This window comes from Schistocerca americana, chromosome 3 (assembly GCF_021461395.2).
Source record: "Schistocerca americana isolate TAMUIC-IGC-003095 chromosome 3, iqSchAmer2.1, whole genome shotgun sequence".
Lineage (NCBI taxonomy): Eukaryota > Metazoa > Arthropoda > Insecta > Orthoptera > Acrididae > Schistocerca > Schistocerca americana.
In genome coordinates this window covers 896,577,764-896,699,659 of record NC_060121.1, presented here as the reverse complement: position 1 = coordinate 896,699,659, position 121,896 = coordinate 896,577,764, and the positions used below count along the sequence as shown (strand labels likewise).

Here is a 121,896-nt window from a genome sequence, read left to right as displayed (position 1 = left end):
AAATACCTCTATGAAACACTTTGATTAATTGTTGAAGTTTTTTGCACTGAAGCAAACAATATAATGTTAAGCACACACTGGAAGATGTTCAAGTATTCTCTATTAACACGCAATTGCTCTTTTTCTTGGTTTCAGTACCTGAAAACTTTGTCTGAATTTCTGACATTAGCCCTGGTGATATGCAAGCACCTTATGTGACTTCCTTTAACTTCTGTATTGACAAAGTGTAATGAAATGTGCAGCACTCGTGTATATCTTCTTCCTTATACTAACACAGAATGAAGCAATGCCTTGGTTTTCAACACCCTGCAGTAAAGAATAAGTTGAAACTGTGTCAAAGGATTTCTTTAAATCTGTGAATCCAGGACAGTAGTTACTTATATTGATTGTTCCATTCTTCAGGATCATTCATAGCTTGTGAAGTAGCATAAGTGCAGAAGTGTTCCAGTGTTACTGAACAATGTTAAGCCAAAAACGTGCATAACTGTGCAGGTTCCTTTTGTTAAATTTTTCTTCCAGCTGTAATAATTACTGTCAAATCACTATCATATCTGAGTGCCTTTCTTTTCTTTGCACCTTGAATGGCTTCGTATACTTCATCTGGCATTAGTTTTGGAACGCCATTGTTTTTGTCTTTTATCTCTCTTGAACTATACAAAAATTTAGAGAACTGTTGGAACCCCTGCACAGTTTTCATCTTATTGTTGCATATTCTGTCATTTTCAATCTTACTTGGTGAAATGTAATGACTATCCAATATGAATTTCAATGGTTTACCAACAGTCTAAGAATGTCTCAAACTATTTGTAAGGTACAATACTATTATAGAAAAGATAGCTGCATTTCTTTTGGATGTAAGATATGTATTTTTGTTATTTATTTTGATTTAAATGTTACTTGTAAAAAATATAAAGCTTTCCTGAAGTCAACAACACCAAAGAATAGAGATGGATTATATGTACTGACTATTTTATTTAGTGAGACTAAGTGTGTAAGTCAACATATAAGACAAGGCAGTTCCTAAGAGATTTTTCGATTCTATCAGTGATTGATCAGGATTTTTATGGTGTAACAACCCTGAATTAAAATCACTATTATTCTATTTGTGTAAGTAATACTTTCTAAGAATCTGAAAGCTAGACTACAACTTTGCTTTACATATACCTTTAAAGAACAGCAAGGAAAAATTAAGAAACCATTGATAAGAATCAAAGTTATACCTAAATTTATTTCATTATTGTTATTTTCCTTAGAATAGCCACCAGAGCAATGTATAGGATCTATTTGATGATACTTCTGTTTTATTCTAAGTTTTTCCCAGATTATAGCTCATACCACATTTGTATCAAGAGATATAAAATCTTTGGATGAGCAGCCCTTTAGCATACTGCAACATGCTTCCATATACTGGAAGACAGCACCATGTTTCGGAGAAAGTCTGAATAGCAATGACTGTAAAAGAAATTAGTAGTTAACACACCAACTCAACTAGCGATTTTGAATGTAGAGCCATAATAAAAGTTTATGAAACATTATTTCCACTAGGAGTACAAAAAAGTAATATTCTGGTAATTATTGATCTTTGGAACTATAGAAAAACTGATGTAGTTGGTAGGAAAAAGTGCTAACACTCAATTTAGTTAGGATTATCTTGAACACATCATCTGGTGTGTTTTAAATGTGATGTATGCTGATAAGTTAGTTCCATAGGTACTGCTAGATAATGCTGTATATTATATACATTGTGTTGTCTTATTTCATTTATACCCTTGTCTTTGAACTTAAGGGGGGTAGCACGTCAAATGGGCCGACTTGGAGCAGGAAAGGCAGCACAGGACATTTTAATTTCCACTGTCTGTACTTTTACAAATAAATTCCTAAAACTTTAACAGCATGACCAGGAAGGATTCAGGATTCATACTCATAGCAGTGGAAGCTCAAAAACGTAACAAAACACATTTTTTTACATGTGAAAATTCATCATTTTTTTCACTTACTACTGGCTACATTTGTTGCTATAGGTACACTTTTCTTCCTAAGTAAGAGAGATTCTTAGATGGCTCTTGCACAGCATACAAATCATAGTTTCAGGTGTATGAAAGTCTAGAAGTTATTTAATTTACGAAAAAATGAATGGACTGTTACATTTTAAACTTCATTTTTAGAAAATATTAAAGTTTTATAGTTAATTATCTCAATTTTTTCCACAGTTTTTTAATAGATTTGGAAAATTCTAGAGTTTCATACACCTGTAACTACTGTTTGTATGCTATGAAAAATTCATCGAAGAATCTCTCTTACTTAGGGAGAAAAGTGTACCTATAGCAACAAATGAAGCCAGTAATAAGAGAAAAAAATGACGAAATTTCACATGTAAAAAAAGGTATTTTGCTACGTTTTTGAACTTCCACTGCGATGAATGTGAGTCCCCAATCCTTCCTGGTCATGGTGACGAAGTTTTATGAATTTATTTGTACAAGTATAGACAGTAGAAATTAAAATGTCCTGTGGTGACTCTCCCGCTGAAAGTCGGCCTGTTTGACGTCCTACACCCCCCTTAATCTAACATATAAAATGAAGTTACTTAAAATACGCTTTTGTGGGTTAGCAGTTTCTTTTCCAATCCCTTCAGTTAAAGGAAGTAAAACAGCAAGACGACATGGCCACTCAACTTCTAAAGTCACTGATAAGTCCAATGTTTATGTTGCTTCAAATGCATGTCATCAATTTTTACACCTCGCTTTGGTTTGTTTCTAGGCCCTTCAAAGTTTGAGGAGGATGCCTCCAGCTGAGAGTGCTGTTTCTGTTCCATCTTTTACAAAACAAAAAAAAACAATCTGTTTACTTAATTAAAATTGTTTTATTAAAAAATGTTGCATGTAGTAAAAACAACAAATAAGAAACGAACGTATGTCGATCAAAGTGTCCAAGGTAGACAGTCAACATAGACAACATTATCTAAAGAAGGAACTAGTTAACATTACAGTGCTATCAGTCAGGTAGGAACTCCAGCGACAGGGAGTGTATTTTGTTGCAGTTGTTATTAGAGTGACGTCGAGCGACAACAGAGAAACTGCACAGAGGAGCTCGACGGTGGGCTGCGTCGCGCCGGGACGCAGCCCTGCGCAGCGGCGGGCCGCGTCCTCAGTCTTGAGAGTGAGTGGGTTGGCCGCCCTGGTGGTGCGGCACTGCACGCACAATCACACGGCCTCCATGGCGTCGGGCAGCCCCGCCAGGCGACGCTGGATCTCCGGCAGCGAGCGGCCGCGCGTCTCGGGAACCAGCAGCGCCACGAATGCAGCTGCAGCCGCACAGCTGCCGGTGAACACCCAGAAAGCGCCCGAAAGGCCCAGCGCCGTTTCCATGTTCACGAACACCTTCGTCACTGTAAACGCCTGCAACACAGAAGAAATCCCATTATAGCCAAAATGATCAGTAGGCGCAAAACAGAGCTATCTGTTTTGAGACTATTGTTTCGCAGCGAATCTACAGTTTGTAACGCTGGAAATGCATGTCCTCCTATTTCCATCTATTGTACTATAAATTTTTTTCCTTATTTTGTTACCTGAAGATATGACATTTCTGTGTCTTTATATATTGTAATTGTTTTACTATATATATATATATATATATATATATATATATATATATATATATATATATATATATATGTCGATGTATAATTGGTTTGTTTTGTAAATACTATTTATATTTTTACGCTGGGTCTTGCCTAGGGAAAACTATGCTATCGAATGATTACATCGATAGGTCGTGTGGAGAACCAAAGTGTTTAGGATCTTTGGTAGTGTTAACTCTGCCGCGTGGAGCGGGAGTCTGGCTGGTGTAGGGCGGTGGAGCAGGTGTGTTGAGTGACGCTCCCGCGAGTTGCCGCGCTTCTGGGGTTTGGCAGCATGTAATTGCGCTCGACTTGCTATGATAGTTTCTGGCATGGTGTCGCGGATGGGAAACATTAGCAGGCACGCATCAAGAGCCCGTTTCGCCTGGTGACCGTGTCGAGAAGACGGCGCGCCAACATCCAGCTTCTGCAACAGCTACGGCCGACAATGAGCGATTGTCGCCACTTCTTCGATCGACGACTTCAAACCTTCAATAAAGCAACAAGGAAGACTGAAAGCACGTAAAGTTTTAGAACCGTATGGCAGACCTCAGCTTTTCAAACTATTCCATTAGCACCACTAAAATACAGCAACTTAGCATGAACCTTTGTTGCTTATTGTCCCAGTTACACTGCTGTCCACCGTAAATGCAACACCCTGAAGGAAGCATCCGAATCAAGTGAAATTTACACCATGGGTTTGCAGCGATGAGATATGCAACTGATCAGAATTTCAGCGCAGACGCACATCACGCGTGCCTGTGGCGCCACCTTATAGCGCCAATTAAGGCTTGGAGATTTCGACGAGTGTACTTTCGGCGCGTGTGTTTACCTTGTGGTTGTTTCACAAGACGATCAGTTATGCCTCGTAGACAACAGCGAACATCGTTTGATCAAGTATCCGAGTTCGACAGAGGAAGGATAGTGGCTTACCGAGATTGTGGATTATCATACAGAGAAATCGCTAGTCGTGTTGGACGAAACCAAACAACTGTAATGCGGATATGTGACCGTTGGATGCAGGAGGGTACGACGGACCGACGTGGTCGATCGCATTCACCTCGGTGCACCATTGCACGTGCTGATAGGCAAATTGTGCGCATGGCAGTGACGGATCGCTCAGTGACATCCCGAACCATAGCACAGCACATTGCGTCTGTAACGCATCATCCAGTGCCTGCGCGTACCATTCGACGCCGTTTACAGCAGAGTGGTCTGTCCGCAAGACGTCCATTGCTTCGTCTACCATTGACGCAGAACCACAGACGTCTCCGTCGCCAATGGTGTGATGACAGACGGATGTGGACGGCAGAATGGAATGACGTTGTCTTTACTGACGAGGCACGCTTCTGTCTGCAGCACCACGATGGTCGGATTCGAGTGTGGAGACACCGTGGAGAGAGGATGCTGGACAGCTGTATTATGCACCGCCACACTGGTCTTGCACCGGGTATTATGGTATGGGGCGGTATTGGATATTACTCTCGCACGCCTTTAGTACGCATTGCCGGTACTTTAAATAGCCGGCGCTACATATCCGAGGTGCTGGAGCCAGTTGCCCTTCCTTACCTTCAGGGCTCGGCCACAGCCATATTTCAACAGGATAATGCGCGACCACACGTGGCACGCATTGTCCAAAGGTTCTTCGTCAATAACCAGATTGAATTGCTTCCCTGGCCGGCTCGCTCTCCGGATCTTTCGCCGATAGAAAACATGTGGTCCATGGTTGCTCAACGAGTGACCCAGATTACATCCCCAGCTGCCACACCAGATGATCTTTGGCAACGTGTGGAAGCTCCTTGGGCAGCTGTACCCCAGGAACACATCCAACGTCTCTTTGACTCAATGCCGAGACGTGTGGCAGCGGTGATCTCCAACAATGGCGGCTACTCTGGCTACTGATTCTGGCAGGAACCACATGTCACACACGTCTGTAAACGTAATCATTTGATACTTGGTCAACATGTTATCTACAAAATAAATTTTGTTGTGCTACCTCTTGTCTTTCTTGGTGTTGCATTTACGGTGGCCAGCAGTGTACATTACCAAGCAGGGTCCCTTCCTTTTCCGAAATGAACTCGAGTGTCATTGAAATTCAAACGCCAGCATTAAAGTAATATCATTCGATTTCACTGCTTTAATTTCAAAGTTCAGTTAAGGTATTCATAGTTGGCTACAATATTTAGATTACACAAGCACAAATTAAGAGTGCGAGTTTTGTTACCATATTTTAGCTTACCTGTGACTGCAGCTCAGCTCGGTATGTACTAAATTTTACTATTGTTAATTGTTCAGATTCATTTATTTCAAGGTCAAAGTTAAATCTCTTATTTCTAAATTGTGTAGATTCAGGTGTCTTTTGAAATGATTGTTGAGGTAGTCCAAGACTAACCTTATTTTATTGAATTTCGTAGTGCTTCAGAAACAAAGTTCACTATTACTTTCAGTCACTAAATTAACTTTCAATTTTCCGGTTTTATTAATTCTTTTGCTAAATTAAGTCAGAGTGTAGCGAAATTTATTACTTCTGAAAAACATTCAGTTTTCACACAACATGTGTCAACCTTCAGTTGCCGCGCTTTTAGTGTTAATTATATGTACAATAACCTTTCTTTTTCAGTTATTATAGTAGTTGTCCATAGGACTGGCGACCATAATTTTCCCCAAATCTCAAATATCTTATTAACGCCAGTTAATTGTTAACGTAACGACCGCTCATTTACTTTCTTTATTAACTTTACCCCTTTTCAAAATTAATTTACACCAGTTTCATTTGCATTTTTCCTTTCATTTAGATGTAACCCTTTCCTCCCTCTTTACCAACAGATTAAATTCGGTGACGATTGCTTTTCCCAAATTTCCATTGGATGTATGCGGTTTAATTTTACTGTCATTAAGGTCGATAAGTGAGGGGAAGGTTACAAGTTCAGTGTCCTTTGTTTTGTTACCTGTCTTATTGTGAAGGATGTAACCACTTCCGACCAGCAGCATGGTGTAAGTAGCGTCATTCCACCTCACATTCGATCGGTTATGGACAATAACAGAGAAGGATGTCTCTTTCAGCAGCAGGGTTCTACTACCTGACTGAAATCTCGTCAACATGGATAACTGTCATGTGCCTATAGTAAGAGCCAATCCTGTCTCTGCCCAACTACCAGACTCCCAGCTTCAGTCTTCTTCATATCTGAAAGTAAACCGAACTCCTCCCCACCAGGCCTATGAAGGCCCAACAGTACCAACCAGCCGCCATGTCATCCTTAGCCCATAGGCGTTACTGGATCTGGATAGAGACGAGCATGTGGTCATCACACTGCCCTCCCGACCGTATGTCAGTTTACGAGACCGGAGTCGCTACTTCTCAGTCAAGTAAATGCCCAGTTTGCCTCACAAGGGCTCTTCCTCGTACCACCTGCTGCAAACTGAATCAGTTCGGATGTGGGACAGGGAGAACAGCTGCTACTCTCCACATATGGCTATGGCGAGACTCTCCAAGTTGGGACTGCAGCAACATGGCGCAGAAGGTGCCACATATCGTTTAGGACTGCCCATTACGTCCTTTGCCAGCCGCTGTGGCCGAGCGGTTCTAGGCGCTTCAGTCCACAACTGCACTGCTGCTATAGTCGTAGGTTATAATCCTGCCTCGAGTATGGATGTGTGTGATGTCCTTAGGTTAGTTAGGTCTAAGTGGTTCTAAGTCTAGGGGACTGATGACCTCAGATGTTAAGTCCCATAGTGCTTAGAGCCATTTGAGCCATTATGTCCTTTCGCTGAATCCCCAGAAGGACTGAGTGGTTGGGAAACCCAGACATTGGTGTTTGATTTTTTTCCTTCCCTTTTTTAACTGGTTCTTTTGATTTTTTTGTTTGTAACTGTTAATGTACTGGTATTTGCGATTGTCCAAGAACATCAGCCACTAAACCAACAGCCTTAGTCCTAAGGCATCAAAGTTCAGTATTGCTCATAGCAATGCTGGTTGCCAAAGTCTGAACGCTGATCCCCATAGTTGATATGTTGATCCCTTTTTATTTTCTCATGTTTTTTTCTGTGACCTTCATTACGCAGCTGCCCGCATTGTTATAAACGTAGCAACTGCATACCAGTAGCTTTGGCCCTACAGCATTGGAATTCCATAATACCTGCAGTATGGGCGATGTTTCCCATCTGACGCATTTAATCATCTCATTTTCTCAGATTCTGTGGAGCAATTTGAAACAAGGTATTCAATGAGGGTACGAAGCACTATATATGGTGTGGCAAAACAATAGGAACATATTTCAATAGATTGTAGATGATATCTCGATAAAAGGATTGGAGACAACCCACACCCAGAAACACAATCCAATGACACTATAGAATTTCAAAGTTGTAGAGGTTATACCTGGCCACTAGGCTACCCACGACCTCAAAGTGAGTGTAGATACATACATTAATCCTTGTTCCATAGATCATGAATACGACATTTCGTAATGATGTTGAATGTGTCATTTGATGTTGAATGTATGTACGCCGAAGGACATCAAACGGAACTACTCGCAATAAGCCTGACAACGTTCAGGATGTCAGTTGATGTCGAACGCGACTGTTCATATCATAACACTGAGGTGGGCTACAAGCTCACGTATGGTGCTGAATGAGTGGAGTTAGCCCTTGTAACTTCGAGTTCCTATACTGTCACTTAATCACGTGTCTGGATATGGGCTTCCAGCCTCAGTTTGTTGCTGAAGACGATACTCTGCAATCACTAAAATTTTGTCCATATTGTTTTTGCGTTGTACACATTTGGATATGGTACACATTTATATGAGGTGCATTCAAGTTCTAAGGCCTCCAATTTTTTTTCTCCGTACTGGAAAGAGATAGAAAGATGTGCATTGTTTTAAAATGAGGCCGCATTCATTGTCAATACGTCCCAGAGATGGCAGCACCATACGGCAGATGGAATTTTACCGCCAGCGGCGAGAATGAGAACTGTTTTAAATACTTAAAATGGCGACGTTTTCCTTACTTGAACAGCGTGCAATCATTCGTTTTCTGAATTTGCGTGGTGTGAAACCAATTGAAATTCATCGACAGTTGAAGGAGACATGTGGTGATGGAGTTATGGATGTGTCGAAAGTGCGTTCGTGGGGGCGACAGTTTAATGAAGGCAGAACATCATGTGACAACAAACCGAAACAACCTCGGGCTCGCACAAGCCGGTCTGACGACATGATCGAGAAAGTGGAGAGAATTGTTTTGGGTGATCGCCGAATGATTGTTGAACAGATCGCCTCCAGAGTTGGCATTTGTGTGGGTTCTGTGCACACAATCCTGCATGACGACCTGAAAATGCGAAAAGTGTCATCCAGGTGGGTGACACGAATGCTGACGGACGACCACACGGCTGCCCGTGTAGCATGTTGCCAAGCAATGTTGACGTGCAACGACAGCACGAATGGGACTTTCTTGTCATCGATTGCCGGCCGAAGTGGCCGTGCAGTTAAAGGCGCTGCAGTCTGGAACCGCAAGACCGCAACGGTCGCAGGATCGAATCCTGCCTCGGGCATGGATGTTTGTGATGTCCATAGGTTAGTTAGGTTTAACTAGTTCTAAGTTCTAGGGGACTAATAACCTCGGCAGTTGAGTCCCATAGTGCTCAGAGCCATTTTTTTGTCATCGATTGTGACAATGGATGAGACGTGGATGCCATTTTTCAATCCAGTAACAAAGCGCCAGTCAGCTCAATGGAAGCACACAGATTCACCGCCACCAAAAAAATGTCGGGTAACCGCCAGTGCTGAAAAAATGATAGTGTCCATGTTCTGGGACAGCGAGGGCGTAATCCTTACCCATTGCGTTCCAAAGGGCACTACGGTAACTGGTGCAGCCTACGAAAATGTTTTGAAGAACAAATTCCTTTCTGCACTGCAACAAAAACGTCCGGGAAGGGCTGCACGTGTGCTGTTTCACTAAGACAACGCACCCACACATCGAGCTAACGTTACGCAACAGTTTCTTCGTGATAACAACTTTGAAGTGATTCCTTATGCTCCCTACTCACCTGACCTGGCTCCTAGTGACTTTTGGCTTTTTCCAACGATGAAAGACACTCTCCGTGGCCGCACATTCACCAGCCGTGCTGCTATTGCCTCAGCGATTTTCCAGTGATCGAAACAGACTCCTAAAGAAGCCTTCGCCGCTGCCATGGAATCATGGCGTCAGCGTTGTGAAAAATGTGTACGTCTTCAGGGCGATTACGTCGAGAAGTAACGCCAGTTTCATCGATTTCGGGTGAGTAGTTAATTAGAAAAAAAATCGGAGGTCTTAGAACTTGAATGCACCTCGTATATGCAGAGGGCACAACATGCTAGGACGGTCTACAGCGTCGCGCCTCACAGTTATGCTCAGGCGCAACACAGATAGTGCACATAATACGGATCATATTGTACTTCCGCCCTAAGTCTTATACATCCGTCATAGTTATGCTCTGACGTCACAAAGGGTGCTCAAGACAGGCACTATATCCTGCTTCCATTTGACGTCAGACAAATAGCTCAAAAACGAACATTCATCAACCAATCAGCCTCATTTTGTCAGTTACCGCAATTACCTGCTGCCATCAGTCGTCACTTGCCGACCATCATCATCAGAAGGCAGTTCTCACATAGTGTCGAAGTATTTGCTGAGTGACACAGCGTGCATTATTAACAGTGGCAGAACCTAGAACAGTCACCGAGGACAGGGCCAGACTGGAACTACTATTTAAAATCAAACAATGGAAACTCCAGGTTGAAATACCAGCATTGTTAGGAAAACGATAGATTGCTACTCACCATAAAGATGACCTCTTGACTTATAGACAGGCACAATGAGAGACTGTTTCACATTATAGCTTTCGGCCAGAGGCTTCTTCAGCAAAGAAAGACCACACACACACACACACACACACACACACACACACACATACACTCATTCACTCAAGCAAGCACATCTCATTCTTACATGACTGCTACCACCAGCAGATCTGACCAGAACGCGACTGTCTGTGACCAGCAATCTGAAGTGGGGCAGGGAAGGGCGAGAGAAGAGTGCTATCTGGTGGGGCGTCCAGGGACTAGAGATAGGTAATCAAAGCCCTATCATTATGCTCTGAAACGAGGGACATTCTGCCCAAGGTCTTTCCCATCCTTCCTAAAGTGGTATACCATTTCCTAGCCGACCTCCACAACAACCTAGTCCATCATTATGCACGCCCAATCCTAACCACTTGCCGCACCGATCATATCCCTGCAAAAGACCTTCCCAGCTCTGCCATCTAGCACTTCCTATTCCAGTCCTGTCACAGGCTTGTATTATTCCATCATAGGCTAGCTCACCTGCTAAAGCAACAGTGTTGTGTATCAGCTCTGCTGGAACCATTCCACAGCTTTTTATATTGGTATCACTACCAATCAGCTGTGCACCAGGATGAATGGCGAGTGCTAAACTGTGGCCAAGAGCAAAGTAGACCATTCTGTGGTACAACATGCAGCTGAACACAACATGCAGCTGAACACAACATACTTCATTTCAATGCCTGCTTTAGAATGCGGTCCATCTGGGTCCTCCCCTCAACCATCAACTTTTCTGAACACTGCAGACGGAAACTATACTCACAACACATTCTCCACTCCCGAAATTATCCCCTCTTCAACCTAAGTTTACCTACTGTCCCCACACCCTCCATCCAACAGTTTCCGACCCTCATCCTGTCGCATGCTCCCTTTTCACATTCCCTCACCCTCTTTGTTTGGTGCCCTCTGCCAGAGTACCTGTCCATCCTTTCCCCTTCACTGCTCCTCTCTTTTTCCGTTCCTTTCCCTTTCCGCTTCCCATTTTTCCCCCACACCTCATCTCCCAATGCTGTGCCTGGCAGACTTCAAGTCCAAACATGCTGCACCAGACAGTGCTCTTCTCCCCTACAACCTGGAACCTGCTGTCCCTTACCTTTCCCCATCCACTCCAGGGTGCTATTAACATGACAGTCGCATTCCAGTCGGAGCTGCCGGTAGTAGCGGTCATGTCTTTGGGTAAGGTGAGGTTGCTTGTGTGAATGTGTTTATATTTTCTTTGCCGAAGAAAGTCTTGGCCGAAAACTATAATGTGTAACAGTCTTTCGTTGTGCCTACTTGCATCTCAACAGATCATCTTTCCTAATATTGTTGATATTAGATTAGTCAGTTATCCTTCACCGACGCATCTTTAGACCACTGTTCAGAACTTTAACGTGTGTATCATGCCTGCACATCGTCTTCACACGAATACTAGGTTATTTTATAGGTAAGCTTTAATAAATGATTATTAACTGTCGATCGTTGTGTTGCCTACATTATTTTTGTTGTAGTCTAATTTGGCCTGCTACGAGACAAATTATAGCGTGCAACGTACTAGAACACTGGTCAAAATTCCGATCGTGACATAATTGGTAATTAGACGTAAAAGCGTTTCTACGAACATTTGCTTTACCTTGCATAATATCCAAGATCAATGCTTGGCTAAAGGACAAAAGTTCGATTATAACTGCAGTTAATTCAGAAGTTTTCCAAGATGGAGTTTTCCGTTGTAAGGGGCTCACATGTGCTACGTTTGAACGTTCATTCACGCAAGAACACACCAGTGGCACCAGAAAAGCGGTTATGATCGTTAGAAGTTAGTGTCTCACAACCTAACACACAAAGCAGCCTACCCAAAACTGTGCAAATGAGTACAGTTGGGTTAGCAATGAAAATTAGTACTGTCTGCGCAGGCGGCCGTTTTATTCGAAAGCTGAGATTTTAAATAACTCTCACAGCAAGAGCTCTGGCTCACTGGGACCCGAGTTCTTCTGCCCCAAAACGTGTTTCCCTGGCTGATACAATCTCCAGACCACATGGTACGACCGTTCAGGTTCCATTTTAGGATAGTTTGAGTACTGTAGGCACCGGAAGTAGCGATAAAAGATTGATAGTTAATCAGAGAAACAGTTAATGACGTCTTTTCTCGCTGGTTACGATAATCGGAACATACAGAAGGACTATGGCAACTCATAATTAAGGTAGCGTATGGACTACCCTCCATGGGGATCCTGAAGTAATCTGCCACGTTGTACTATCGTGCGCCACCATTAGACAGTATCTCTCTCAATCGTCCTGAGTTATGTGTTTGATATCTTGATGTTGTGTACTCTGATTACTTACGTGTGTGGTTTTCTCTCGATTGATCAAGTGTTTTCTACTGGTTCACTAATAACCATCTCGTATTGTGGCAGTTTTTCCACCTATTTCCGTCCCTGCCTTTCCTTTTTCAATCGTGCGACTTCATAATTAATGCATTTGCTGGTCTTTTATCAATATACAGACACACTGATCATCACAAAAAGGGTTGCACCCAGAAGGCCAAGGCGGATTGCAATCATTGTTGGCAGGCAGGTAGATGCTACTATGTATACGAAATGATTACACTTTCAGCTTCCAACAACCAAAGTTTATTGCACTACATGGCCCCGGAAAGTACAGGTTAATATGCGTTAGGTCCCTTAGCTTGTGAAAGCAAGTGTCGAGAAGTCGTGGCATGGACTTGTACAGGTCTCGGATGCACTCCTGAGATACTGCATCCCAAGTCGCTTACAAATGAGCGCGCAGTCCCTGTAAATTGTTGGATGGAGGTGGAGTCATGATGTCTTGCTCCATGACTCAGTACACATTCTCGAGCAGTGCGAGATTGGGCTATGCGGATGGCCATGGCAGAGTATTCGGCAAGGTATGCTCGGGAGGTGGCAGCAGAATGAGGATAAGTGTTGCCCAGTTGAAACAGGCCTAGACGTGGTCGTTCACGAATGGCGGAGTCACTAGTTGCGGGGTGCCCAACATGTCCTGCCGTCCAGTTGTCACAGAGGCTGTTAGGAACACTGATGTTGAACAGGCACCATAGTATATCGTTCCCCACACTATCATACCAGGCTGGTGGCATTTGTGATGGGAGACCATAAACCACAGCTCATAGCGCTCTCCATTACACCTCCAGACGTGGACCCAGAGCTCATTCCCTCAAAGGCACTAAAATGACCCAATGCCTGTCTGTGTCGGCGCTGCTTGGGTGTGAGTGGTATGCTTCATAATGGACAGTGTGTGGTGAGTCCTTCAATTGCCTGGCAGTGATACTAGCAGTTACAGGATGCTGGATAGAATACAGGATAGCTCACTGAATGGCACCAATCATTGTCCTTGGGTCTGTTCATGCATGGTGGACAATCTTTCAGTCTTCTTGTAGTGTATGTCTGACGTCCAAATCCTGTATAGCCTTCATGCAAGTCTTCATCTATCTTTTGCCGCCAACAATGGATGACGATTGTGTCCACGCAACTGGTGTAGCATACAGTATGAAGACAGGACTACCCAGCCTCCCACAGCCCCATGATGTGGCTCCTCTCGAACTCATCTGACCGGGCAGTCACTGCCAAACATGTCGACTGGGTGCAGTGCACAGTCAGATGATGCTCTAGTGACGCTACCAATTATAGTACTGGCTGACATGGTCGATCGGGACCATCTTATATCAGCCAATGGGCACGAGCCAGTCAAGCCCAAGCTCCCCAATTGTGTGGCTGACTGCGCAAACTTAATTGTTGGCCTAGATGATGCTGTACAGCATACCCACCCAGTCTGCAGTGGATTGGTCGAATCCTCCTGGGCGCAGAACCTTTTATGACGATCAGTGTATCTAATTGAGTCTGTACTCTACTCTTGTTTAAGTAAAGGTGTTCTGTCCCCTTCAGCCCTTAACCTTTAATCATCCTTGATGTATTTCACTATGACTGCAAAGGCAAGGTGGAGATGAGTTAGATACTTCAAGCACAATCAGGGCAGGTGTTTGAGTAGTCGGGTGGTCGCCTAACAGTTGGGAATGCGGTTTCACCTTTTCATGACTTCAGATGGATACAGGTTGCAGTAGTTATGCTGAATTGTGGTGTGCATACTGTAAGACCTTTGGTACACACACAATCAGATTATTTGACTTGTCGCTCTAACAAAGTAGCCGAATGTCAGCAATATGTCTCGTGGTCTTATTGTGGCGTGTTTATCTTCTGCCGTTAGGTCAGACGATAGAAACGCCACTTGCACGCTTAGAGTAGCAGATTGACGGCGACCAACTTTAAACAGAACTTGATTAATTTTCACACACATTTATTAAAATAATAAAGTGCATAGACATTATGTAACTTGATTCTGGATGCTTTTAAAGTTGACAATCTGAAGTTCCTTTGGTCTTGGTATGTTAATCTTATTCTGACATATCTCTGATACTTGACAAAGTGTCTATACATTTATCTTCATGGCTATGTACAGGAATATGGTAATCTTATTAGGTGCAGACTGAAACTTGACTATAGTCTGGTACATACTAAGGCAGACTAGTACAGACTAATGCAGACTGACTAATCGGAGGTCTGTACACTCGTTATAATACCTCGTGTGTTCAGGTATCACTGCGCGAGTGTGATCCGCGAGGAGAAAAGGTTCTACGTTAGCAGCAATCTCATTGGCTGGGTTACATATTAATACGCGGATCGGTGGAAGCAGAATTTGGTCCGTCTCTAAGGCAGCGCCATCTCGTAGTGCGGAGACGGACGGGCGCTGCGCCTGCGCTGTTGTGCTTAGCGGGGCGCGCTCTAGTGGGAAAGTTGTGTACACTCTGACTACGTGGAACTATGTACACAACATGAATCGAATACTGTGCAGAGCTACAACATATTATTCTTCAGCTGTGTACACGCTGACTACGTGGAACTATGTACACAACATGAATCGAGTACTGTGCAGAGCTACAACATATTATTCTTCAAAGTGAAGACCACACCAGTGAGAACAACAACAAAAACGGGGACAGCTCACCTGGAGCCAGTTGACGGTAGCGCAGACGGCGGCGGCCGTGGGCTTGTTGTCCGGGGTGAAGAGCTCGCCGAGCAGGAGCCAGGGCACGGGGCCGAAGCCCAGCGAGAAGGCGACGATGAAGAGCGCGACGGCGGCCAGCGGCAGCCAGGTGACCGCCAGCAGGCCCGACACCTGCGCCGCCAGCAGCCCCAGGCAGGCCGACATCACAGCGGCCGACACCAGCAGCAGCGCGCGACGCCCCAGCCGGTCCACCAGCGCCGCAGACACCGCGGTCGCCGCCAGCTGCGCAACGCACGCTAGTTACTCCGAAGCTTCGACACCTGCTGCTGGACGCGGTCCGGTACGACACACGTTCAGAAAGTAAGTGTACTAGACATTTATATTTTTTTTATTAGAAAAAGATGTATTTGGTGAAATTACAGGATGTTCTTGCCTTTTTTGTTCACATAATTGCCATCCAGTTCACGGCATTATGGAAGCCGTGGCACAAGCTTCTTTATATCCTCATTGAAGAACTCTCCCTCCAGCCCCTTCCCCTCAGTTCCAAACCCCTCCCTGCACATGCTCGACGGTCGAAAATTTACACTCGTGTGTACTTTTAGGGAGGTGAAAAGACGATAATCTGAAGGCGCGAAGTCAGGGGAATATGGGAAGGTGGGTGGGTCTTGCTCAAGACATCCCACCCAAATGAGTCCAGTCCTCATGTCGTGGTCTCGCGGTCGCGTTGGCGCTTCCCGAGCACGGGGTCCCGGGTTCGATTCCCGGCTGGGTCAGGGATTTTCAACTGCCTCGAGATGACTGGGTGTTTGTGTTGTCCTCATCATTTCATCATCATTCATGGAAGTGGCGAGATTGGGCCGCGCAAAGATTGGGAATTTTTATGGGTGCTGATAACCGCACAGTTGAGCACCACACAAACCAAATGAGTCCAGCAGCACCTTGGTGACTACGACTGTGTGAGGAAGCGCGTTGTCGTGCAACAAGTACACTCCTGTCGTCAGCAGTCTCCTTCTTTTGTTTCGAATGTTCCTCTCGAGATTTTTTAGGGTCTCACAATATCATATTGTGCATTGATGGTCTCCCCCTGAGGCAGAAATTCGACCAAAATCGCGCCTTTTAGGTCCCAAAATACTGACGCCAACTACGTTGGCACTTACTGTTGTACGTGGAAGTGATGCCGGGGCTGGACTTCAGTTAAGCAGTTTTAATTCGACATGGTACCACGGCACTACAGGTTTTAATTTTTAATGTTGACTGTGCCTTACTCTGGCATGTTATAGTAATGCTTCTGAAGAAGGATAGATTATTTCAGCCGAAACCTGGGTAAAGACCAGAAAATTTTCGCAACTGAGGCGGATTTTTCAGCATATTAGTCTATCACAGTTGCTGCTAAAAATTCTTAGAAGGTAAAAGATCTTTGATAATGACCCGAATATCAGCAACAGCCAGGTGGCCTGCAAGGATGTGGTAAGAGAGACGATCGACCATGTGGCACATTTGAAACTCGACGGTCAATTTGAGTCTGGCAATTAACCAACTGACTGATTTCATGTTATGCTACTTGCACCACTCCAACAGGGAAACGATTCGGACTGTCATCATAAATGACATAAACAATTGCTGCAAATCGATCAATAATGTCTTATGTGTCCTTCCACAGCGGTTGTAAGGCAATGGTTAATCAATTTTAATCAAACATAAAGAAAATGAGTTTATATATATATATATATATATATATATATATATATATATATATATATATATATATATATATATATGTAGGCAACGGCCTTGCCGCAGTGGATACACCGGTTCCCGTGAGAACACCGAAGTTAAGCACTGTCGGGCGTGGTCGGCACTTGGATGGGTGACCATCCAAGCCGCCATGCGCTGTTGCCATTTTTCGGGGTGCACTCAGCCTCGTGATGCCAATTGAGGAGCTACTCGACCGAATAGTAGCGGCTTCGGTCGAGACTACCATCTTACGACCGGGAGAGCGGTGTGCTGACCCCACGCCCCTCCTATCCGCATCCTCATCCGAGGATGACACGGCGGTCGGATGGTCTCGGTAGGCCACTCGTGGTCGGTCTGCGCAGTTACACTGACCACTGTGTCCGGATGGCTGAGTGAAAAAAAAAGGAAAAACATTGAGTGAAAAGGGGGGGGGGGGAGTGGTCAGAGCATATGTCCAGTAAACAGGAGGCTCAGGTTCGATTCCAGTTCCGGTACAAATTTTCGACTTTTCTCATTGATTTCAAGCAATGCCTGCTTGCAGCCAACGTATGTAATTACTTTGTGTCTTAAAATAAGTTTTATTCCTCTGTTAAATTCTTTGTACATAAGCACACTAGAATGATTTTTGTGCCATACGCTTGCCGAAAAAATGGTCGAAGTTGTCATCTGACAATCCTAGACTTGTTATTGCCACGGAAGGTACGGAATGTAGTTAATTTTTTGCCTGCTACATACGATACTGTTAATTGCACATGAAAACGGTTGTGGGTGGAAGGTTACGCTTGGGGCCTGAAGATGACACCATTTGGTTTCGAAACAGATAGTATGTTTAAAAAAGAATAAACGATGTTGGATTCAAATACTTCTGCTAGTTTTGCTACCATTATTCAAGTATCTCTTGTCCGGCTACTGTCCCATTTTTCTTGATGGACTACCAGAGACTCATTTGGAAGTGGTTCTCTTGCCTGATTGGCGGACTAGTGGTTGTACGATTTTGTCTGTGTAAAGCAAGCAATGTATTTTTTTTTAGGAGAGGATAGGTAAAACTGAGATGCAAAGTACCGTTCGCTAATCCGATTTTGCCTCTTTTTTTCACAGTTCATTACACATTCTTCATGTTTTCTTTCTTGTTCTATGTTCAGTTTTTGACAGGCTATCTACTGCATCATCTTGCCACTAAATCTGAGGGTGGTGAGATGGGGAGTCTTCCTTGTAAGTATGTATGTGAAAGATGATGGGGTTGCATGTATGCTTCCCTTGTAAGTATTAACAGCACTAAACCTGTTCTTTGTTCTTTGGCACTGATGGGCTTAGAGACCAGTCTACACCCTACAATGTGTAGCTCTGAGAACACAAGACCTTCAACCCGACTCGGTCTGGCGATAAGCTTGTGCTTGAGATATGGGTCGACACACACTGTGCTAGCCGTCCGCTGTGGTCGAGCGGGTCTAGGCGCTTCAATCGGGAACCGCGCTGTTGCTACGGTCGCAGGTTCGAATCCTGTCTCGGGCATGGATGTGTGTGATGTCCTTAGGTTGGTTAGGTGTAAGTAGTTCTAAGTCTATGGGACTGATGTCCTCAGATAAGTCCCATAGTGCTCAGAGCCATTTGAACCGTCTGAACAATTTGACAAAATTATGTCAGTCATGTTGCCTCTGGGAAAATGACTTGGTTCAGAATCCTTCCAAATTTTTACGTCTGGGGAAATAACTTGGTTTGCGGCATGTCAAGCTAAGGAATCCCAGTATAGTTTGCTGGCACCAGTACTTCAAAACAGATTTCCTCCGAGAAAGCCCCTTTAACGTTCAATAATGAATCCACAATCCTTCTACATATTTGCGTTGATTCAGCTGGCTGCATCCGGGGAAAGAAGAGCAACTCGCTGTGAAAGGTACGTGATACTTAAAAAGGTGGAAGAAAAAAAATGCCCTGATTGAGCCTTGAAAGTTGTCTATTTAACTGCGCTTTCGTTTTGCCCACAATGGTTTTGCTTCCTAAAATAGCGAGTTTATCCTTAACAATGTTCTGCGGGTTCGCACCATGGCCAGCTTCGATTACTCCAGCGAAGCTCTTTGTGCTCTCTCTTTGTCTCCCCACTGAAGCATGTTTGTTTCTTTGGAGTGCTGCTGTGGTCTTCAGCCAACAGCAAACGTTAGCCGTGCCTAGCCACGAGGCCATATAGTTCGCATAGAACTAATCTCGCCTGGTTGGTTTTCGATTTACTGCCCTGCAAAGGTGCAGATTCTGGATGAGATCTTTACAACTGCTTGCCGTTGTGATAAATAGGCGAATTGTATGTAATTTCAGAGTCTAAAAATTCGCACATTTATCTTGTGATCATTCCGCGCACAGAACTTGCAGTGAATTATAACCTGGAATGGTATCTTTGCGAGTGGCGGCACAAAGACTCATAGACTGCTCGCGTTTCGTAAAATGGAAGCCGATTTATGAAATCGAGTAATATCTTTTCAATTCGTTGGGTTACAAATTCAAATTTATCGTCCTCTCTTGCGCCATAAATAGTTAACTGTCTTGTTCGAAGCAGTGTCTTGAGAACATGTAATTTTGTGAGGTTTTCTAGAGTTTATTTTCGTGTTAAATACAGTAAGAACCCATGCGGTTTTTATTATTTGCGTTAGTGTTCCTAGAACAATAGACATGTCATTTATTTCTCTGCATTATTTCGCTCAACCGAAGTCATTTCTTTATTACCATAAGTAAAATAGTTCCATGCTGTCATACTGTCATCTTGTGAAGACTAGTTGTTACAAGGTTCGTCACATCAGTGAACTATCGTGGCATGATTAGTTAAATGATGCAATCCTACGCTGCTGTAGCAGCCCATTAATAATAAATACCGCGTCACTACATGAATCTAATTTCAGGAGGCAGAAGGTAGGTCACTGGACGCTGTGCTAGAATAGTGGCGACCACGGAAGACTAGACATTGTGTATCTGTGTAATAGTAACATAGTTCTTGGAGCGTAGTATGCAGTTCTCTATTTTCAGCAGCATGTTGTAGATTTGTTCTCAAATTAAGTCATGATCTCACTAGTATAATCAAGCACTTGACTAACTATTCTCTTGAGTCTAAATCCAGTGATTAAAGATACGGGGAAACAGCCCCATTGCAGTGATTTTGGCTGTAAGCTGTAAGCATAAACATTGTATAGCTTTTCGACAGGTTTGTGATGACTGTGTAACTAATCTGTTTCTACGGGTTATTACGTTATTATTGGGAATGCGATGTAATTAATGGTATTGCCCGTACACTGTTCGCGAGAATTAAACATTTAAAATAAAGTAGAAAATGCATGAACACTGCATAATATCTGCTCCCAGCAACACACCTGAAAATAACACTTAATCTAAAGCATTTGTTTTAAAATAAAAGGGGAAATTAATCACTGGACCAGTGCGTAAGAAAACGCATTGAATGTGCTAACGGGAAAGCTATGAGGTAAGTGGCTTAGGTGCAAAAACGTAACCTCGGAGTACAAGAGAAAATTGTGGATAAAATCATTTATTCCTAAGATATGGACGTGAGGCATGTACACAATTCCTGATAATATTAATTCCTAAAACATTAAAGAATAGCATCGATACATTCACCGTTATAATCTACACCTAAAAGTACTGGTGTGAATCATTCATAGAACTGCTGTTGCCTGATAACTGATCGCAATAACTCGTGAAACGGTACACGTTTCGCAGTACACCCGCGTGCCCACGTGGTTTGTGGAGACGCAATTTCTAGGTATCGTGGCCAAGTTGCAACAATATCACATCACACAATCATGAATAGTTAGCATTCTTTAAAACGAACATGAGATCAGACGGTTAGTGATGACGGTAGCCCAACAAACTCTAATGTTCAACCACGTGGTTGGCTCCCCACGGACGAAAGATACATAATGCAAGGAAAATTTACGAGAAGTCAAAGCTATTAATATTTAGAAAAATGAAAGCTTATACAGGCACAGCTGAAGGCAAACAGACACTCATACAGAAGCGAGTGCTCACTTCTTATCGACACCTTTGTGTGGCGCTCTTCCGGCAGATCCAAGTCTGCTACAGAAATTTACTAAAAGAAAAATCTGCCGAAGTTTTGCATTCCTTGCTGCGAAAAGGCAAAGAAATCTTTCAGAGTTGAAAAGCGAGACCAAAAGCTATCAGCTCTCTTCTCGCCAAGTAACAACACGCCACGCGGTCAGTCTAACTCGCCCTTCTTCGACTGGAGCACAGCTGTGGACGCTTCCCGTACCGGCGGCAGACTGCCTCCCTTTTTCATCTCCAGCCTCTTCCACGGTCCGCGTGGCCCGGAAAACCCAAAGATGCCATTTCCGCCAACAACCTAACGCAGGTGGATTTCTCACAAGTAGCGCAAACCTCTTTGCCTACTTGACCACTACGAGAGTTGGCTATTATGTACAACTGCTGCTGAATCTGTACGACTATCGCAGACTTTCTGTAGCAGACTACGCCACCGTCTAGCAACGTCACACACAACCACATTCATTGAATCACACCACAGTGAGAGTTATGAGAAAAGAGAAACAAGGAAAAGAAAGAGAAATGCTACTGAAAATGGGTCACTGGACTAATGAAAGGTGGCTACAGGACCCTTTCAACTGTTCGCCCTTTATTGAATGTTAGAATAAACAGCTATGCATCTTCTTTACCGCTGCATTTATATTAACTGTGTGTGTGTGACTACTTTGTTAATCATTCGTGGTTAGATCGTGTTTTCATTTCTGTACAGGGGTATAAATATTCATATAAAACAGCACAGCTTAATAGATCAGGGCTTCACCTCACTTCTCATGATAGTATCTCTTTCTTAAACACGGCGCACCGCTTACAATCTGTGTACTGCAACTAGCTTCAGCTTACCTGCACAACACCGATGACGATGGTGGCGGTGGAGGGCGACATGAAGGAGGCACCCGCGTTGTTGAAGATCTTCTGGGAGTAGAAGATGACGGCGTTGACGCCGCTCCACTGCTGGAACACCATGAGTCCCAGCGCACACACCATAGCGCGCCGGGCGGCTCTCGATCCCCACAGGTCGCACACTCGACTGCTACGCAGCTTCGCTGCCTGAGGAAAGTAACGTCCAGAGAAAAGGTAGGTAAATGTCTGGGTGAGACAAATATTACTACGCTAGGTTAGGCAACTATTGCAAACGAACAAAGAAAATGTGGAAAATTTTAAGACAGAATGGCGCAACCACTGTCCAATACAGCTTTCGTCAGTTTTGGAAAAAGACGAATATTTCATCCTTCCCTGTCATCCTAAGTTTCGATGTCATTATGGTCACAGAGTGTCTGAACAGATGGCTTCGATCCGTTTACAGATTAGGATTTTCTGTTAAGTCGGCAGATAGAATTTTACCTTCTAATTGTATGAACGGTTCGCACGCGGCTCTACTTACGCCAGTTTCGGCTTCGTTCAGCTTTTGTTTGTCTGTGAGGCTTTGGCTACAGTAAAACTGACACTGAGCTATCGAACTACGGCGGGTGTTGCCCACCCTTCACAACTTCGCTCGGCACATATCTGTCTAGGGCGTGCTGCACAATACTCCTGAACATCGTCCATTGAACTGAACATTTACGGTCCTGAAATGAATTTTTCATGTTGTCCGCTCGCTCAAGCAAAATGGCTCAAATGGCTCTGAGCACTACGGGACTTAACATCTGCGGTAATCGGTCCCCTAGAACGTAGAACTACTTAAACGTAACTAACCTAAAGACATCACACACATCCATGCCCGAGGCAGGATTCGAATCTGCCACCGTAGCGGTCGCGCGGTTCCAGACTGAAGCGCCTAGAACAGCTCGGTCACACCGGCCGGCTCGCTCAAGCAACCTGAAATTAGTCTCATTTTACTCTTGCTAAGAAGAAACATTTTTCATATATTCCTGATTTCAATATTAACACTGCTGCTGTGGCTAACAGATATTTCAGTGTTTTAGTCGGTTATTAGTAAAAAATGAAAAACATTATAATCAAGACCCAACAAATACCGAAAAATACCGGTTATTCAAAACTATAATACCGGTATCGGTTTCAACTGGCCGGTTTTTTCCATCTATGACCCCTTCTTTCTGTTTCTTGGGCTCTTACCAGGGGCCCTATTTTGCGTCATTTGGCAGCTCTGTCGATCGGACCGGTAGGCGAGCGGTCCGAACGGCCTTGTTTTCGAAGGAGAGCCACCACGTTATTCTATAAGCATTTCGGAAGAGATGCTGCACGGTTCTAGCGAACCAAGGTGATGTTGTCAGTTATCTTCGCGCCAACCAATCAAAAGCAAGCGGCCGTGGATCTGTGCATGCGCACTACAGCGTCCACAGAGTCACAAACCCATATCGGCTAGCAGCGGACACAGGAACGCTATTGTTCGCAGTACCACAAAGTTTGGTATGAGTACGTAGTACTGCTTAAATTTCTCTGACCACGGGTTTACGTGCATACATACTGACGATAGGGTATTTGACTGTGTTCTGGAAATAGTCATAAATTCAGTATTATGCCATTTTATTCTCATTCACATTGACATCTTGTTTTGGATTTTACGTTTCGGAATATGAGTTAGGAATGGTGTGTTGTTCCACACTGCACAAACACACTTATAAAAGTGTGTCGAAGAGAGTGTCCAAGAATAAGTTGCACAGAATGTGATTGTAACCAGCTCATAGAGATCCAAATGATGAAGCAACCTACTTATCCGCGTGATATATCAACCATTTAGGTATCAAAAACAAAACTTAAGGAACGCTTTCCGAGAACGTGTGGCGAGTGCAGCTATTGAAGTTCGTCGTAGTTTATAGTGCGCATCTGGTGAATCAAAATGTTTCATATATGATGATATAGTCCAAAAATATTATGGCGGGGATCTTTCATCTCTGTATACTGTTGTTAAGAATTCAATCGCAGATAAGAACTCGACTAAAGCAAGACTATAAAGATGACTGCTGCTAGTTTCATTTGCGGTAATTAAAGTGGTGCTCTTAGATTCTTGTTTAACCGTACACTCGAAAATCGCTACGTATTCGGAAAAAATGGTGAATTATTTGTAACAAGAAAAAATATAAATGCCACTGTCGGTTGTTTCAAGCACGGAATTTCATCTTTTAAACATGCGAAAGTCATGAAATCGAAGATACTCGTTACTGAGAAAGCGCGCTCTTACATGTGAATAACGAATATCGCAGAAAATTGCTTAAATTTCACAAATAACAAAGTCTCAGAATATATTAAAAACATAAAGGGGAAAAGAATTTTTTATACCCAGCGAGATGAGAACCTACAACCTTTAGCAATCCGGTTTCTTGCCTTAACCACGTAGATACAACGACTCAGACAGAACGAGCGCTCTTTACCTGCTGATTTTAACGGAGAAGGACCTAGGTTGACTTCTATGCCGAACGATGTGGGCGTACATCTACATCTACATCTATACTCCGCGAGCCACCTTACGGTGTGTGGCGGAGGGTACTTATTGTACCACTATCTGATCCCCCCTTCCCTGTTCCATTCACGAATTGTGCGTGGGAAGAACGACTGCTTGTAAGTCTCCGTATTTGCTCTAATTTCTCGGATCTTTTCGTTGTGATCATTACGCGAGATATATGTGGGCGGTAGTAATATGTTGCCCATCTCTTCCCGGAATGTGCTCTCTCGTAATTTCGATAATAAACCTCTCCGTATTGCGTAACGCCTTTCTTGAAGTGTCCGCCACTGGAGCTTGTTCAGCATCTCCGTAACGCTCTCGCGCTGACTAAATGTCCCCATGACGAATCGCGCTGCTTTTCGCTGGATCATGTCTATCTCTTCTATTAATCCAACCTGGTAAGGGTCCCATACGTACGTCGCAAAAGCATGAAATTTTGGAAGGTTTCCATTACCAGACATCACAAAATTGCTTTCCATTGTTACTTAAAAGTTGTAAACACCTTTCGAATATAAATAACTAAATCATTCGCAGGAAAAAGTACGCAAAGTCACTAGTAATTCCAGCTAACACTCCTGTCATATACGTAAACAGAGCTGACGTCTTGAAAATTAATGATTTTTAAGCTCTTATTTACACAAAAAACAGATATTTTGTGAGAATATTGACCGAACTTGTTTTTTGATGTCGCAGTCATTCACTGTAACAACAATACAAACTGTAGTCCTAACAAAGGAAAACAGTCTATTATGAACTCACTTTCCACTCGGATGCGTCCTGGTGATTCTTCAGTAAAACATAATACACACATAAAAAAAGTTTTGCATCATCTCGGTTCCGAGAGTTCCGGAACCTGCACAGAAAACTGGAAAAGAGATCAACATAAACATAATTTGCGTCCTTTTTATCGCTCATGAAAACCACACATTAAATGTTGTACCACAATACAGCAAGCCCCTCAGAGGTGGTGGTCCAGACTGCTGTACACACCGGTACCTCTAATACCCAGCAGCACGTCCTCTTGCATTGATGCATGCCTGTATTCGTCGCAGCATACTATCCACAAGTTCATCAGCTTGTCCCACTCCTTAACGGCGATTCGGCGTAGATCCCTCAAAGTGGTTGGTGGGTCACGTCGTCCATAAACAGCCCTTTTCAATCTATCCCAGGCATGTTCGATAGGGTTCATGTCTGGACAACATACTGGCCACTCTAGTCGAGTGATGTTGTTATCTTGAAGGAATTCATCCACAAGATGTTCACGATAGGGGTGCGAATTGTCCATGAAGACGAATGCCTCGCCGCCGATATGGTTGCACTATCGGTCGGAGTATGGCATTCACGTACCATACAGCCATTATGGAGCCTTGCATGACAACCAGCGGCGGACGTCGGCCCCACATAATGGGACCCCAAAACACCATCTTACTGCACTCGCTAGACAGTGTGTCTAAGGCGTTCAACCTGACCGGGTTGCCCCCATACACGTCTCCGACGATTGTCTGGTTGGAGGTATATACGACATTCATCGGTGAAGAGAACGTGATGCCAGTCCTCAGCGGTCCATTCGGCATGTTGTTGGGCCCATCTGTACCGCGCTGCATGGTGTCGCGTTTGTAAAGATGGGCCTCGTCATGGACGTCGGGAGTGAAGTTGTGCATGATGCAGCCTATTGCGCAGAGTTTGAGTCGTAACACGATGTCCTGTGGCTGCACGGAAAGCATTATTCAACATGCCGGCGTTGCTGTCAGGGATCTTCCGAGGCATAATCGTTAGGTAGCGGTCATCCACTGCAGTAGTAGCCCTTCGGCGCCTGAGCGAGGCATGTCATCGACAGTTCCTGGCTCTCTGTATCTCCTCCATGTCCGAACAACATCGCTTTGATTCACTCTGAGACGCCTGGACGCTTTCCTTGTTGAGAGCCCTTCCTTGCACAAAGTAACAATGCGGACGCGATCGAACCGAGGTATTGATCGTCTAGGCATGGTTGAACTACAGACAACACGAGCCGTGTACCTCCTTCCTGGTGGAATGACAGGAACTGATCGGCTGTCGGACCATCTACGTCTAATAGGTCTAATAGGCGCTGCTCATGCATCTACATCTACATCTACATTTATACTCCGCAAGCCACCCAACGGTGTGTGGCGGAGGGCACTTTACGTGCCACTGTCATTACCTCCCTTTACGGTTCCAGCCGCGTATGTTTCGCGGGAAGAACGACTGCCGGAAAGCCTCCGTGCGCGCTCGAATCTCTCTGATTTTACATTCTTGATCTCCTCGGGAGGTATAAGTAGGGGGAAGCAATATATTCGATACCTCATCCAGAAACGCACCCTCTGAGTTTGCTAATCATCTCCGTAACGCTATCATGCTTACCAAATAACCCTGTGACGAAACCCGCGGTTCTTCTTTGGATCTTCTATGTCTCCTCTGTCAACCCGACCTGGTACGGATCCCACATTGATGAGCAATAGTCAAGTATAGGTCGAACGACTGTTTTGTAAGCCACCTCCTTTGTTGATGGACTACATTTTCTAAGGACTCTCCCAATGAATTTCAACCTGGCACCCGCCTCACCAACAATCAATTTTATATGATCATTCCACTTCAAATCGTTCCGTACGCATACTCCCAGATATTTTACAGAAGTAACTGCTACCAGTGTTTGTTCCGCTATCATATATACAATAAAGGATCCTTCTTTCTATGTATTCGCAATACATTACATTTGTCTATGTTAAGGGTCAGTTGCCACTCCCTGCACCAAGTGCCTATCCGCTGCAGATATTCCTGCATTTCGCTGCAGTTTTCTAATGGTGCAACTTCTCTGTATACTACAGCATCATCCGCGAAAAGCCACATGGAACTTCTGACACTATCTACTAGGACATTTATATATATTGTGACAAGCAATGGTCCCAAAACACACCCCTGTGGCATGCCAGAGGTTACTTTAACGTCAGTAGACGTCTCTCCATTGAGAACAACATGCTGTGTTCTGTTTCCTAAAAACTCTTCAATCCAGCGACACAGTTGGTCTGATATTCCGTAGGCTCTTACTTTGTTTATCAGGCGACAGTGTGGAACTGTATCGAACGCCGTCCGGAAGTCAAGGAAAATGGTATCTACCTGGGAGCCTGTATCTAATATTTTATGGGTGTCATGAACAAATAAAGCGAGTTGGGTCTCACACGATCGCTGTTACCGGAATCCATGTTGATTCCAACAGAGTAGATTCTGGGTTTCCGGAAATGACATGATACGCGAGCAAAAAATATGTTCTAAAATCCTGCAACAGATCGATGTCATCTTCGGGTGGGTTTAGTGACATCTCTGAACACTCAAAGGGACTGTGACTGTGATACAATATCCACAGTCAACGTCTATGTTCAGAAGTTCTGGGAACCGGCGTGATGCAAAACTTTTTTTGATGTGTGTAAATGAAACTGGCACGAAAACCACTCAGTAATTTTGGAATAACAGATTCCAGCTACAAACAAATCACTCCGACCGTGAGGTTAAAGGCGCTGCAGTCTGGAACCGCAAGACCGCTACGGTCGCAGGTTCGAATCCTGCCTCGGGCATGGATGTTTGTGATATCATTAGGTTAGTTAGGTTTAACTAGTTCTAAGTTCTAGGGGACTAATGACCTCAGCAGTTGAGTCCCATAGTGCTCAGAGCCAAATCACTCCGAACCGAACATGTGGCCATACCGAAACCTAACGAATTCTCGGTACAACTGTTGGAAAAATCACCGGGCGAGGCTTACAGAATAGCAGCTTTGGCTAACGAAACGAAAATGACGTCATTATCGAAGTTAACCTACCGCACCGATCGGCATAAACAACACAGAATTAGTGCCCTAGGTAACCAGTTCGCTTTGTCGTGGAGTGCCTGCCGTGCCAACACCGACTCAAAGGAAGGCCTCGGCGCTTGTTGGTGACGTCACGTCAGCTAGGCACGGCGAACGCCAGGTCTGTTGCAGGCAGAAACGCCTGGGCGTGCTTATCACTATAAATCTCTTATTTTTGGACAAAATGTTTGGTATTGTTTTGTATTCTGCAATTTTATTTAGATGAAAGATTTTCTTACTATCGTAAATCCACAAATGAAGATCATATCTGTGAATTACTGAATCCTGTCCAAACAAACGTAGATCAATATGAGAAGACGCTTTGCCCCATTTACATTGAAGTAACTATATTTACTTGATCCATTTTGCTATCGAAACTTACCCCAACCCCCTTACAATGAAATCGTTTCTTTTATTTATTTATTTATTTTCGTTTGACATCGTCACTGGAAATGTGAACTAATTTACATGTGTAAATGTCCAACTGTTGCCAGTCATTAGATTACAATCATTTTTAACGAAAGGAATTCTAAACAGGAAACAAAATAGCTTCATACATCGAAAATACTGCTGAGCTTAAACTTTTTTAAACAGGCACATTAGAAAAGATAAATATTCCCCTCTTGCAACTGAAAGGAGAACCTTTATAAGATAAAAAAATTTTATTTGATAAAACAAGTATCTCTCTTTTGCCTCTTCTTCTGTCCCCCACCCCCTCCCCCAACGTGTACAATCGCAAGATATTTCATTAACATTCAGTGTTCCTCAACCCATAGTCAACCAAGATACCTAAAGAAGAGCACCAATATGTTCACAGTTTCTTGTAAAAGCAACCCAGTACAAACGTACCTCGCGCAGATTTACAAATAAGGTAAAGAAGCACGAATTCTGTTGCTGCTGGATCATGAAGTTGTTTTTGTATGGCAATCCTTAAAACAGGTGGAAATTTAAATTTAGGAGTACACTATTTGTTAAGAAGTGTAATGAATCGCACAATTAATTGATTGCAGAAATCTCTCGGAACAATGTGTGTCGGTCAACTACCGCCAATAGTTTCACATTTTCCTGTGTCAGGGAGGGAGACACCTCCATTATGAGTACGCCTGCAACAGACCTGGCGTTCGCCGTGCCTAGCTGACGTGACGTCACGAGCGAGCGCCGAGGCCTTCCTTTGAGCCGGTGTCGGCCGTGCGCGGTTGCCTACCTTGACGGCGTCCTGCAGCTCGGCGATCTCGTCCGTGTAGTCGTAGCGGGCGCCGCGCAGCCTGGCGAGCGCTCTGCGCGCGGCGCGGTCGCTGCCGGCGGCCAGCAGGTAGGCGGGCGACTCGGGCAGCCAGCAGAGCGCGGGCAGCAGGAAGGCGGCGGGCAGCGAAGCCAGCGCCAGCGCCAGCAGCCGGTGGTCGGCCAGCAGCCCGGCCGCGTACCCCGCCAGGATGCCCGCCGTCACCTGCAGCTGGAACAGCGAGCCCAGCGCGCCGCGCACGCGCGTCTCCGACACCTCCGTCACGTACAGCGGCGCCGCCACCGACGTCGCGCCCACCGCCAGACCAGCCACCAGCCGCCCCACGTACAGCTCCCATACCTGCAAAGTGCCGATCACTCGTACTGCTGCTCCTACTGGTACGGGGCTGTAGTTAACTTCATACACATTTCTCTAGCATTTGGATATAGTAGAAATACGTATACACTGGAGCGTATAGGTATGCGTATTCAAATAGAGAGCCTCTTTTTTTTCCTTTATTGTATTTCGATTCCCCCCCGAAGGGGGCGGGCTGGCAGCAGCTTATTACGCTGCTCTGCAGCCTACAGACTTTTTAAAACGTAAGAAAGAAGATAAAAAACAATAAAAGCAAGCGATAACGCGATGACTGAAATTGTAAAACGGCGGAAAATTGTGGAAAGTTAAAACAAAAAGCAAAGGGTTGGCAAGGCTAATAAATACACAGGAAGCAGGCAGGGAACATAGTAGACAGACAATTAAAAAACAAGGCGACAGTCTGGTTTCTGTTTGCAAGAGATATAAAAATCACACCCAGCAACAGTATGATGGCCGTTCGCAATACTTCGGAGAAGACACGCAACACTGAACACTCACTGTAAACACTGTACTAAAATGTCGGCACAAAGATAACACACCATAGCCGAGGGCAGATGGGGGAGGAAGGGGAACTGGGCAGATGAGGGGGGAGGGGCGAAACAAAGAGGGCAGAGAGGAAAAACGAAAGGGGGGAACCAAAGGAGGGAGAGGACTCATAAGGGGGGGGAGGGGCAGGGCAGATGCGAGAGGGAATGGGAAAAGGTAGACGAGGGAAATGCAAAAGGACTCACGGGATAGAAGGGGGCAGAGAGAGGGTAGATGGGGAAAAAAGAGGATGGAAGGGGTGGAGAGGGAGCCCAAGAAAAGGACAGAGGAAAGGAGGGGGGGGGGGGTGAGGATCAGAGTTGAGAGGAAGGATAAATGGAGGGAGACAGGGCATTATCCGGGAGGGGGAGTTGATGGAAGCCACCTTGGGAAAGGAGATGAAGGGTGTAGAGATGGAGGGTAGGGGGGACACCACAATGAAGACGTGGCAGGGGGCAGGGATGGGAGAGGAGAGGAGCAACCAGGGGGTGAGGGAGATCAAGGCGGTAGGAGGTGTAGAGTATGCAGATATGTTTGAGGAACAGGAGCAGATGGGAGAAAGGAATGAGGTAATAGAGGATCCACATGGGGGACGGGAGGCGTATACGGAAGGCGAGGCGAAGTGCATGAATCTCAAGGATCTGGAGGGACTTATAGAATTTGGGGTGGGGGGGGGGGCAGATACCCAGGCGGGACTGGCATAACAGAGGATGGGATGGATTAAGGATTTGTAGGTGTGGAGGATGGTAGAGGGGTGCAAACCCATGTCCGGCCAGAGAGGAGTTTGAGGAGTCAGAGGCAGTTGTGGGCTTTGGATTGCATGGAGTGGAGATGAGGGATCCAGGTGAGGTGACGGTCAATGGTGAGGCCATGGTAGGTGAGGGTGGGGGTGAGGCGGACAGGACGGGCGCAGACGGTAAGGGAGAAATCCAGGAGCCAGAAGGAGCGAGAGGTACGACCTACGATTTGGAAGGATTGATTTTCAGGGGCCACTGGTTACACTATGCGGCAAAAAGGTCAAGGATTCTGGAGAAGGCGTTGGGACCGTTGGAGGGTAGGAGCGAGGGCGAGGAATGCGGTGTCATTGGCATATTGCAAGAGGTCTGCTGGAGGGGGGGGGGGGGGGTCGGGGCATATCTGTCGTGTACAGGAGGTAGAGGAGAGGGGAGATGACCGAGCCCTGGGGGACACGTGCAGAGGAGTAGAAGGTGTGGGAATTGGCATTATGGATGGTAACATAGGAGGGGCGGTGGGAGAGGAAGGAGGCCATCAGACGGATAAATAGAGAGATGTGAAGGGCTTATTTCCATAGTGGTACAAGTCCAGTTTTGTTCACTCTGAGATAACAGAGTCCTAAAGTTAAATGAGCGCTGAAAAATCTGCAGTTGAGATACCAGAAATATTCAAGTATATACTAGGTGGTCCATTGATCATGACTGGGCCAAATATCTCACGAAATAAGCGTCAAACGAAAAAACTACAAAGCACGAAACTTCTCTAACTTGAAGGGGGAAACCACATGGCGCTATGGTTGGCCTGCTAGATGGCGCTGCCATAGGTCAAATGGATATCTAGTGGGTTTTTAAAAAAATAGGAACCCCCATTTTTTATTACATATTCGTGTAGTACGTAAAGAAATATGAATGCTTTACTTGGACAACTTTTGCCATCCGGAGTGACCGAGTGGTTCTAGGAGCTGCAGTCGCAGGTTCGAATCCTGCCTCGGGAATTTCATTGTATACTCAATGAACTGAACTGTGGACAAAGCCCGACCAACAGGCATTACATGGATTGACCAAAAATGATAGCTAGTTTCTAGCTGAAAGCTAGATCTGCCAATAAAAATTCCAAAGGACGACTGATAGCTGAAATCTGTTATTTACAAACTTATGTGGGTAACTGATTTTAAGTTTTAGAATACGTGGCGTGCTTTGTAATCTATAGACAGTATACCAGGTTGAAGTCATTTGTGAATAAAAGTATGGTGTTGACGTCTTTCATAAAAATAGATAGCTTCTTGAGTATTTACCACCTTGAGTTAATCTGAGCGATTAGGATGAGAATTCATTAATCAGATAAAGAATCATATAAATTGTGAATGTCCAAGAAATGCAAATTTAATTATATCTTTGAATATAAAAAATTACGGTGAAAGTAAATCACCGCCAATTAATGGATACAGACTCTAAACAGAAAGAAAAAAAAAGGAAAAGAAAAAAGACCTAACACCGCGAAAGAGTTGTGTAAATTGGTCAAAAATTGATATTCATACAGACATCGACGGAAAATGCCAAAAGTGTAAACTTTGGGGGTCAATATACGAATGTATGACGCTGCGATGCAGTTTCGCAGCTGGCAAGGATAGTAAACAGGGGACATGTCGATAACAGGGTAAGTCTTTGCGAATTTCATTCCGTGTTCTCAGCTGGACAGTGAAACATCCCCATAGAAAATTTAAGAATGACAGTGCTGATAAGCCTCTTACGTTATTTGATTTTCAAACAGCTGAGCAAAACTGAACATACTCAGACATTTCTCTCTTTACTTATTCTGACCAACAGTAAACTGACACACAATATTTTTAGCGTAACGCAATCTGACTTTCAATAATCTCTACAAAAGAATGGCCCTGAGTAACAAAAAACGTCGTTACTCAAACTACTGCAATACAGCGAGCGCCAACACTGCCAGCTAAATTAAAGATTCTAACTACTGAAGGCACTATCTACTGATAGGCATTGTTAGCAAATGAAAGATTTTGATGGAGAAGAAACTCTGTATTTACCTTAATAGTGTTCAAAAGTCATAACATATATATATATATCAGTTCATGACATCCAGTCTTACAAATTTCCTTTTTCTGACGGACACACGTCCAGATCATCCACTCTCAAAACTCTGCCATCTCTCTCCCCACATCCACCACTGCTGGCGGCTCACCTCCAACTGCACAACACTACACGATGTTCATATCCAACTGCCCAACACTACAATAGCCAATATTTCAACAATGCAAGCTAACCAAAGACTGCACACAGCACAGTTAGTGATTTCCATACAGAGCGCTATGTGGGGTTACCAACATAAAAACCTAAACAGCCTACTTACAACAGTAACTAAGCCTCGAAGACGGGTGCGTAAACAATATAGCAGGTGTCGGAACTTGAGTGAGGATGTGTATCCAGGCTCAAAGAAGCCGGTTGGAGTAATCCGCGAATTGCTCGACCTTTGCATTAGGAGCGATGAAATGAGATGATCGTATGGCATTGTTGGCTGGGATGTCCCATTCGAGTTCGGCCGCCAAGTGCAAGTCTTATTTCAGTCGGCGCCACATTCGACGACTTGCGGCCGGTGACGAGGATGAAATGATGGTGGGGACAACACAACACCCGTGAAGAAAAATCTCCAACTTGGCCAGGAATCGAACCCGGGCCTAGTGCATGGGAGGGAAGCTCGCTACCACCCAGCTAAGCAGGTGGACGAGAAGCGATGCCACCATTCGACAATGTAGGCAGGACTGGGTAAACTATGATCGACCACGGCGTCAAGAAGGGAACGGTCGACCTAGAGCGGCGAAAGAATGTGAGGAGCGAGCAATCGTCAGAGAGTCACTCAGAGCCCTGTATTCAACATCATCATCGGTACGACGTGCAGCTGACGCTTCGGCGAGCTACTCACGGAGTCGCTGTGGGCGATGATCATCCAGGAGGCGATGAAGGGCAGCAGGAGTGCGGCGATGAGGCTGCGCGGCCCCACGCGGGCCGCCAGACAGCCCGCGGGCAGAGCGCCCAGCGCGGCGCCCACGTTGAGCAGCGCGCTCACCCAGGAGCCCGCAGACTCGGACACGGGGAACGGGTTGGTCTCGCGCTGCAGCAGCGGCAGCGCCGGCGACGTGTAACCCATGCAGGTGCCCGCCGACAGCGCGCCCGCGGTCGCTGCCGACAGTAGAGGAGAGGGATTGTGAGCTGGCGCCAAGGATGTCGGCTTGGGGCGGGGACTTAAATGATGCCTCGGCACTCTGTAGGTACAAGTGCTCAGGTTACTGCCTAATGGGTCGAGTGCAGAGTCAAGGCGCCGGCGATGTGTAACCCATGCAGGTGCCCGATGACAGTGCGCCTGTGGTCTCTGCCGACAGTAGAGGAGCAGGATTGTGAGCTGGCGCCAGGGTATGTCGACTCGGGGCGGGGACTCGTCACAGAGTGGTTCCGGACGTTAGTTAGGTCCTACCAGGCGAACACTGTCAACTTGAACGATGCCTGGGCAAACAGCACTCTGTAGGCACAAGTGCTCAGGTTACTGCCTAACGGGTCGAGTGCAGAGCCGAGGTGCTGGATGCGTGTAGCCCATGCAGGTGCCTGCCCGACAGCGCGCCCGCGGTCGCTGTCGACAGCCAAGGAGGGGAATTGTGGGTTGGTGCCAGGGTATGTCGGCTCGGGGCGGGGACTCGTCACAGAGTGGTGCCGGGCGTTAGTTAGGTCCTACCAGGCGAACTTGAACGATGCCTGGGCAAACAGCGCTCCGTAGGCACAAGTGCTCTGCTCAGGTTACTGCCTAGAGCGCCGAGTGCAGAGTCAACGTAGGGAGAAACATTGGGCTTAACGTCCTGTTAACCATATGACTAAGAAAATGCGGCTGTTAGCTGCATGGAAGATCAGTGTGAGGTGTAATGGTGAACAAAGGAAGCGCACTACACCTGCACACACTGCCTCTTCGTCAATATAGCTAGTTATAATTTAATTTTTGAAGACTGCTTTCGGCAAATCCGTTATCAGATTATACGCAAATCATCTAAATAAACCTTCATTATATGTACAATATATCGTATCAAGTTGCGACACGTCATTCCAAGAACATGCAGAAGCTATACGTCTTCATTTCAATAATAAAACAGGATTTACATATAATATCATGCTTATTGCATCGACTGTGCAAGCTCTTGTTCACACAGTAGATGAAAGGAGCTCCTTTCCTCTCTTGTTTCAACATGAGCTTGTGTAGTCAATGCAATAAGCATCATATTTTATGTAAAAAATATTATTATTGAAATGAATTGAGATATACTTACATACGATCCGATAATGACAACTTCGACTTACCGAATCTAGTCAGCTGGCCAGGGTGGCCGAGCGGTTCTAGGCGCTACAGTCTGGAACCGCGCGAACGCTATGGTCACAGGTTCGAATCCTGTCTCGGGCATGGATGTGTGTGATGTTCTTAGGTTAGTTAAGTTTAAGTAGTTCTAATTTATAGGAGACTGATGACCTCAGAAGTTAAGTCCCATAGTGCTCAGAGCCATTTTTGAATCTAGTCACCAAAGATAGAATTTTGGCTGTTGAACTTTTCACTTCTGTGTTTTACATTACTCTGATCTCTAACAAAGTTGAATAATGTCAAGTGTAAGTAAAATTGTGTTCCAGGCAGCGTCTCGAAACCGCATCTGACTTATGATTGGCACGATACTGGGCTGGAAAGTGTCTGACCGAGAGTCGAGAGCTGGAGCAAGCAGAACGAGTGTGGGGTTAGTTGGGTTGTTTGGGGGAAGAGACCGAACGGCGAAGTCATCGGTCTCATCGGATTAGGGAAGGACAGGGAAGGAAGTCGACCGTGCCCTTTCAAAGGAACCATCCCGGCATTTGCCTGGAGCGATTGCCGGACGCGGGATTGAACCGTCGTCCTCCCGAATGCGAGTCCAGTGTGCTAAACACTGCGCCACCTCCATCCGTAACGAGTGTGGGCTTATGTTGGTCAAGAGGTTGGATGAGAGGATATGGGGGATGTTTATAGCTGGAAGGACAGGTGAACGTCATCGCAGAGTGCTGGGTGAAGAACGGAGGGCCACATGAAGTTTCTTTCCGACAGGATTAGAAGGGTGTGGAGGTGGAGGGTAAAGGATATATGTTGGTGTTGGCGGGATGGCAGCCTAGGATTAAGGATTGCGAAAGACAATGGAGTTCTGATCTTAAAGTTTACAGAGTGTATGGGATTTGGATAAATGTCAAAAGAATTTGAAGAGAGGAGCCAATTTGATCAGATAGTAAAGGATATGTGTGGGAAAGGGAAGATGTGTGTGGGAGGCGCGGCAGAGTGCACACTGTTTCCCAACTTGTAGTGAGTTGCAAAATGTTTCAGGTCGTTCCCCTTCTGCACGAAGAAACTCCATAACCGCCCTTTTTGCTGATTTGGAGGAATCAATCACGCAGCGTACTGCGGAAACAACTCCCCAGAAACGAGGAAACTGGTGCCGAAGCCGTTAACTACCCTTGTGCAACTGAGAATACAATCACGGCATCTGCCGGCAAACACGTTCACTCACTGGAATTACATATAGCGCCGCAATAGCCAAGGTCTCTTTTCGATTGGACATAACAGTATTGCTCTGGACGAGAGCCATACCCTGGCAGAACTGCAAAATCCGCCCATTCCTGCAACCTTTTGTAAGCAGATCTAGCATATTTTATAATTTTGTAAACAGGTTGAATAAACGCAAATGGGCGTGACTGGCAGGCACAGCGAAACCGATTGCCCAACGAGATCCGATACAGGAGTGACATAGATTAAACGTTTAGTACAATCGTTGGAATAGAAACCTAAGATTTTCGATGCTTAAGGGGGGACGTTGATGAAATTGACCAAATATGCAAATTTTTTATTTATTTTTTATTTGTTAGTACACTTCATGGACAATGAGTTACCGAAGTTTCAATGTTGAAATCGCATCAGAAGTGCCTAAAAATTAATTAAAAGTGTGACGCGGCCTCCCTGCTACGCCCACGTTTTGAAGCTGCCCTTCAATGCCAGCTCAGTAAACAACAATTCTGTGTATTACTTTCAACCAAACGTGTGCGGGATACATCTATAAGACTGTGATACATACTCTTTGGTTTTATAAATCATCTTTGCCTGATCCTGCATTTCTCAAAAAGTGTGTTCATGACAAAACCCAAAATCCAAATGAGTCTCTAAATTCATTCACATGGAAACGATGCCCTAAAAACACATTTGCATCTGCTAAAGTTGTCATAATTGTAACTTATGATTCAGTTATTGTATTTAATAATGGGAACGTCGGGAGGATGAAGGTATTACAAAGAATGGGCTTCAAAATAGGAAATTTTGCTCATCACACCCTGAGAAAAATAGATTTACAGCGCGTCTCTGCAGTTGAAAGGTCAGTTGAAGACCTGGTAAAGGAAAGAAGACAGACAACAAGAAACCAGAAGAGAAGCCTTGAAGGGAAAGACGATCCAGAGTACAAATGTGGTGCCTTCTGAACAAGTGACGTAAGGAAAAAAGTTAGGTTGAACTTTAAATTGCGTTTCCTGAAAAGTTTGTTTTTTAAAATTTATGTACCTTTTCCTCAGACTATATGAATGCTAGAATTATGAAATTTTGTACAGATATTTCTGTGAACCTAATAAACTTTGTCTCAAGAGAAAATTTTGAAATTATGATTGCAAGTTGAGATACAGGGCAAAGTGCTTGGAATTTTGCATGAATCTAAAATTGTACTTGTGGAATTATAAGTAAAAATTATGAAAATTGTCCTATTTGACCTATTTCAAAACCCTCATGAGAGGAGCTTACAACATATAAAGAGATGAAACAGAGAAATTTTTGTAGAAATCTCTTGAATACTTTCTGAGAAAAAGGAACATACATTATTTTTTGAAAATAAAATTTCAAATTTCATTAAAAAAAGTTGAATATATATAATAAAAGGCTTTTATATGTAAATGTGTTACTTTCATGTAAAGCGTGGTAGAAAATTTCATTGCCATATCTCCAAAACAGTGGATTTGGTGCACTTTTGAAACAGTGTGTGTTTTCATCAACGTCCGCCCTTGAGGGTGTGCAAGAGTTTCATTTGCGTCAGTACAGAAAGTCACTCGTATCAAACATCACGTACAATTTTCTGTGCACAGTACACAATGAAATTAGCAAACGTTGCTTGCTGTAAACAGAAAGTTGTGAGTGATTTTTAATGTGTGTTTAGTTTCTGCGCAAGTGGACCACAAGAAGACCGCAAGGTTCTTTCCAAAGTTCATCAGTAACTCTTTGTAAAGATCGACTGTTATTTTTGTGCACTACAATAAAGATAAGAGAACATTGCAGCGCTTCATATGTGGAAAACATCACGAATAAATGGCATAGCACATGGACAATGCACTTGAAAATGGGAATCATTTCCCGAAACGTGTCGTACAGAATATAAATAAAAGGAGAGTTGTGAGTGGTGGCGGAGCCCGTTGGAAGATGTAGTTTGCGGGGGAATCTTTTTGAAACATGAAGTTTTTCTGGTGTGGCACGTTTGCCGCTAGCGCTTAAGACAGGCCACAGTGCGTACTAACCTATGACGGCTGCAGCGTACTGGGGTAGACGGCTTGCGGGCTGTGGCGCGCTCTTGCCATCCGCGGCGATGATCAGCTCCGTCCGACTGTTCTGCTCCTGCAGCACGTGGCCCGACATGGTGGCCGCTCCTGCAACAGACACCCGGCACCTCTACACCACTGCGCTCTGATTCCGAGTATACACATTCACAGATAAGCCAAAGCATTATGACCACTGTCCAGAGCCAAAGTTAGTGCTATCTGATGGCACGCAACGCGGTAAGGCAAGTATTCAAGAGGAGCAGAAACCAATAGGATCCAGGATGCCAAATCCGTCGGCGGATCATGGTTGAAGTGATCACTACAGCAAAAATCTACTAATATGAGTACTGATGGTCCCCTGGACCCTGTTTTGATCACAACCGAGGTACAATCTTCCTACACGTCGGTCCTATTCGTTTCCGCTCCGCTTGAATACTTGCCTCACCGCGTTACGTGCCCGAAACGCCATCAGATGGCATTAACTTGTGACATAAATGGACATTTGGAGAAAGGGAAAGGAAGTTTTTGTTATGAGACGTGTGAATTATAAATTATTTCAAGACTGTGTACGTGTGCGCGATGTATGACAAATAGCAAAGAACGTCAGTTTTATTATCAAAACACAAATATCGATGTAATGAACAAAACACAGTTTTTTTGGTATAATGTCTATGTGAAACAGGTCATGAAGATCAGAGACAATGCTTTGATTGAACTATCTCTCCTGTTTTGTTTCGTCTAGCGATAGGCCGCCATTGTAGTGCTGTCTGATAATTAACGTAAGTTTTATCTGTATTTAAAAAAATACGAAAGAAATTGTTATTAGAAAGTGTGTATGATTGACTTTGTTGCCACCTCTCACGATCACAACCATTAATTATAATTAACAAAATTTTTACAGAACTTCGTAGTGCAGGGAGCTCATCTCCCCTAGCAGAATTTAGTCAGCCATTACGCTGACGATTCATGTTATTAAATGTAATGCGGGAGACTTCTCAATTTTGATCTTTCATTAATTTCGAAGTTAAAAGTAATTTCAGTTACCAAAATTCACAGCACTGAATGAGTTCAGTAGGTTTTATTTTGGCCGCCTAACGGCAGACGAGATTCTCTCCAGTTTTTCCTTGCAAATAATGAATAATAAATATTGAAAATAATTACATTCCGCAATATCTCAGTTAATCTTTATGTAATTTGGTACATAAATAACCCGTAGCCCCTGAGGCCCATATTAATAATTACAGTTTGCGTAAGAATAAGCATATTTTCTTTTCTAAATTGCAGCGCTCACGTAAACTATTTATTAGAAGGCGGTGAGTTGCGCGCTGTGTTTAGAAAAAATATTATGTAGCACGTACTTCGGGGCAGCCGATGTCCGTACGAGTGTTATCGCGGTATAAGTTAATTAAAAGTCTCATGTTAGCCCACAATATTTAAAGCCACCCCAACCAAAACCATAAAATATATAATTATAAAAATAAAAATATACAGTTATACCGTGATAGCACGTAACGCGGTGAGGCAAGCAATCAAGAGGAGCAGAACCGAATAGGATCCAGGATGCCAAATCCGTCGGCGGATCATGGTTGAAGTGATCACTACAGCAAAAATCTACTAATATCAGTATTGCTGGCCCCCTAGATCCTGGTTTGGTCAGAACCGAGGTAGAATCTTCCTACACGTCGGTCAGGGGCCTGAAGATGGCGTAGTAAGACGCTGAAACTAACTGGTTGCGAAATAAAATAAGTTGGAAGCTAGACAGCTGAAAGGTGTTTAATTTGACATCCTGCATCGGACAGCCGAGTCCCGGAACCATTTCTAAAAACATGGACATACAGAGACCTTCGGACCCAGTGCATTAATCTCGACAACCCACCCACTAATCACCAGCCAAGTACCTTGTTGCACCACTACATCTGTATCCCACTTTCCATGCACCTTCGTGCCTTATCCATCCTCTCTCGCCGGAATTTCAATCAGTTTCCACTATCCAACGAAGAAATCCGCTCCGAGACATACCTTCCTTTCCTTCCCTACTCAAAATGCTCCACTTCACACCATTTTTCGTTTTACCTCCTTCCTCCACCTCCTTGACTTTTAGTCGCTACTTGCGGTGCCACATGGCCCATGATCGTACTCGTCATTCCACTTCCGTCAGAGCGTGATCATTTTCATCTCCCACCAGCATCACCATCACACCATAGAATCGTTGCATTCACCGGTTCCCCCCAGATCACAGAAATTATGCAACGCAAGGAGTGAAGAAGTACTCTTATAGGTAACCACCTGGGTACGCCACGTGCTGTTGCCTTACGGCAAAGGGAAGGAGGGGTGGTGACGGAAAGTCTCTCAACACAGGTCTTTACGCAACTATCCTGGATTAATTTCCAAACCATACCTCAATGTGTCATGAAGTGAGGGCACATGACACCGTCGATGGTGACCCGTCCATTGGATGTGGACGTTAAGCTCGCCAGACACCTTGGTGCTGAGCGAGAGCAGTAGGTTGTACTGGCACCAGGTTTCACCTGCTCCCTTCTCTCACCACTATCCAACACAAACAAAGCACCAGACTACACAAATCCATTGCAGATGCCTACACGTATCGGATACACTAAACAGACAACTTTCAGACTTTACAAACCGAAAGTGCCACTGTGTGTGAAGGACGGAAAATTTTCCAGTTACGCGTCTGTACCTGCCCTTCAGCGTCTCCCAACAATGCCAAATGACTTTACACTATGAGAAAAGTTTTAAAAATCATGAATATTGTCGATGGCCACTAATGTGATTTTTTAAAAAGAAATATCATTTATAATGATCTGTTTTTTGCACATCTTGAAACAGCTTATAAATATGACCTTCGGCTGAAGAGAAGTTTTATCCGCTGCCAAGTTTTCCCTTCGTGGCGAATTGAAATAACAGTAAAGGAAAAAAAAACGAAATCATTCTAGGGAAGATATAGGCTCAAAATGGGGAAATCCACTGATAGGGGACTTTGACAAAGAATAGATTATCATAGCCGGAATCAAATCAAAGTCACAAGGACTTAAGGCGTATTACTGTTCGTTTTTGGAGCATCACCTGCGACTAGCTTTGCGAAAGAAGCGGCGACACTTTCTGCGCAACCCACCCATCATTTTGCACGGCAATGCGCGGGCGCATACAGTGAAAGATGCGGCTGCTCTGTCCGGTCAGTGAGACTTGGAAGTACTGTACCATGCATCATACTCCCCGGACTAAAGACGTTGTTAGTTTGATTTGATTCCGAAGATGAAGGAACCACTTCATCGCATTCGCTTCAGAACTGTTCCAGAGATTCGACAGGCAGTAGACCGCTCCATTCGCACCATCAACAGAACAGGCTCTGCTAACGGTATACTATGCCTTCCACATCGCTGGCAACTGGTTCTACACAACGCTGGTCACTACTTTGAAGGACAGTAACGGGTGCAAACATGTAACTCTTTCGTATCGGTTGTGAATATATAGTTGCCACTATATAAATTCCAATCCCCGTATTTTGGCAGCAGCTGACTGCAGTTCTGGTTCCATAGCCATCGCAGAATGCGAGAGACAAATCCACACGACTTCATCCAAATCAACAGAAACGCAAAAATAGTTGCTTTACTTTTGCAGGTGATTTACTTCTTGTAGTATCTCTAGAGGATGACCTGAAAGGTTCTGTACACGATTTAGAAATTATGTCCTTGAAACATAGCATGGACTTCAGCACTGGAAAAACAAAAACATTGAACTTCTTTGGAAAATACCCAGTAGAACGTAAGATCTGTTTGAAAAATAAAATTCTAGAAAGCGTGAACACATTCACATATTTAGCCTATAGAAATATCCTTTGTGGAAGAAACAGACATAGCTGAAAAAGCTACCTGGTATACAAAAAATATGACCCAGAAGCGCAGCAGAATACGCCTTTATAAGACCAAAGCAAGACCTGTACTGTGCTATGGCAATGAAGCTTAGAAAGACATAAGGTGCGAAGAGACTAACAGCCTATTAAATTAAATCCTTCAGACAAACAACTGGTTACACCGAACAGCGTCACAAAAGGAATGAAGATGCGTTGGAGGTACTCAAAATGGGACCCACCACACATTATCGGCCGGCCGTTGTGGCCGAGCGGTTCCAGGCGCTTCAGTCCGCAACCACGCTGCTGCTACGGTCGCAGGTTCGAATCCTGCCTCGGGCATGGATGTGTCTGATGTCCTTAGGTTAGTTAGGTTTAAGTAGTTCTAAGTCTAGATGTTAAGTCCCATAGTGCTCAGAGCTATTTCTGAACACATTAGCGTCAGAACTACCAAAACAACTGGAGAAACTTCACAACAGAGGAATTCAAAGAAGATCGCAAAATCCCTGCTACTTTGTAACTCAAAAGGTGTAAGACCGCTAGGTCGACCAACGAAAAGACCTCAGGAGAACTCGGCGGGACTGTAACAGTCAGCTGTCCAAATACTTGGAAGGGAGATTTGTCTGCTAGTTTTATAGCGCCCTTTTAGTAAAGTGTATTGCTTCGAAGAGCAATATTTACTGCTTTTGAGAGATCTGAGACCGTAAGTGGGGTAAATTATGCAAAATGCTTTATCACCATTATTGTCAGTATCCAGTCTTTCCTCCTTTTCCGCCGGCCGCTGTGGCCGAGAGGTTCTAGGCGCTTCAATCTGGAACCGCGCGACCGCTACGTCGCAGGTTCGAATCCTGCATCGGGTATGGATGTGTGTGATGTCCTTAGGTTAGTTAGGTTTAAGTAGTTCTAAGTTCTGGGGAGCTGATGACCTCAGATGTTAAGTCCCATGGTGATCAGAGCCATTTGACTCATTTTGAACCTCCTTTTCCATAAATTTTATCTCGTCTTGTATAGGGTCTACTATTTCAGGATTTGGAAAAATTTTATTTTATTATTTAACTTTATGGCCGGCTGCTCTTCCTGACGCTCAGTCGTTAAGGTAACTTAAGGGAGGCAAGTCGTTGCGCCACGTGTTTATAAATCGGGTAAACTTTGTTTTGTGTGCTGTCGAATTTTTACTGTTTGCGTATCGTAATCTCTGAGGCGGAATTTAGAAACGGGTCCAGCGTTCGCTTAAACTAGCCTTGGAAACCGCCTAAAAACCACATTCAGGTTCGACGCTGCTCCAACCCACGGTCATGAATCAACCGCACGGATTGATTCGGGTTTGGATCACCCATCTATGCCACAAGCTAGAGCGCTGTGCCTTACGCTGTACGACCTGGTTATCCAGTCAACCAATATTCATTTTATTTCTGATTTTATATTTTTTAATATTATTTTATCCATGCTGGATCTCATGGACTCCGTGATTGGTTCAAATGGCTCTAAGCACTATGGGACTTAACATCTGAGGTCATCAGTCCCATAGACTTAGAACTATTTAAACCTAACTAACCTAAGGACATCACACACATCCGTGTCCGAGGCAGGATTCGAACCTGCGACCGTAGCAGCAGCGCGGTTCCGGATTGAAGCGCCTAGAGACACTCGGCTACCACGGCCAGCTGACTCCATGATTGATAATGATTGTTGATCAATAACGTACTCAGCCAAAAAACTTTTAAAGTGCTTTAGTTCAATACCATAAATGGTTTCGTGCTCTCATGCCCACCTTCAGATGGCAAAAGTTTCTGATCATGTTGACATTTCGGTCAACAGCATGTCGTTCACTCCCACACTGCTTTGCTTAAGGAGAATGCTTGTGACGATGTTAGATCAAACGAGCAGAGCGTCATTATGTACGGATAACAAGTTGCGACCTACGACTCGGTGACCAGCTGACGTCATAGGTGGCCGCGAGTACTCAAGCTACGGAATGTGTGCAAAGAGCGCGCCCACGTCATGAGGTCTCAGGGCAAGCGATGCACACGCGCTACGAAGTCGCTGTTTACACCCGATCAGGGTTTTCCTCGACCTGTCGCTGACATTGGACGAATGCTCCCCACTTGAAGTTTTGTGTTTGCTTGTTTTCGTAGAGTGTCAACAGTTCCTAGAAGTTCTTCACTCCGGGAGAAGAAAATTATTGACAGAGCTTTTTCCTACTTCGATATACACTAGACTATTGCAGAGGACGCAGCGACAGTTGTAATTAATGTACAGAGAGAACCGCCATCGCCCACATCCCGTGGTCGTGCGGTAGCGTTCTCGCTTCCCACGCCCGGGTTCCCGGGTTCGATTCCCGGCGGGGTCAGGGATTATCTCTGCCTCGTGATGGCTGGGGGTTGTGTGCTGTCCTTAGGTTAGTTAGGTTTAAGTAGTTCTAAGTTCTAGGGGACTGATGACCATAGATGTTAAGTCCCATAGTGCTCAGAGCCATTTAGAACCACCATAGATTACGTCGTTTTTGATTTACTGATTAATTCCGCCTGTCAGACGTGAACGTCTACATTGTTGGGGAAATTCAAATTGGTTCGAATGGCTCTAAGCACTATGGGACTTAACATCTGAGGTCATCAGTCCCCTGGACTTAGAACTACCTTAAACCTAACTAACCTAAGGACATCACACACATCCATGCTCGAGGCAGGATTCGAACCTGCGACCGTGGCAGCAGCGCGGTTCCGGACTGAAGCACCTAGAACCGCTCGGTCACAACGGCCGGCTTGGTGAAATTACAGGATGTAAGAATACAGAGTGTTTATAACTGAACTTCGGGGTTTTAACGCTGTATAATATTTATTGCATTAAACTTACTGTTATAGATGATACGTCAAAAAAGAGCAACTTAAACAGTTTTACCAAGAACCTTATAAATGTTCAATGTGAGCACCATTTGTCACACGGCACACGTCATGTCTATAGTCGAGTTCTTCTCAAATGTTGATAAGTGGGTCTTCAGTGACTGTAGCAACAGCTGCTTCAATCCGGTTTCTTAATTCAGGGAGGTCTGCTGGCTGTGGAGGCACGTACACACGATCCTTGATGAAGCCTCAAAGGAAGAAATCGCATGGCGTTAGGTCGGGTGAACGTGGAGGCCATGCAAAGCAAGCCCTGTCATTGGGCCCCTTGCAGCCTATCCAGCGCTTGGATACAGTGAAGTTCAACCAATCACGTACTTCGCTATGCCAGTGAGGTGGCGCACAATGCTGCTGGAAAATGAAGTTCTCTGGCTCATCTTCTTCCAACTGAGGGAAGAGCTATTGCTCTAGTGTACAAAGGTAAGAAGTGCCAGTTACAGTAGGTTCACCAAAAAAGAAAGGCCCATAAACTTTCCGCCGGGATACGGCACGTCATTTTCGGGGAATCTCGTTGCATTTGTACCATATCGTAAGGATTGTCTGAGCCCCAGATGCGCACATTGTGAGTGTTAACATGTCCACTAAGGTGAAAGGTCGATTCACCATTGAAGACAACATGATACAGAAAATATTCATCGTTATGGAACGACATTTCGTTTGTGAAGTTGGCACGTAATCCATGGTCTGCTGGCTTTAGAGCCTGTAATAACTGTAAACGGTAAGGATATAGTTGTACGTGTTTTCTTAAAACTTCCCAAACAGTCGACACGGGAACTTGTAATTCATGACTAGCCTTCCGGACTGATTTCTTTGGGCTAAGAGTGAACGACTGTCTCATTTGCTCAACAGTCTCTTCACTAACTCTTGGTCGTCCTGTGCTCTTCCCTTTACAAAGGCAAATTGATGATACCATCTACGAATGTTATTATCACTTGGAGGATCACAACCGAACTTCAGCTGGAACGCACGTTGCACAGTAACTACAGATTCGGTCTTTGCGAACTGCAAAACACAAAAAGCTTTCTGTTCACTAGTCGCCATCTTCGCTACTACCGCTTCCTAGCGGACTGCGGAGTAAACATTGCGTGCTGCGCATGCGCACTGGTGCCAAACACAACGGTTTGAGTTGCTCTTTCATTTGACATATCATTTATAACTGTAAGTTTAATGTAATAAATGCTATAAAGCGTTAAAACCCCGGTATTCATTTATAAACACCCCGTACTATCAGACTAATAAGTCACTGTTGGAAAAAAATGAAACGAATTACACTGAGGTGACGAAAACCATGGAATAGAGATATGCACCTATACATATGGTTGTAGTATCGCGTACACAAGAAAGGGCAAGGCATTGTCAGAGCTGTAATTTGTACTCAGGTGATTCGTGCGAAGAGATTTCCGACGCGATTATGACCACGCGACGGGAATTAACAGATTTTGAACACGGAATGGTTGTTGGAGTTAGATGCACGGGACATTCCATTTCGGAAATCGTTAAGGAATTCTGTATTCCGAGATTCAAAGTTCAAGACTCGCCACGGAAACCGCAGTTGCCGACGGCGTTCACTTACCGACGGAGAGCAGCGGCGTTTGCGTATAGTGGTCAGTGCTAACAGACAGGCAACTCTGCGTGAAATAACGGCAAAAATCAATGTGGGATGTACAACGGACCTATCCGTTAGAAAAATGCTGCGGAATTTGGCGTTAATGGGCTACGACAGCAAATCACCGACGCGAGTGCCTTTGCTAACACAGCAGACGTCGCCTGCATTGGCTCTCCTGGGTTCGTGACCAATCGGCTGGACCGTAGACGACTGGAAAATCGTGACCTGGTCAACTGAGCTCCGATTTCAGTTCGTAAGAACTGATGTAGGGTTCGAGTGTGGCGCACAGCTCACGTAGCCAAGGACCCAAGTTATCAACAAGGCACTATGCAACCGAGCGAGGTGGCGCAGTGGTTAGCACACTGGATTCGCATTTGGAAGGACGACGGTTCAATCCCACATCCGGCCATCCTGATTTAGGTTTTCCGTGATTTCCTAAATCGCTCCATGCAAATGCCGGGATGGTTCCTTTGAAAGAGCACGGCCGAATTCCTTCTCCATCCTTCCCTAATCCTATGAGACCGATAACCTCGCTGTTTGGCCTCTTCCCCCAAACATCCAACCAACCCAGGCACTATGCAAGCTGGTGGTGGCTCCATAATAATGTAGGCTGTGTTTGCATGGCATGGACTGGGTCCTCTGGTCCAACTAAACAGATCATTGATTGAAAATGGTTATGTTTGGCTACTTGGAGATCATTTGCAGCCATTCATGGATTCATGTTCAGAAATAATTATGGAGCTTTCATGGAGTACAATGTGCCAAGTCACCAGGTCACAATTGTTCGTGATTGGTCTGAAGTACCTTCTGCATATTTCGAGCGATTACTTTGGCCACCCAGACCGCCCTACATGAATCCCATCGAACATTCATGGGATACAAAATCCTGCACCGGCAACGCTTTCGCTGTTATTGAAGGCTATGGAGGCAGCACACTGACAAGAAGAATGGATAAGACGATACGACATCTGTTAAGACATCCGGAAATAGATCCCACGGTACTAGAAGGAGCTGTAGAGGGTAATGACTGCACTGGAAGACAGAGACTGGACTACACCCAGCAAGTAATTGAGGACGTAGGTTGCAACTGTTACTATGAGATGAAGATGTTGGCACAGGAGAGGAATTCTTGATGAGCCACATCAAACCAGTCAGAACTGACGACTGAAAAAAAAATAGAAGTAATATGGCTCAATGTTTCTACAGAGGACTTCCAACGAGTTGTTGACTCAAAGCCACGACAAGCTGCTGCACTACAATCGGCAAAAGAGTTCTGACATGATATTAGGAGGTATCTCATGACTTTTTTAACCTCAGGGTATTAACAGAGGAATGGAAATCGATTTAGGTTCCGGAGAAAGATAGAAGCACGCGAAGGGAGATTGGCCCTACTACCTGTCTAAGAAGAGAGGTTGTAAAAAGATAAAACTGCGTTCGTAGCATATGTAGATTTAGAGAAAACTTGGACTACAGCCTTTGAAGTTTTCAAGGTTGCAAGAATAAAATACAGGGAGCGAAAGGTTATTTACACCGTCTGCAGAAATCACATTGCAGTTGTAAGCGTCGAAATACACTAAAGGGAAGCACGGAGTGCGGAGGGAGTGAAGCAGGGCACTAAGTTACCCAAAATGTAATTCAATACACCCAGCAAAAAGTAAAGTAAAAGGACTTAAAGCTCAGGGAGAAGAAATAGAAACTTGGAGGTTTGCCGATGACTCTGCCAGAAACGGCAGAAAGCTTGGAAGAGCAGCTGTGAGGAATGTGAAGTGAAAATGTTCAAACGTGTGTGAAATCTTATTAGACTTAACTGGTAAGGTCATCAGTCCCTAAGCTCACACACTAGCGAACATAAATTATCCTAAGGACAACAACACACACCCATGCCCGAGGGAGGACTCAAACTTCCGCTGGGACCAGCCGCACAGTCCATGACTGCAGTGCTCTAGACCGCTCGGCTAATCCCGCGCTGCATGTGAAGTGACTTGAAAATAGATTAGCAGGTGAACATCAACTGAAATAAAACAAGGGCAAGGGAATGTATTCGAATTAAGCGATGCTAAGTAAATTAGATTTGGAAATAAGACTCTAAAAGATTGAGTTTTGCTATGTAGGCATCAAAACAACTGACTATAGACAAACTAGAGAGGGAATTAAATGCAGGCTGGCAACAGCAAGAACAGTATTTTTCTAAAGGGAAAAATTTTAACGTCGAATATAAATAAATGTTAGGAGGTCTTTTCTAAAGGTATTTGTCTGGACTCTATCCCTGTACGGACGTGAAACATTGACGATAAGCGGTTTAGACATGAAAAGAATGGAAGCTTTTTAATGTGGTGCTGCAGAAGAATGTTGAAAAGCAGACGGGTGAATCGAGTAACTAATGAGGACGTAGTGAAGGTAAGTGGGGAAAAACGAAATTTATGGGAGAACTCAAGTAAAAATGTGGATCAGTTGACAGGACTTATACTGAGACATCAAGGAATAGTCAAACTGGTACTTTAACAAGTAAATTTAACAAGTAAAAATTTTTTATGTCAGACCTAGCCTTGAACACAGAAATCAGATTCAAAGGGATTTAGGTTGCAGCGGTTAATCAGAGACGAAGAAGCCTGTAAAGGATTTATTAACGTGGACAGCTGCATAAAACCAGTCTACGGACAAAAACAACAACAACAGCATCACATAAAGAGAATCATTAAAACACAAATTAAAACTTAGTAACTTACTTTCATTACCGTAGTGCCAATACGTCAGTGGTTTAAACCACTGCTCGGCTCCTGTTTCCCTTACGTACAATCATAGAAAGAAATGAACGCCGACAGCCCAAGCACGCTCACAAAATAGGAAAGTGGAACCAGTAACAGCTCACAAGGTGTTTGATAACTGTGCTAGCGTGCATGTTTTTATTTTTTCTGTTTTAGTCCAGTGTGAATATTGTTTCCGTCATGTAACAGTTTTCACCTTCGTCATCTATATGGCTCTTACTGTCCCAGTGCGATGTGGTAACTTTCCACATTGCGATTTTGATCATACATCCAGTCAAACAGCTTACAATGATTATTACAGACCACTTCACACTGATGCTGGTGCGTGCGGTGCTTTAAACCTGTGACGCGCTACACCAGGGCAATGACAGTAAATTACTACGTTCTAAGTCAAGTTTTAATAATTACCTCTATCTCATGTTATTATTACGTAATTTCCACAATTCTGAGAATTCTCGCACGTGACTAACGAAACTATTCAGTATAATAATCAATATGATATCTGTTGCGGTCAGATAAATACTCACTGTTCGAATCTATACTTTCGATACATATCTTATGGGAGTAACAAGTTCAGTCAAAAAAAATCTATAGACTTGTCCCATAGAGTAGTTTTGTTCCTTTGTAAAAATTATGAAAAGGAACCTACTAAAGGTGCCTGTTCTTGATTTAAGTATTTTGATGTTGCAATATGAGATAGACCAACGTTTAATGTAGTCATGCTCTGTAAGACACACGACGTTGCACCCAATTGCATTCGTGGCCCATATAAAGTATCACAGGAAGCGCATAAACGCACAGCAAGCAGATGGAGTATTTAGTGTAAGCATTTGATTGCACCGACGTATTAAATACAAATGTAGTACACCTCTCGTAATTCCGTGTTTATCGACTGAAATACATTTTTTCATATTTCGTGAATCGTATCTATCATACTGTAAGTAGTCTGTTTAGGTTTTTATATTGGTAACGCCACGTAGCGCTCTGTATGAAAATCACTGGCTGTGCTGTGTGCAGTCTGTGGCTGAGTGGCATTGTTGTAATATTCGCTATTGTAGTGTTGGGCAGTTAGCTGTTAACAGCGCGTAGCGTTGCGCAGTTGGAGGTGAACCGCCAGCAGTGGTGGATGTGGGGAGAGAGATGGCGGAGTTTTGAGAGCGGATGATCTGGACGTGTGTCCATCAGAGAGAGTAAATTTGTAAGACTGGATGTCACGAACTGATATATATATTATAACTTTTGAACACTATTAAGGTAAATACATTGTTTGTTCTTTATCAAAATCTTTTATTTGCTAACTATGGCTATCAGTAGTTAGTGACTTCAGTAGTTAGAATCTTTTATTTAACTGGCAGTAGTGGCGCTTGCTGTATTGCAGTAGTTCGAGTAACGAAGATTTTTGTGAGGTAAGTGATTTGTGAAACGTATAGGTTATTGTTAGTCAGGGCCATTCTTTTGTAGGGATTTTTCAAAGTCAGATTGCGTTGCGCTAAAAATTTGTGTGTCAGTTTAAGCACAGTCATTTATAATTTTTCTAAGGGTGCGTTTCAATACAAACTGCAATGTCGAGCTATTTCGAGCAGCAGAAGGAGAGAGTTTTAGATCGAGGAGAGTACTGCCATCTTTACTTGTTTATAGTAGCAAAGAACACTGTCCGTGGGTGGCCGGCCGAAGTGGCCGTGCGGTTAAAGGCGCTGCAGTCTGGAACCGCAAGACCGCTACGGTCGCAGGTTCGGATCCTGCCTCGGGCATGGATGTTTGTGATGTCCTTAGGTTAGTTAGGTTTAACTAGTTCTAAGTTCTAGGGGACTGATGACCTCAGCAGTTGAGTCCCATAGTGCTCAGAGCCATTTGAACCACTGTCCGTTGGTAATGATTACGCAAGGATGACAGCAGCAATCTATACACTGACTACAGATCTGCAAACTACCACACTAAAAGGCAATTTTCCAGCAAAAAATTTGCACATATGCTGCGGCATAGAGAAGTTTTGAAACTGCAAGCGAAAAGAAGTTGCGGTTATTGACACAAGCTTCAGTTTCGCTGACACGTTTAACGCAAACGAGATTTCGAAACAACGTGCCATCAAATGCGCAGACGCTTTTACGTCTGTCTGGCAACTGAATCTACGTATAAATGTTTTTTTTTAAACTTCTCTCTCTCTCGTTTATCCCTTTCTCTCTCAGTCCTCTCTCCCTCTCCTTATCACTCGCGCGCGCGCGCGCACACACACACACACACACACACACACACACACACACACACACACACACACATTTTTGCAATGCTTAGTCTTGGTGATATCAATCAACAGTAACAACAGACCACATTGATGAACACAGTAGACTGACTGATGAAGTCTTCTCGGGTTATCAGCCGAGTCGTAGGGTCGTGATATCGCAACGTTTCGATGAGTTTCCTCCTAGTCATCTTCTGGCGAAGTTTCCGAGACTGAGTATAATATTAAGGCAGGTAACTTGTTTGTTTTTAAATAGGAAAAGGTGTTATGTCACGCCAACGGATTCTGGGATTCGGTTGTCAAGGAGGCAATGGAGATAAGAGTACGTCACGATCTTGCCGACTGGGACAGATGTTTCCACCTGAGCTCTGCATGCGATGGGGCGTTAGCAAAAGAACGTCAGGAGTGTTCTGATGACTCGACGCCCAAACACCCCCCCTCCCCCGCACCCCGCCCACCCCTTCGCGCAGGTCTACAATTACATCTGCATCTACATGGATACTCTGCAAATCACATTTAAGTGCTTGGCAGAGGGTTCATCGAACCACCTTCACAGTTCTCTATTTTTCCAATCTCGTATAGCGCACTGAAAGAACGAATACCTATATTTTCCGTACGACCTCTGATTTCCCTTATTTTACCTTGGTGGTCGTTCCTCCCTATGCAGGGCGGTGTTACAAAATATCTTCGCATTCCAGGAAAAAGTTGGTGACTGGAATTTCGTGAAAAGATTCCGTCGCAACGAAAAACGCCTTTCTTTTATTGATGTCCAGCTCAAATCCTGTATCATTTCTGTGACACTCTCTCGTATATTTCGCGATAATACAAAACGTGCTGCCCTTCTTTGAACTTTTTCGATTTACTCCTTAAGTCCTATCTGGTAAGGATCCCACATCGCGCAGCAATATTCTAAAAGAGGACGGACAAGCGTAGTGTAGGCAGTCTCCTCAGTAGATCTATTACATTTTCTAAGTGTCCTTCCAATAAAACGCAGCCTTTGGTTAGTCTTCCCCACAACATTTTCTACGTGTTCCTTCCAATTTAAGTTGTTCGCAATTGTAATGCCTGGGTATTTAGTTAAATTTACGGCTTTTAGATTAGACTGATTTATCGTGTAACCTAAATTTAACGAATTCCTTTTAGCACTCATGTGGATGACCTCACACTTTTCGGTATTTAGGTTCAACTGCCGATTTCCGCACCATTCAGATATCTTTTCTAAATCGTTTTGCAATTTAATTTGATCTTCTGACGACTTTATTCTCGATAAACGACAGAGTCATCTGCAAACAACCTAAGACGGCTGCTCAGATTGTCTCCTAAATCGTTTTTATAGATAAAGAACAACAAATGGCCCATAGCACTACCTTGAGAAACGCCAGGAATCACTTCTGTTTTACTCGATGACTTTCCGCCAATTACGTCGTGACATATCTGGAGACACGCAGCTGGCGCACCCACTGGACCATCAGCAAAGGATGTGCGGTCCAGCAGCTGTAAAGGAACGAACTGGAAGCGAACCCGACACTTCATCTCAATATGACGAGAACGCAACTCGTCGAAACGTTGCGACAACATGACGCCTCTATACCACAGCATACATGCAAGCTGTTTGCTAGAAAATCGCCTTTTAGTGTGAAAGCCCGCAGTTCCGTAACCGGTGTACAGGCTTCTGCTGTTTTCATTGGTTAATTATTACCCACGGAAAGTGTACTTTGTTACTATAAACAAGCAAAGTCTATAGCCTATAGCTTTCTCCTTATGGTGTTTGAAATAGAATGACAATGCAGCTCCTATGACAGATATGATTCATGAAATATGAAAAAGAAAATGTGTTTCAATTGAGCCGGCTGCAGTGGCCGAGCGGTTCTAGGAGCTTCAGCCGGAACCGCGCGACTGCTACGGTCGCAGGTTCGAACCCTGCCTCGCGCATGGATGTGTGTGATGTCCTTAGGTTAGTTAGGTTTAATTAGTTCTCTAGGGGACTGATGACCTCAGATGTTAAGTCTCATAGTGCTCAGAGGCATTTTTTGTGTTTCGATCGATAAACACGAAATTAAAAGAGGTGTACAGCCTCTGTATTTAATATGCCTGTGTAATAAAGTGTTTACACTAATAACTCAAATATCTCCTTCCTGTGCATTTGAGTGCTACCTGTGACACTTTACGTGTGTCATGAATGCTGTACGCAACACCAAACTACTTGGTTACACTCGTCACATTTCGTCCTTGTTACAGTTTTCCGATGATTCTTCATCGTGTGAGGTCTTCCAAATGTAGTCTCCGGGCCCTAACGTAATGAAAGACATCACCACAGTGCACCCTAACCACTCGTTGATTGACACATCCCCATTTCTTCCATTGCCTCGTGTTGCGGAGCCAGCCCCATTTGGCGCTACAGTCACGTTGACCTCCAGCACCACGAAGGAGCTATCCGAATGGCACGGAAATCGGCAGATATGATGTACGTATACAGACAAACAAATGCTTACAATATCAGAAGAATTGGATGATTTATTCAAGAGAAAGGGCTTCACAAAATGAGCAACTCAGTGCCGTATTGGTCCACGTCTGACACTTAAGCAAACCGTTTATCGGCCTCGCATTGATTAATTTGTTGTTCTCCTGAGGGATATCGTACCAAATTCTGTCAAATTGGAGCGTTAGATCGTCAAAATCCCGACATGGTTGAAGGGCCCTCCCCATAATGCTCCAAATGTTCTCAATTGGGGAGAGAACCGGCTACTTCGCTGGCCAAGATAGGGTTTGTTAAGCACGAAGACATGCAGTAGAAACTCTCACCGTATGCGGGCGAGCATTTTCTTGCTGCAATCTAAGCCTTGGATGGCTTGTCTTGAAGGATAATAAAACGGGCCACGAAATATCGCTGACGTACCGCTTTGCTGTAAGGATGCCCCGGATGACAATCAAAGGGGTCCTCCTATGAAAGGAAATGGCGCTCCAAACAATCACAATTAGTTGTCAGCCTGTGTGGCGAGCTACAGACAGTTTTAGAATAGACTAGATTAATTATTAATTTCATAGATCTACAAAAGAGTGGATCCTCCTGGGTGTGGAACATGTCAGATAAACACATTACAAAAATGTAATTGTAACTTAAGTTTCATTAATTTTAATGATCCTCAGTCAATAAACAGTAAAATTATGTACATGAATTAAAATTAAACTTCTAATATTTACAGGTTTAATACTTACATCTGCTTTCATTAAATCCATCATTCACACAGTAACTAGTTACTTGGCTATTACAACCAAGTATTGTCAAAAGTTAAAGTAAATTATTCGTTTCACTGATCCTCAGTTAAGAACAGTCAAATTATGTACAAGATTTAAAATTAAACTTCCACTGTTTACAGACTTAAGATTTACATCTGCTTTCCATACATCAATTATTCACACAGTACGTAGTTACTTGGCTCTTACAACCAAGTATTGTCAAAAACTAAAGTATAATAAATTTTCATTAAAATGGTCTACTGCACTTTTTGAGAAATTCATGGATGGGAAGAAGGAGTTGGCCACCCAAAATTCTTTTAAATTATGTTTAAATTGTGCCTTGTCTGAAACTAAACTCTTAATGGTTGCTCATAACTTATTGAAAATATGTGTTGCTGAATACTGGGCAAGAGTAAGTGATTTTAAATCTTTATGTATATTGTTCATATTCCTAGTATTGATACTGTATACCAAGCAGTTAGTTGGAAAGAAGAGATGTATTATCTCAACAAACTTCATTAAGGAATAAATATACTGAGAAGCTGTGGTTAGTATGCCCAATTCTTTGAATAGGTTTCTACATGATGTTCTTGGATTTACATTACACATTACTCTTATTATATGCTTCTGTAGTCTAAACCTTTTTTCCCAGTTTGTGGAGTTACCCCAAAATATGATACCATATGACATAATGGAGTGAAAATAAGCAAAATGTGCCAGTTTTTTTGTATTTGTATCTTCTGTGTCTGACATCATTTGCATTGCAAACACAGACTTGTTTAGGCACTTGAGCAGTTCGTTAGTATGTCGCGTCCAACTGAATTTATAATCAGGTTGAGTCCCAAGAATTTTACACTCTCAACTTCTCCTATTTCTATGTCATCATATTTTATACATAAACTAGAAGGAAATCTCTTGGAAGTTCTGAACTGCTTATAGTGTGTCTTTTCAAAGTTTAAAGACAGTGAATTGGCTATGAACCACTTAGTGATGTCAGTAAAAATTTGATTAGTTGCCCTTTCTAAATTTATATTTGATTTACTATTTATTGCAATGTTTGTATCATCTGCAAATAAGACAAACCTGACCTCTGGTAATGTAACAGATGACAGATCATTAATATACACAAGAAAAAGTAGTGGACCTAGTATGGAACCTAGGGGAACACCACATATAATATCTTCCCAGCCAGATGATGTCTGATTGCCTACTGCTGAAGTGTTACAGAATGACACCCTTTGTTTTCTATTAGTAAGATATGACTGAAACCACTTTGCACCACCATCAGTGATGCCATAATATTTTAATTTACTTTAAAGAATTCCGTGATTCACACAGTCAAAAGCCTTTGACAGGTCACAGAATATGCCAGTTGCCTCTGATTTATTGTCTAATGAATTAAGGACATTTTCCCTGTAACTGTAAGTAGCCTTCTCAATATCAGAACCCTTAAGAAACCCAAACTGTGACTTTGACAGTATGTTATTTTCACTAAGGTGCTTAAGTAGACACTTGGCATCCAAACGTATGGGGCGTCTCCAGACATTTCTTTGCTGACCATCGGGACTCATTTCGAAGAAGGGTTCATCAATGAAGACAATTCTGCTCCAGTCAATGAGATTCCAGGCCGTAGACGTTTCGGAGACACCCGGACAGGCGCTAACATTTCTTTCCATACCATTTCTTTTCACCTCCGGTTGTCATCCACTCCACCCTCATAGCATAACGGTACGTCGACGATATTCTACGCCCCGTTTTGTTGTCCTTCATGGCAAGCCATCCAGGCCTTACATTTCAGTAAGACAATGCCCGCCCGCACACAACAAGAGTCTGTGCTGCTCGTCTTCTTGCCTGTCAGGCCCTACCATGGCTAGCAAGGTCGGCGGATCTCTCTCCACTTGAGAAACTTTCGAGGATTATGGGCAGGGCTCTCCAACCACCTCGGGATTTTCACGACGTAACGCCCCAGTTGGACAGAATTTTGCACAATATTTCTGAGGACTCTAAGAACTCTACTAATCAATGCCAAGCCGAATAACTACTTGCACAAATACCAGAGGTGCATCAATGGTGACATGCCCCGTTTGCGAAGTTTTTTCTCTTGAATAAATCATCAGATTTATCTAAAATTGTAGTTATTTGTTTCTCTGTGTATGCACATCACATCGCTATACGGGGTGGTCCACTGTTCGTGACTGGGCCAAATGTCTCACGAAATAAGCGTCAAACGAGAAAACTACAAAGAACGAAAGTTGTCTAGCTTGAAGGGGGAAACCAGATGGCGCTATGGCTGGCCCGCTAGATGGCGCTGCAATGGGTCAAACGAATATCAACTGCTTTTTTTTAAAATAGAAACCCTCATTTTTATCACATATTCGTGTTGTACGTAAGGAAATATGAATGTTTTAGTTGCACCACTTTTTTCGCTTTGTGATACATGGCGCTGTAATAGTCACAAACATATGGCTCACAAGTTTAGACGAACAGTTGGTAACAGGTAGGTTTTTTAAATTAAAATACAGAACTTAGGTATGTTTGAACATTTTATTTCGGTTGTTCCAATGTGATACATGTACCTTTCTGGACTTATCATTTCTAAGAACGCATGTTGTTGGAGCGTGATTACCTGTAAATACCACATTAATACAATAAATGCTCAAAATGATGTCCATAAACCTCAATGCATTTGGCAATACGTGTAACGACAGTCCTCTCAACAGCGAGTAGTTCGCCTTCTGTAATGTTCGCACATGCATTGACAATGCGCTGACGCATGTTGTCAGGCGTTGTCGGTGGATCACGATAGCAAATATCCTACAACTTTCCCCACAGAACGAAATCCGGGGACGTCAGATCCGGTGAACGTGCAGGCCATGGTATGGTGCTTCGACGACCAATCCACCTGTCATGAAATATGCTATTCAATACTGCTTAAACCGCACGCGAGCTAACCGCACGCGAGCTATGTGTCGGACATCCATCATGTTGGAAGTACACCGCCATTCTGTCACGCAGTGAAACATCTTTTAGTAACATCGGTAGAACATTACGTGGGAAATCAGCATACATTGCACCATTTAGATTGCCATCGATACAATGGGGGCAATTATCCTTCCTCCCATAATGCCGCACCATACATTAACCCGCCAAGGTCGCTGATGTTCCACTTGTCTCAGCCATCGTGGATTTTCCGTTGCCCAATAGTGAATATTATGCCGGTTTACGTTACCGCTGTTGGTGAATGACGCTTCGTCGCTAAATAGAACGCGTGCAAAAAATTAGTCATCGTCCCGTAATTTCTCTTGTGCGCAGTGGCAGAACTGCACACGACCTTCAAAGTCGTCACCATGCAATTCCTGGTGCATAGAAATATGGTACGGGTGCAATCGATGTTGATGTAGCATTCTCAACACCGAAGTTTCTGAGATTCCCGATTCTCACGCAATTTTTCTGCTACTGATGTGCGGATTAGCTGCGACAGCAGGTAAAACACCTACCTGGGTGCCCGTTGACGTTTCACATGTGGCTGAACACTTCCTGTTTCCTTAAATAACGTAACTATCAGGCGAACGGTCCGGACACTTGGATGATGTCGTCCAGGATACCGAGCAGCATACATAGCACATGCCCGTTGGGCATTTTGATTACAATAGTCATACATCAACACGATATCGACCTTTTCCGCAATTGGTAAACGGTCCATTTTAACATGGGTAATGTATCACGAATCAAATACCGTCCGCACTGGCAGAATGTTACGTGATACCATGTACTTATACGTTTGTGACTATTACAGCACCATCTATCAAAAATCGAAGAAAGTGGTCCAACTAAAACATTCATATTTCTTTACGTACTAAACGAATATGTAATAAATATGGGGGTTCCTTTTTTAAAAAAAGTAGTTGATATCCGTTTGACCTACAGCAGCGCCATATAGCGGGCCAACCATAGCGCCATCTGGTTTCCCCTTTCAAGCTAGATGATTTTCGTTCTTTGTAGTTTTTTCGTTTGATGCTTGTTTCGTGAGATATTTGGCCCGGTCACGATCAGTGGACCACGCTGTATATACGCCCCATTCGGATAATTCCACCGTGATGTGCCTTTTTCTTTATGTTAGAATGTATGTTCGAGGCCAGTTTTATTTTTGCCACCGTATATAAACAGATCAAGCAGGGAGTACAGGGTACACAGTACGCCAGAGCTGTTTTCTACTCTGTGTACGGACATTCATAGTTGTAGCTTCCAGCGGTTCTCTGATGATACCGTTGTGGTGACAGTACTGTTGCTTTATCTTTTGGGGTTGGTCTTTTCTACCCCGAGGCGCCGCCTACGTTTAGCTTCGTGTGTTTCTGCTCTATCTTTTGCTTTGATAACCTGAGTTACAGGAACTCGATCACGGTAGTGTACCGAAGTTAAGAAAGATCAAGAGAAGGGGAAGGAAGGAACGAAAATTAGGACTTAACGTCTCGACTCGTCGACGATATGGTCATCAGCGCCGAAACACAAGTTCAGATAGGAGAAGTGTGGAGAGGGAAGTACCGAAGCAACTATCCCGGAATTTGCTTTAAGTGCTTTAGGAAACAACAGAAAACCTATAAGTCGATGGCCGGACGGGAATTTGGACCACCGTCCTCCCTAATGCCATCCGAGTGTGCCATCTCGCTCGATGACAGAGAAAGAGAAGCGGACAATTTGAATGAGGGGGGTGAACACTCGCTGTAAGCAACAACAAAGATTTTTCCCGGAAATCGGATTTGTATAATTCGGACAGGAAAGGAGTGTTCTCTAAGTATACAGACATGACGAAAGTAGTTTCAAATGGCTCAGAGCACTATGGGACTTAACTTCCGAGATCATCAGTCCCCTAGAACAGAACTACTTAAACCTAACTAACCTAAGGACATCACACACATCCATGCCCATGGCAGGATTCTAACCTGCGACCGTAGCGGTCGCGCGGTTCCAGACTGAAGCGCCTAGAACCGCTCGGCCACTCCGGCCGGCACGAAAGTAGGGCAAAGGACCCAAAGCCTCAGGTATGTTTATACTTCTGTAGTAAGCAAGGTGTACTTTCTTGATAAAGAGTATAACGTCAAACATGATTAGAACACTACCTGGACCCTGCTTTAAGGGCAGAGCTCTCGGGCACCATGAAGCATATCAAATATAGTCTGAACTGTCTCAGCAGCTCTCGATTTTCCGTGAAGGGTAATTTCAACACTCTGAGGGCAATTTCGAGACAATAACGAAAATACCAACATTAATAACAGGACGAAATGCAAAGATGTCTGCAAGATAATGTTCTGCAGAGTGCACATTTATCTCAGGAGGTTCAGTTTCCCGACAAACTGCCTATAGAAAGCTCAGAACAATATTGGTTTACATTCCGGCCACCCGACAGCATGGATTCATTGGGGAGTGGATTTTCAGACCCCACGTTCACTCCTTGACCTCACCACAGCTCTGTCTTAGTCATGTAAGCGATGGCTAAAAAGCTCTCTACAATTTACGCCACATTACCTTATGCACGTGCGTCAGCTACATGTGACCGGATAACGTATTAACTATTTTGATTATTTTGTTACGATGGAATAATTTTGCAGTTTAGTTACCTTCATTTTGATGAAATGCATATCTCTGGTTTCAGAAATTTTACAATACCTTACCGAGAGGCTTGTCGCAGCGGTCAGACACTGGACTCGCATGCGAGAGGACAATGATTCAAGTCAAAGTCGAGCGGTCGAAATTTACGTTTTCCTTAGGTTTCTTGAAATGCTTGATACAAATAATGAAGCGGTTCGCTTGAAACGTACACAGTTGGTAACCTTACCCCTTGCTTCCCCAGTCTGATTTGTGATCTTCCCTCAGTCACCTAATATCATATTTTAACACTGTTGTGGGTGAAATGTCGCGTGAATAATGTGTACCCTTTCCAACAACGTGTCGAGGGTGTACGGTCTCTCTTTTTTTTCTAATCATCCTGAAATCTTGAACATTCAGAGTCAAAGTAGCCCCATATTCAGCATTTAGGAATAAAAGCAACGATTCACCGAAAGGCACAAGCGCTGCGCCGTCGATACATTACTTTTGGTACATTACTAGTTCCATCCTCAGGTAATGGACGTAGGGGAGTAGATGCAACTATCCTTCGTCGCCATTCTAGGGAAGGTGCTAGCAGAGATGTTACCGTGGCCTTCATCCGACCTGTTATGAAGTGTAAAGCGTGTATCTGTGTCGTATGGATCACTGTGATAAGTGCCTGTACACTAATTTTGAGATTCTGTTGTTAGATTATTCACCAAACATTTCACCCACAACAATAAAATACACAAATTCCAAGCTGTGTGTGGTACTATTAGCAGAACATTGGGCCGTAAATTACAAAAGGAAAGCATAACGAAATTCTATAAAATAATGGCTGTTCCTGTGTTATCCTATGGGAGCAAAACCTGGGATACCACAAAAAAGCTACCCGTCTGGAATATTACCGGGAGGGGGCGGCCAAGCTTAATGTCCCCATCCGACGGACGGATCACCATAAACAGTGTCAAATGGAAAGTGGGAATATATGTTAAGGTCTTATGGGACCAAACTGCTCAGGTCATCGGTCCCTAAGCTTCCCCACTACTTAACCTAACTTAAACTAACTTACACTGAGGACGACACACACACCCACGCCCGAGGGAGGACTCGAACCTCCGACTGGGGGAGCTGCGCGGACCGTGTCAAGACGTCTCAAACCACGCGGCTACCCCGCGGGGCAAACAGTGTCAAACGCCTCACATCATGAAACATTGCGGAGTGGGTTGGAGTTTAATCCAGGACACTGGAGCAAAGACAGCTCATCATCATCATCGTCATCATCATCATCATCTTTACAGGCTATTGCCTATTACGAAATCACAAAAATAATCATTCCCATCTTTTTCGAGTTCTTCCAATATCTCTTTTCCCATTCGGCTTGTATTTCAGGATCATCTGAAGAATTCTGTGACCCGGTATCGTCTTGAGGTGTTGTCTCAAATCTTCAGGTTATTCTTGATTTTTATTCATTCATTTTGAAAATATTTCATTCTGTTCCAATATCTTCTATTCTAATCATATCTCCTCTTGTGCAGCCCTTCGTCCTTCTTAGGAACCTCACCTCTGCTGTTTCAATTTTATTTTCTTGTCGCTTTGTGGTATCCCAGCTTTCGCTTCCATAGTAAAACGTAGGAACTGCCATTACTTTATAGCATTTCATAATGGTTTCTTTTTTGTACTTTATGGCCCAATGTTCTGCTAATGGTACCACAGACAGTTTGGGACTTGTGTATTTTATTTTCAATATCAAGGTCAAAGTCAAAACTTGTAGCACGGCCTAAATAATAAGAGATTTTAGACATTTGCTCTAAAACTGAACTATCGAAAACAATTTTTGAACTGACTGAATATTTCCTCGGAATGCCATTATTTTTGTTTTGTTGCTGCAATTTTTAAAGTTGTATTTCTTGCAAATTTTGTTCACCTGGTATACTGCTCTTTGAAGGTCATTCTCATTCTTTTGAATAATAAAGATATCAGCAAACAAAAGTACCTTGAGATATTCCTCTTCGTTATCCTAATTCACTTGTTTACCTTAAATTTCGATTTGCGAAGAATGAAGTCAATGTAAATATTAAAAAGGGTGGGTAATAGTCCACAGTCTTGCCTAACGCTTTGGATAATAATTGTTTCTTCTACTCGATCCCTACCTGTGTTTATTACAATGCGTGTAGCTTTTTAAAGACATTTCCCAACCTCTGTTAGGTGATACGGAAATCCACATTCAAACATAGTCTTCCATAGGCTATCATGGCTCACACGATGAAAAGCCTTCTCAAGGTCGATAAAGGCCATATGGGTTTCTGTATTACATTCTCAGTGTTTCTCTATGATTTCTGAATTACAGACACATTGTCTGTCCATGAACGACCTCACCTAAACCATTTTGTTCTTCGGGAATAACAGCTTCCGTGATATTCTTCTGGCAATTATTGACCAGCTTTCAGTACAGTTTGTAGCCAGTGTTTAAAAGACTGATGCCATGATAGTTTTTACAGTCATTACGTTTCCCTCTTTTGAAAAGAGATTACTCCTGCTGTATACCAATGGTCTGGGATCTTGCAGTTCGGCCAACATTCGTTTATTAATTGTAAAAGCCTTTTATCTAGTGGTAACCCTCCACATTTAATTAGCTGTGCGTTTATTCCATCTATTCCAATAGCTTTTCTGTTCTTCATGCCTTTCAAAGCCTCTTGTCATACGTCCATAGTAATTGGATCTACTGTTTCATTGTACACACTTTCGCTTGCCGACAAAATAATGTCAGTTTAAAATTTTCGACCACCAGGATTCGAACCGACGAACATCCCAGTCGAGTGTCACTTCATAAGCATGTGTCAACGACCTCGACTACGGAGACTGGATTTTCGTACACTAAGCAACATTATTGCTCTACCATCGGTTGCATGTCCACGCTGCCATAGAAACCTTGTACTATAATGAGAATGAGTAATAGTATCTCACACATCTTTTAACGCTGCCAAACGCGCACCATCTTTTGAATGGACCATGGAGCTCAACGACTTGTCTGTTGCGTCATATGGTCTCATGTTTGCGTAACGAAAAATCGGATATCGGAGAGGTCGCGACTTATTGCGAGAAAGATAAGCAATGTACAACCACGTATGTTACTAGAGCGAGAAAGCAGAGGATTTCAAGGCCTTAAGTGGCTCGTGCGCGATTTTCTGTAAAATTTAAACGTATGTTTGTACGTAGTTTACAACAAGATCCCTGGGAAATAGGGGTACATTTGTTAAGACTTTTGCGAGAAACTGGACAGGGACTGATGAATGTAAGTAGTATTCTTTCGGCGTTAAACGTAGACTGCTCGAGTCGAAAAGTCACAGACAGACTTTTCTATGTATAGTTACAAACAAATACAATTTCATATACACTAGGCTTTCAATTTTTGTGCGGGACATATTGTTCCAGAATTAAATTAAGAATAGTTCCCATCCCTCTGTTCTGACCGATCTCGAGAGGTTATTCACGACTGTAAGAAAAATTCCGTGATTCGAAACCCAAATTTTTTCAATTGGGAATCCATTTGCCTCACTACCATACGTATATACACTAACGTGCAAAACTTAAGCACGAAACTAACGTTCGTATGATGAGTCACTGCCAAGTAACATAACTCAATCAAACGTGCAGCCGGCCGCGGTGGCCGTGCGGTTCTGGCGCTGCAGTCCGGAACCGCGGGGCTGCTACGGTCGCAGGTTCGAATCCTGCCTCGGGCATGGGTGTGTGTGATGCCCTTAGGTTAGTTAGGTTTAAGTAGTTCTAAGTTCTAGGGGACTTATGACCTAAGATGTTGAGTCCCATAGTGCTCAGAGCCATTTGAACCATTTTCAAACGTGGACCACGGCAGAAATAACTGCTACAGTATAGCGGAGACGGCGTTGCCACTGAATTGACGATATCCAGAGATTTAGGGCACTATACGACAAGGTAGTTTATTTGGATAGATGCGTATGGGGCCTGAAGATGACACAGTGAAATGCCGAAACTGGTCGCCTTCACAATAAAATAAAATAATATCTTAAAGTACACGGCTGTTCGTGAATTTTATTGACATTGACAATTACTTAACCAGCCGATATCTCCTGGCCATAATGGGCCCAATAGAGTTATAAAATATTCCAATGCGATGTGGAACCAGAAGGTGCAAAAGTACAAAATTTTGAGAGTTGATTATTGGGGAACATTAAGCTTTATCGTGAAAATTGCAAGCAAGTACTGGAAGAAAATTGAATAAATAGGTAAGAGAAAAGTAAGAGTTGGGCACGTCCCGGCAACCGTCAGTTAATCGAAACGCAGGCGTGCGGGAATTAAAGGAGGAGGAACCGAAGGAAAAGGATGTCAAGGAAACTTTGGAAAGAACGACAATACTCTCGTAATGGATACGACAGTGATAGTTGAAATACCTCCCCCCCCCCCCCCCCCCCCGCCATGAACCATGGACCTTGCCGCTGGTGGGGAGGCTTGCGTGCCTCAGCGATACAGATGGCCGTACCGTAGGTGCAACCACAACGGAGGGGTGTCTGTTGAGAGGCCAGACAAACGTGTGGTTCCTGAAGAGGGGCAGCAGCCTTTTCAGTAGTTGCAGGGGCAACAGTCTCGATGATTGACTGATCTGGCCTTGTAACAATAACCAAAACGGCCTTGCCATGCTGGTACTGCGAACGGCTGAAAGCAAGGGGAAACAACAGCCGTAATTTTTCCCGAGGGCATGCAGCTTTACTGGAGAGCTGCATCAAACCAGTCTCAGGACTGAAGACCACAACAACAACAGTTGAAATACTTTTTAAAAAAAGGTTTATTTCCTACCACAGTCACCGAGCATCTTCAGAGCATACGACGGAAGCAGTAGTTCACTCCCAAACAACGCGCACTGTCAACCTACAAATCGATCGCCAATGCGCATGCGCGTGCTAGCGACCTTGCTTCAACTACTGTTTCCGTCCAGTGACCTGAAGAAAGCAGGCGGCGACCGAAACTATTAACTTCTGTTGAAATTCTGTGTGAATGTGCTGTATAGTAGCCTTTTTTTTTTTTTTAAATGTGGGTACTCTTTTCTAATTTGGTTCAAATGGCTCTGAGCACTATGGGACTCGACATCTTAGGTCATAAGTCCCCTAGAACTTAGAACTACTTAAACCTAACTAACCTAAGGACATCACACACATCCATGACCGAGGCAGGATTCGAACCTGCGACCGTAGCAGTTTTCTAATTTCAGCTACCTGAAGGAAGGTGGGTAGACGACATCAGAGAACTGACTGAGCCTAGGGAATGTCCCATTGCAAACCGTTAACGAAGTTGTCAGCATGAGGAGTAGGTTATCAGGTGAGTGAGTGGCTCAAAGCATTGCTGTGATAGAACCAACTAAGTTATCCCGGACGGCGAGTGTTCATCAGAGAGGAGAATATCGTCATGGGAAGTGTAATAAGATCGCTCTTGTTCTTTATACGCTACTGGCCATTAAAATTGCTACACTAAGAAGAAATGCAGATGATAAACGGGTATTCATTCGGCAAATATATTATACTGTAACTGACATGTGATTACATTTTCACGCAATTTGGGTGCATAGATCCTGAGAAATCAGTACCCAGAACAACCACCTCTGGCCGTAATAACGGCCTTGATACGCCTGGGAATTGAGTCAAACAGAACTTGGATGGCGTGTATAGCTACAGCTGCCCATGCAGCTTCAACACAATACCACAGTTCATCAAGAGTAGTGACTGGTGTATTGTGACGAGCCAGTTCCTCGGCCACCATTGAACAGACGTTCTCAATTGGTGAGAGATCTGGAGAATGTGCTGGCCAGGGGAGCAGTCGAACATTTTCTGTATCCAGAAAGGCCCGTACAGGACCTGCAACATGCGGTCGTGCATTATCCTGCTGAAATGTAGGGTTTCCCAGGGGTCGAATGAAGAGTAGAGCCACGGCTGATAACACATCTGAAACGTAACGTCCACTGTTCAAAGTGCCGTCAATGCGAATAAGAGGTGACCGAGACGTGTAACCAATGGCACCCCATACCATCACGCCGGGTGATACGCCAGTATGGCGATGACGAATACACCCTTCCAATCTGCGTTCGCCGTGATGTCGCCAAACACGGATGCGACCATCACGATGCTGTAAACAGAACCTGGATTCATCCGAAAAAATGACGTTTTGCCATTCGTGCACCCAGGTTCGTCGTCGCGTACACCATCGCAGGCGCTCCTGTCTGTGATGCAGCGTCAAGGGTAAACGCAGCCATGCTCACCGAGCTGATAGTCCATGCTGCTGCAAACGTCGTCGAACTGTTCGTGCAAATGGTTGTTGTCTTGCAAACATCCCCATCTGTTGCCTCAGGGATCGAGACGTGGCTGCACGATCCGTTACAGCCATGCGGATAAGATGCCTGTCATCTCGACTGCTAGTGAAACGAGGCCGTGGGGATCCAGCACGGCGTTACGTATTACCCTCCTGCGCCCACCGATTCCATATTCTGCTAACACTCATCAGATCTCGACCAACGCTGGCAGCAATGTCGCGATACGATAAACGGCAATCGCGACAGGCTGCAATCCGACCTTTATCAAAGTGGGAAACGTGATGGTACGCATCTCTCCTCCTTACACGAGGCATCACAACAACGTTTCACTAGGCAACGCAGGTCAACTGCTGCTTGTGTATGAGAAATGGGTTGGAAACTTCCCTCATGTCAGCGCGTTGTAGGTGTCGCCACCGGCGGCAATATTGTGTGAATGCTCTGAAAAGCTAATCATTTGCATATCACAGCATCTTCTTCCTTTCGGTTAAATTTCGCGTCTGTAGCACGGCATCTTCGTGGTGTAGCAATTTTAATGGCCAGTTGTGTAAGTTATCCCGGACGGCGAGTGTTGATCGGCGAGGAGAATATCGTCATGGGAAGTGCAATAAGATCGCTCTTGTTCTTTACATATAGAAACGACGTGAGGGATAAAATGAGCAGCTATCTGCGACTTTTTGTTGTTGACACTGTAGAGTACCGAAAACTGTCTTCTGAGTGGCTATAGGGGGATACAGAATGATTTAGAGAGAATTTCTGTTTAACATAATGAATGGCGACTAGCTCTAAACGTAAAAAGTTGTAAGTACATGTAGATGAGAAGGAAAAACAATTTTGTGTTGTTCGAATGCTGTATTAGTGGTGTGCTACTTGACACAGCTACGTCGATTAAATATATAGGCGTAACGCTGCAAAGCGATTTGAAATGGAGCAAGCATGTAGCGCCGGCAGTATGGAAGGGGAACGGTCGAATTCGGTTTATTGGAAGAATGCTAGGAAATTGTAGCTCGTCTATAAAGGAGACCGCATAGAGAGTACTGGTAGAGTGACTGGGATTAAAGGAAGACATCAGAGGAATTCAGAGACGTGCTGCTAGATTTGTAGCCGGTAGATGCGACCGACGTGCAAGTGTTACAGAGATGTTTAGAAAACTCAAATGGGAATCCCTATTCTTTTCGCGAAACGATACTGAGAAAATTAAGAGAAACGGCGTTTTCGGTTGACTGCAGAACGGCTCTACTGTCGCCAACGTACATTCCGCGTAAGGACAACGAAGATGATAGAAATTAGGGTTCGTGCGGAGTCGTTTCCTCGTCGCTCCATTTGCGAGTGGAACTGGGAAGTGAACGACTAGCAGTGGCGTAAGGTACCCTTCACCATGCACCGTATAGGGGGCAGCGGAATATGTATGTCGATGTAGATGCGTGAAGGCGAACTTGGACGTGTACAACAGAAATGTAACAGGTAGAAGATCCAACGGAGAGCAGCGCGCTTCGTTAAAGGATCATTTAGTAATCGCGAAAGCGTTACGGAGATGATAGATAAACTACAGTGGAAGACTCTGCAGGAGAGACGCTCAGTAGCTCGGTACGGGCTTTTGTTGAAGTTTCGAGAACATACCTTCACCGAAGAGTCAAGCAGTATATTGCTCCCTCCTACGTATATCTCGCGAAGCGACCATGAGGATAAAATCAGAGAGATTACAGCCCACACAGAGGCATACGGACAATCCTTCTTTCCACGAACAATACGAGACTGGAATAGAAGAGAGAACCGATAGAGGTACTCAAGGTACCCTCCGCCACACACCGTTAGGTGGCTTGCGGAGTATGGATGTAGATGTAGATGTAGAACCTTGTGTGAATGCTCTGAAAAGCTAATCATTTGCATATCACAGCATTTACTTCCTGTCGGTTAAATTTCGCGTCTGTAGCACGTCATCTTCGTGGTGTAGCAGTTTTAATGGCCAGTAGTGTATATATAAATGACGTGACCGATAAAATGAGTAGCAATCTGTGACCTTTTGTTGTTGACGCTGTAGTGTACGGGAAAGTGTCTTCTGTTTGACTGTAGGAGGATACAGAATGATTAAGAGAGAATTTATGTTGGACATAATGAATAGCGGCTAGCTCTAAATGTAAAAAGTTGTAAGTTAATGTAGACGAGCGGGAAAAACCTATATTGTTCGAATGCTGTATTAGTGGTGTGCTACTTGACACAGCTACGTCGATTAAATATCTCGGCGTAACGCTGCAAAGCGATTTGAAATGGAACAAGCACGTAGGGTCGGCAGTGTGGAAGGCGTACGGTTGAATTCGCTTTATTGGAAGAATTCTAGGAAACTGTAGCTCGTCTATGAAGGAGACCGCGTATAGAGTACTACCGGCCAACAGGCCACAGCGTGGACACCGGCGAGCTCGCCCACTGACGCACAAACAAACCGCCAACATCATCCTACACTATGCATCCGATATATGACCTATCGGGCACAAAAACGGTAGTAAACCTAACTGTCGCAGGCTGCTGACGCTGAACGAGAGCTCTACACCGGCACCCCGCACAACGTCAAAGGTATCGACATGCATGATACCCACTATTAACAAAGCCTACCCTTGCACGACCTATCGTAGGCAGCAAGATATCCGCTACTGCTCTTACCACCCGATCTAACTGTCGCAGAGGTTTTCTTCCCTTGGCACTTTTTTCCCTCTGCCCTTCCAACCGGTACCCTTCGTTCGACTTCGACCCAACCTCTCTCCAGATGAGCGCATATTAATGGTTAACCTTAGCCAGACGTACGCAAACATCGCAGTACCCACATCCTGCGACACCTCACTTTAGTGAATACTAACCCTTATGCAGAGATGGCAGTAGACCTACTGAGTTGGCCATCATGCCGGTGTGGGCGTAGAGGGGCTCCACCTCTTATCAAATCCAAAAAAAAAAAAGAGAGGACTACTCGAGTGATTGGGATTAAAGGAAGACATCAGAGGAATTCAGCGGCGTGTTGCTAGATCAGTAGCCGGTAGATGCGACCAACGTGCAAGTGTTACGGAGATGTTTCGAAGACTCAAATGAGAATCCCTGTTCTTTTCGCGAAACGATATTGGGAAAATGAAGAGAAACGGCGTTTTTGGTAGATTGCAGAACGAATCTACTGTCGCCAACGTACATTTCTCGTAAGGACCACGAAGATACGAGAAATTAGCGTTCGTGCGGAAGCGTATAGATAGTCGTTTTCCCCTCGCTCCATCTGCGGGTGGAACTGGGAGGTGAACGACTAGAAGTGGTGCAAGGTACCCTCCACCATGCACCGGATAAGGGGCAGCGGAGTATGTAGGTCGATGTAGGCGAAATCTGTAATGCACTTGGCCGGCCGCTGTGGCCGAGCGGTTCTAGGCGCTTCAGTCTGGAACCGCGCGACCGCTACGGTCGCAGGTTCGAATCCTCCCTCGGGCATGGATGTGTGTGATGTCCTTAGGTTAGTTATGTTTAAGTAGTTCTAAGTTCTAGGGGACTGATGACCTCAGAAGTTAAGTCCCATAGTGCTCAGAGCCATATGAACCCATATGTAATGCACATGGAGGTGTACAACAGGAATGTAACAGGTAGAATGCAGGTGTGGGATGATAACGATGATTATCTAAAATAATTTTATTGAACTGACCTGTACAGTACACGGCAGCTGCGTGTTAGGTGAGCTCGGAGAAAGCTCTTCAACTGGTGCGATGAGAACTGGAAGCCTGCACTGACGTTCCCGTTTCAGATAGCAGGTACTCGAAAGACGTCTCCAATGGCCGAAATGACGCAGCGCGGCACCTGGTGTTCCGTGCAGCGGACAGTTGGAGGACGCGCTTCCGGGGTCGTGTCGCGGTCTGAGCGGCCGCCGCGTGTTGCAGTTGTTTCGCGGCTGATGTGGCGGCTGCCGCGGCAAGTGGTACAGTGGCTGCGCCGGGAGGCTGCGCTGTGTTTTGTAAGGCGGCAGCAGCGGGCAGTGGCGCCGGAGCGCCGGCGGCCGGACCCTGGGGCCTGACCCCAGATAGGGGCGAGGTGGCCAGACCACCGCACCAGCGCCGCGGCGGCACGCAGGCCTCGCCTGACGGCGGCGTCGCCTCGCGAAGAGTCGCCCTGCGGCCGTTCCAGGTCGCGACTGGCGATAACCGTGTGCGAGGGAGCAGTCCGCCTGCCCCGTGTTCCGGCCAGGGAGCAGATACTCTGCGGAAAAATCCCGTACGAATCCCTCCTACACCAGCTTTCCTGACGGCGGAAATTTTTGTAGACTCTCTCACCATTTCCATTGGCGTACCCACTTGTATGAATATCAAGAGCTCAGGTGGAAACCCAGTTCTAAGCAAAGAAGGGAAAGCAGAAAGGTGGAGGGATTATATAGAGGGCCTATACAAGGGCAATATACTTGAGGACAATAATACGGAAATGGAAGAGGACGTAGATGAAGATGGAATGGGAGATACAATACTGCGTGAAGAGTTTGACAGAGCACTGAAAGACCTGAGTCGAAACAAGGCCCCGGGAGTAGACAACATTCCATTAGAACTACTGACGGCCTTGGGAGAGCCAGTCCTGACAAAACTCTACCATCTGGTGAGCAAGATGTGTGAGACAGGCGAAATACCCTCAGACTTCAAGAAGAATATAACAATTCTGATCCCAAAGAAAGCACGTGTTGACAGATGTGAAAATTACCGAACTATCAGTTTAATAAGTCACGGATGCAAAATATTAACGTGTGAAACGTCCTCTTAGAAGAATTATACATGACTGTGCTTAAACTGACACACAATATTTTTAGCGCAACGCAATCTGACTTTCAATAATCTCTACAAAAGAATGGCCCTGACTAACATTAACCTATACCTTTCACAAATCACTTACCTCACAAAAATCTTCGTTACTCGAACTACTGCAATACAGCGAGCGCCACTACTGCCAGCTAAATAAAAGATTCAAACTACGGAAGGCACTAACTACTGATAGGCATAGTTAGCAAATGAGAGATTTTGATAGAGAACAAACAATGTATTTACCTCAATAGTGTTCAAAAGTCATAATGTATATAGCAGTTCATGATATCCAGTGTTACAAATTTCAAAACTCCGCCATCTCTCTCCCCACATCCACCACTGCTGGCGGCTCACCTCCAACTGCGCAACGCTACGCGTTGTTAACATCCAGCTGCCCAACACTACAATGGCAGATATTCCAACAACAATGCAAACCAGCCACAGACTGCACACAGCACATACAGAGCGCTACGTGGCGTTACCAATATAAAAACTTAAACAGCCTACTTACATAGCCCCCACGCTTCCCACAAAAAATTTACAAATTGTTTTGGGCAGTGGCCAATACAGATTTGAAAAAAAATTTCATAATTACAATAACAAAGAAATCAAATGCACACACTTGTTGATACAATGTTGGTCAAAAGCTAAAATTTTCTCACAGTCCATAAAGACAGTCCTGATCGTTCATCACAGTAAAATAGCAGTGTTTTTCTCAAAGTCTGAGCAGTAGAAGAAAATGCACACGGAAGTAGTGGATTTCCATGCGGTCTTGAAGAAGTAGTGTTGTCCTTCCAACGAAAAGACAGTGCTGACTCTTGACATGCAGACAGGTAATGGGCCACAACAGAGCAAACCTACCGCAGAGTCAGTCGAAGTTTTGAAGAATAGTGGTAGGTAGGCCATCACAGAGCAGACCCACTGTAGTCCTGGTAGAGATTACAGACTTGGTGGGCTACCAGAGGTGCAGACCCACTGCAGTCCTTGTAGAAATAATGGTATTGGTGGATCATCAAAGATGCAGACCCACTGCAGTCCTTGTAGAAATAATGGTATTGGTGGGTCATCAAAGGTGCAGACCCACTGTAGTCCTTGTAGAGACGGCAAGCAGCCATCTATTGCGACTGTGCAGGTGCACAATCACCATCAAAGAGTCTTGCGGACAATATAGCAAGTCCATAAACCATTACTTGTGCACTCACAAAGTTTTTTTTTCAATTGTCCTTAGAACCAGCAATGCTGTTAAGCAGTCCCTTGCTGAATTATTAACACACGTGCAAACACTATCAGTCCCTACTTCTGACATATTGTCCATATACTATGACCAACAGAAACGTGTGCAGTGAAATGTAACTTACAAGTTACTTAATTTGATGAACTGGTGTCAATTACAATTTTATAACATAAGAATACAATAACAACGGTACAAAATACATCATTAAAAACATAATAATACAGATAACATTTGTAGTAATAGGGGCTTTACAAAAGAATAGAAATAAACATATACATCAGTGTTACAGGAATTATGACATAAGTAAATGCATTAAAGATCAGAATAATTATTGAAACATCAACTTCATACATGAGCGTTAAAACAGAACAGAATTAATAATGTCTAACATCTTTACAAAGTAAATAACATATTATTAATGCAATTTATATTTGAGGATAATATTATTCCTCATCATAGTTCATGTAGCTGAGTATTAGAAAAATTCTACAACATAAGTCTTATCAGATAAACATATAAAGACAGGAAGAACATAAATACACAAGGATACACAAACACATAGTGGGATAACACAAGGAAAGGACTGGGTTTGTTTTACTGCAGTATTTTGCAAACAAAACTTTCTTTACTTCTCGGAGATCTCCGTTCGTTCTTAATTATTTCCAAAAACTCCTATCTATACCTGCTTTCTGTACTTTTCTCGTATAGCCTCTCAGTGCATTTCTTCAAATTCATCACAACTCATTCTCTTATAGGCTACCCCCTCTTAAGCTAACTTAAATCTACTGAGCTCAGATGCTAAACTAAGGGACGAGGCAATGCAGCAGCACAAAACAATTAACACAAACAGCAATGACAAAAAAAATTGGAAAATTGCAAAGCAAGCTACAGTACATCTAAATTACCAAGCAATTCAACATTACAACTAATATGAGCCAATGTGCCGCAACAAGAAAAATAAATCAGTAGTAAAACTAGCTTAACAGAGTAATACAAAGTGAAATTTAGTAGCACTATGCCTGGCAAACAGCAGCAGCAAATGCAATAACTTATATCTGAACATGACACAGCTCAAGCAGAAAAAATATTACACTAAGGGCAACAATGCAGACAAGGGAAATGTATATTCACATCTTAATGTCTATGTAATTAAAGTGGTGCACCACAAGAAGTTATTCTACCAAAAGAATTACCAAGTAGTTGAAAAGAAAATTCCGTATGCAATTCCTGTGAAGGGAAATGTCTTTTTATGCTCCTTCGTTTTTTTGAATAGATCATAAAATTATTTACTGGATCTGTAGGCATAAAATATTTATATTAGTATATCTATTAAATTTTATTTTAACCAATGCTGCAGTGCAGCTAGAAACTAGATATTAAACAAAATGAGTAAATAAATACATAAAGCAAGCCATATGGCATTTCTCTCAACTAGCAAGACAATAGCCGTGGAATGTTTCTCATCGTTTCATTAGGCAATTTAGTAAATATCATAAATTAAGAGCTCCACAGTATAATCATATGTTTTCAAGTTTGAGCATGTCGTATTTGCGATGCTTTCTACAAAGCAATGCCAATAGCGAGGATAATGGCGTCTTTTTTTTTCCACCTGTGCCTCTGAAAGGCACACACTAATGCTTTTTTCCAGGCGACTGTCGCGCAGCTGCCCATGACCCATTACGTGCAGGTGGTCACTTAACTTTCTTACGGAAATATTTACGACACCAGTTTCTGCTACAGTGACAGTCTCATATAAAAATATTTCACAGGTCAAGAATTTGCGTTACAAATCTGTAGAAACAAAATCCTATTGATATAACAGAGTCCAAAAAATTTTCGTTGGCATTGTAATACATTCACGCATTTACATACATTTCATAACTCTTAAAGTACGATTCTCGGTTTCCAACAACCTTTTTTACAAAACAGAGTCCCTAACCACTACTTATTATTCCTTACCTTACTTGTCGACACTTCTTCAATATTTCATCATAACAGATACGTAGCATACTCAAATAACTCATATAGCATCAGCTTATTGATCATAAACATACAGCAACAGCATAATACACATAGTCGTCGTAATAATAACATCATAGCACCTCAGTCAACTCTCAAAATCGTCGTAGCTTCCTCCAATAATTTCAAAACCTAAAAAAAATTCTCTGCTCAGGTCAAAAGTGTCATCTGCCTCAAACATACTTGAAAATCATGATCCCATACCAAATACATCATTCAAAGCTCTTGTAATATCACAATGGTTCCAAAAAAATATGAACATTTCACAAAGTACAGACAAAATACAATTTCATAAGTGTGAAGTTATCCAATTGTGTAATTGCGTAAACATGTGTCACTGACGTAGTAAAAAAAAATGTTTATCTCTCAGTTAAATTATCAGATAGCTGTGTAATTTGTGTGTTAGAGAAATATGGTACCAATGTGTAAAGTTGTATAAGCAAATACCATATTAGCTAGGGCTCCTTGTGCTTGCCAGACACATGGTACACAAAGTAGGCTTGTACCCCCATGAGGATTAATGTAATTATACCCTCAGGTGTTACAGATTACAGCAATGGAATGAAATGTATCACGGAAAACCTTTGTATCATTGTACTTCAAAAATCTTTAAAAATAAATGTTTTAAGTACAAAATTAATCACTCAAATACGTGTACTGTAGTGCTAAACTGTGCATCTTGTTGTAAGATAATCTCTGTGGAAGTGTCGTAGTTATCGTCCTCCGAAAGCTACGTTCTGCAGAAGCCAATGTACTTACCTCATGATAAACAAAAGTGAAATGCTTTGCGTATAGATATCTTAGTTATTACGCTTATTGCCGTGATGAAGAAAGTACTGGTGCTGTAACGTATTGTTGTGCTACGGAAAAGGCTGCCTCATTGTAACTGTACCACAAAGTTACTACTAAAACATGTTTTACTTTCCAGAATAATACAGAAAAACTGTGCAGATTTAAAACAGAAACACTGCAAAAGCAACATTGTAAATTGTCACTCATTAGTAGCGTCGTGATAAAATCGTGTAGCTGTCACATAAACTAACCACTGTCTCATCTGGTATCTCACAGAAAGTACTTTAAATCCAGAATGTATTTTCAAGTAAACGAAAATGTTGCATTAAAATCTCATTAGCAGTACCAGTATATGTTCTAAGTATGTGAGCCTTATAGTCGTTACGTAATCGTGCAACTAACAAGCAAGAATGTATACACACAATAACACTGTGTCGTCTGTTCACTATAACAATGCATTTGTAGTTACTGTTTAAATAAGTTCTCTTGGTTCTTGATTGGATATTTAACTTCAAACATTGTTGCATGGTAACAGTTTCTAAGTCTGACAATGCATACTAGAAATGTGAAGTGAAAAGTTTTATGGCAAAGACAAAGTTAAAAAGCAGATTATCTTTCAATAAGCGGTTTTACATGTGCAATGTGGTGTAAACCTTTACTCTTTCTAGTAGGCAGAGTTTCAACTTCAACGCAATTATCATGTGGTATACGTCAGATTCTGTAAGGTCCATTGTAAATTAGAAAGAATTTGTGACTCAAGTGTTTCTTCTTATGTGACAATGAATGAGCTTTAATGAGAACTTTCTGACCAATATATAATTTCTTTGCATTTGCTTTACCGTGTAGTTTCCTCCATTTGTCTGCTGCAGATTTTTTATTTATAATAGCCAAATCAATTATGTCTTTGTGTTGAAGTTTACGTGTATTCGGGAAAGGTACAAGCTCTCTGATTCTGTTCGGTGGTTCTTCATTCTTCAGTACAAGAGTAGGTGGTAAAGCAGTGGAGTCATGAGGCATTTCATTCAGCACATTTTGAAATAAGTGTAAATATCTGTCCCAATGCTGATGCTTTCTGTGACAATAAAGTCTGCAAAGCTTATTGATTTCTTTCATAATCCGTTCAGAGGGGTTACAATGTGGTGAGTACAACGAAATAAAAACAGGTTTGATTTTACGATTCCGAAGCATGCGTGACCAAACAGCAGATCTGAATTGCGGTTCGTTATCTGAAATGACTTTACTAACGTGTCCAACTTCACGTAAGAAATTTTTAACAAAGGCGTTGGATACAGATCGTCCAGTGGCTTTACGTAACGGTGTGAAAGAAACAAATTTTGAAGTAAGTTCAACAGCGACTAGAACGTACGAAAATCCATTAGATGTTCTGACAAGTGGTCCCAAGAGATCAACAGCAGCAAATTCTTTTAATTTAGAAGGAATGATAGGAAACAGCGGAGCACGATGTAAGATAGTAGATGGTTTCGCCTTTTGACAAAGTTTACAAATAGACAAGACTCTTCGAATTCTCTTTTCCATATTGTTAAAATAACAAGTCGTTCGAAGAATATGATAACATTTTCGTGGACCAAAATGTGCGTAGCTGAAATGAATGTACCAAATGAGCTTATTAACAAAATCGTCTGGAATGCAAACTACCCATAGCTTGTCATCAACAGTGCAGCGTTTGAAGAGTATGTTGTTTCTAACCAGGTAATAATGCCGAATCTGAGTGTGTCTTTTCATGCCATTGATTTTTGATGTCTTTCCAAATCGGATATTTATCTTGTTCATGAGCAATGTCCTTTAAAGATGTGGTGATGAAGTTTTCAAAGGCGACTTTCTGAATGTAAAGCATACTGAAATTTTTCTCGAGGTTGCCTTCTGTGTTACCTTTCTCAAGCCCAGCCGGTGCGCGTGACAGTGCGTCCGCAACAATGTTCTCCTTGCCGGGAATGTAAACTATTGTGAAGTGGAATTCTTGCAGAAACAATGCCCAACGTTTTAACCTGTCATGATTTAATTTTGAAGACATAAGAAATTGTAATGCACGATGATCACTGTATACTTTTACGTGCTTACCAGAAAGAAAGAAACGGAATTTGTTAAATGCCCAAACGATAGCTAAAGCTTCTAATTCAGTAACAGAATAAATTTTTTCAGATTTTGTTAGCACTCGGCTAGCAAAAGCAATGGTTTTCTGAACGGTAGTGTCATTTTCTATGGCTTCTTGAAATAAATGGGCACCAAGAACGACTTTAGAAGAATCCGTGCTAAGGCAAAAATCTTGTGACAGATCTGGATGAGCTAGTATTGGCGCGTTAAGTAGCGATTCTTTCAAAGAATTGAATTCCAACTGTGCTTGTTCGTCCCAGTTCCAAATAGTATTTTTTCCAGTGAGAGAACAAAGTTTTGGTGTAACAAGAATTTGCATATTCAGAAAACGACGGTAAAAATTTACGAGACCTAGAAAACTGCGGACTTGTTTTTTTGTGGATGAAACCGGAATGGCTCTGATTGCTTCTAACTTTTCAGGATCCGGCTGAATGTCTTCAGAAGAAATAATATGTCCCAAAAACTTCACCTTTGTCCTACCGAATTCAGACTTTTCCAAGTTAACTGTAATTCCAGATTCTGCAAAAATATGTAACACGCTGTTGAGGATGCGATTGTGTTGTTCCCATGAGGCTTCTGCTATCAGAATATCGTCCACATATAAGGTGATGTGACATTTTAAGAACTCAGGTAATATAGAATTTAGCCCGCTAATGAATGCTGCCGAAGAAATGTTCAGACCAAAAGGAAGTTTCCGAAACTGATAACAAACGCCGAAACAAAGGAAAGCTGTGTATTTTCTACATTCTGGATGAAGTTCGATCTGATAAAAGCTGGATCTGAGATCAATAGAAGACAACACTTTTACACCATTAAAATTTTGAAGTTCTTCTAACGTTTGCGGCCTGTCTGTTTCAGGAATGATGATAGTATTGATTTGTCTCGAATCTAAGACAAGCCTGATCGATCCATTTTTCTTCTCAACAACATGTAATGGATTGTTGTATGAGCTTACAGCAGGCTCAATAATGCCCTCGTCAAGCATAGATTGTATTTCTGTTCTAACACGGTCCCTATAATGTGCTGGAATTACGTATGGTCTAACACAAAATTTAGTATGCTCACGAACACGAAATTGGTATTGAAATCCCTTGATTGTTCCTGTTTTGTGAGTAAAAACTGTGGAATGTGCTTGTAAAATCTCAAAAAGTTCCTGCCTATCAGTGTTATTACAATTCTCAATATTTTGAATTTTAATCTGAATTAACTCATTAGTTTGAAATATGCCGTCAATATCATCCCTGTCAGTACTTGCAGAGTGATTGTTAGTGTCAAGTTCCGTCGAAAATTCCGAATTGTTGTCTAACAGGAGGTAAAGCCGATTAATTTCTTCGTCATGGTTTGAGAGCCAATCTTCAAATTTCAAAGCTATTGACCTACCTACTTTCTCTAAACTTATTTCAGCATCGTGAAAGTTTAAGATTACTTTGTATTCATTCAAAAAGTCTACTCCCAATATAATTTCCGTCGACAATAATGGAACAATAAGAAAGTTCATAGAGAAGCTGTGGCTTTGACAAAAGAATTCTAATTTGGTTTGTTGGCGTACATCTACACTTTTTCCAAAGATTGCACCTTGTAATTTAATCTTACGTAACGGAAGTGTGGGACAATCGTTCGATTTATTGCATTTGCTAAAAGCTGTTTCACTAATTACTGAAATGGGACTGCCAGAGTCAAGTACTGCCGTAAATTTTACGTCATTTACAGTAATGTGAATCACAGGATATGCAATGTTGTTATGTTTTACGTCGTGCTCCTGGAATGAGATGTCCCTAATGTCTTCCATTTTTACGTAATTACTAGCTACGGCAGCTGCGTCGTCTGTTTCAGAAGTACGTTTTGTGGCTGCCAGCGGTATGAGTCATTGCCTATTGTGTCTTTGTTGTCGCGCATCGTTATTGGGATTTGGAGACCTAACTTCTACAAATTCACCTTGTCGAGAGGGCCCTGCTCTGTTTGAATCCCGCCAGTTCTGATGCAATTCAGGTCTGTCGTTACGATCATATCGTCTGTCGTCGTGTCGGTAGATTCCGTAGTTTCTTTCTTGTCGGTCACGTGGTGGAGAATTTCTCCCTGAATCGTAACTGCGCGCTGGACCGTTGCGTCTAAAGTTATTCTGTCTCCCTTGATAATTATTTTGGTTCCCAAATTGTTTGTTTCTCTGATTGTCTCTGTGATAGTTACTACCGTGGAGAGGTGATCTTTCCCTATAATTATTACTACTCTGCCAACGGTTGTCGTACGGGTGGTGTCTGTTTTGGTCACGATTTACGTTGTAAGAATAGCCTTGTCGTGTATTATTTCCGTCATCGCGGAATTGCGACGGATGTGACCTGTAATTGTTGTGTTCCTATTTTCGCGTTCCGCGATTGTCAGTGTCAATTTCCAGTTCTTGTAACAGTCCCTGAAAAGCTTCAATGTCGTCTTTGCAACGTCCTGCTAAAATAATATGTCGCAAATGTTCAGGCAATTTGATTAAGCAAATGCGGATGAGTTCTGAGGGGCTGTATGGGTCTTGTGCAACATGTCTTCAAAATATTTCAAAAGACTAGAAAATTCAGATTGTTCGAAATGTTTCATCATTATGATGCTATGTTTTACTCGGTCTTGTGTAGCTTGAGGCCAATATGCTGAGAGGAAGGCATGATAAAATTCTCCTTCACTGTGACAATCGTGAATGACCGATCGCATTCTTACGGCTGGTTCATTCTCTAAGTAGCCACACATAAATTCTAATCTGTGCTGCAATGACCAGTTGGGAGGAAAACAATGAGAGAATTGATGAAGCCATGCTTGTGGATGAATGTCGTTGCCGGAATTCTTAAATGTTTTGAATTTACGTGTAGTAATAAACAGCTTATAGTCAAATTCATCATGTCGGCGAGTCGCATGTCGGTCATTGTTACGTCGTTTCGGCGGTTCCATTTCAAAATTCGGTGCACCTTGCCAATTTCTTTCATAATTTCCGAAATGTCCTGTGTTATTATTTTGTGGTTGTTCCGTATTTCTATGTCCCTCTTCCCATACTGGGGCGCGAGTGTCCTCTGAAATATGTAATTCTTGTATTACTTGTGCCAACTGATCTTGTACTTCCCGGATTTCTCTTTTGTACTGTGTATTGATTTGATTTTGATTTTGTTTGAATTTTCTAATTTGTTCATACTCTTCAGTGTCCGTGAAGGCTACAGGTCTTGTGTCATCATCTACCTTTGTAGATTAGTTAGTGAACTGATCTGAAAGTTCGGCTACTTTATCCGATAGTGAAATTATTTCCTCTGTGTGTTTTTCTGAACCAAGTTTCAGAGTGTCCATTTGTGTTGAAATCGTATCTACTGTATCCTTTAAGTCTTCCTGAGTTATTGCAAGTTGCGTAACCGAATCGGTAGGTGCAACTGAGTCAATTTTAGCTTGCAAGGTGTCGTGATTTTCATGAACAATAGTTTGCAGTTCTTTTATGGCTGCTTCGTGATTCTGTAATGCATTTTCATGACGCGAAAAGATAGGTTGGAAATGCTCACAAATTTGTGTTTTTACGTCATTGCAGACTTTTTGACATTTCGATTCGATGTTATGTAACTCAGTAGTTAAATCTTCACGTGTTTGTTCAAGCGTGGTGTCTAACTTTTGAAGATTTTGTTCCATTGTGTCTAACTTTTTAAGATTTTGTTCCACTGTGTCTAACTTTTGAAGATTTTGTTCCATTGTGTCTAACTTTTTAAGATTGTGTTCCACTGTGTCTAACTTTTGAAGATTTTGTTCCATTGTGTCTAACTGTTGCTGTGTTTGTCTCTGATTTTGTTTCATTTGTTGCATTAATTGCAATAATAATGTATTTGTGTCTGGAATCTGTTCCTCTATGCTTTTCGGCAGTGAATTTGCACCGGCAACATTCACATTTTGACTAGCGGAAAATGTGTCTTGACTCATTTGAGAAAACGGTGAGAACCCAAAACCTGAGTCTACAGTATTTGCAATATTGTGTTCTGTCATTCCCAATTCCTGAGGCGAGCTGTTGCCGGCCGATCGATCGATAATGCTTCCCTGTTCACTACCATTATTTGACGCAAGCTCCATTTCCCTATGCACAGTTACCAAATTACTACTTTGAATGCCTGTTAATTCATTACACAGTGGTGCTGGTAAGCTACGCTCGTCGTCACTATTATTTCTCAGTTTACTTTGGAGCCTAGTGTTACGTTTTTCACACGCCATTATTGTCACAATATTTCACACGATAACACAGAAAAGCACAATTTGAAGAGCAAAAATAAGAAAACACATTAACATAGCACTGAAAATAATATCAAGTTAATTGCAAGCACAGCTGCGAAATACTTGGTGCAAATTTACATGCGTGCCCCAACTGTTTTACTGTACAACAATGAAAGACTGCAACTACAAAGGAGATTTTCCCTACAATTACGCGCTAGCAATAAAGAAAATCTACACTAATCACACAAACTACAAGAAAAAATCAGAAGATTCCAGTGAGGTATCCTCGGCTAAGGGTCGACATATGAAACGTCCCCTTAGAAGAATTATACATGACTGTGCTTAAACTGACACAATATTTTTAGCGCAACGCAATCTGACTTTCAATAATCCCTACAAAAGAATGGCCCTGACTAACATTAACCTATACCTTTCACAAATCACTTACCACACAAAAATCTTCGTTACTCGAACTACTGCAATACAGCGAGCGCCACTACTGCCAGCTAAATAAAAGATTCAAACTACGGAAGGCGCTAACTACTGATAGGCATAGTTAGCAAATGAAAGATTTTGATACAAAACAAACAATCTATTTACCTCAATAGTGTTCAAAAGTCATAATGTATATAGCAGTTCATGATATCCAGTGTTACAAATTTCAAAACTCCGCCATCTCTCTCCCCACATCCACCACTGCTGGCGGCTCACCTCCAACTGCGCAACGCTACGCGCTGTTAACATCCAGCTGCCCAACACTACAATGGAAGATATTCCAACAACAACGCAAATCAGCCACAGACTGCACACAGCACATACAGAGCGCTACGTGGCGTTACCAATATAAAAACTTAAACAGCCTACTTACACGCGTATTCTCTACAGACGAATGGAAAAACTGGTAGAAGCTGACCTCGGGGAAGATCAGTTTGGATTCCGTAGAAATATGGGAACACGTGAGGCAATACTGACCCTACAACTTATCATAGAAGCTAGACTAAGAAAAGGTAAACCTACATTTCTAGCATTTGTAGACTTGGAGAAAGCGTTTGATAATGTTGACTGGAATACTCTCTTTCAAATTCTGAAGGTGGCAGTGGTAAAATACAGGGAGCGAATGGCTATTTACAGTTTGTACAGAAACCAGATGGCAGTTATAAGAGTCCAGGGGCATGAAAGGGAAGCAGCGGTTGGGAAGGGAATGAGGCAGGGTTGTAGCCTGTCCCCGATGTTATTCAATCTGTATATTGAGCAAGCAGTAAAGGAAACAAAAGAAAAATTCGGAGTAGGTATTAAAATTCATGGAGAAGAAATAAAAATGTTGAGGTTCGCCGATGACATTGTAATTCTGTCAGAGACAGCAAAGGACTTGGCAGAGCGGTTGAACGGAATGGACCCTGTCTTGAAAGGAGGATATAAGATGAACATAAACAAAAGCAAAACGAGGATAATGGAATGTAGTCGAATTAAGTCGGGTGATGCTGAGGGAATTAGATTAGGAAATGAGACACTTAAAGTAGTAAAGGAGTTTTGCTATTTGGGGAGCAAAATAACTGATGATGGTCGAAGTAGAGAGGATATAAAATGTAGACTGGCAATGGCAAGGAAAGCGTTTCTGAAGAAGAGAAATTTGTTAGCATCTAGTATTGATTTAAGTGTCATATAACTAATGAGGAGGTATTGAATAGGATTGGGGAGAAGTGAAGTTTGTGGCACAACTTAACTGGAAGACGGGATCGGTTGGTAGGACATGTTCTGAGGCATCAAGGGATCACCAATATTAGCATTGGAGGGCAGCGTGGAGGGTAAAAATCGTAGAGGGAGACCAAGAGAGGAAGACACTAAACAGATTCAGAAGGATGTAGGTTGCAGTAGGTACTGGGAGATGAAGAACCTTGCACAGGATAGAGTTGCATGGAGGGCTGCATCAAACCAGTCTCAGGACTGAAGAACACAACAACAACACACCTACATCTACGAGAGACGTTCAGTAAGTAATGCAACAGAATTTTTTCTCGGTCAGTTTCGATTGACAAAATGCGAACTATGTTTGGGACATCCTGAAATATTTTCGCCCCTTGTGAGGTAACAGGTGTGTTGTGGCGCCCTGAAAATATTCTATGTTCGGAGTTGGTGATTTCTCAAACTGGGGAACAATGAAGAATGGGGTACCGCAAGGTTCGGTCTTGGGTCCTCTGCTGTTCTTAATATTTATTAATGACTTGCCATTCTATATTCACGAAGATGCAAAGCTGGTACTTTTTGCCGATGATACAAGTATAGCTATCACACCCAACAGACAGCAATTAACTGCTGAAATTGTAAACGATGTTTTTCAGAAAATCATTACGTGGTTCTCTGCAAATGGGATCTCATTAAACTTTGACAAAACGCAGTATACACAGTTGCACACAGTAAATGGAATGACCCCATTAATAAATATAGACTTCTATCAAAAATAGGTAGCTAAGGTAGAATATTCAAAATTTCTAGGTGTATGCATTGAAGAGGGGTTGAACCAGAAAAAAACACACTGAGGATCTGCAGAAACGTTTGAGTTCAGCTACTTATGCTATTAGGGTCATTGCAAATTTTTGCGGTATACATCTGAGTAAATTAGCTTACCACGCCTATTTTCATTCTCTGCTTTCGTATGGCATCGTATTCTGGGGTAACTCCTCATTGAATAAAAGAGTGTTCATTGCACAAAAGCATGTAATCAGAACAATTGCTGGAGCTCATCCAAGATCATCGCGCAGACATTTAAAGAGCTAGAAATCTTCGCTGTAGTCTCACAATATACAGGGTGTTACAAAAAGGTACGGCCAAACTTTCAGGAAACATTCCTCACACACAAATAAAGAAAAGATGTTATGTGGACATGTGTCCGGAATTGCTAAATTTCCATGTTAGAGCTCATTTTAGTTTCGTCAGTATGTACTGTACTTCCTCTATTTACCGCCAGTTGGCCCAATTGAAGGAAGGTAATGTTAACTTCGGTGTTTGTGTTGACATGCGACTCATTGCTCTACAGTACTAGCATCAAGCACATCAGTACATAGCATCAACAGGTTAGTGTTCATCTCGAACGTGGTTTGGCAGTCAGTGCAATGTTTACAAATGCGGAGTTGGCAGATGCCCGTTTGATGTATGGATTAGCACGGGGCAATAGCCGTGGCGCGGTACGTTTGTATCGAGACAGATTTCCAGAACGAAGGTGTCCCGACAGGAAGACGTTCGAAGCAATTGATCGGCGTCTTAGGGAGCACGGAACATTTCAGCCTATGACTCGCGACTGGGGAAGACCTAGAACGACAAGGACACCTGCAATGGACGAGGCAATTCTTCGTGCAGTTGACGATAACCCTAATGTCAGCGTCAGAGAAGTTGCTGCTGTACAAGGTAACGTTGACCACGTCACTGTATGCCGAGTGCTACGGGAGAACCAGTTGTTTCCGTATCATGTACAGCGTGTGCAGGCACTATCAACAGCTGATTGGCCTCCACGGGTACACTTTTGTGAATGGTTCATCCAACAATGTGTCAATCCTCATTTCAGTGCAAATGTTCTCTTTACGGATGAGGCTTCATTCCAACGCGATCAAATTGTAAATTTTCACAATCAACATGTGTGGGCTGACGAGAATTCGCACGCAATTGTGCAATCACGTCATCAACACAGATTTTCTGTCAACGTTTGGGCAGGCATTGTTGGTGATGTCTTGATTGGGCCCCATGTTCTTCCACCTACGCTCAACGGAGCACGTTATCATGATTTCATACGGGATACTCTACCTGTGCTGCTAGAACATGTGCCTTTACAAGTACGACACAACATGTGGTTCTTGCACGATGGAGCTCCTGCACATTTCAGTCGAAGTGTTCGTACGCTTCTCAACAACAGATTCGGTGACCGATGGATTGGTAGAGGCGGACCATTTCCATGGCCTCCACGCTCTCCTGACCTCAACCCTCTTGACTTTCATTTATGGGTGCATTTGAAAGCTCTTGTCTACGCAACCCCGGTACCAAATGTAGAGACTTTTCGTGCTCGTATTGTGGACGGCTGTGCTACAATATGCCATTCTCCACGGCTGCATCAGCGCATCAGGGATTCCATGCGACGGAGGGTGGATGCATGTATCCACGCTAACGGAGGACATTTTGAACATTTCCTGTAACAAAGTGTTTGAAGTCACGCTGGTACGTTCTGTTGCTGTGTGTTTCCATTCCATGATTAATGTGATTTGAAGAGAAGTAATAAAATGAGCTCTAACATGGAATGTAAGCATTTCCGGACACATGTCCACATAACATATTTTCTTTCTTTGTGTGTGAGGAATGTTTCCTGAAAGTTTGGCTGTGCCTTTTTGTAACACCTTGTATATAGTCCCTTATGAAATTTGTTATTAAAAATCCGAACGAATTCAAAAGTAATAGCAGTGTACATGGCTACAACACTAGGAGAAAGGATGATCTTTACTAGTCAAGGTTAAATCTAACTTTGGCTCAGAAGGGGGTAAATTATGCTGCCACAAAAGTCTTTGGTCACTTACCTAATAGCATCAAAAGTCTGACAGATAGCCATATAGCATTTAACAGGAAATTAAAAGAATTTCTTAATGGCAACTCCTTCTACTCATTAGATGAATTTTTGGATATAGTAAGTGGGTAATTACACAACCTCCACAAAAAAAAAAGAAATAAAAAGAATATTGAGTGACATGTAATATTTTGTCTAATGTAATATCTTGTATAGACACCTTTTATTAACTTGACACGTTCCTAATCATTACGAAGTGTCGTATTCATGATCTATGGAAGAAGTACTAATCTAATCTAGCCTCGGCTCGTCAGTGACCGCGTGGTGTTGTACATTAACCGGAGCAAGACGGGTAGATACAGCGCGTGTTCCAGGCAGACCACGTGGTGTGGAATTCCACAACGCTGTGTCGCGGAATGGGCTTTGTGTAGATGAAGGAGATTTGTATGCCGCGAGTGTCAAAGATGGCGGACTTTGTGAAACCATTATGGCAGACATTTCACAGCTCATGTAGAAACTAATAATAGCCAGAGGAATCATGATACCTTAAAAGTAGTCATGTATACGTATTACCATTATTTGCACGACGATTCTGATGGTGTAATCAGAATTTCAGTATCTTTATTAGTTTAAAGTTTAGTATCTGACGATAAATTAGACATGTAACACCCAACAACGAGTTTCCAAAATCTAAATGGTTCGTCCGATTTTCTCGATCGATGTGTCTTTACAAAGCTATTACTGTAAACCTAAATTAGTATAAATTACCGGCATTTAACTTGATGAGACGCCCCGCTAAACCTGCAGGACAGGACAGGTAGTTTAAATTGTGGAAAGGGGCCAAAATAAGCGGCTTTCAGTTACACTCGAACACACAACTCTATTTATTTGACCAAACATTACAAAAGCCAAGAAATTTAAAAAAAACCACAGCATTAATTTTTGGAACTAAATTACTGGCTGAATGCGCCATAAAATCTCATGCCTTAAGGTCAAGACCACTTTAATTTAAAATCGTCTGTAAGCCAATAACTTAAGACTCAAACCAAAATCAGAAATTTAAAAGGCGGAAGGTCTTATCTCAAAACAGTTCTTTAATTAGGCTGAAGGCCCAAACAATCTGACACCTCAAGAGCAAATCAACCTTATTTAAAAATCGTCTAGAAGCCATACAAATACAAACAACAATTACAAATAAGAGGGGGCAGTGCACCCAATGGCGCTCAGAAGTTTCCGAGGGTCAGCCTGGAATTCAAACACAAAAGCTTGCTTAGGTGAGGCAGGCTGTCGGCCCAACAGTTCTCGATCCGACAACAACCCAACCGAGAGACCGTCAACAGACCTACTAACAAGATAACTTCCGCTCCACCGGACCAGCACACAGCAGGGAGTTCATTGGAACAATGTGTTGTGTCTAGACAAGACAGCCTAGACACAATGAGAGGAAGCCGAAAGGCACGCGCTAAGCCAAAGCATGGTGCGTGAGGTCTGAAACAGGATACATTATGAATGCTATAAAGAAAAGTACATAGCTTCTGGAATACTTAACTTTAATCCATCCTTTTGGTACATCTGGAGATTGTGGCGATACAAGTGAGACTCTTTAGATACATGCAATGTTACTAATGGCGCCTTGCTAGGTCGTAGCCATGGCCTTAGCTGAAGGCTATTCTAACTATCTGCTCGGCAAAGGAGCGAGGCTTCGTCAGTGTAGTCGCTAGCAAAATCGTCAGTACAACTGGGGCGAGTGCTAGTCTGTATCTCGAGACCTGCCTTGTGGTGGCGCTCGGTCTGCGATCACACAGTGGCGACACGCGGGTCCGACATGTACTAATGGACCGCGACCGATTTAAAACTACCACCTAGCAAGTGTGGTGTCTGGTGGTGACACCACACAATGTACAAGGTATTGGCGCCCACAACCAATTATACATTGAGCCGTCAAACTACACACCATGCTGGACAGCGACAACACGATGAGGAAAATACACTGCCTGAATTTACATCAACGTCCAGGGCACGTAACTGGAACGTTAACGGCCACAAGGCAGAAGATTCCGCCTGTGCACTTCAATTCAAAATAACCAAGCACAGTTAAACTCCACTGGAGGGTGGCTAAAATTTACCAACTTGAAAATACACGTTGTTGCTCTCGGGAATGTCCCTACAGCCGACAACGAAATCCAAACGACACAATGTGAACAGTCATGACTTGCTGGTAGATTAAGTCAAAAGTCAACTTTCGTGTCCCGGATCGGTGAGCCACGGATCTCGTAGCAATGAGAACAGCACCACACACTCCGACCGCGCGTGGACGCCGCCAGCGGCCTCGGCCAAACTACGCGCTACGGAGATTTCCTCGATGCTCCACGCCAACCGACAAACTGCCCAGGTCCGGAAACGGTGAAAGGACCAAATATACGTCGGCCAATGAGATGAACGACCAACCAACGGTCGTACCGCTCCAATCTCCCTCCGTCGGACAGTTCATGTGTATCGCCAGCGGTCGGCGAGCACTGGCTGTCGGCGCCTCACCGGCGCTCCATCCCCGACTTCACTGCTGCTGCGTCCTGACTTCACTGCTGGTCCGTCTCGATCTGACTACTAGACACACGACGACCCGGAAATACTATCAGTTGCTCCAGAGATGGTACGACTGCGCACTTATCGATACGCGCTGCTGCTGCCGCTCACGGGCAATTGAGTCAGGAAGTTAGTGGCACCCGTAAATGGAATAAGAAAACGAGGTGGCAGTACGGTAATAGAAGATGATAAACAATAAATGGTATGAACACGAGCCATGCACGGTTCACTTGAATAGTACATGAGTTATTGAAGGTCAAAGTGGCCGATTACTATCGATCGCGTGAGGTCATAAGTACTCCACAGTGACACGAAAAAACTGTAGCAGCATATTTATTTATCTATGTCTTTGTTTATATCCGATATATACTATTCATGAAGAAATTGGTGCCGGCCGGAGTGGCCGAGCGGTTCTAGGCGCTACAGTCTGAAACCGCGCGACTGCTGCGGTCGCAGGTTCGAATCCTGCCTCGGGCATGAATGTATGTGATGTCCTTAGGTTAGTTAGGTTTAAGTAGTTCTAAGTTCTAGGGGACTGATGACTACAGCAGTTAAGTCCCATAGTGCTCAGAGCCATTTTTTTTTTGAAGAAATTGGTCAATTATTTACTGTGTTTTAGAAAGCACAGAGACATTAGGCTACTGGCTTGCTTCTGTTCTATTCCTTTGAAATATGTTCATTTAAAACTTTGAACATAGCTGCTAAGGTTCAGTGACCGTGTCAGAATTATATTGGAACAAATAAGCCCTCGGTCACAAATATTAAGTCAAAATTGACCTGGTTTCGACGCTACTGTGAGCGTCGTCTCCAGAATTAGACTAACTGTACTAAAACATTAGGTATATAGTACATTAATAAAATTAAAGTTTGCACTGACTCGATGCAGTACTTACAAGTCACATATTAAAAAAGATCTAAGCCGGAAAGGCGACGTCATGAATACTTGTGAGATGGCGAGCCGCTAAGGGCTGCTCGCACTGTGAACAAGGGTTGCAACAAGACTGAGGTGCCCACTTTAGAAAGTGTGGGCAAGTAAACATGGTGTTGCTACGAGCGCCATCTAGCAGCCGCAGAAAACAACTAGGCTACTGTACATTCAAAATTAGACACGTGAAATTGTGATGCAGCTGATTCAGGAATAACGTAAGCATTAATAATAAGAGGATGAAGTTACATATTTATCTGCTTTAAATAAAGATACATTTTGTAAAGTAAAAACGTTTATTTAATTTGTTTATGTATTTAATAATGCGTGCTAGAGCGTGTTTATGGTCCAGACATAGGGATATTTATTCAATTTCAAGGTATTTAAAAGTAAATCCAGTATTTCGTATGTATTTCAAAATGTCTGTCAGTGTGTGTTGGCTTGGAGACATGGCGGGAGCGCTCTAGCCAATCACAGCGGTCGTTTCCAAAAAGGAAACTTGGAGAGACGTATGGAGGTGGGGCAGGGGCATCGTTTCGAGAGAGTCCTGGACAGTACGACACGACGGACGCGCGGTCGCAGGAGAGACTTGGAGAGTGTGGAGCGGTTTGCTTGTGTATGCGGGAGACAGAAATGTTTCGTAGTGCCTACTAGTGCACTTGTGAGACTTCCGTGGCTTCTGCAGCGAAATCGTAGTGTGCGTTTAGAAGTGAATATCTCGCGAGTTATATTGTTGTTCATAACTAATAACATGAAGTAGGAGTGTATTGTTTCCCTGTCAACTTATATTTCATTTAACTGCTGGACCATCGACACGAATAAGTGTTTGTAGTAATAAACGGCATTCTTAAAGGTACTTCTGCTATCAGCAGCAGCAGCAGATTAGTGTTTAACGTCCCGTCGACAACGAGGTCATTAGAGACGGAGCGCAAGCTCGGGGTGAGGGAAGGATGGGGAAGGAAATCGGCCGTGCCCTTTCAAAGGAACGATCCTGGCATTTGCCTGAAGCGATTTAGGGAAATCACGGAAAACCTAAATCAGGATGGCCGGGATTGAACCGTCGTCCTCCCGAATGCGAGTCCAGTGTGCTAACCACTGCGCCACCTCGCTCGGTCACTTCTGCTATCGTACTTATCATTTAAAGTCGTTAAAAATAGTACCCGCAGATTTTATTTAATTACACTCTTTCTTTTATAAATTTATAGGCTACATTCAAAATTCGCAATTGCCGAGTGATAGGAACCTTCGACCATTCGATTCATGTGTATATTCATATTGTATACTGTAGACTCAGAAGTATTTGTTTTGTAATGCGGCAACTACGTGTCCCAGCCCCTAGACAACGAAACCAGCCCATACTTTTAATATTTGAACTTTGAGTAGTTGAGGGCCATGACACCACTCACAATTTTGTGTGAAAGCCCGCACCCTATAGTTTCATGAAGTTCCGGTAGGTGGCGACCCAATATGTAGCCTTCAAAACAGCGTCTGTAGCGGAAGTGCATTCTAAGCAATGAGCTGTCATTTACTTTCTTTTGGCGGAAACCAGGGCATCGTAGATATTCATACGACCAGCTGTCATCCACCACACCAACGTAGTGGAGTTTTGCGGACTCTCGTGAAAATAGCTTATGCCACTTCTGACGAGGAACATTTTAAAGAAGAACTTGATCATTTGAAGATTGTTTTTAAACAGAATGGATAGACGGATCAGTTTGGTCCGTCACGCGAGCCAATAGAGGATACTTTTGAAGCTTTTGAAGCTGTTGCTTATTTACCCTTTGCGGGAAGTATATCATCCAAAATTTCAAGAATTTTAAGAAAACGTAATATTAAAAGTGTTTTTACGCCAGTGGCCAACACTAGAGCCCTTCTTGGCTCAGTTAAAGATAATTTGGGCTTGAGGAGGCCCGGGGCTTATGAAATTCCGTGTCACTGTGGAAAGAAGTATATTGGTCAAACTATCCGAACTATTCAGGACCGGCGCGTGGAACATCATCGGCACACTCGGTTGTTGCAGCCTGAGAAGTCGGCAGTGGCGGAACATTGCCTTAACGAAGGACACAGGATGATGTATGACAAGACACAATTGATCTCTCCTGCTTCTCGCTATTGGGAATGTGTTCTTAAAGAATCCATTGAAATTAGATTATCCAGTAATATTATTAACAGGGATAAAGGTTTTTCTCTAAGTAAGATATGGAATCCGATTTTGTGCGACATTAAACAACAACGGTCTTCTTTTCGATCATTGGGTTCTTCCAACTAGTGCTGCTGCGATTTGTCGTTTCCGCCGTCTTCTCCCACCGGCGCGCTACGCGTCTACTTGCCGCCAGGAGGCGCTGTCCATCATCTCGCGCATGCGCGGTGCTCTGTCCGTGGTGTATAAAGGTTTCCGTCGTTGTGGCTGGAATTCAGGTCCGGCGAGGCAGTGCACTAGCATTAACTCACCTGAAGATGGCGGCCAGCTGGTCCGCCGAAATATTGTGTCTGGAAGGTAGCTGCGAAGAAACCATGGGTAACAGAAGAAATACTTCAGTTGATTGAAGAAAGGAGGAAGTACAAACATGTTCCGGGAAAATCAGGAATACAGAAATAAAAGTCGCTGAGGAATGGAATAAATAGGAAGTGCAGGGAAGCTAAGACGAAATGGCTGCAGAAAAAATGTGAAGACATCGAAAAAGATATGATTGTCGGAAGGACAGACTCAGCATACAGGAAAGTCAAAACAACCTTTGGTGACATTAAAAGCAACGGTGGTAACATTAAGAGTGCAACGGGAGTTCCACTGTTAAATGCAGAGGAGAGAGCAGATAGGTGGAAAGAATACATTGAAAGCCTCTATGAGGGGGAAGATTTGTCTGATGTGATAGAAGAAGAAACAGGAGTCGATTTAGAAGAGATAAGAGTGCAACGGGAGTTCCACTGTTAAATGCAGAGGAGAGAGCAGATAGGTGGAAAGAATACATTGAAAGCCTCTATGAGGGGGAAGATTTGTCTGATGTGATAGAAGAAGAAACAGGAGTCGATTTAGAAGAGATAGGGGATCCAGTGTTAGATTCGGAATTTAAAAGAGCTTTGGAGGACTTACGCTCAAATAAGGCAGAAGGGATAGATAACATTCCATCAGAATTTCTAAAATCATTGGGGGAAGTGGCAACAAAACGAGTATTCACGTTAGTGTGTAGAATATATGAGTCTGGCGATATACCATCTGACTTTCGGAAAAGCATCATCCACACAATTCCGAAGACGGCAAGAGCTGACAAGTGCGAGAATTATCGCACAATCAGCTTAACAGCTCATGCATTGAAGCTGCTTACAAGAATAATAAACAGAAGAATGGAAAAGAAAATTGAGAATGCGCTAGGTGACGATCAGTTTGGCTTTAGGAAAAGTAAAGGGACGAGAGAGGCAATTCTGACGTTACGGCTAATAATGGAAGCAAGGCTAAAGAAAATCAAGACACTTTCATAGGATTTGTCGACCTGGAAAAAGCGTTCGACAATATAAAATGGTGCAAGCTGTTCGAGATTCTGAAAGAAGTAGGTGTAAGCTATAGGGAGAGACGGGTCATACACAATATGTACAACAACCAAGAGGGAATAATACGAGTGGACGATCAAGAACGAAATGCTCGTGTTAAGAAGGGTGTAAGACAAGGCTGTAGCCTTTCGCCCCTACTCTTCAATCTGTACATCGAGGAAGCAATGATGGAAATAAAAGAAAGGTTCAGGAGTGGAATTAAAATACAAGGTGAAAGGATACCAATGATACGATTCGCTGATGACATTGCTATCCTGAGTGAAAGTGAAGAAGAATTAAATGATCTGCTGAACGGAATGAACAGTCTAATGAGTACACAGTATGGTTTGAGAGTAAATCGGAGAAAGACGAAGGTAATGAGAAGTAGTAGAAATGAGAACTGCGAGAAACTTAACATCAGGATTGATGGTCACGAAGTCAATGAAGTTAAGGAATTCTGCTACCTAGGCAGTAAAATAACCAATGACGGAGGGAGCAAGGAGGACATCAAAAGCAGACTCGCTATGGCAAAAAAGGCATTTCTGGCCAAGAGAAGTATACTAATATCAAATACCGGTCTTAATTTGAGGAAGAAATTTCTGAGGATGTACGTCTGGAGTACAGCATTGTATGGTAGTGAAACATGGACTGTGGGAAAACCGGGACAGAAGAGAATCGAAGCATTTGCTATGTGGTGCTATAGACGAATGTTGAAAATTAGGTGGACTGATAAGGTAAGGAATGAGGAGGTTCTACGCAGAATCGGAGAGAAAAGGAATATGTGGAAAACACTGATAAGGAGAAGGGACAGGATGATAGGACATCTGCTAAGACATGGGGGAATGACTTCCATGGTACTAGAGGGAGCTGTAGAGGGCAAAAACTGTAGAGGAAGACAGAGATTGGAATACGTCAAGCAAATAATTGAGGACGTAAGTTGCAAGTGCTACTCCGAGATGAAGAAGTTAGCACAGGAAAGGAATTCGTGGCGGGCCGCATCAAACCAGTCAGTAGACTGATGACCAAAAAAAAAAGTAGAATATCACTGTTATCCATTTTTACGAATATGAGGCAGCAGTTATTAAGATCACTGGACAAAATAATAGTGATCCCATTTAAAAGAGCTCACTGGTTGCTTTAGGCCGCTGCAGACGATGTAGAATTGGTACAAAGTGGTCATGTGACCTCCACCATGACGTAAATCATAACAGTCAGATTGTGTGTAAGTGCCATTCAGCTCTATGGCATCAGTGCGGTAAGATCGGTCGATTTGTTGACGCAATAGAATGGCAGAAACGAACGTACTTGAATGAAGTTTTACGATTTGTTGGCGTATCAGAGCCGACTATCAAATACTACAAGGAACGGTCTACTGCTTACCGAAGCATCAACTCGGGTTTTCCCCAAACAGAGTTGAAAGTTTGTGTAAACCGAGTTCAAACCGAGTTGGGACGAAGAAACTAAGATAACATTCAACATCATTCATTCTCTCACTCGCGACTGTTTCAAGTCAGTCAAGCAACACGAGTTGGTGGGAAAATTGTTATAGCGGTCATTTCTCTCGTTAGTCTGCACGGTGTGTGAACTAGTTGGATTGCAATTTTGTTTCTTATATGGAAATGTCGTTCAAAATAAGAACATCTTTTTGTTGTCTCACATCCAGATATCTGTTGTCAAAGCAATATGTTCCACCTATTGCTATTTTGTGTCTCATAAGCTATATACACAATATGGAATAAACTTTCTAATATATCAGTGAATGCTTTTCTTGAGGGCATTTCATAATCGGCGTAGCCAAATGCCTCGCCACGTGTATGAATGGCTACCTCGATGTAGGCCGCAATTTCGAGTCTTTCAACATGAAATGTTCAAGATGGTGATACACTTGGAATTTTGTGTAATGATCTGTCGGCCATCTGGCTATCGTAAGATAGCCAAATGCCTCGTTAATGACATTAATGGATGCCACACTACAGGCTTAAATTTGAAAATATGCTCATGAGTCGCTCTGAATTAGCTGTAAGATTTGAAAGGTGATGGGACGATCTTAAGGTAGTCAAATGCTTCGTCATGTGCATGAATCGTTGCTGCGCTATAGGCCGCAATTCGAAAACCAGAATTTTCTGCAAGGATTTTGACTACGGTTGGACGACTTTTAAATAATCAAATGCCACGATTCGAGAATGAATGGTGTGAAGTTATCGCTTTCTCATGAACTGAAGTAATGAATTAATGTCGGAGATCCTCGGCAATACTGATGATTTAAAAAGAGGAAATGGGCTGCAAGCGTGAATTAAGTGTGTGTTAGGAAGGTAACTGGACTGCAGCAGTCTGTGCAAATGTGATAGCTATAATGGCACGGCGATGTAGTGGTAAGCACATCTGCGTACTAAGCAGGAGATCTGGTTTCAAGTCCCAGCCTTGGCACAAATTTTAATTTTTGAAAAATATGTATAAATCTGCCAATCGGTTGCATAGGTTTTCTGTATACCTTGATCAGGTTTCGTCACCTCTAAGGGTGACTTCATCAGAAGGTAAGGTAATTACATGAAGAACATATCGTCAGAGATGTATTTTAGCTTGTGGCCTTATGAAAGATAAAGTTGAGTCTCGTATGTCTCCAGGAACATGTAATTCTATCAGGTCACTTATCAAACGCTTCACAAATTTCGATAAAACAAATTAATCCTAATAAGATACCGCACTGGCAAGTACAAAACAGCCAACTGCTGTCTTCTTTTTAATTTTTTTTAACGAATTTCGACAGCGACTATGGGTGTCTTCATCAGAAAATTCACATTTACATGTGGTAACTGATGAACCAACTTACTGTAACTACGTGTAATTGTGGATCTTCTAATGAAAACAACCATATGCTTTATCACATTCTGGTAAATGTACGCAACCGATTGGCTGTTTCATATTTACTACACTCTTATACGGTTGCTGACCCACAGCTAAGTTTAAAATTGTAAGCTACTGCACTTTCAAATACCACAGTGGATGACGACCTGCTCTATAGGCAGAGACTCTACTCGGTTCAAGATGGGTTCAGTCGGTGTAACGGCGAGGACCTCCAACCCTGCCCAAAATCCGGCATCGATAGGGTCGGCAGCCCCTCTTCCTCAGCCCGAATTAAGAAGATGATGGTCCAAGAAAATGGATTTTTTTAATATAATACAATTCTATGATTCTTCCTGATTCCAAAAGTATACAGGGTGAGTCACCTAACGTTACCGATGGATATATTTCGTAAACCACATCAAATACTGACGAACCGATTCCACAGACCGAACGTGAGGAGAGAGGCTAGTGTAATTGTTTAATACAAACCATACAAAAATGCACGGAAGTATGTTTTTTAACACAAACCTACGTTTTTTTAAATAGAACCAAGTTAGTTTTGTTAGCACATCTGAACATATAAACAAATACGTAATCAGTGCCGTTTGTTGCATTGTAAAATGTTAATTACATCCGGAGATATTGTAACCTAAAGTTGACGCTTGAAACCTCCGACGTTCAGTTGCGTGTTGTAACAAACACGGGCCACGGGCGTTTCATAGGACGTGGAGGACGCATGAATTGGCCAGCCCGTTCTCCTGATCTTACACCTCTGGACTTCTTTCTGTGGGGTACGTTAAAGGAGAATGTGTACCGTGATGTGCCTACAACCCCAGAGGATATGAAACAACGTATTGTGGCAGCCTGCGGCGACATTACACCAGATGTACTGCGGCGTGTACGACATTCATTACGCCAGAGATTGCAATTGTGTGCAGCAAATGATGGCCACCACATTGAACATCTATTGGCCTGACATGACGGGACACACTCTATTCCACTCCGTAATTGAAAACGGAAACCACGTGTGTACGTATACCCCACCCCTCATGGTAATGTACATGTGCGTCAGTGAAAAAGACCAATAAAAAGGTGTTAGCATGTGGACGTAATGTGCTGTTCCGGTCCCTTCTGTACCTAAGGTCCATCACCGTTCCCTTTTGATTCCTACGTAGTTAGGTGCTCTCCGATACACACGATCGAACGGCGGAGGAGTGGTACTCAAGCGTCAACTTTAGGTTACAATATCTCCGGATGTAATTAACATTTTACAATGCAACAAACGGCACTGATTACGTATTTGTTTATATGTTCAGATGTGCTAACAAAACTAACGGGGTTTCATTTTAAAAAACGTAGGTTTGTGTTAAAAAACATACTTCCGCGCATTTTTTAATGGTTTGTATTAACCAATTACACTAGCCCCTCTCCTCACGTTCGGTCTGTGGAATCGATTCGTCAGTATTTGATGTGGTTTACGAAATATATCCAGCGGTAATGTTAGGTGACTCACCCTGTATACTTTATGTATAGTATCTTTTCATTTTAGTGTTTAGTTTCGTAAAGCAGATGCGGCCCGTGAATGCCTGTCACACTGTTGTCAAACACAAAAAACAAAAACATACATATTGTGGTAGAATATTGTGGTAGATTCTTTTATGTGTTTGTCTATTTTTTGTTTGTCGGTTGTCGATGTATTATGATCGCAATAAAAGGTCGTAACAACGTGATAAAATTATCTCTGATAGTGCTGTTAAAAGAATTAGTGTTTGTCGCGCGTATGAAGAGTCTTGGGGGAGACGGCTGGATATTTGTAGCAACTATTCATACATGAGATTGCAGGTTAGAGCGCTGTTGTCCACGTCTCTTCCCGTACACGTCGCATTCAATCTGAAACAATTCTGCTATTTCAATACTTCCAAAAATACTAATAAAGGTCGTGACACTCACCTTTATTCTCATGAAATAATAACGGTTTATTGTGTCTCTTGTACAATTCTCCACATAACATCACAAGAAGCGAACAGAAAACTCTAGTTACCCTTAGTTACGAGTGAACCACAGAGAGAGCAATATTCCGAGGCAACGATATAATTATCATAGAGTCTCTCAGATAACGTCTTTGCCGCTTAGCTTTCTCACAGTCGCTTCAGTACATTACATATTTATTAGACTACAATATGCACAGCCCATACCAGAAATTATTATGGTAGAACCAATCCAAATATAGAGATCGTATACATTCTAAACTCCAGGTAAAATGTTTACGAGGCAAAACACAGAATGTGAATGAAAGTTTCAGTAGTAGCGTCTGGGAACGCTTTCCGAAATCTGTTTTTATTGCCATGATGGACGCCATAATATGTTTTAATGATGGAGTAACAAGCAGATTAAAATCATGAGCAGACTAGGCAGCAAAACTGGGGACAATATGAAAGACCAGAATAACAAAGAAAAGAATGGAAACCAGATGAAAAGGACAGAATCAAGGAGATTATGGAACTGGAATGTTTTGACTTGTTGTCATTGAGAAAAAATGAGTAAATTTTTACCTTCAGTTTGCAGCAATCAACGCTTTTCATTATCTCATGCAATATTAAAGCTACAAAAACAAAATTTGAAAATAATAATATACTGCTTGCCTACACAGTGAACCACATTATCCAACAATGTATTAAATATTTTAAGCTGGAGCATGTCAAATGTTTTTTTTAAATTACTAGCAAAAGAAATTGACTTCGAAAAGTATTTAAAAAAAGTGCACAAAACAACAAATGGTAAATATTCCTGGTTCACTGTTTCAGCAAGTTAATAATTAAAATAATAACATTTGTTTTGACCTTTTGTGTTGAGTAGTGTACTTTCCTTATTAAGCTTGTGAACAGACACTCAGATTGTCTGTGCGTACTATAAACATACCTTCGCCATTTACAAGAGCCTGAAAACTATTTTTGCGGTAGGCTAGAAAGTGATTGAGTCTGCAGGTCCACATCAATCTTGGTGCTTACTGAAAGGAAATGTTCCAGCTTGGCATTTACTCAGCGAGATTAGGAACTATGACTATCAATAATAGTTTAAATTGTAACTGATTGATTCACACACACTAAATATAATAATATCCCCAATAATAATAATAATAATAATAATAATAAAATCTCTATCCCCGTGTGGAGTTGATAGTCCTCCATCGGGCGCCTCCCCAGATGGCGGATAGGGGAATGCTCTCCAGATATGGAGGGTACCGAGGAAATAAAATACCCGGGGTGGACCAAAACTATCAACAGAAATCCACTAACGTCTGCCTGGTATCCAGCGGTTATGGGTCAGCGTCTGTTCGCCTAGCCCTCAACAACAACCAAGTCGTATTCCTCGTGATCTTTCCTCGGAAGGATCACCAACAAATTAGTTTTCAACTTGAAAACCAAACATGCTGATAACACAAGAAATGAATCCACTACCCCGGGCACCAGTCGCAAGGCTGGCTTTACCTGGTCATCGGATTCTGGGGGACCAGGAGCATCGTGTTATGCCTAAGGTTGAGAACCAGACGACGTCCAAATTATTACACGCAAAACAAAGACACTTCATCGGTACAATTAATACTAATACTCTCTTCAAACTAGGCAAGATCAAATAACTTACAGACGTGCTGCAAAAAATTCCAGATCAAAATCCTTGCAATCCAGGAAACACGATTTACGGACGAAAACCATTTTGATACAGACAACTACAGGATGTACAAAGGAAAACCAGCAGTTAAAACTAATGAGAAAGGACTCAAACAGTTTGGTAAAGCATTTGCAGTCCACAAATCTATCAGCGACTCTGTCATTGACTTCTAGTCTGCCTCAGAACGTATAAAACGCTCTCCGTCAAATCGGCCAACAAAGCATATATACCTTGATCAACGCACACGCACCCACAAATAACTATAACAAGAAGAACCGCCAGAAAGTGAATGACTTCTGGAATGACCTTGAAGAGACGACAAACAAAATTGCCAAACACCATGTAATAACCTTGTTAGGCGACTTTAACGCACAATTAGGCAAAGAGAAAAAAATCAGGAAAATCACTGGAATCCATACAGCTCACAAGAGAACTAACAAGAATGGGGAAAGATTGATAAGCTTTTGCGAAAATTTCGGCCTCGTAATTATGTCAACACAATTCAAAAAACCCAACAAGAAACTATATACTTGGAAGTCGTCCAACACAATGTTGGGTGAATTCCAGATAGACCATGTGGCCACCTCCAAGAGTAACAGCAGAAATTCTGAATGTGAAAACGAGAAGAGGATTTTTTGACTCAGACCATCATCTTCTACAGATAAAGACCAGATTACAACCTAATAGGAAAAAGCCAAAACTAAACAAAGTGCTGAGACCAGACCCCGAATACATAAAACTCAACAAGGAAAACATCTTACAGTAAATTAGTCAGACAAACACCACAAACTGGACAGGTGGACGTCCTAAAATCCACGATGAAATTGGGTCAACCCCTGAGAAGGTGAAAACACAGGTGGTGGAATATAATATGTGACCAAGCAATAGAAGAAAGGACCAATGCCTGGAAAAACTTCAATAGTCACAAAACATCAGAAAAATGGCAACAATTTCTAGTAATCCGAAAACAAACATCGAAAACTACTCGGAGGGAAAAAAGAAATGACAAACGGCGACTAGATCAGATAGAACAAGACTAATAGGAAAAAGCCAAAACTAAACAGGAATTTTTATAAGACAGTTAAAGAACATATTGCAGGATACCAGCCACCCAATCTTTGCTTCAAGGAATCGGATGGTTCACTACACACTAACACGAAGAATAACTGCCAAATACTCGCAGACTATTTCAACAAACTTCTCAACTGTGAAAGACCTACAGAGGATATTCACTACCAGACGTCTACACCAAATCCCGACGCTAAACCGCCAACCATCAACGAAATAGTAGAAATTTTCAAGACACTGAAAAACAATAGAGCCCCAGGAGAAGATAGAATTATTGCAGAACTATGGAAACTAAATGATGAAAGATTTACAGGAAAAATTCACAAATTCATATTAAACATTTGGGAAACAGAACAGATCCCTTGTGAATGGAAATGCGCACTCATCCATCCACTCCACAAGAAGGGGAACAAAACTGAACCAAATAATTACAGGGGTATCTCACTCGTACCGGTCACATATAAAATCCTATCAAAAGTTGTCGTGAATAGATTAGAAGAACAAGCTGACCCACAAATAGGAGAATACCAGGCTGGTTTTCGCAAGGGACGATCATGCATAGAGCAGATCTTGAATCTGAAAATGATTCTTCAGATGAGAAACACCCGAAACACAGTGGTCACTTTTGAAGATTTTAAAAAGGCCTACGACTCAATAGACAGAGTAGCGCTCTGCAAGAAGCTGGAAGAATTCTGCATTGACAGAAAGACAAGAGCAATCATTCGGGAAACATTAACTGACACAGTCTCCAAGGTTAAATTTATGGGGGATATCTCGGAACCATTTGAAATCCAAACTGGAGTGCGACAGAGTGACGGACTTTCACCATTACTCTTTAATATCATTCTTGAAAAAATTATCAGGACATGGGAAAAAGAAGTCAAAGGAATCCAAATTGGCATTAGAAAAGATAATAGATTCAATGTGAAGTGTTAAGCTTTTGCGGATGACCTTGCAATCCTCACAAATAATAGAAAAGAAGCCACTAACGCCATAGAGAAGTTACACGAAATTGCACAAAGAACCGGCCTGCAAATCTCATATGAGAAAACCCAGTGCATAGAAAGAGCGCCACAAGACAAATTGCCTATTGTGACAACCCATGGGAAAATCGTACAAGTACCACAAAAGCATATAAACTCATGTGGAGCTATTATAACAAGAAGTCCATATCCATTAACGCAAAACTAAGGCACTACAACACTGTCGTACTTCCGGAGGCACTGTATGCATCTGAAACAACACAAATAGGTGGACAAGCTAAAATCAAAGAAATAGAGAAACAAGAAAGGAAAATTCTCAGGAAAATTTTTGGCCCGATACAAGAGCAAGGAATCTGGAAGAAGAGACCAACATCAGAATTATATAAATACACAGACAAGATTACGGATACAATAAGGAAAAGAAGAATGCAGTTCTACGGACATATCCACAGGATGAATGAAAACAGAATTTCAAAGCGAATTCTTAAAGTCATCAACTCAGGCAGGGGAAAAACAAAATGGATAAAAGAAGTTGAAGAGGACCTCAGACAAGCACACATAACAGTAAACGATGCAGAAAATAGAACTGAATTCAGGAACATCATCAAAAAACATAAATTTGACACCACAACACAGAAGAGACCAGGATGCAAATAGACAGCGGAGCGAAAGAAACAACACAGTGAACACATGAAGAAAATTTGGGCTCAGAAAAAACATAAACATTCATCATAAAGGAATTCAAGTTCAAACGCTTTCTTAAATGGGAATAATCGAAAATAATAATAATAATAATATCTCTATCGGAAACAGCTCTGTTAAGAGTTCTATGTGAAGTTCCAAGCAAAAAGATCTATCACCCTGACTTGTAATCACCAAAGTTAATTTATAGCATTAAAAGTGGAAAATAAAATCGCCACTTGCCACGAGGATTTTGTTAACACTCCAGGCGGCGCACAAAGAGTTACTTCCATGAAATCTAAGCGATCCAGGACAGTGTACAGTCCTCGCGAGTTCACTTACTACTTTTACCGAAAGCGACTTCAAGTCTGTTAAGCTCTTAAGTCATCTAAGGCACCACACATATAGGCGTTTGACAGGAGAGGAAAGATTGGTATCTCGGTGCGAAGTGTCTCTCCCCACTGCCTCTCCGACTGTTTTTATATATGAGAGCAGAGGAGCGCCAAACGGAACATCGGCTATTAGCTGCTCTAGGCACAGCCAGCGTTATCTAAATGGCCGCTTTCTCGGACACTTATTAATTAATATCTCTGTCGTTTAACAATTTCCAATCTTCTTAATTTTTGCATACAGGGTAAGTCACTAAATATTGCCACCTAGAATAATACCGAAAGTATGACATTGGTTTTTTGTTGCTACGTGGGGTCGCGTCAGAGATATGAAGGTCCACTTTATTTTTTTTTAAAAATGGAATGCTATAGTGTGGTCCTTTTTCCTGATAGCGGCTATCGAGACGAATCCAGTAAAGTCTTCGAAGGTCAGCGAAGGTCAAAAAGGTGGCATGAACATCCATTTACAGGAGGTCGAAGTGATGACCATTGGTATCAATGCAGCGCTGCAATATTCTTATCATGGATTGAGTGGTACTCCTTATCACTTCGGCACTTATCGAAGCATTTGCTCTGACAATGCTCTCTCGTATATCGTGCAAATAGTAAATATGCGCCGAATACGGCATATCCATCTAACGTGCCATTGATATGTAAACACCATTAGACTGTTTCACAATACAACGCTAATAGTAACGGTAACACTAGTATCGTAGAATCAAGCCAATGTGAATGATGTATTCCTTCGAAGAACAAGCCTATATGCTTCTCATTTACGGAGAATGCCAACGAAATTCAGTGAGAACTAGAGACTTATACGCTGAAAGATATCCTCAACGTACTCGCCCTACACGTCGTGTATGAGAAATTGAGAACAACTGGATCTTTAGCACATCGGAAACGTATCCGGCAAAGGAAAGTTACTAACGAGGAAATGGAAATTGGTTCTGTTGCCACTGTGGTTCGAGATCCTTGTGTTAGTTCGCGTCAAACCGCATGGGAATCTGACAAGAGCCAGAGTAGTGTTCTTCGTGTTCTGCATCGCCATAAATATCATCCTTACCATATCAGTTTCCACTAAGAATTAACTGGTACAGATTGTACGCATCGTATTGAATTCTGCCGATAATCTCAAGTTCAGGTTCAGAGGGATGACACATTTATTAATTTGATTTTATTTACTGACGAGGCTACACTCACGAACCATGGAAATGTAAATTTGTATAACATGCATTATTGGGTAACTGAAAATCCATGATGGCTGCAGCAAACTGCACACCAAAAACCGTGGTCAGTGAACATATGCTGTGGGATTCTGGAGGACACAATTATACGCCCCTGTTTCATCGAAGGAAATCTTAATGGTAGGAAGTATACCACATTCCTGCAAGAAACATTGATGATGATGATGAAGTCCCACACTCCGTGACGGAGCGTAGGGGAACGATGCGGGAGACCCGCACCGCCGTACTAGGCAAGGTCCTAGTGGAGGTGGTTTGCCATTGCCTTCCTCTGACCGTAATGGGGATGAATGATGATGATGATGAAGACAACACAACAATACCCGGTCATCTCGAGGCAGGAAAAATCCCTGATCCCGCCGGGAATCGAACCCGGGACCCCGCGCTCGGGAAGCGAGAACGCTACCGCGAGACCACGAGCAGAGGACCAAGAAACATTAGGTCTGTTTTTGGAAGAAATACCTTTAGGAAGAAAGAACAGAATGTGGTATCAACACGATGGGTGTCCGGCACATTTTTCGCTGATGGCTAGAAATGAGTTGCAGGGACAATTCCCAAATCGTTGGATTGGACGCGGAGGAGATGTGTCTTGGCCGGCTCATTCGACAGACTTGACGCCTCTGGATTTCTTCTTGCGGAGATTAGTAAAAGACATTGTTTATAAAGACGGTCAAACTACACCTGAAGATATGCGAGAGAGACTGTCCAGCACGTGCTTCGATAACTTCCGAATTGATAAGGAATACCACTCAATCCATGGTAAGAAGATTGATGCACTTCATTGATACCAATGGCCATCACTTCGAACACCTTCTGTAAACGAACGTTCATGCCACCTTTGTGACCTTCGTTGATCTTCAAAGGCCTTACTGTTACACGTCACTGGATTCGTCTCGATAGCCGCTATCAGAAAATAAGTACCAAATTATAGCATCACATTTAAAAAAAAAAGTTGATCTTCATATCTCTGAAGAGACCCCACCTAGCAATAAAAAAACCAACGTTATGTTATGGCCCCCGTTGTCCCATGCAACTTGAGTCCCACAAATTGTTTCACCTCCTATCATACTTTCGGAGTTATTCTTGGTGGCAATAGTTAGTGACTCACCCTGTAGATAAATATGAGTTTGATTTAGTTACTGAAAAAGTTGTAGCTCGACTGCATTTAAACTTAGCCAGATAGAATCTTTAGAACAGAACCGACAGTAGAACATGATCTCTGAACTGCCTATTTAAGATTCCAATCTTGAAACTTGGTACAGCTGTGTTAACTCGTAAATGTAATCGACTGCTGTAATTATAACTTTGTTACAAATACAAATCATACTTAATCTGTCATGAATAAGGATGTTTAAGTTTCAGATTTGGTTTTTAGTAAATAACTTAACTATTAGAGGTAGCTTATTGGAGTCACATAGTTACTGTTTTTATATCAAACAGAGGCAATACGAATTTCCATCTTTCTGAGTGTAATATTTAGCGCCTTCAATTTTTCGTAAAAACACCGATTTTGATCGAAATATTGCTCTGATAAGGTGAGACTTATAGGTTTTCATTGGGATGTGCTTTTGCATGTTCTAACCAATTTTGAGCTTTCTAGTTTTATTATTTAGCACCTCATCTTTTTCTTACGTTCGTGTATTTTGCGAACATTCTGAGACTTTAGCATGTTACTATCAATATACTTAAGCGTACAACGACGAAGTTTCAATCTTGGATTATGGTGCAATCCTTTGTATGTTAAGCGCGTTGTGATGACGTGGCGCCAGTAGCAGTGAACTGGGGTAAGTCTCTACACACTCGCTCGCCTCTACATTCTTACAATGATGTTATTAAGTATTGAACAATTAATTTTGTGATTTGGATCTTTCAGTCTTTACCTGAAAGAGAACTACAGGAAAACATTTAGCTTTTCAGTTCTGACTCATTTAATTACAACTGTAGGCACTATGGTGGATGTTCTTTCACTACAACATTTAAGGTGGATGGTGGGAAGTAACTATCGTTGGTGTCCATCTCGACACTATTACAAAAAAGGTGAAGGGGAGGAGTCAATGTGGTAGGTGTCCTGTTTTCTTTCTTCGTACAGCTTGTAGGGTGTTTTCCATGAAGCCTCCATATCCCCCAAAAACTTAACGTAGCCTAAGCTTCTGTTCTAAACTTATATCTAAGGGAGGGCAAAACATATTCCATAGTCTATTTTACCTCTGTAATTTAAGTAAACAATTGAGGAGTTATCACAAAGAATTTTTTAAAATTTGGAATAACTATTAACTTTTTCAAAATGTTTACTGGCAGTATGTTGCTTCATAAAAATCTTGATATTACTCTAGCTCACTTGTAGTAGTTATCTCAATCTTGAACCACGAACTTAGCACTTTTTGTTTCACCTTAGCTATTATGCTCTGGAAATCAATGTGGGTTAAAAAACATTTTGGGCTAGTATGCAATTTAAATCATTACCTTAGATATTGTTTTACTTAGAAAATCGAGTAACCTTTGTGAGGTATTTTTTCATACTGCTCAGTTGTACAGATGAGTATGCTAAAGAAGTAATTTGTTCGTCAGCAGTTACTTTGCTTTGTGAGACACATAATTAAAAACTGTTTTTAGTACAGTCTACCAATAACCGAAATCTGGTTTCGCAGGACTGAACGGATCAGGTTGCGGAAAGGGGCTCAAATCAGTTACTGTCAGTTGCACAAAGCATAAAACTTTATTTTGCTAAAACACTTAATCACACATGTCCTTAAAAGCATTTAAAACAATACGGCTGGAGGTCCGAACACAAGTTATTAAAATTGCCTTAAGGAATACACACGGCTGAAGGCCTTAGTTAAAAATTTTACATAAAATCTCGGCTGAAGGCCACACCGCGCTACCGCTACGGTCGCAGGTTCGAATCCTGCCTCGGGCATGGATGTGTGTGATGTCCTTAGGTTAGTTAGGTTTAAGTAGTTCTAAGTTCTAGGGGACTGATGACCTCAGACGTTAAGTCCCATAGTGCTCAGAGCCATTTGAACCATTTGATGGCCACACACAGTAAATAGAACAACTGAAGGCTTAAAGACTGGATAACAAGGATATGCAATAGAGCAATCTTTTTTTTTTTTTAAGAAAATTAGTTTAAGCGAGTATCTTTAAAGTTTTAATTTGAGACGGCTGAAGGCCTTTTCTTAACATTAAAACAAACTAAGTTTATAGACGGCTGAAGGCCTCGCACAGTACTTGACACTAAAAGAAAATCACAATCCAAAAACAAAACAATGGTGCTCAGAGGTGTTCCAAGGGTCGGCCTGAAGAGGTAACTCTAACGTGAGGTTAGATGAGATAGGCAACCAAAATAAGATTAAGTAAGCAGATGGCAACCCGACCCAGTGATGGCTGAAGGACCGACCATCAACCTAATCAGGTCCCTTCCGCCGACCAACGGCAGGACAACGGAAAATATCAGGCGAGGACGAAGATAGGAGCAGCACTACGTCTTCAAAATGGCGTCTGAAAAACAGCCAAGGCACAATAACGACTAAAAAATATGAACAACACCAAAGGCTGTCGAACTACAAGCGGTACGGACGGCATCAACACGGTGAGGAAACACGCACACACACTCGCTGCTCCGTCCCAACCGACCTACTGCTTACTTCAGTACGCAGACAGCATTCATAACTGCTGAGTGGAAATCACAGAAGCTACACACAGTTCCACATAAACACTTGCACCAAAAATTCCGACAATCCTAAAACCAATCACTGTGGAACAACAAGGAGAAATCACAAGTCGACACGCACAGAGTTTTCATAAGCGGTCGGCGACCAAATACACGACGTCCGATGAGACGACCCAGCGAACGACCAACCAGGGTCGTCACCACTCAAGTCTTGTGTGTCAGCAACGGTCGGGTGGGTCTTGGCTGTCCGGACCTCACTGCAGCTCGCTCCCGACTCCCTTGATGTCCGTTCGGAACTCGGAGACACAGCGACCCGGGCACAGTGGCTCGGACCCAACCATGCAGAGGAAACACTTGCCCATTGGCCACCAACATCCCTGCACAAGGAAGGAACCGACCCACGTCCGGCAAGATGACCAATTGACGAGGCCCAGAAAAGGTCAAAAGACCCTAAACATGTCACCGATGAAACGACCGACCGACGGTGTTGCCGCTCCAGTCTCCTTCCGCCGGACAGTTCATGTGTGTCGCCGGCGGTCGGCGACTACTGGCTGTCCGCAACTCACTGGCGCTCCGTCCCCACTGAAGTCCGGCAGAGGACGACCCGGAAATACTAGCGGTCGCTTCAGAAATAGCACGGCAGTGCACTTATCGATAAGCGCCGCTGCTGTCACTCACGGGCAAGCAAACCAGCAACTTAGTGACGCCAGTAAATCGAATAAGAAACGAGGCTACAGTACCATGAAGACAAGAAGACAAGCAATAAACGGCATGAACACGAGGCGCGCACGGCTCAACTCTAGAATCTGCATTTCTTAACAAATTCGTTTATCTCTGTTGCTATCCGTATGTGTCAATATTTACCTGTTAACTGACCATCTGCCTTAAGCAAGATTATGCGTTTATCACACCTTTTTACGAGACGTGAGGGAATTACACACCATTTTTGCATCATTTTAACTTATATTTATACATGTTTTTGGTGTGATACACCGCTTTCAAACATCTCTTTCAATTAATATCAAAACGCTTCGGTTTGCCACTGTTAGCACCATATTTTTACTCTCTCTTTTCGGCAGACAACCCTGCATCCAACATGAAAATTATTAATTCATGCAGATTTCATTTAATTTCAGAAAATTTCAGCTTTAGTCATTCCTCATAACGCAAAATATCTGTACTTCGTTGTTACTAATCCTTCTTGTGGATCTTATTTATTTCACTTTAGTCACTATTTCTATATCATTGGTGCTTGCAAGTTACTCAATGTTATTTTAACATTTAGAATTTACTATTGGAAACTATCTCTCATATTCTCTTATAAGTCATCATCCGAGTTAAGTCATTTTTGTGAATCATTCTTACTTGCTAGGAAGGTCCTACAAATTAAAGGCGTAAGTACAATATTAGGCATATATTTCTTACTTAGTATATATAGAACAGTACAAGAGAATGAAACTTGAAAGGGAAATGAAGTTTCATTTATCTGGGACCGCACAGTACGCCAAACTCTATATCTGCCAACCAGTGGCAGACTCCCAACAGAATCTGTTTACTGTCAATTTTGAAAGGCTTCAGATCTACAATGTTTTGTAGACCTAGTTCTCTCTTACTATTCAGGTATTCCAATCGCTATGCATCTGCATGAGGCTTAACTATTACCCTGACTGGACCTTGATAATTATGCATAAATTCTTTGTTTCCACTGAAATTTTCTTAGATTTTTCTTCCTTAACAGTTTCCTTTCTCGCAACATCTATTTGATAAGCTTTCTTGATAAACACCTGCCCAGGCTTTACATTCAGACGGCTTCCACAGCCTTTAACTTCTCCAGGCGTATTTGAGAACTCATTGTGATGATTGGTTAATATTTCCCTTAATTCTGTCCTCTGTTTATCAGAAATTTGATTTGTTGGCTGCAGCTTAGCCTCTATTACTTCCAGGATATAGTTCTCTTCCGCATTAGCATCTTGCACATTATTTCCAAATTCAGTGTCATCCTGCAAGTATCTCTTATTCCTCATTACTCTAATAGGCAGTTCCCTTCTTTCATTACTACTGCCCTATCACTATTTTGCACCTGCTTCTCAGCAGCAACTACTCTTTTCACTCGCTCCAAATAACTCAATAAATCTATCCATATAACCTCTAACTGCGGAAAAGATTCTTTTCTGCCTGTACCAAGGCAGGTTACCTTCTACTACCATGATCATCTTTTCCGGTTTCATTTTTTCTATCAGATGTGACAGCCGTGAAACCTACTGTCTAGAAAAGTGAATCACGACCTGCAGTAAAGTTTTCACCACTCCAAAATTCTCTCAAAACTTCGTTTTATTTGTTGTGTGACCAGCAATAATTAAGAAATGCAGTTTCCAATTCCGAAAGAGTTTTCCATTTAGTCGTTACGTCAGATGACCATCGTAAAACACCTCCTGACAAATAACTTCTTATGAAAGAAATTTTCCCACATTATGACCGTGAATTTCAGAACTCTAACGGACGAATTTGTTTGTCTGGATCAAAACGCAAAATTTGACAAGTTTCTGGCGAGTTTGAACGTGGTGTTATAGTCGCCGCACGAGCGATGGGGCACATCTCCGAGGTAGTGCTGAAGTGGGAATTTTCCCGTACGACCATTTCACGAGTGTGCCGTGAATATCAGGAATATCCCTCGGATCAGGATTCCGGTAAAACATCAAATCTCCGACATCGAAGCGGCAGGAAAACGGTCCTGTAAGAACGGGACCAACGACAACTAAAGAGAATCGTTCAACGTGATAAAAGTGCAACCCTTTCGCAAATTACTGCAGATGTCAATGGTTGGCGATCATCAACTGTCAGCATGCGAAACATCCACGAAACATCATCGATATGGGATTGCGGAGCCGAAGGCCCACTTTTGTACCCTTGATGACTGTGCGACACAAAGCTTGTAACCTCCCCACAACGGAAAATCTCAATAAAATGTGTATGTGCAACCACCCAACAACGATATTTAAATGGAAATGTGAGCCAAGTGTAACCTCCCAAAGAAATTATTAAATTAAATGAATTTTTAAATATTGTAACCTCTGAACAAAATTAATTTTAATGTAACCTCTGAACAAAATTGGCTCCGATTTATAGTCTCTGTGCAAAAAATGCATTCACACTTAATATTCCCACAAAATTCTTTTCTCATTTAATGTCAAGATCGAAACAGAAAAATTCCTAAACACCAAAATAATAAAAAAGATTAGTAACTTGATAAATTTTATGAGGACAGCAGCGCTGCCCTTCGGCCCTGTATTCTGAATAAAAAAAAGCAAAAACTCTTACCTCAATAAAACTGCAATTATATCTGCTCTTAAGTTGCAATTTCTCAACACAGCTTCGTGCAATGCTGGCGTATATTTTTTTTTTTTTTGATTATTGTAAGGAATGATCATGCATTTGAAATATTCTTTGAACTGAAATGAATGCTTTTCTTTAAAAAAAGTTGCTTTATATTATAAAAATTATTATCGGGACATTTCTTTGAACAAATTAAATTACAATTAACATACATTATTAAATATGCGCAAGGCTGCTTCTTTACCTTCTACAACAATACTCATCTTCCACAGTCCTGACCAGAGTCGCGAACAGAGCACACAGCCGACGCATGCCGACTCCCGCCGACTCGCACGGACTAGCACGGACTGACGACTGACAACTACTACTGTCGACTCGCGCAGTCAAGCGCAGACTAGCAACAGCTAACGATAAACTACTCTCTGGTCAGAGATTCTGTCATGCCTCGCCCATCGCCGGCAATGTATACGTCTTTCGAGCTTTACGCCTCTCCTGGGCCCGTCAACTCCGACATTGGACTGATGATCACTGGAAACATTTTGCCTGCTCGGACGAGTCTCATTTCAAATTGTATTGTGCGGATTGACGTGCACGTGTATGGAGACAACCTCATGAATCCATGGATTCATGTAGGCAGGGGACTGTTCACGCTGGTGGAGGCTCTGTAATGGTGTGGGGCGTGAGCAGTTGGAGTGGTATGGGACCCCTGATACGTCTAGATACGACTCTGACGCGTAACACACATGTAAGCATCCTGTCTGATGACCTGCATCCATTCGTGTCCATTGTGCATTCTGACGGACTTGGGCAACTCCAGCAGGACAATGCGACACACCACACGTCCAGAATTTCTGCAGATTAGCTCCAGAAACACTCTTCTGAGTTTAAACACTTCCGCTAGCCACCAAGCTCACCAGACATGAACATTATTGAGCATATTACGGATACCTTGCGACGTGCTGTTCAGAAGAGGTCTCCTTCCTCTTCTGCTCTTACGGATTTATGGACACCCCTGCAGGATTAATGGCGTCAGTTCGCTCCAACAGTATTTCAGACAGAAGTCAAGTCCATGCCACGCCGTGTTGCGGAACTTCTGCGTGCTCGTGGGGGCCCTACACGATAATAGGCGGGTGTACTAGTTTCTTTGGCTCTTCAGTGTATGATGATCATTAAGTTCCTACTGTAACGTATTGATAGCAAGTGTTACTGAGAGCTAGTTGTTGCCTAAACGTATTGATACTGCTCCTGTGTAGTTCACTTTAGACCACTTGTACATTACTTGCTAAACTGCACTACTACTTCGTATCTCATCAGCAAAACAGAACTTGAGTATCAAGTAAAGTTGTAACACCATAATTAATACTGTAAATATTTTATACTGATTAATTCTGTTCAATTTCAAGTATGTATTTTTCACTATGTAATGTCTTTGACCTATTGTAATGAAGTGGAAAGTTGTTTAAAATGTTTTCTCTTTACTATTTAAATTCTTTGTATTAATTGGAGGAAAATGTAAGATAATTATCTGGCTTGTGTGTCAACATGTTAATGTACTAAAATATTAAAATTTTTTAAAAGATGTTTGTATACAACTTTGTATAACGTGGTTCATACCTAGGGACTTGCATCGTATAAAATGAAAAGCAACAGTACTTCCCATTTGCAACGGAAGTGAGCTGGCGCGCGCCAAAATGTGGTTCGCGTGGGCTAAAAGGTGGAACAGGAGTCAGTTGACAGCCAGCTACTGGACAGTTCTGGTCTGAGCAGCAAGTGAGCGAACAGCATAAGTGCTAGGGTGGCATCCAGTGCCTGGATTAATATGGAAAGGCCTCGGATGTGTGTACGACCATAAAACGGTGCTCTATTAATGCAAAAGGCTCTAGTGTTGGAAATGTCGTCGCCAAGAAGAAGATAATAGAGCCAATTACATTCAGAGGAGAGACCAGTAGCAGTTATGTACTCGCCACCGATACTGCGCAATCACTTTGGCAGTTATAAGAGGTCAGAAGGGAACTGTCTATTAGAGTAATGAGGAATAAGAGATACTTGGAGGATGACACTGAATTTGGAAATAATGTGCAAGATGCTAATGCGGAAGATAACTATATCCTGGAAGTAACAGAGGCTAAGCTGCAGCCAACATATGAAATGTCTGATAAACTGAGGACAGAATTAAGGGAAATATTAACCAATCATCACAACGTGTTCTCAAATACGCCTGGAGAAGTTAAAGGCTATGAAAGCCGTCTGACGGTAAAGCCTAGGCAGTTATTTTTCAAGAAACCTTATCAGATACATGTTGCGAGAAAGGAAACTGTTAAGAAAGAAAAATATAAGAAAATTTCAGTGGCAACAAAGAAGTTTTTGCATTTTTATCAAGGACGATTTAGGGTAATAAATAAGCCTCATGCAAATCCATATCGATTGGAATACCCGAGCAGTAAGAGAGAACTAGGTCCACAAAACATTCTAGATCTGAAGCTTTTCAAAACTGGCAGTAAATAGATTCTGTAGGGAACGTATGAACCAGTACATTGAAGTGTTGTTTAATTTGCAATAATCAGGCATATTATGTGATTCTTGTGTCCGATCCTTGATTTGTTTCCTCCCATGATAGCTCCATCTGAGTATCCTGTTGTTAAAATCTAATGAAAATAAATGATAGATTATTTGCACAATTCTGAATGCAAAAAGATATCTAGAGATACTGTGGTTTCAATTAAAGTTGAGGGAGGAGGTTAGTATTTCATATACGAAATCCTCCATAATGATTTATTTGCTTTATTTCAAAGTGTTTGTGCTTTAAAGATTAACTGCGTTAAGTTCTGCTAGTAAAAATTACTGGTTGTGTTAATGGCAATAAGATAGCGCATTGTTTTGAAGTTAGAGTGTGAATGCACTTGAAGTCATACTCAAAATTATATAGAGAAAATTGTCGGCATTAACTGTTTCAAAAACCATGCAAGGTGAGTGAAATTAGTGGAAGAATAGTACCAAAATTTGCACCTTACAAATTGTCTCAGAAAAGTATGTTCAGTTTGCTTTATGGTATTGGACAGTTTAAGGGTCCCCAGTTTTGAGTTGCATAAAATAAATAAACCTACTTGCATAATGAATGTATTAATTGTAGTTGAAGTAAATTTTGAATTTTGTGTACTTTGGAAAGCAGTTTGAGAGTCCCTACCAACAATTTTGCTAATTGAAGATAAAGTTACAGTAATTGCCCTTATCCAAAAAAATAGAAACAATATTACTTCTTAATGAGTGTAAAAATCCTATTGCAAGTGACTTAATTATATTTGTGCTATATGGAAAGTAACTGTTGAAATAGGATTAAGTCCATGTCCATTTCTGGTTTAATATTGACTTTCATAACTTTTGGTGATCACATAATTCATATATTGAGAAGAAATAAGCCGTTAACTGTTTGTATGAGAGCTTGCGTATACTATTTATAACTGCTAGCATCACTGTACCACTTGTCTGTTTATAGTAGAGTTCATTGCACTTTTTTAGGAAAGAAGTAAAAGTAGCTTTCGTTTATCATAAATCTATACAGATTATATAAAAGTAATGTTTCACATTACTATGCCTAATTAGGCTGGCGACCGTTTTTATTTCATTTAAGCAAACTTGGTTACTTAAAACATTTTCCAAATTTCAATCTTTAGCTTTCTGGTTTCTTCTATAGCACTAATTTCAGGTTCGATAAGCCAAACCCATTAGGTAACTCACCGTCAATTTACTCAAATCCTTCCAAAGGTTAACATTTACTGCTCGTAATACCATAATTGGTAATACACTGTATGTTGATACAACACGCGATGCAGTATAGTGTTGTATTTGGCTTTCCCCATGACAGGACTGAATGTTCTGTTTGGCAGGTAATGTTATAAAGTCAGTCCCAATAATTAACTTTCTTTAATGGACCATGTCAGTGCATGGTACAACTTTGCCTAGTTAGGCTTGCGTCCGTTTCCATTTACGTAATTGCATTTTACTTTATTACTAATAGAACCATGGTTCGATTCCAGTTGTTCTGCAACTGCTTCCGTTCAACAGAAATCTCTGTAGAAGCAAAAATAGGCAGATAGCTTTCCATTACGCACGATCACAACCAAATAAGTGTCCTTTAACAGGAGCAACATTGTGGGTGTATTGCTAATTTGGTAGTTGTCGGTAGTGCTACAGACCCACCTCTAGTTCAGCGGATACTCACATCCCTTCAAAGTGTCCGTCGAACCGAGGAAGCAGCTGAAGTGTCGCACCTGTGTCAGGCTAATCTGGATGAATTATTTGGGCTCATAATCACCATGGACAAGTGCTGGGTGTGTCACTGCGAACCCGGGAAAGAGGACCAAAGCAACCTATGGAAACACGTACATCCCCACCACCAAAAAGTCGAAGATCCAATCATCATCAGGTAATGAGATGTTCAGTATTTTATGGGACTGTAAAGGTGTGACGCTAAAAGATTATGCTCGCAAAGGGAAAAGCATCACAGGAGCATACCACCGATATTTGACGAGGTTGCTAGAGGCTGTCAAGGCGAAGGGTCGGGATAAGCTGTCCAAGAATGTGTGTCTGCTACGCGACAACACCAACTCATTCTGCACTGCACACAGTCACACATGATGCTTCTTTGGGCTATCAGATTTTCCCTGAACCCGTATTCTCCTATCATGGCACCCATTAACTTCTTCCTCCAGTAGTTGTAATACGAAAACGACATAGAAAACAAACGACGTCCAGAGATCCTAAGGCGAAAGAAAAGCCAAGCTTGGAAAGCCAGCGATACAAACAACTGTAATCAGTAAATACATCTCTATACTCAATGAAGATATTTACACGACATGAAACCTGACGTACTGAGTGTGGCCTGTAGTTTATAAGAAGTGAAACACACAAAATGTAACGATAAGTGACGCCGCTAGATTCATATACATTGCAATACATCGAAGACATTCTGATATTTGAAAGTTTTTCTATTCGTTAACAATTGTGTGCTTACTGTGGTGCACATCACTCTTCCAGGATTTGAGTACGCTTCTCTACTTCCTGAAAAATAGTAAGATTGCTGTCAACATTAGTAATACTGTGTCCTTCTGTCATTAGGTGGGAAACGAAGGTGGATTTATCCTCTGCGTTTTTTCTTCCTGTTTCGTTATGTTCTTTGTATCTGGTTTTGAAGTTTCAGCCTCTTTGGCCGATGTAAAAAGCTTTCCAATCAGCAGAACCGATTTTACATATACCTGCAGTTGTACACTTGTTATTGTTTTTCTTATTTGGACGGGTCGCTATACAACATTATTTGTGCTGTTTTGATGTTATTTGTGGGTGAGTTATTATACAACATTATTTATTTTACTATGCTTGTTTTGACGATGTTTGTTGTTACTTTCTTTTTCATATTACTTATTCCATTATACCCTGTTTTTCAATGTTGTTTACGTAACCACTGGTCTTCCCTTCTGAAACCACTCGTAATCAGAAATAAAAATAAAAATGCATTGCCGGTGTCATTTAATTCCAAGTAATGCTAAAGTAGCGGAACTTCCATGGCCATGTTCAAAATGCTTAGAAAAAAAGTTTATTTTTAATTGGTGGTAACCGCTTTGCATCTAGAAATGTAGTGACTAAATAAAGGAAACGCTGTAATCATTGAATGCACTACTTCCCTGCATTTCAAATACTGCAGAAATGTTGACGACTGAGTGTTAATCGTTTGAGAAGAGTTTTGCTATGAGGAGTCCCTTGTGAGTCACGGGACATGACTCATCCTTACGACGTCAAAGACGAATGGAAATGAGCCAGTGCTTAACTTTTCTTAGTATTCTTATATAACTTAGGCAGTCTGTTTTTCTGTTATTTGGCCTTACGAGTTATGAATCACTGTGATGGACTAGGAAACCATGATGGAAAACTGCCTGTTATATTTCGAAGCTTATGGAAATTCATGAAATCAGTAAACTTTTTGTATATAAGGTTGTCTCATGTACAGCTGATACTCCTCGTATTTCACAAACATTTCAAGATATCTAAAGAACGTTTGCAGTAAATGGTACTACACAAAGAGATAAGTATTCGTTATTTGTTATGCTATCGGAATATTCTTGCAAGGTGTACACACATTTTGAAAGTTACTTGGAAGCTCTAGAGAAAAGTGGAATAGATGCCTCTTTTTGTATTTAGCAGTGAAACTTTTCGCTCAGAAGGCGGGGTAGGGAAAGAATCAATGATACTGACACAGACCAGATTTCTTTATCAATTGAAGACATAAAGTCTGTAAATTTGTGTGCCATCATATTGTGGCACATTGTTCGTAAAAGTTCGTCTTTACCACTTATTTTTATAATCCACTATTACCAGTTTTTGCTACTGCTACCTTCAGATCAGTTAGGAAATAAAAAACAGGGGTGTAACCAGATACGTTTAGTTAACTGAAGCTCAATCTATTACAGGCCTGATGATGCATAAGAAAATAAAATATTTAATAATTAACATCCATGCATACCAGCCATACATACCATAAAATTTTCTAATGTACGTAACAACGTCAAAATCTATGCATATGGGCACATAGTAAGCGCTGGTGACGGTCAGCACGCGTCTGGTATTTGTACAAATGGCTGAGACCAGCAGAGGGCAGTAGGCTATAGATAGAGAACGTGAGTAACCAGTATCGTAAATATAATAGTTAAAATGCAGCATGCGTACTCATTAGTTAAAATTACTTCACGTGGTAACTTGAGCGTCACAAAATAAAACGAGAACTAATATACAATATGTGAAATTAGATCCATACGTGAAATTCACATAAAAGGTGCAAAGAGAAACAATGGGAGGCACTTAGCTGGCAAAGTAAATAACAGACAATTGTGTAAAAGCCAGAATAAAACGTTTAAAAATGATGTCACATCTAACTGTTAATTGGAAATTCGATTGCTCATAACACATGCGGAGTGAGACTTTAATGGCGCTTGCTCTGTATGAAGTTCTCGTTTTACTATGGGGGAGCTTGCGGAAGAAGGCAACCGTACACAAAAAAGGCAACCGTAATAAGGCGGTTTTCCATCTGCCTCGGCGAATGCGGGCTGGTTCCCCTTGTTCCGCCTCAGCTACACTATGTCGGCGATTGCTGCGCAAACAAGTTCTCCACGTACGCGTACACCACCATTACTCTACCACGCAAACATAGGGGTTACACTCGTTTGGTGTGAGACATTCCCTGGGGTGTGGGGGCGGGATGTCCACCGACCAGGGACCGAACCACACAATAATCCTGAAAGAGTGATTCGGTGTGGGGCGGCGGAGGGGTGACGTGGACTGCGGTTAAAAGAAAAACTTGAATTTGAACAGTGACTGGTTGATTTGTTCATTACTTTTGGGAGGTTGGAGTAAAAGACAAGTCAGAGAAAGAGAGATGGGGGGGGAATAAATATTAAAAGAATACTTTTACCTATTTTTGGGAGTACACAGGGAATAACAGTAGAGGGGGAGAGAGACATGATGTTGTAATAGCAAAAAAAAAAATAACCTTAAAAACGTCCCTCTTAATTTATTACCTTTTATGTATGTAGATAGAGAGAAAAAGAAAGAGAAATGTAATATTCAAAAATATATTTAAAAGAAACTTATTTCTGTTAAAAGCGTTACATAAAGGCAAACTAACTCATATTTTGTTATCTCGGATTCGATTGTTTTCTGTCGCCAGTCTTCTTGCATTGGCTCTCACTTACAGAAAATTAAGTGCAAGAGCAAGTAAAGAAAATAAGCCCACCCGGTTAGCCGAGCGGTCTGACACACAGCCTTCCGGAGTGGGAAGGAACGCCTGGTCCCCGGCACGAAACCGCCCGGCGAACTTCTGTCGAGGTCCGGTCAGCTGGCCAGTCTGTGGATGGTATTTAGGCGGTTTTACATCTGCCTCGGCGAATGCGGGCTGGTTCCCCTTATTCTGCCTCAGCTACACTATGTCGACGATTGCTGTGCAAACAAGTTCTCCACGTACGCGTACACCACCTCTACTCTACCACGCAAACATAGGGGTTACACTCGTCTGGTGCGAGACGTTCCCTGGGGGGGTCCACCGGGGGCCGAACCGCACAATAACCCTGGGTTTGGTGTGGGGCGGCGGTGGGGTGAAGTGGACTGCGCTAGCCGTCGTGGGGTTGTGGACCACTGCGGCTGCGGCGGGGACGGAGCCTCTCCTTCGTTTCTAGGCCCCCGGTTAAAATACAATACAATACAACTACTGCTGAATGAAGAGAATGTATTTAACCTGAAAGCTCATTTGATGTATTCAGGACCCTAGTTTGAGCAGCGTCGAGTGCCGCAGCAGCTTGCGTGAGATCGAGTGCGCCGGCCACCAGCTGCGAGGAGAATGGGCCTTCTTCCGCGGGCTCACCCATAGTAAAACGAGCACTTCAAACAGAGAAGCCACGAGGAAGTGCCATTGAGGTTCCACTGCGCATATGTTATCGACTATCGAGTTTTTAATTAACAGTCACTGTTTTGTAATTACCTTACATACTGGAAGGTTTCGATGTATAGATGTGATTTCATTTTTAATCTTTTTATTCTGGCCTGTGTATTTCACTGTTATTGCCTAACCTGCTTTCTGAAAACAGTTGATAATGGCACTTTGAAGCCGAAATCATGAGTGTGTAAATAGCCGGCCTGAGTGGCCGAGCGGTTCCAGGCGCTACAGTCTGGAACCGCGCGACCGCTAGTTTAAGTTCTAGGGGACTGATGACCTCAGATGTTAAGTCCCATAGTGCTCAGAGCCATTTTGAACTCATGACCGATGACGGACGTCGTAGAATCAGCTGACTGGTAAATCAAGACAGGCGGCGACCTGTGATGGAACCAACATCAGACTTCAATTCTGGGCAGTGTCTGAACACACAGTGCATAGAACACTCCTAATCTGTCGCCAACACACTCTGGTCGGCTAAGATGTAACGCGAAGATCGATTGTAGCTGCTGGATCAAGCGCGCCTATCACAAAAGAGGCCAAAGACACACCGACAAGCAAAATACCGCCAACGCCTTCTCGACGGCAAATATTTAGGCTGCCGCCGCTGACTGGAAGAGCTCACTGATTCACTCACTGAGTTCGGCGTCTGTCAGTTCATCGTAGAGCGGGCACAGTTCACATCGCGGGCTATGGTAGTACATAGCGACCAGATTAGAGAGACCATAGCGGGACTAGCAATGAGACTAAAGTTTGAACTAGCAAGATTACCTATACAGTCTGTAAGAGGACTATTACTGACGATCTTGTCCCACAAAACATAAGATAAGTAAATACTTCAAGTTCATGTAAATAAAGAACCATATTAATCCATGTGTGCATTTGTGTTTTAGGAAGAGCGCACTGGCCACCCATAACAACATCCTGTTCTTTGCTTCCTTACAGTACAAGACTCTACAGTGGTGACAAGGATACTGCAGTGGCGACGAGGATGGGATGCAACAGTGGCGATGGGGATAATGCAGTGGCGATAGAAGATAGTCAACTTGGCTGAAGATTTTGCTTGTTTGTGTTTTAGCTCGCAGGGTTGGTCGTGTTCAAGTGTTTCTAATTGTTGTTTTGTTCTTCCATGTATTCCAGGAGGGGAGCCGCAGACCTAATCAACTTTCTCTTTTCAGAAGCTTTGCTTGTTTTTTGATATAATGTATTTGTGTAAACCATGCACTTC

At 42.7% G+C, this 121,896-nt stretch overlaps 1 protein-coding gene and 1 pseudogene across 1 annotated transcript; one reads left to right on the top strand and one right to left on the bottom strand.

Moving 5' to 3' along the window:
• Positions 1-2,840: 2,840 nt before the first annotated feature.
• Positions 2,841-71,544, bottom strand: LOC124605340 (facilitated trehalose transporter Tret1-2 homolog). The gene is made up of 7 exons (XM_047136947.1): positions 71,235-71,544; positions 39,018-39,146; positions 34,348-34,604; positions 29,752-30,129; positions 22,132-22,338; positions 15,505-15,786; positions 2,841-3,395 (listed from the first exon to the last, which is right to left on the bottom strand). Exons 2-7 carry the CDS (start codon positions 39,133-39,135, stop codon positions 3,201-3,203), a joined length of 1,437 nt encoding a protein of 478 aa, XP_046992903.1. The 5' UTR covers positions 39,136-39,146; positions 71,235-71,544; the 3' UTR covers positions 2,841-3,200.
• Positions 17,286-17,403, top strand: LOC124607849 (annotated as a pseudogene).
• Positions 71,545-121,896: the final 50,352 nt, after the last annotated feature.

Bases quoted from the DNA above. Each gene is read 5' to 3' on its own strand.
- LOC124605340 (XM_047136947.1), bottom strand. From the start codon at position 39,135: ATGTCGGGCCACGTGCTGCAGGAGCAGAACAGTCGGACGGAGCTGATC. The intron at 22,339-29,751 runs GTAGGCAACCGC...TACTTTCCTCAG, and splicing joins AGCTGCAGGACGCCGTCAAG to GCAGCGAAGCTGCGTAGCAG. The intron at 3,396-15,504 runs GTGAGCTGTCCC...TCTGTGTTGCAG, and splicing joins CTACCGTCAACTGGCTCCAG to GCGTTTACAGTGACGAAGGT.